The sequence below is a fragment of the Patiria miniata genome, unplaced genomic scaffold, assembly GCF_015706575.1.
Source record: "Patiria miniata isolate m_02_andy unplaced genomic scaffold, ASM1570657v1 HiC_scaffold_19, whole genome shotgun sequence".
Classification (NCBI taxonomy): Eukaryota; Metazoa; Echinodermata; class Asteroidea; order Valvatida; family Asterinidae; genus Patiria; species Patiria miniata.
Window position 1 is genome coordinate 14296631 of NW_024037057.1, and position 144179 is coordinate 14440809.

At 40.1% G+C, this 144179-nt stretch overlaps 4 protein-coding genes across 4 annotated transcripts; 3 read left to right on the forward strand and 1 right to left on the reverse strand.

Moving 5' to 3' along the window:
• Positions 1–1396: 1396 nt before the first annotated feature.
• Positions 1397–58637, forward strand: LOC119725462. Its single transcript, XM_038196870.1, has 27 exons — positions 1397–1840; positions 21668–22069; positions 23040–23137; positions 24031–24135; positions 25194–25271; positions 27666–27710; positions 31009–31146; positions 35394–35630; positions 36517–37362; positions 39524–39583; positions 40453–40512; positions 41473–41547; positions 41906–41953; positions 43726–43803; positions 44417–44464; positions 45484–45546; positions 45782–45862; positions 46594–46683; positions 47268–47372; positions 48456–48642; positions 49314–49424; positions 50588–50748; positions 52726–52848; positions 53674–53782; positions 55363–55462; positions 57175–57282; positions 58145–58637. The coding sequence occupies exons 1-27, from the start codon at positions 1756–1758 to the stop codon at positions 58197–58199; spliced, it is 3696 nt and encodes a 1231-aa protein (XP_038052798.1). The 5' UTR covers positions 1397–1755; the 3' UTR covers positions 58200–58637.
• Positions 58638–96694: 38057 nt separating this feature from the next.
• Positions 96695–100162, reverse strand: LOC119725464. Its single transcript, XM_038196871.1, has one exon. It carries the CDS (start codon positions 100160–100162, stop codon positions 96695–96697), a length of 3468 nt encoding a protein of 1155 aa, XP_038052799.1.
• A 927-nt stretch (positions 100163–101089) lies between these two features.
• Positions 101090–108345, forward strand: LOC119725465 (trichohyalin-like). The gene is made up of 9 exons (XM_038196872.1): positions 101090–101095; positions 102330–102432; positions 102595–102846; positions 102995–103154; positions 103393–103570; positions 103948–104047; positions 104552–105802; positions 107936–108013; positions 108317–108345. The coding sequence occupies exons 1-9, from the start codon at positions 101090–101092 to the stop codon at positions 108343–108345; spliced, it is 2157 nt and encodes a 718-aa protein (XP_038052800.1).
• Positions 108346–110340: 1995 nt separating this feature from the next.
• Positions 110341–114336, forward strand: LOC119725466 (protein NLRC5-like). The gene has a single exon (XM_038196873.1). It carries the CDS (start codon positions 110341–110343, stop codon positions 114334–114336), a length of 3996 nt encoding a protein of 1331 aa, XP_038052801.1.
• The last annotated feature ends 29843 nt before the right edge of the window (positions 114337–144179 follow it).

Consider the following 144179-nt stretch of genomic DNA (forward strand, 5'->3'; position numbering starts at 1 on the left):
TCGCGTCCTACATCCCTGTCGAAGATTGACTATTGGCACACCCAAGTAAATAGACCCCAAGTCCGTCCGCCGAGCTCATTCATGTATGAAATTGACACTCAAATTTATTCTATATTGGAAAATTCTGAGAGCCATGGAAATAGGAAATTGAGATATAAGATATGAGATAAAGAGATATGGCAATGCACATTCTGGACATGGCTTGAGGCTTCCAAATTAAGAACATTTTGGATGCAATCGGGCCCGCATGTGGCGCTGTAACGATTACCCAGTTTTGAAGGGATCTTTGTTTTCAAGTAATATCCCTTTAAAGTGTCTTTAAAAAAAACCAGCTACGATATTTGGTGTTTATATTGGTTCTTTATTTTGCCGCTAAGGGCGCACGACCGTATGGATTCCAATTGGCCAGTGTACCCTCCTTATAAGTTTAAAGGGAATATAGGACATTTGGATTTTTTTAACTGGGTGGATTGAGGGAGGGGGGGGGGCAGTTTTGGGTTCGTAGATGCTGAAAAAAATCAAGAAAACAATCACGTTCTTGTAGTCTGGTTCCCTGACCCTGCACTTAGGATGATACGGAGCAAGTTAAAGACGTCGCAGAGAGTTGTAAGGTCAGGGAATCAGTCTAGCTGGCCTGTACCCGTTCACAGGTGTGTAATCGATTGCAAAGAAAATGTGGACTAACTAAATATGAACAATTGAGATCAGTGTTTGAAAAAAAGCCAGTTTTTTTTCCAATGCTGGTCTGCCTTCCAGCGTTGGAAATTGATACGAAAATGCCATTTACTTTTCTTGGCAAATTCAGCACAGGTGCCATGATTTTAAAGTTGCACTAGCAGTTTTGTAAGGTATTTTGTGATAGTTTTTTTTTGTTTTGATATTTGCAAATGTTGTATATTCCCTTTAAAACTTTCCTGTTCCTTTTTACTTGTACGAAAAAAATATATTTCTAACCTGAGATTGAACTTAAAGGTCTGTGCACTTATAGAATCCGTTCATTTGGTTTGCTAACAATTAATCCCTGTGTATTATATCCCACCTACCCCGACCCGACCCGGATTTTCCCCTGCAGCATAAACACTATTTCTCTCTCTCTCTCTCTCTCTCTCTCTCTATATATATATAATTATCTCCCCTACCTATCAAAAGACCATAAAAGGGCACTGCAGAACGTGATATCGTAAAAAAAAAAAAAAAAAAATCAGTAAATCAACCTTTAAAAGCCAATCATTTACATACGAATGGTTTTTCATATGCCGAGTGAAAGAGGGAAAATCCCTGCGCCTGTATTTTGTTACCTGTAGCCGATGGAGCGTAGCGGTACCTTTTGTGTGGCGCGTCGCTTTGGGTTTCTGAGCCATTCAATACTCCCTGTCGCAGACACTGGTACAAAGTAATAATAATCAAACAAGTTTTGTGCAGAATGGTACAGTCAGATGTTTTTAATGGAGCGCAAGAGGAAGTATGTAGCTGATAAAATCAAAATACATGTCGTAGTTGTGTAGCCATTCGCCATTTTGAGCTGAGTAACCACAGCGTGTTGTTGGAAAACGGGGAAAAAACGTCAGTATACCTAGCGTGGTTTACACATGGAAAACTCTTGTGGAATATAATAATAGTGCCTCCGATGAACTTGTCAACTTCGATATTTTAAGTTACTGGGGAGGTGGACGTTTACTAGGCTGTAAAAAGAGGTTTTGAGCATTGCATGTTTGCGGTACCCGAAATGTGAAGCGAAAGGCGATCGTTTTCATCATGGCGGATTCACGAGGAAGTATGTTCGTCAGCGGGTTACTTGCGACTGTTCTGATGGTATCTGTGTGCAGGGCTGATGGATATGGTAAGTCAATACATTTTGCCCATATTATCGTTTGAAGAAATATATACCATCCACTTGTTTTCATTCAGTAAGTGGAGTAAGTAAACTATACGTGAGATATTCTATTAATGTAGGTTTCAAAGTGGGACGTATTTTCCTGTCCCTGTTGCTTTGGAGCTGTGTAATGTGCCATTCAACTATCATTCAGAATGACTTTAAATGATTTTGTTTATTTGTTGAGTATGTTGTTTGGCTTTTCATGTCACTCTTAGGACGACTGCATTATAAGATAATACACAACAATTTGCTGTTCACGTCACCTTTAATAATGGTAAACCCTGATCAGTGCAAGGCACTGCTTTCCATGGAGGCCTTCAAGTTAATGAGAACCATGAGACCCATTATGTAGCACCTTTTAAGCATTTACAAGGTGCTGCGGCGCATATTGCAGCCACTGCCAGAAACACGGGGGCAAACCCCTTTTCTTACCGATAAGTGTAACTGGGTTCTTTGACGTGCATTACACAACACACGGGACCTACGGCTTTACATCCAATCCGAAGGACGAAGCAATAATGGTAAAGCGCCTTGCTCAGGAGCGCAAGCACCATGTTCCCACGGTCAGGATTCGAACCCATGTACCACGGCACACGAGTCGAACACCGTAACTATTGGACCACAGCAACCCACTTTCAATCATCGAAAAACAAAGCTACCATTTTTTATTATGAAATACCGTACTTGACTGTAAGTGAATAACAGTCTCAGGCATCCTGTGAAATCCTGACCCATGGTGTGCTGTCATTTTCAAGAAGAGGTATTTTTTTAACAGTTTCGAACCACAGTCGGCCGACCCTCGTTGAAAAAACTGACCTTTTGTTATCCAATTATAATTGTTCCTAATTGACTATATGCAGTTAGTCCACATTTTGTTTGCAATCGGTTGCACATCCCTGAACGAGTGCATACCAACTAGTCTGGCTCCCTGACCTGACAATTCCCCGACGTCTATAAATTGCTCCGTTTCGTCTAAAGTAGGGTCAGAAAACCAGACTACAAGAACAGCATTTTTCCCGACTTTTTCCAGCATCTATGAACACAAGACCTTGAACAGGTCAGTGTAACAATATTTGCAGTAAAACACTATAACCCCCAAATTCAATCATTTCTGAAACTTACAGCAAAAAAAATGTTGTACAGGGTGAGTAAAACAAAAAAAAATCCTTTGGAAACGTTCTTGTTTCCCACGAAAACGGGGAAAGTTACCACATTTTTTTCTTCGGCCAACATTGGGTCTGGGTATTGACCACCGTCTGTAAAGGTTTTACTGATATTAAGCCATGCATGCAAAGGGTGCAGGCCTTTCTTTGGGACTGCCCCAAAACACTACCTACACAATGTTTCCTAATATATTTGAGCGAATATGTAACGTCATTTAATAGCCACCACACTGTAAAATAAGTATACAAAACAACGTTTCAAAGTAGCCATGACAAGGCCACAGCTTACTATACTGTCCAAAAGGCATTGATGGCCAGAACGTTTTATGAAACATGGATAGAGTACAAGGGGACGTTAAGTTAGTAGTTAATCCGAAAATACTAAGTTAACACTCCATTGGAACGCTCTAATCCACCCGGGGAGGGCTAAGTTACGCCGCCCGGGTGGCGCAATTTGGACTCGCAAAAGGTGGAGGTTAGGCCAAAAAAAAAATATTCGGTCTCTGGTCAGACCAAAGTTCCGGAATTGACGCGGCCACGCGGCTTTTTTTTTTTTTCTTCAAGCTTGGATTGTACAGACAAGGTGGGTCCTTTTTTGCTTTTTTGGTGTCCTCATGTACATTGGTGTCCTCCATAATTTGCCTTGGTGCTTTCGATCATTTGCCTTGGTGCAATTTCCCATTTCTTGGTGCTCTTTGGTAAAAAAAATTGAGGAGGTGCGGAAATAGAGGGCGCTGTTGGAGCTACCGCGGAACATTTTGGAAAAAAAAAAGATCGACGCGCATGATTAAAATCGACGCGCGCGCTGACCAGAGACCGACTTATTTTTTTTTTGGCCTTAAGCGCAAGTTGCGCCAAAGATAACGATCTCCCCCTGCAGCGCTGAGCCGTGAAGTACCATTGGAACGCAACTGACCTAGTGCTACTTTCTGTATTAGCTTATTCGCATCGACCCACTGCGTAACACCATGGAAACACAGATTTGAAACTGGCATATTGCAAAAAAATCGGAAAATATAGGCCGAACAAACTACGTGTCCGAATGGGCTGCGCTGCAGTTAAACTCATGTACATGCATGCACAATACACTTCATGCCCAATTTCCGGACACCAACCCCTGCTTTATTTTCGATTCAAACAACATTTTACGATGAAAAAAAAAGTCAGTGTTTTCATTGGACAAAATGCCTGAATTACGGTTAGAGTAACGGAGTCATCAATAAAGAAGTTCACTTCTTACTTGAGAAAGTCGAGGGAAAAGTCCGAAAGACAAGGGCACCGTTCATGGTGCTTCAATCATGTCCATGATTCAACCATACAACTCCACTACTCCACTTGCATTCATACGTGGGGAATAATCAGTCATTATCGTCTTTCTCTTCCAACAAATGCCAGTGAAATGTTTCGCCTATGCTCTCTTCGCTATCCTCGAGATAATCATCACGATTTTTAAAGCATTGCATTTTGTACAACTAAATCTGAAATCTCCGAAAATCGCACAACATAATGATTTTTTCCACTGAATCGTTCACAAGGCTACCCCTTGCCGACCGGCCATGTGGTAGCGGACGGTACGGTGCGGTACGTAAGCTGTTACCATTGCATATTCGCACGCATGTGCGCCACAGTGATTTTTCCATTTCACCTGTCAATGTTTAATCTTATGTTCAGTCGGAGAAGGTACCGATCAGTGTTAATGCCCTGTGTGTCTACCGTTGAAACACTCCAATAACGACTGGTAAAAGAGATTAAAACTACGTTCGCGATGATTTTAACGTGCCATTTCCGTCGACTTTTCATCGGCTTTTTAAGCCACTTTTTCATCATGTGCTTCGCGAAGTGCCATCGTAACTTTTCTGTTTGAACGCAAGCTGTATTTGAATTAAGGACTCCTTATCTACAAAAGCCCAAGGGCAAATGAATTTGTACCAACTTGCGCCTCCGTCTGAACGTACACCAAGACACGGTCGGTCAATTTGGAGAACACCTTCTGGAGGTGAGGCAATCTAACGCTCGGACGGGCGCACAAACGCTAAGTGAAGCAAACAAGAATCTGAGCAGAACAGTGAAAATGTGAACCTTATCAATAAATTCAGTTTTAAGTTCAATACACTTTGTTCCATTTAATTGATGTCCTTTTATGTTATTCCTTTTATTTTCTTCATTGTCCAGAGGCCCATTGTTGCCATTGTATTGGTTGTGTTTTGAGTGGAGTTACAACGGAAGGCCTTATACTTTGCATGCATGCCTGAATATCAGTGAAACTTTTACAGACTGTGGTCAATACCCAGACCGAATATTGGCCGAAGAGAAACGTATAATAACATTTTCCGTTTTTGTGGGTATCCAAAGGGACATTGGTTTTTACTCACTCTGTATATTAACACGTGTAAAATATCAGTTGCTTCTTTCCAAAAAGCAACCTACCAAAATAACCTGTAATCAAAAAGCTTACTTGGATTAAAAATCATATTACACAACTCCCCGTTGGGTATGTTGTCGTTAAGAAGAAATTAAAAAAAGTCGGTGATTTCCAACTTTCAGTCAATTGACTGATAATTTGGAAATTTGCTATCAGCGAAGTTGTGCTGGGTTTTTCCACATTTTTTTTTCTCGAAAAGTGTCACATTCGCTGAGCTGAAACTTCAACAGGTTAAGTTTGAACATTCTTATTGATATAGGTTTTGAGTGGTGTTATTATTGAAAACGAATAAAACGGATGGAAAGCAAGTAACCCGTTAACAGGACAAAAAGTGGTCCTCAAGTCTATAGAATTACTTACATGTAATTACTGCGCATTTCAACAGAACGAAAAGGTTTGGACCTGAGATATCGTACGAGTTGGGATGTATAAGCAAAACAAAACAAACAAGATAACGTTGAAGGTGTCATTGTTTTTTCCTTCTAGCATATAGGGGGCTTGCTAGGGTTGCAGTTTGTCAGAATAAGACAATCAGAAATTCACCTTAAAGGAATTCCCTTAAACATTTTACCCACGCAGACGAAATTACAAGAGTTTTTGCTACGTTTGTATTTAAAGGCTTGTAATTACACTAGTAATTTGCTTTTAATGCATTTCCTCCGTATACAAAACAACAACACCACTCGAAAGAGGAAGGATGTTCAAAACTATAGCCTTTTTGAAGTTTCAGCACACTGGAAATGATTCTTTTCGAGGAAACAGGGAAAAACCATGCACGTGCTTCTGTTTTCGTCAATAACATGTTTTCTTTTCGAAACCCCCCCCCCCCCCCCAGAAATTGACTAATCATTGGAAATCACCTACACATCTTGATTTCTTCTTGATGAGATCAACCAGACGGATTAATTACATGGGGGGTTTAAATCCTTAATCAAATTAGGTTCTTTAATCCAATTATGTTTTTCGCTCATAATTCGGTACGTTCTTATTTGAATAAATGCTTCGCATCTTTTGCCGCCCTAAGGACGACTTGTGACGGAAACGTCGACATCAAGCAGACAAATAATGCTCAGGTAACACAACTGAGATTTAGAGTGATTCTCTTACCACAAGTGACATCTCGAAATAAAATAATCGCAACGATGCTCACGTCACCCACGACGCGACGACAATTCTTTGTCGAAGACGTGATCATGTGACGTCTTCAAATTGGCGGTGGGCGTGTTGATAATAACAATCAAACGATCTTCGACCATTTTATTTGCCGCACGCTGATTCGATACACGGTGAAATATGATGATCCGGATGCGCGAACGACGTCGTAGCTTCACCGTGTGAGGTAAAGTTTTGCAGCGTTTTCTACCTCGCGAGGCTGTGAGTCAAATAGCTCCCCTTCTGTCCAGTTGGACTCACCGTGAGCGGGCAACCTGAGGTAACGTGCGGAGCCAAAAAGAACTAGCCAATGAAAACACATACTCTGATCACGTGATTTCAAGACGACGGCCCCTACGAAAGTGTCAGCAACGCTGTAAGCAGGGGTGGCGGAACTGGAGGGGGGGGGGGGGAGGCGCTTGACTTCTCCCCCAGATTTTCCCATGCCAACAAAAGTGCCACTCTTGCGGGTATACATGTAAAAGATGAAAACAAAACTGCCCCTCAAACATGCACAGGAAAGCATATGATCGCGTTTTAGAGAAATTGCAAAACAACTGATGGCCAGGCAGGTAAAAAAAACTTGTCATTGCATTTTTGATATCGGGTGACCGAACATCGTACAAACAAGGATAATCTGGCAACAAGTCGACAAGTTCGTCATCTGAAATGTAGTCGGTGACAACGTTGCTGATGGCTTCGGCCGCCATAGTAAAATCACGTAAACAAAGTACTTGCTTTCATCGACTTGTTAATTTTGTTTTGGCTCAACACGTAGCTCAAGTTTGCCGCACACGGTGGGTTTTTGAAACAGGATAGATATTTGCATCACGGCCTAAAACGCATGCGGCAATAATTGACTGCACAACGGGGATATTTTGTGAGCTGTAAGTACATCCTGAGCTAACGGCCTCGAAAGGCTTATTTTTTTTTTTGCTCAGCAGATAGCTCTCATGTGCGACGTGCTTAAGAGTGCGAAGCTTAAGGTCGAAAATAAATTGAGGAAATAGTGCATAGTACACTCTAAAACAACCCTGGTCAGATTGACCCAGCATCCGGGTTCTATTAGGCGTGAAACTTTTCAGGGTCAAAATTGACTTGGTTTCCGGGTTATTTTGACCTAGAAACCTGTGACAAGTGTGTCATTCTGATCCAGATATGTGGTTTTTTTTAACGTGAAAAGTGTCAGACCAAATAGAACCCGGATGCTGAGTCAATGTGACCAGGGAAATTTAAGAGTATACTTTTACAAACTTAAGTCGCTGTCAGGGGTAGGGGCGCGTTTAACCTTCAGGTAACCTCCCAAAGGATATGTTTTGCACGGTGAAGTACCGGTATTGTGTCAGCATCGGATTGTGTAGTTAACAGTAGGATTTTTTCTAACTTCTATATGGGCAGTGACACTTTCGCCTTTTCAGATTTTCACCGCTTATTGATATATTCTGTAGAGATTCTCGATGTTTGTACATATTAAAATGTGATATTATTATATTAAAATTGGGAAATTAAGGCAATTAATAATTCCCTTTATTATAGTCTGTGGATTGTCAATTTCCTTTCCGTTGAGAATGCGCATAGGGTCATTTTGCTCTTTCTGCATTATTTTTTTTTCTCGTTTGCAGCAACAACATTTGTTGAAATCAGAAGTACGGTTCAAAACAATATCCGTTGAGTTTTAGCGCAGATATGCATTTTGAAAACAAAAAACACAGGCACGTAATAACATTTTGAAAATCACCTTCAATTATTTTTTTTTTGATCGATTGACACCTTTTCTGGCTGAATATTTTCACAAGGTACGTCTCTAGGACATGCCTTATATCTCCGTTCTCCGTGTTATTAGTAATGTTCATAGTACCTGCCTTCAGTTTGCAATTATGCCTCAGCCTTCGTTCAAATAATTTAAATAATTTTCAATAATTATGTACCATTTTGTGAAAATAATTTTCGAGAAACATGGGCCTTTAAACTCAATGGTCACATGCTAGATTTCGCCAGGGTGTGTAGAGTTTAACTTTCTGACGCTCCAAAATGTTGGTATCCAACATTTTTTTGTTCCGTGTGGAGACTGTGTATGTCATTCATAAGATATACTGATCAGCGATACAAGATCCCTATAAACTAGAATCGTGAAAGTCAAAGTGGCTGATGATATTCAACCCAATCAAGTGTCATACCCGGGTATCGACCAGAACTATCAACCAGGGCTGGCTGATTTAAATCACTGATTTAAATTACGATTTAAATCAAATGATTTTTTTTATATAAAAATCACTGATTTAAATCACTTTTTTGTAAAAATCTTATTTTTTGGCAAAATCAATCGATTGAGGGTTATTTTAATCATTTAAATCAACTGATTCAATTTAGTTACGAAGTGTAAGATGTTCTTAACACTTTCAAACACCCCTACTTCATCACCATCGACTCCATTTAGGTTTTGCAAAATTACACGAAATTGTTGTTTTGATTAAGTCAAGATCTGAGTTTGAAACTTTTTCTTCTAAGTTTTTAATTTTAAAGAGAGCACACTCACCGTGACGTTTGTTTTTATATTCCTTGATCTATAGGAATCAACAGTGCTGGTGAAGGCTTACATGAACCATCAAAAGGTGTATTTAAAGTCCCAACTGATCTTTTTCTTAACAATTCTCCCTACAAATTTAGATTGAGATTTATATAAACCTTTTAAAGGTGCAAGGCCTGATTTCTGTTCTCCACCTTGGACCATCAATCAAACACTATAAGTCACACAATCAGTGCCGCCGGTTTTGAAATGAGAAGCATTTTTATAAAAACAACTTAAGAACTTAGAAAGATTAACTTAAGAATGAAACAACAATAATCAAGAACTAGGTACAAATTGGAAGCCGAATCAGACCGAACAAAGCCGAGTTATTTGGGTTCAGAGCAGAATAAAACCGAAATGTAGCGATTTTGTCTAGAATAACATGAGAATAAGCCAAGAATCATCCAGAATGACCCAGATTTATGCCGATTTAGTGTATTCGTAAGTTATTCGTAAAATTATTCCTACCTTTATTGACACATTCGTAATGATTCGGCATGATTCTGGACTGTTATAACACCAAACCTAACTCTGCAAGACTTGTAACAATGCTGGAAGAATATCCAGAATTAGTTACAAATACAACAAGAATAAACCAGGAATTGAAATTGGTTACCGGAACACCCCAACAATTTTGAACATGTCCAATATTGTCGGGGCGCTTCCCGATCTTTTCACCGAACTAACAGAATCATTCTGGGGCAGCCAATGCCCCGATTTACTTAAGATTTGCTGTTCGCTGCGATCAGCTTAAAAATCAGGAAATCGAATAAATCAGGGGTCCTGTACTCGACACGCTCTGCTTTCTACGGATCCCCTCCCCTTCACTGTCCTTATGTGTAAAGTATTTGTATTTGTGTGTTTGTTAATGCTGTTCTCTGCCTGTGAATGAAGTGGAAATAAATGAAGAAGAATTGAAAAACAAAATAACCGAGCATTAAGAAATAGCCTATACTTAACGCTGGTTCCGCCAATAGCATATGTTTCATTTTCGTTGGACCCTCATCTGAAATCAGACATTCACCAACTAGAACGAGTTAAAAGACGGGCAGTTTTGATCTATAATAGCTAGCACCAATGACAGTTACATCTCTACTCCACAACCCACGATGGTACCATTGCACAATGTACGAAACTTTAAATAGAAGAATAACTATGCTCAACAAGATGCTGAACAGCTGTTGATGTATCGGTTACAGACCGATAGTCCGAAGGTTCGATAGTCCGAAGGTTCGATAGTCCGAAGGTTCAATAGTCCGAAGGTTCGATAGTCCGAAGGTTCGATATTCCGAAGGTTCGATAGTCCGTAGGTTCGATAGTCCGAAGGGCCCATTAGTCCGAAATTATAATGTTAAGTAATCCGAAGATACGATAGTCCGTATAGACAATAAGGTTCGATAATCCGAATGGACGATAAGGTTCGATAATCCGAATGGACGATAAGGTTCGATAGTCCGAATACCGAATATATGGTAGGGTTCGATAGTCCGAATCGACAATAAAGTTCGAAAGTCCGAATTGAGAATAAGGTAGGATAGTCCGAATGATCAATACGGTTCGTCAGTCTGACACTTCAGACTGTCGGACCTTCGTTGATTCGCTATCAGACTTTATTGTCGATTCACACTATGGGACTTTATTGTCGATTCGGAATATCGGACCTTATAGTCTTTTGGGACTATCGAACCATGTTGTCAATTCAGAATAATGAACCTTCGGACTACATGTATTCGGAACCACATTTTTGTTTGGGATCGACTATTGAACCTTCGGACTGATTGACCTTATTCTAAATTCAGACTACCGAACCTACGGACAAAATGAACCTTCGGACTATTGCATCAAATGTTCGGATTAACTAACCCCCTATGAAATTTTGTGCAATCGGACTATCGAACCTTTAAAGAACCTTCAGAGGACTATCGCATCTTCGGACTGTCGGGCAGCCCCCGATGTATCATGTACCTGCAAGGGCCTTCGTTACGGCGGAAACCCAATCATCCGGGGACAAATGTCATATGCAAACTGAATCAATAATATGCTGAATCAGAACCTTCAAGATGCAACAGTTTCTTCCCAAGGGACAATCTAGGATTGAAACTGTCTCCCATCAAGTATCATTGCATCTGGCAAAAAACATCACACTTGACATTTTGAGTTCAACTTTCGAAATTGTTAAGTCGTTCCAAATATATATGACTTGAAGCTTTGCAAATGGCGGATAAGATAAAGTTGCAAGAGTGTAGAACTCTAGAAGTTCTACACTCAACCAACCGGTGGTTTCAGAACCACACTTCTTCCAAAAAGAGATTACTTTCCACATTGTGTTTCCGCAATCTTTCTACTTAATGGTTCCAAATAGAGATTGTTTCTTTTTCAATTGAATGTCGGAACCACAACGTTCAACAACAGTTTCTTCCCAGGGCAATCAAGGATTGCAACAGTCTCCCACAAGTATCATTCAATCCGGGAAAAACATCTCACTCAACATTTAGGGTTCAACTTTTCAAATTGTTGAGTGGTTCAGAATTATAATGTTGTTCTATTGTTGATGTGGTGTTTCGCAATGGCGGCCATGCCAACTGCAATATGTACTCAGCTTCATATTCAGACGTGGGGTGTGCATATTCTATGTTCACACTTCACAGCCAGCTATTTTGTTTGTCCCGTTTGTGCCCGCAGTCATCCATGCATTGTGAGTCCTATTTCTGCGGTGGGGTGACGAAGAAAGTTCACATACACTTTCAATAGATTCCTCTCATACAGCACGATACGGGTCAGCGACAACACTGGAATTGTGTTTGGCAAACTTTTCACGGTGGAACTGCTCTCGGTTTTGTGTCTGCAGTGTTCACTGTGTAAACTGGAATACATGGAAAAAGGGACACATTCAAAGTACATTTCCTTCATGGTCTTAGCATGGGTGTTGATGACGTCAGTGAAATATTCCTACCTTTGACATTTTTTTAACTATAGTTCCTTTCAAAAAGGCTCATCGGGTTCAGGATCTGGTGTTTCTTTTTGAACTTACCGAAATTAAGTGCTGATTGAGGTCGGTATTTCCCCACAAAATTCCCTAGCCAAATGACTGCGGTATTTGAAACTTTATGTGCTTTATATCCTAGGTGCATTGAATTTTGTCAGGAGGGGTAAAATCGAACCAGCTATATTGCAATTGCTATTTGTTACCAGGAAACTACCTAAAGATGCAAACCAAATATTGCGACTAGGGAACTTTGTGGGAAAACACCGAGAAACACCGTTGGAATTGGTGGTTTTCACATATTCTTCCGGTTCCCTTCTAAACTCCTTTTAAACTTTCCGTGATCATCGAGTTTACATATTGGCATATCTCTTTTGGATTTACAATAATTCGTTCCCAACTGCCTTCATTTGCATAAACGATAAGCCCCCCCCCCAAAAGTCTCCAATTTCTGGTCTGCTCGTGCATCGCCGTAGCCATGCGTGTCGGCAAAACTAAAAAGTGTTTCTTTTTTTCAATGTAAGATGATGTCTAAAACCGCCAAACTCACTAGTTTGACTGGAATCCTGCTGCTGTACAATTTTAACGTGTTTTTAGATGGGGTAGCGATTAAGTACAACCTTTATGTGTCCTCTTTTGGCTCCCATTTATTTCGCACTAAATTTAGTCAGGCACCAATCGCAGTCATCTGCAAAATCAGCCGATATTTGAAGAAAAAAAAAAGAAAAAAAAACGCGTCGAAGCACGATTTTAAGGCAGGCTCCATACCTGAAACCGAAGCCTGTTTTTTTTTCCAAATTAATTTTATCTTCCCGCAGTAGCATGGAGGTTTGCAGATAGATTGGTATAATAATGGTTAGTAGATTTTCTACTATCGCCCCCATAATATTATTTACTGAAAAAATCGCAAAAATCAAAGCACGCATGTGCTGTTGGTAGACTGAATTGGTTTATTGGGAATTGACGATCGCACATTGGTTTGGAGGATGTACAACCGTACGTACCCACGTTAGTGCTACTCATGCGGCGAGTGCCAAATGAAAAAAAAATCAACCAATTGCTGACTTAAAATCAAGACTAGGGCTAGGCCTGAAATAGATGATCAGCGAGCAATTGACAAGCAAAACTTTCTTACACTGAAACTGTATTACAAATTACAGTATTGAATCGGCAAATAAAAAAGGAAAGGTTGTAGTTCCCATTATGTATGGGAACTACAAGGGACATGTAAACGGTCCCTGTGTGGATTAGGATTCCCTGCTGTAGTTTACTGCACCTAAGGCCAAAAAAAAAAACGTATCCGGTTTCTGGTATGCGCGCGCGTCGTTTTTTTCAATGAAAAATGATGTCTCAAAACAGCCACACCCACTGGTTTGACTGGAATCCTGCTGCTGCACAATTTTAACGTGTTTTTAGATTGGGTTATGGTCGAGAATAAGCTTTATGTGGCCTTTCTGGACTCCCATATATTTGCACTAAGTTTAGTCGGGCACCATTTGCAGTCATCAGCCGACATTTGAAGCAAAAATATCAGGTAAAAAAAAAAAAAAGCCGCGTCGCCGCACCACTTTTTGGGCAAGCTCCATACCAGAAACCGGAGACTTTTTTGGGCCTTATGATTCCCTACTGTAGTTAACTGCACCTGATATGATATGACAAGAACAAATGATGCCGTATTATAAGCAATAATACGTTTGTTGTTCGAGTTTCCATGACCAACTTTGGGTGTGAATCATTAACGGATCGTAGAATAAATTAATAACGACAACAGTTAAAAGAAAAATTACGGTTTTATCGTGCTTATTTCTCTTTCAAACGAAAAAAAGCATAGGAAAATAGTGGTGTCACGCTTTGTTAGGTGTAAAATAATGACGTGACGTCATTGTGATCTCGGGACGATGTTTTCGTCTTCATCCACTTCAGATGCAGAATGCTTAAAGCACTCATTTAGAGATAATACTGAGTTGAAACGTTCTGCACTGGCAAATACAGACTTAGCTTACCGTACGCGTTTTCATGATGTAAACGACGTGTACAATGCTCCCGAGTTTGCATTTTTTTTATCTCCTGAGATCCTCCGGAATTTGAAATTTTGAATATGCCATCCTAAACCTCAAAAGAAAAATCAACTTATGCAGGAGCAAGTGTCATCACTTACTTAGGTTTTAAGCAAGATTTTAAAACCTCATTATTATTTTTTCAATCTTTTTGTGATTTGCAGCGCCACGAAATTTGGCAAAGCGCCAATTTTGGCTCCATTACATTACAATGATTGCCGACCAAAATGTCATCCAATGATTGTGCATTAAAACTGGTTTCGAAACGATTTTTGTTGTGTACCTGTTTATTTACAATGCTCTGCCTAGAGCCGGGCGCACATCTTTCCGATTTTACCGGTTAACGGATCACCCCGCCGGTACGTTGTTTTTCCCCACCGTTTTGGTTGGACCGATCCTGTTCTTCAATCGGTCACATGATGACAAAATGGAAGCCGTCAATTTGGAATCAATGGAATTCCTCTGTGTTCTTGATTGGTGAATATAAATATTGAGTCTGATGAAATCGGAGTGCTACCCGCACAACTATCCGGTGACATCGGATTCTGTGAAATCGGCTGCAAAAAACATCAATCATGTTTGATTTCATCCGGTCGCCCCGTGTACTTTCGGATAAGTGAGAATTTTCCGCGCACACCACTGCACGGTGGTATGATGGTCTGGTGAACCGGTAAAGGGTGCAGACCAGTAAATCAGTCCGAAATTACCTACGCCGGCCAAATCACGATTTGCATGCCCTCAAATTCTTCGGTATTTTAGCATATTGTGGGCCACGAACTTGAGGGTTTGTACAAAATATGGGTGGAAGCCGTGCAGAGGACTGCGATCTCGTATTTCTGTGAAATGTGGATGTTGATTAGGCCCTAAAATGGCGGTATTTTGCACTGGAGCGTTTTCAAAATGGCGATGGGCTTCAGGACTGCTTTTAGGGGTAATCATCTTTGGTCGGAATTTTCTCCCAAAGTTATGACTTAACCACCCCCCAGAAAATTGAACAGAAAATGAAAAATGATGAAATAAGCTTTAATTTGATGTACGTCTTGAACACCTCAGAGAGTTGTGAGTATTTTTCCTGAATTTTTGAAGTGGGGGCATTTATCATTTGGGTCTATGGAAACTTATTTACTGGTCTGCAACCTAAAATCGGAAGGTATGTGCCGCCGGGAGTTTGCATGCAGCAGCCTCACTGAAATAGCCCCCATTGGTGCTATGACCAGTCCACCACCCAACGGAAGAATAGAGTTGTCCTTGAATGAACTGTCGCGGGGCCGGTCGTCCGTTAAATTTTGTACTGAACGCCCATTTAAAACTCTTTTGCCCAATTAGTCCCCTTGTAATCGAGGCCGTGGGGCATTATCGTGCAATAAAACATGTAATGACCTGGTATGTTTGGGTAAAGATTGACTATAAAATATCTTCGCATCATGCAAAGGTGGCTATTGCGATGCTGAAAATACGCTGGAATAAGGTCAGTCGTTGTCACATTTGTGTGAAGGAGCGTACGGTACTTCACACAAAATGTGGTCCGTATATGAACGAATCTTTCAGAAATAGGGGTGTTAAAATGAATAGAATGATGAGCTGTAGCATGGAATATTGGATTTCATGAAATCTTGCATTATGTCTTTGAGGTAAATTGCCCAACATTAAGACATAATTGGTCTGCAAAAATGGAGGCACCGGCAGGTTAATGGAGTTAGACGAAGCCACAGGAATATTAAGTGTATTTTCTTTTTTTCAAATGAAGGGTCAGCATTTCACTATAGTTCTTTTTTTATCCACTCCAAAAAATACTCAGCATTATTCATATTTTGTTAATGTTCACTCAAATCGTATGTATTTTTTTTTTAGACAAAAAGCCTTTTAAATCGCGAGTGTTTGAGATTTGTGAAGATTCATACTGCGTATTTATATATTTTTTTTCAATTTCCAATATTATATGAAACCTTCTCTTGTTTTTCTTTAAATGGAAAGACAGGGTTTTTTATTTTAAAAGGGTAGCGTATTAAGTATTATCATTTTGGATGGTAATGCATGTGATATTTGATAGATTCTTTGGTTGTTTTGCGTCTGATTATACATTTAAAGAATCTCGCTTCTTAATTAAAAGTTGCGTTCTTTTTTGACAATTCTACAGGATGAGTCCAAAATATAAATCTCATATTAAAAACAAATGTTGCACCAAACATACTAATGACTTGAAAACCAATTTCATAAGCTACTTTAAAATAAAAAAAAATACTGAAATTGCTCAATCCGTTCAAAGAATATTACCATTTATACGTAATGACCCTAAAACATGTTTCGTCAAAAAAGAAGTTTAGTGTGTACTCTGACTGTTTGGAGCAACAAAGAAAACGACACAGAATACTTGTTCCAACAGCTGTCAACAACTATAGCAGACAATATCATTATTAGCAACCATGGTTAGGCAAACAATATGATTTATAAAATCCCCTTTTTTAATAATAACAGGCCTTCAAAAGGACTTTGTTGAATATTGTTAACGTTTAAACCTAGGTTTTATCGCCGGTGATGTTTGAAGATAATTGTGACGACGATTCTTGAAATCGCATTTTTGGACAGAAGAGGTTTTATGGTCACTGTGTTTAAATGTTGATATTCTTTGAACAGATTGAGCAATTTCAGTATTTTTTTTTTCATCTAAAAGTAGCTGATGAAATTGGCTTTCCGGTCAATATTGTGCTCAGTGCTATACATGTTTGTTTAAATATGAAATATATTTTTGGGGATTTGGGTTCCGCTTTTTTGACTCACCCTGTACTATGATGGAGCTACAAATGAAATTGTCCCAACCCCTCTTGAAATGCTAAACTCTCTCTCAAAAGTACCCCTCTCGCATAAACAAGATTGTACACCTTCTCGAGATGGAAATTTACCCCTCGAAAGCACAAATACCCCTCTCGTAATTATATATTAAAACTGTTCCCCTTTCACGATGGAAACAAATGGCCACTTAAAACAATAGTGCTCCTCTTGCGAAAACTTAAGAGATAACTGACCATCGAAAGCACAGTTAGTGCCCCGTTTGCAACATTAACATTGTGCCTCCTCTCCGAATGCAAATCTGCCCCCTTAAAAAAATAGTGCTCTTCACGAAATAATAAGGTCACTGAACTGGCCATCAAAAGCAACAGTGTCCCTCTCGCGAAAACAAAATTGTCTCTCTGTAGCTGGGTAAAAGTAACACAGAGAGCAAGATGGACACGCATTCCTAATTTGATCCTCGTCAGGTTTATAGCGAAAATAACGAGATCATTTCTTTTCCTCCACTATACACATGCGAAAGGTGCCCTTTTTCTGAGCAAGTGTCCCTTTTTTGTGCCCCTTCCCGTTTGAATAGCGTTCCGCCGCCCCTGGGCGCACACTCGTGATCGTACCATTGATACGACATGTTTGTGTCGCTTTTGGACCAGTGAGCTTGTCGCTCGTACCATTGCTCTATTCAGGGGGAACTGCTGACGTCAAGTTTCTTTGAGCCGTCATTGGATGTATAGAATCATTTGGGAACCTTGGTAATGCCCCGGATATGACCTCACCGAACTCATACAATTGATGGCAAACAAAATGTGGTGGGTTTTTTTGCTGCCGACTCCGGGAACATTATACCTTATTTAAGGGGAAGCCATTTCGATCGTGTTCCCAGAGCCTGGTTTATGAGTGGTTAACCGTTGAATTGGATGGTGCCAGACTATTGTATGATTCAAGCGCGTTCCAAGCCTCACTTTCGTTTTTTTTTCTTTTAAAAATGTGGCTAAAATATGATTTGTTTAATCCTAGATGTTAAATTATTCATCATAGCAGATTGGCAGTATTTTTCATGAAATTTTATTTCATTGCTTCTTGTTCTTCTCGCAAGTTCCAAAAATGAAGAGTATATCTCGCTTTCAAATATGGCCGGTAAGTGCGCAGATGAAAATGAAGTTATTGGATACGAGCAAATGGGAGACTTTTGAGACGTTGGTGGCAGCAAACAACACCGGTCCTTTTTCCATTGTTTGGTCACATTAGCATGCGCACTTTAGCTTAAACATTACGTAAACAATGGAAAGGGACAGTGTGTTTGCTGCCACCAACGTCTCAAATGTCTTCCATTGGAGGTCCATCCGATTTTGATTGAAAATCCAAGACGATTTGAAATGAAAAAAATGACGTACATCCGACCGAATTGAAAAAGTTCCGTTGCGGATTTTCACCGGCGTGATTCGTTTTTCCATGTGGCGAATGCAGAGAATTCGGAGGCGAGGGGGCGGGGCATGGCTGAAACATGGCCCGCCCAAGGCCCCGATTAAGTGTTTCGTAGGCCCTAGGCACCAGTGTTCCGAAGAACGGAGAAGGAAGGGGAAAGGAAGAGGGAATAAGAACAAAGTAGATAATGTAAATAATAAACACCGCTGCTTAAAACTCCGCGAAGCTAAAATCAGGTTCTGAAACCCATTGCAAAAGATTGTACATTTTGTCATGTCGGCACAAGGTGCCGCGCGAAGTCGCTTCATATACGGGGGTTGACAGCTACAGCTGTGCAAAACACAAGCACGTGCTCGCTCGCACAGTTACGAATTCTTATTAGTGACGACCTAAAATAACGAGGGGATATTTTGATAGAGAGTCAAGCTACAATTTTGATATTTGCGCCAAAGAGCATCTGCAATCAAAAAATGTCGCCTTCAGGGCTTCGCGCTCGCATATAAACAAAAAATCCACTATAGGATTTAAAGACCCCCCCCCCCCCCCCCCCCCCCCCCCCCCCCCCCCCCCCCCCCCCCCCCCGCTGTCTGGGATCAGGGAACGGGCCTGAACAAGTAATGCGCAAAGGTACTGAGCATGTACATGCAGTTTTGCAACAATGAAATAAAAAAAAATATAGCTGGATTGAATTTTGAATTTTGTATTTTCGAGCAATTTAAAAATTAATTTCGAACGATTACAGTACAAACTCTCAATATAACAAATTAATCATTCTTGCAATTGTCCTCCGATAGAAAAGAAAGAAAACAAAACAAAAAGTTATGTGGCGATGGCCAAGTCTTCAGGAGTCGGACTTATGACCCTAACTCAATGAGCCCCTTACCGACTTCCATATAGAACTCTTCCGGGACTCGGTACCCGGCCCACCACACCTCCTTCCCTGTCCATCCATGTAACTCGAAAGTCAGGCACCATAAAGGGAGGAAACGAGGTGGCACCCTAAGCCTTGCTGCCGAGTCAGCAAAAGAACCCCGTACCTATACGCAGATGCCAACCTGGATTTCGCAGACAGTCCCAACTTGTGAGTCAGCTTACCGACCGACCGAGCTAACTGCTGTTGGTAAATGACGACGGGAAATGAAAACTCTTAAATGACAGAACCGCGGGCCTCGAAAACCAAAACATGACACCAAGCGGGTTCGAACCCCTAACCCTGGATCCGCTGTCAGACAGCTTAACAAGTAGGCTGTTTCAGTAAGTGCTTTTCTCTTTGCGTTTAAAACATAATCTTTATTTCCGCCGTTGGAGAGTTACTTTGTGTTTAACAGCTGCATGAAAGATGCATCAGCAACGCGCAGTACACACGAATGCTGTTACGTAACTCTTTTCTTCAATCATTCTTATGTACCGAGCAGTTGACTATTCAGAGTCACTACGAGCAATTAACCTTACCAAGCTCCTCCTTATTCTGTCCCATCAATTATTGTTTCGCGTCGAGCGTCTTTCGGCCGGCACTGACATGTCGCGCTGATTGAGAGAAATTCTAGCAAGTTTCCCCTACCTCATTATATTTAAGTCAAACTACTGACCCGTTTACAAATATTTACGAGGGAATTTTGTTTGTCTGATTCTAATTCAGATCCATTAGCTAAAATTCATCCTTGAGAAAATTCATCCTTCCTTGTACTTACGCTTAGTCTAGGGAATGATGCCATTATAATACAATGTCACATTAACGTCAGCCGGTGGCATGATTAGAATCGTGACCACGCGAATGCAATGACGGCCAGTGGCGTAAATCTATGCCGGCGAATGGCGGGTGGGATGGGGGATGACCAAAATCATAAAATTCGGGCGATTCTCAATGCAGTTTGCCATGGAGAGTCAGTTTTTCAAATTACGGTCGACAAAACAAGGCCCATTTGAATAAGTGTCATTAAACAACTTTAGCTAATTGGCTTTACATTTGGGTTTACGTTCTGCCGCCTTACTAAAAACACCATATTGATACAAAGAAAAGAAAAAGGCAAATTTATACTCGAATCATATTCTTACGAAACTACGTACTGACCGGGCAGTTTTTTTTTTATCTCGAGGGAGCACATTTTGTGACCTAATGTGGCAAAATGAGGAATGTCCCCCAAAACCATGTTATGAGTAATCTAGCCAGAAGTTTGATACACTAGGAAAATCATGTAATAAGAACCGGAAAATGTCCCTGTCTAAAAAACACAATAAAGTTCTTTGGATATAGATTAGGCCTATTGGGAGTGGGGGTACAAGGACGGATCCAGAACACACTTTTGTTGGGGGGGGGGGGGGGGGGCTGTACAAACCAAGCCAAGCCAAACTGGTATAGGTCCTAGCTCTAACAGCCTGATGGCACCAATTCTCGAGGGCGTCATTTGTTTCTCAAAGTGGGGGTGGTACATACATGTGTACATGTATCTTGATCAATACTAATTGTGCGAGTGCGAAGCCTAAACGGTGCGGGGTTCGAGGCCCGCTTAAATGCCCCTGTAAAAAATGGACTCTATCGACTGCCAAAGTTTTAGCACAAGATCATCATTTAAACATCTTTTCCGAGTTTGGAGTAATTAAATCAGCTGTTCTGAGCTATAGAATCAAATGTAGGCTACATGTTTTTATTCAGGGACGAAAATCGTTGGGTAAGGCCATCAGTCCCCCCGTTCCCACCGATTGACGACCATGGTTGGCACCGTGCTTCAGAACGACAGACTTTACACGTACATTTTATACGTAGGGCTTATGTATAATACATGCTGTACAGCGTCAGTTGGTGAAAACGAAAATTCTGAGAGAGACCCTAAAACTCTTTTTTTTTCTTTTCTTTTTTTACTTTTCTCTGGGCGTGTGGGTGTGTGTGGGTAGGCCTATGTGTTGTATGGCACACTGCAGTATTTTCGGAGGCCTTCCCCCAAGTGTTCGTGAGCCCCCACATTTTTCGTAGGTCTACAGTGCCTACTATGCCTATTGGGTAATCCGGGCTTGCCCTGCCCTTTCCACTCCACCCCCCCCCCACCCCCCCCCCCCCACCCCCAACAGCTCTGGGAAAATTAGAAAAATCATCAGTACGAAAATGACCCCACAATCCTCGATACGCTACTCATTTCAGACTAAAATCAACTTGACTCTGACTAGTCTGCTTTCGGATTTTCTCCTTTAGAGAGTGAATAATCTCACCTCTTTTTTCGTTTTTCTTTGGTTACTTCCAGTTATCAAGTTGTCCAATTTTACGGTACACCGAATCGACCCCGCGGAATACCAGATAGGCGAAGACACCGACGTTACCTTCAGCGCAAATTTGACCACTGTTGACGCAACCCCGATGGACGACACGACAGACAACATTAACATCCTGTTTGTCGTGCTGAGCCTGAATGGCGGACAGACCCTCGGCAACACGTCCGTCGACCTCGCGTGGGACCGTCTGCAGGCGGGCAGGAGCGAAAACATCAAGGGCACCGCACGGGTCCGCGTCGGCTGGTCCGCCTGCAATGCATCGTCGGAGCCGAAGCTGTGTGCCGGCGTTCAGTCAGTCAACTTGCGCCAGGAGGACATGGATTGCTTGCAGCTGGGCAAGGACATCGCGGACGGAGGAGCTGGACAAATCAACTGTATGTACACAAATAACAACAAGTTTGGTGTCATTTTTCCCCATTTCTGAAGAACATTAAACTAGATGATTTGTGCTATGTTAAAGTTCCCCCTCCCGAAAAATATGTTCCATTTCGAAATTCCTGATTTTCTAGCAAAAGAAATATCCTGCTTTGAATGAGACATCGCCCCCAAAATCGGCCCATGTTTAGTTATTGAATTATTGCTTTACGATTTCAAATTCCGTTCTCGCGGGGTTGGCTAATTCCCGCCCAACAATGAAGATGCACGGACCGGGATCCAGACTGCTCGCAAAATGGATCTGTTTATATCCCCCCCCCCCCCAAAAAAAAAAAATAACAAATAACAAATAACAAATAACAAAATAAACAGGACTCGTTTATACTCCGCTACATCGGGATTCCTGTTTATTACGTCACGATTTACTATGTTTTGTTTGCTGCCCCCAACGACGACCTTTACACAAACTGCACGTTCGGGTCGAAACAGGACATGAAAAACAGCTCTCAAAAATACCTTTTGTACTAATTTCATGACAAACACAACTGACAGTCGTTTGTATTTCATCACACCATAGGCTACATATACCTAAAAAAAATGACGGGAATGTCTTCGAGCATTCCACAACCTCTTCAATAACTTCTTTTTTTCCATATATCCAAATATCAATAGCAAGTGATAAAAACAATCTGCCGAGAGCTTGTGCAAACGGAAAACCTTTTTTGCGCAATTTTTGTTTTCACCAATAATGCGCAGTTAAGATTGTTGTAGAAACAAACACAATATAGTGGAGATATACACCGCCCGCGGGCGACACACTAGTAATTCGGGACCTAAGACTATAAAATTATGTTGGTCAGAAGGTCAGATTTTGTGCAAATATGACATAATTAAGATTTAGTCGCTGACCACAAACTGGTGTTTCATACTGGTTACAAATTCTTTGCATATTTAATATTGTTCACACAGGTGTTGTGGGCGTCGAACCTTACATCATCGCACTGCCTATTGTGATGTTTCTGCTCCTCGCGATCCTCATCGTGTTTTTATGCTGGAAATGTATGAAGGTACGGGTATTTTAACAAAATACAGGGTGGTTAAAAAAAAAAAGGACACCCACTTTTGACAGCAATTTTCACCTACTTAATGAACATATTTGAATTATTTGTTTTTACATAGTAGTAAAGTATAGGCCTTAAACCATGCATGGTAAAAAAAAGTTAGTAAAAGTCGCAAAAGTAGTGATATTATGCTAATTTGAATACAAGTCACCAAAATCAGTCTTGTTCACGGGTTACTCTATGTAAATTGGACGTAGTTCATACAAATTAAAAAAACCTTCACACCAAAATATATTTTGCCCTGGTAACTTTTATTGAAGCTGTCAATTAAACATGCCAGTACTAAGATCATCTACTCAATGAGCTGTCGGCTTAAGTTCATTGTTGCATAACATTACATAACGTAACAATCAAATGACATGCCCTTTCAAATGTTAAGTTGGGCTTCATTGTTAGCCCGTTTTTTTTCAAAGCAGGCAAATATACACTTGTGTGGGTTAATTGAGTTGGGTTGGGTTGGGCTGGGCTGTGTTGGATTGTATGGATCGGGTTGTGTTGTGTTGGGTTATGTTGGATTGTGTGGGTTGTGTTGGGTTGTGTTGGGTTGGGTTGGGTTGGATTGGATTGGAATGGTTGAGTTAGGTCGGGTCAAGTCGGTTTGCATTCAGTTGGGTTGTATTCGGTTGGGCTGTCGTTGGGCTATCGTTGACGGATTTCATGCAGCTGCGATGTATTATTCAATTGTGATGGTTGGGTTTATTTTTAATTGGGCTCGGGCTATATACTTTAGTGACTTCATGTATAGCTGCACCTTAGCCGTTGGGTCACTTTGCTGCTTAAGTTCGGTTACTTATATAAGAACATTAATTAATTCTGTGGTGTATTCCTTTTCTTTCTAGCGTCGTCGTAACAATGACTTGTCAGATGGCGACAAACAGCCATCTGATTATTTGGCTCGATCGCGGAAGAGTCTTGCTCACATCTATGAAGACATTTCCCGACGGGTGAGCCATCTTGTTCCAAATATCTTAACTGATCTCCTGATGAACATAGTGGTCTTTAATTCTAGCACAAGGAGTCTGCCTCTCAACACGCTTTGTTCTAGAATGCGGTCTGTATTTATTGCCTTGTCACAGGCTTATTTTGGGGGAGGGGGGCAGGACTCGAACCCGCGACCTTTTTCGAGAGAGAGAGCAGTGTCTTAACAAATCGACTGCTCAACTTCCCCTTGATTTGTTGGTGTACTCAACGTGATTTGTAATCCACAGAAAGTGTTCGTAATAACGATCGTTCGGTATAGCGATTTTGAGCCGCCAGTACCCTCTGTTGACCAATAGTGAACTGGCATTTCTCACATCTTGTAGCCGCACGAGGAGTCGTCAAGAAACTTTACCATTGGGTTTTAAAATTGTTTTTGTAAATCAAATTAGATGTTGCACTTCACCGACGCATAAACATTAAACACCGTATACTCACCGTGTTCCCTCCCGAGTGAAAGTTGGAAAAAAATACTCGTGTGGGACTCGAACCCACGACCTCCTGCTTTCTGGTGCAGATGTCTTACCACTCGACCACCGAGCTAACAGATCGGTTCCATCTTATGAATGGTTTGCAATAGTGGAGAATCCATTTAAAGGGTGTCAAATCTGTGTTTTTTTTTAATATTTATTTGTACGTGGCAACCCTCACATTAAATTTACAAATCGGGTCTCAATGCTTGCCTATAAACCCAAGTGATAAGAAATCCTGTGGCACAGAATGTTGCTTTTGTGTCTAATTGCCGCTTCGTTTGATTACTCTTTGCATGGAGGATTTTATAATAAATGGATGCATAAGAACACGAACTGCTTCAAATTAGGTTTTGCCCTTCACCGACGTATAAACACTATATACTCAGTGTGTTACCTCCCGAGTGAAAGTGTTACCTCCCGACTGATTCTTTCCCAAGTGGAAAACAATCACCCGGGTGGGACTCAAACCCGCGACCTCCTGCTTTCTAGTGCAGATGTGGATTACTGTTTATTTTTCCACATGGATTACTATGTATGTTTTTCCCAATCAGGTTGCAAACGTGCACATGCCATTCAGGAGACCAGGACACACCCATGACGCAGAGAATAACTACCAAACCACTGTTTCAGTAAGTTACAGTATACTTCTTACCTTCAAAAAGAACACGAATTAGCCTCGTTGAACGCTCAATTGCAGGTTAAGTCTTTGAGTTAAAAGAGAGGAACTCAGGCCTTGAGATTCTTTACAGGTAGAATAGAATCCAAAAAGTAACCGACCAAAATATTGTTCAAAAGCTTACTTGGTTTAAAGATAGTAATGGCACTAAACTCTCTACAGGGTCAGTCAAAAAAGCGAAACCTTAATGTCGGGACTTCTGTTTTAGTGAAGTGCTGCATGTAGCAAAATCTTCCAAAATCTAGGATATAAAAGCCAAATTCATAAGCTTTCTGTTTAGTACAAGAATCAATCAAATCACTTACGTTCTTTTGAAGTTACGGAATTTTAAACACAAACACCGTTTTAAAAAGTTCTGTCCACGGATCACAAAAACGTGTGCGTTCTATCAGCAAAACGAAACAATTCACACACATCCCTATGTGATTTGTTTTCGTTTAGCTGAAAAAACACTTACCTTCTGTTGATCCGTGGACAGAACTATAAAACGGTGGTCGTGTTTAAAATTCCATAACTTCAAAAGAACATAAGTTATTTGAATGATTCTTATACTAAAAGAAAGCTTCTGTATTGGGCTTTTACATCCTAGATGTTGAAAGTGCTACATGCAGAATTTCACTAAAACAATGGTCCCGACATATGGGTTTCGTTCTTTTTATAACCCTGTATAATATTATTCCTTGAGGCATGCTGTCAATTTAAAGAAAACAATCAACGGTCATTCCCAAAGATGTGTCAAGTGACACATTTGGTTTGGTTTGTTTTGTTTGTTTTTTGTTGTTGTTGTTGTTGTTGTTGTTGTTGTTTTTAGGGGGGGGGGTGCTTTTGTTGACAGTTGGGTTGTAATTCGGCGAATCCGTGAATGGGTGCAAGGGAGTTTGTTTCTGCATTCAACAAGGGACGTTAAACAGTAGAGGACAATGGGGTCCCCAATTCCCGAAGGTCCCCGATTTGTGGCGATCGTGTAAAAAAACACATGGGAGGTCTTCCTAAAAAGTTAAAATACAAACAACAGAGGGATAATAGTGGGTCCCCGATTGCAGGCAAATACACACTTGTTTGCGCGCGGTTGGGTGTGATACGTCACGTGGCAACAATCGGCTGAATGATGAGACTCACGTCCCGAATGCTGATTTCGAGGTTGTGTCGTGACTCAGCAACTTATGAAATGAAACCCAGATCCAGGAGATTGTGTTTTCTTGAGTAATACACAGCTTTCACAAAGCTAACGTTTCATCTGGTTAGTTGTTAAGCACCCGTCTTTGGATCGTCATCACTTTTGTTGCAAAAAGAAAATGCATCAATGAAAAAAGGTCCACTCTTCTTTCATAAGCATATTAGAGAAAATACTCACCCTGAGACAATTGTATCCTTATTCTCGACTACAAGACTAGTACAATGTTGATTATATTCTTATTTCTAAACATTTCACCCGATCTTTGTATGTGAAAGGTTCGTTGCAAATGTCGAGATAGAATGGACTGCATGTTTCGCTCCATTAAAAACATGAATAGTATTACTAACATGTGAATAAGTTCCCGAATGCAAACCAAGTTCGATATTGTATTTTTTTCCCTAAAAATACAGGGGCCAACTTTCGACTTTACGCAAATCATTGAGGCCAAGTAAAAAAAAAAAAAAAAAAAAGGCGGGGGGGGGGGATTCTCGTCCGGGTTTTTAACAGAATTGAGGAAGCGGCGTTTTTTGTTGAGGATGGCGGATTTTCCAAGATCGCTTCTTCTTTTTTCTCGACTCTTTTGCTGATACTTGCAGCAGCGGATCTAGAGGGGAGGTTTGGGGGTTGCAGCCCCCCCCCCCCCCCAAGCCGCTTACCAATGTTAAGAAGCTAGTAGAATGGGGCCAAAGTAATAAATGGAATGCTAAAGACGCTCTTACATTTATTCTTGAGTTGCCATAGAGTTCATGAGAAAGCATCGCAGATTTCAAAATTTGCAGGGGCCAAATTCCCCCGACCCCTTAAACTCAACCCTCATCCATATAATCCCCTCCCCCGTAAGCTAGATCCGCCTCTGCACCTTTGTGTCAAAATTAGCCGTCACCTTTTCGACCAGATTTTAAATGTGCGTACATGCCATGAAGCTACTGTTTTGCTGGACGTACATACAAGACAAAACGCATAGCAAATGTAAAAGGGGGAGGGCGGTGGGAGGAGGAGCAGCCGGGAAAAACGAAAGGGGCGGGGTTAGAAACATGTGTACCTTCTTCTTCTCTTTCTTCTTTTTCTTCCTCTCACTTTGCCTAACACTTGACGTTTAAAACAAGATAATACCTAAGCTGGATGCAGGACTGCGTGCTAAGTAATTTTTTTTAAATTTAATTGTTTCAGGCTACCGACGGCACAGCAAATGACGCATTTCGGATGGAAATTGAGGTAAGACCAATGTTGTTAAAGTGGATGAAGTGAGTGATATCTGTTGAAAATGTATTCATAAATACCTCAGACAGTTTAGCTATTCCTATTGGTCGAGAGCCCGTCACGTGGCCGGTATTAAACGGATGATAAAGACATGGATAGCTGGTCTTAAACACTTTTCCAGTGTCACAATAAAATGTGGACTCCTAAAAATCCAGTGCCTCTTACCGTTTCATTGGTTGAACGTTCACAATCCTCACGTAGGCATGCGCAACACTACAAGCGAGTCAGAATTTTATAGTTCTAAATTCAAAACGCAACGCCCAGGTGCGTTCTGCGTAACATCGCGCAGAACATGTTACGCGCGCGTCAATCTCCATAAAAGGGTTGTTTACATCTTACTCGCCAGCTGAACACTCCATTATTTTGCTAGAGGGATGTTTCAAAAAGCATGAAGTGAACTTGTTGAACAAAATCGGGATTTTTTGAACGAATTATTTGAATTTTTTTTACGGATAAGGTATTTATGAATGGGAATAAATATGTGCTCGGTCGGTATTTATCACTCGTTTAATACCGCTTAGAGTCTGGGTGCTGATAATTACCTCCGGCTCGGGTAATTATCAGCACCCAGACTCTAAGCGGTATTAAACGAGTGATAAAAACCTCCGGAGCACACATTTATTCCCTTAGTAATGGTGGGTGTGCAGAGTATCAGTTTTTAGTTACAAAATGCAATGATCTAAAATGATGATGTCACAAGAAACCACCGGTCTTTTTATCGTTTCCACTGTACACGTACTCGTCTATGCAGGGTAAGTTAGAAAAAAACAAAACGAAGCCCAAATGTTGGGACCATTGTTTGAGTGAGGTTCTGCACGTAGCACTTTCAAAATCTAGGATCGAAAGCCCCATTCATAAGCTTTCTTTTAGTACAAGAATCATTTAAATCACTCATGTACCTTTTAAATTACGGAATTTTAAACACAACCACCGTTTTAAGGTTCTGTCCATGGATCACAAAAAAAAATCAGTGTTCTTTCAGCAAAACAAACACAAATCACATATGAGTGTGTGTGAATTGTTTTAATTTTGCTGAAAGAACGCTCACTTTTTTGTGATCCGTGGAAGAAACTTTAAAACGGTAGTTGTGTTTAAAATTCCGTAACTTGAAAAGTACATAAGTGATTGCAATGATTTTTGTACTAAAAGAAAGCGTTAGAATTGGGCTTTCATGTTCTAGATTTTGAAAGTGCTACGTTCAGAACTTCTATAAAACAATAGTCCCGACATTTGGGTTTCGGTTTTTTTACTCACCCTGTAGAGTGTAGAGTGAGACTTGACCCAAAAGTAATATACCAACACTCCAACTCGTAGAAGCTGGAATCGATTTTGCAAATTATCATAATGTGCTATTACGTACTGACAGTTATGTGTGTGAATAGGATTTGATGTAGATTGGAATCTTGAGTGCAGAAAAAACATGCAAACGAAATTCACTCCAACTTTATTCACTACTTAGCAGACAACATTCTGCAAAATCAGTCAGATTTCACCAACCAAGATTGAAGTCTCAAATAAGATTTTAAAGGAGATTTTCTTCAACATTTTGCACCTGAGAGTGAAGCCAAGTGATTTCAATTTGAAGCCTGAGACTAGACTGGCACAGGTCCATCTGTTTGAAAAGATTGATGCTTCAGTTGTCCGGTGGCAGACAATGGCGAGATGTGTAGAAATAGAGACCGCCTACCAAATGTTTCTTTTAACCCTCCGACGCAGAAACTAGCCCTTTTGGGGACCCAATTTGGTTAATTACCTTAATAAAAAAAAAACAATTTCAAACCAATTCTGGTGATCTTCCATCTAATCCTAGCCAGAGGCACCCACTACGGATATATGCAGTCACCTAGTGTGTGACCCCGGGTGAGGCATATCTGAGCCTGACAACCTGGGCTGCCCATATACACGTGCACAAAACAAAGTCACTTGCGGGTAGCCAAGAGCACGACTTGACCACAGACTATGTATACAACATCTGTTTCCTGTCAATGACCTCCTTATTTATAGTCTACAGACATGTCGAGATTGTATACATGTGCTGATAATGCTGATGACGATTGAAGATTGCTGACAACGAAAACGACGACGACAACGAAGACGATGATGATGACAATTACATTTATAACGATGATGACAGTGATGACAACAATGAAAAAAATGAGGAAGACCGTGATCACAATCAAGGGCTGGTCCACAACACCATTTTTTGGGGGCCCAAAAAAACTTTGTTCCCAAAAAGTGTGTCCCAGAAAATTACAGCGTGGGGTTTGGGGCCTTGAAATATATATATTTTTTTTGGTTCTAGATGCTCTGTGGTGCGATCTGAGGCAATTTCTGACCACTTAAGCCAATGAGGAAAAGATGGTGTTGTACTCATTGCCTGCCTTTATTGCGAAGTCATTTAACAAAAAAAAAAACAAATTGTTTTTTTGTCTTTTTTGGGGGGCGGGGGGGGGGGGGAATGGCCCCCTTTGCCCCCCGGATCCGCCCTTGATTCCAATGACGGCTTACGATGGTGAAAGTGCTGACACTAGGAGATGACCCTAACGATTTTAAAGATGACGACGATGACGATGACCATTACAATTATACCAAAAACATGTATGGTGGAATTGTTATGATAACAATGATCTCGTTTTTAGTTAATAAATTGGTTTATGCTATTTTAATGTAAGCTGATCATTCAGTACTTTTTGGATTGTTGTTAACCACACTGAAAAATTGCTTGGGTTAATTTTACCAAAGAAAGGGTGAAAACTGGAACTACCCAAACTTGGGTTGTTCTCTGTAACCAATTGTTTGGGTTATAATTTATGTTAGCCAAAAGTTGTAGTCATACAAATTAAATTTTGTCTTGAATGACGACAAGTTTTGGTTGAAGTTAGCAAAAATTCTAACATAAACAATTGGTTATAGAACAACCCAAGTTTGGGTAGTTTCAGTTTTCACCCTTTCTTTGGTAAAATTAACCCAGGCAATTTTTCAGTGCAAGATGAATGTTTAATAACATATTCAAATAAACCACAATGTGGGTTTGAACTTGCGACCTCCGGATTGCCGTTCTGGTGCTCTACCAACTGAGCTATCCAGCACTATGGAAGCAACTTTAATAATAATGACCTTGATGGTTACGATGATGACAATTATTTCAACTATAACAAATATCATAGCAGTGATACCAGATAACGAAGACAGTGATGAACAAGAACGATGATCAGAAAATGGTGTTTTTACTTGCCCCTGTTGGATCTGATAGACCGACAGCCAAGGCGAAACGAAGAGCTCCATTCAGGACGACGCAGACGAGACAGCACCCAGCTCGCCTAGTCTCTCCCTTATGGACCCGTTCGCGAAGCGGCCGAGCCAACCAAACGCGTATACTGTGGTAGACCCCGTAAGCAATAATCCGCATTTGGGTACCGCTCGCTGCTTGTCAACGTGATACTCTTTACTTGCTTGCTTGCTTGCTTGCTTCATAAGTGAAGGTGAAATTGATTACGCAGTAGCCAACATTGTTCCTATGGCTTTTATGCAAACCTGCTCAGCTCCAATTTCCGCATTTCCGGATTTTGCATCACTGTACATTGCTGTATTTTCTAGTAGGCATATTTTGTTATTTCTCAGGCTATAAACGCTTCTGAAGCTAATTTAATAGTTCAGTCCAATGAAGGTGGAACATCAAATCATCGTCATTGGCCGAACAACAACTTACCCTTCTTTTCTTTGTTAAAGGTATACACATGATCATTTGCTTTGTGTGCATTGTTTCTGATCAAAGCAACAAAGTGCTTAAAATCTTGGGAAGGTTGCATAAAAACTAACTTATTGAAATGTCAGGATACCATACTTTTAGATAAAACAAAATCGAGTGTTTTCTTTCTTTAAAATGCCACCCGTGACGGTTTTAATTCCAAATTTCTACATTATGAATTGCAAAAAAGTAAAGTCGGTCACGAGCCAATGTGGCTCATCAGGCTGGCGTTGATTTCCGGTTTCAGTAGCATGAAACGACAGAATATTTCTTCTCCCCCCCATAAAAAAAAAGAGGAAGACGAAAAAAAACGAACTCAATTTTTGTTTATTTTTAAGTACGGCGACGTCGCAATAAAGGCAGGCACTGCATACACCAGCATGTTTTCCTAAATTTTGTTTGTTTTAAAATGGTCAGAAATTGCCTCAGATCACACAACAGAGCATCAGCTATATAATCCATTTTTTTCGGGGCCCTTAAGTGAGCCTGGAACCCCACGCCGTAATTATTTTAACCCACTCCTGGGGGACAAAATTTGTTTGGCCCCCCCCCCCCCCAAAACAAAATGTGTTCTGGATCTGCCCTTGGAGGGAATTCCATAATTAGGCCCATTGCTGAGGTTGACAATTGTCACTGTAGTTGGTTTAGTTTAAACAATGCTCTACGCTGAGTGCATTAATTGTCTCAAACTTTGCCTAATCCTCCCGAATCTCCGTTAATAGCTCAAAAGGTCAAAAAATACAGCCGGTATAATGCAAAAGCTTGTATTATCATGTCGCTTGCTGTTGCATTTAATGCTTGAAAACATCTCGTTAATGCTCTTAAGAAATTTGCTACAGCCGTATTCGCTCTTTTCGAAGAAAAAAGTGCAAGATGTGGATTCAAACTGAGCGAGGCTGAACGTTTAAACCAAATACTATTTGCGTTGGTCATTATAGTAGGTTGCTGAGGGTTGCAAACCAGTCATTAAATTCCCATGTTTATACGCCAATGATGAATACCCCCACATCAAGCAAAACCGGGCGAAAATACCTACAACTTTCACAGGTGTTCAAGACATTCATCAAATCAAATCTTCATTAACACTCTTTATGGCGGTTGTGAAGTGTAGTTTTTTATTGCAGCTCAAAAAGCAGCTTTACAATCAAAAGAAGACTTTTCTCAATTCTAATGACACCCGTTTTGCAATTTTGAACATATTCTTTGGGTAGAAATCACGATTTTCCTGCGCGATTTGTGCCTTGTGATTCAACGCGCCTTGCGTGTGCACGTATTACACATCGCGTGGTGATTGCCATCTTTATTTTCGGGTTGCGTGTTTTCGCCGCGCTGCCATCGTCATTTCACCCCACCCCCCCCCCCCCTAAAAAAAAAATTGTCCTCAAAAATGAAAACCCTGCCCTCTATCTATAACATGTTTATTGAGACTGTCGCCAACTAGTTTTGTAAGTCTAATAATTTTAAAATGATTTTGTTCCCTCATACCCTAGACTACACGATCGACCTCTTTATTATCTGTTCAATTTGTGTGGGGTTGACTGATGACTTTGGGTGATATTTCCTTCCGTTGATAATCAACCTTAACAGCAGACCCGGATGTTCACAGTTATAATTGAAATGATCCTCTCATTTTTAATTGCAAAATCAAGCGACTTGCCGGTCAAAATTCCATGCGCAGAGCCGAGTCCGAATCATACACTGAGTCCAAACTGGGCCATCCATCCGTGATTTTGGTCACATATTCGGCTGTCTGCTCCCCTGAGCCATCACGCAAGAACCATTGAAGTATTATAGACTAATTCGGCGACAGCCATTTTTGCGGTGGCACCAGGCTGGCGCGAGTCGCGCTCAGGTAGCACGTAAGCACTCTAGGCTCCTTTATATTAAAGGGAAAATACAACATTTGCAAACATCAAAAAATAAAACTACCAAATCATTTTGAAATACCTTGCTGGACTGTAAGTGAATGGCAGTGTAAAGCATCTTGTAAAATCATGGCACCTGGTTTACTGTCATTTTCAAAAAAAGTGGTATTTTTGTATCAATTTCCAACGCTGATCGGCCGATCAGCTTTGGAAACAACTGGCTTTTTTCCAAATACTGGCCCCAATTGACCATCGCACTTGTTTGCAATCGATTACAAACTTATGAACGGGTACGAACCAGCTAGACTGGTTCCCTGACCTTACAATTCCCCAATGTATGTAAACTGCTCTGTTTCTTCTTATATGGAGTCAGGGAACCAGACTACATGAAAATGATTGTTTTTCTTGGTTTTTATAGCATTTTCGAACCCAAAACCTCAAAAAAGTCAGTGTAACTATATTTGCTATATATTTCCAACCCCCAAATTCCATCCATTTCTGAAAATTACAGCAAAAGCAAATGATGTATATTCCCTTTAACCAAATTATTGTGTTACCAAAATGCGCGAGCGTTTCGTCTTTCAAGAACGCCTTTGGCATGTGCAGGGAGTGTGGCACCACCGCAACAAAAATGGCTTCTTATTTCAAAAATGGCTTCTAACATTCCCTGTGAAAAGAGCTAATGTCGTCGGGTGCAGTTCCTTGCCACTAATCAGCCACTGAAATGGTGATGTACTCTGATTGATTGGAATATAGAGGGAGAGTGTTAAATTAAGTTGTCATTTTTAAAAACAATGCATTCACTTTGAATAGACAATTACTGGGGTGCTTAGTGACATCGTGACTGCCTAATTATGGTATACGGGCTAAAATCAATGTACAGACACATACATAACTTTCCTTATTATTCGCCAAAATTGTGAAGGGGCGTGACTTTGGGAAGTTCCCTTCACCATTTTGGCGAATTGTCAACTGAAATGAGAATACAGTGTGAGTCGAAAAAGGCGGAACTCAAACCCCCAAAAATATATTTCATATTTACAAAAAATATGTAGCACCAAACAAAATTGACTGGAAAGTCAATTTCATAAGCTACTTTTCGGTTAAAAAATTACTCAAATTACTCCATTCTTTCAAAGAATATTACCATTTAAATGCAATGACGCTAAAACCTGTTTCGTCCACCAAAAAAAGCAGTTGATTGTGTATTCTGACTGTTTGGAACATATAACGAAAACAATGACCAAAAAAATACTTGTTTCAACAACAGTCAACAACTGCAGTACACAATATCTTTGTTAACAACCCTGGTTAGGCAAACAATATGACGTATAAAATCACCTTTATTTAAAAGACGGGCCTTCAAAAGGACTTCGTTGAATATGTTTAACTTTTAAACTGATGTTTTATCGCTAGTGATGTTTGAAGACAATTGTGACGACGATTTTTTAATATCTCATTTTTGGACGAATGATGTTTTAGGGTCATTGTGTTTAAATGGTGATATTCTTTAAACGGATTGAGCGATTTTGGTTTTTTTTCCATCTAAAAGTAGCTTATGAATTTGGCTTTCCAGTCTAAGTGTGGTGCTACAAATTTTTTAAAATATGAAATAAAAATGTTGTGGTTTGGGTTCCGCTTTTTTTTTTTTTTTTTACCTCTCCCTGTATATTGTGGCATCATGCCAGTTTTGTTGTCATCCGTTACCTGCTGCTTAGTCGAACTTATATTCAAAGAGTTACTAATTAATCTTGGCTCACGAAAATGAGTTAAACCGTCTTATGTGTTGTAATTGAGACCACCACAGGTCCGGTCAACATAAATAAACAATTCCTTCACAAGCCAGGTCACACACCCGGTCACAAGCAACAGTTAGTTGATGAAAAAAAAAAAGCTGCCACAGTTCATATTGTGACTTGTGATGCAACCTACTGTACGCGGACCTTAAGGACTTGTGGTGGACTCGACTACAACCCTGTGGCTATTTCATGTCTCTCTCATTCCGCTGTGTTGCATGTGCTGCAGTCTCTGATATGCAAGCTGAGTCCGCTGAGAGTCCAAGTCACCATCGAGGGAATCCCCACGGGGGAGACCAACGATGACGAAATTGAAGAGCTTGGTGACGACATTGAGGAGCTTGATGACGGCGGCTATGCCACGACGCTTAGAAGTCCAGAGAGTGGACATGCTACAGCCATAGATTCATGTGACACCCCAGCTGTCACACCCGTTATTGTCCCACTGAAGACAGGGGATGAAGAGGTACTGTGGCTTGATTGGTTTATTAGTTGTTTGGTAGAGACGATTCCATTACTGCATGCAACTCTTTTTGTCAGGTAGACCATCGTTTCGGGTCTGTACTGGGTAAAAGGCACTAGCTCCTCCGCTCCAATGAGTTGTTTGTCAGAGCAGTATTAAGACTGCATGATTTCATTATTTATCTCAAACATCATACGATTACCCTTGTCATATTTAAAATTAAACAACATTTTAATTGAGACACAAGCACAAAAAAAATATGTGGCTGAGTATGATCATTCTAAATTTTTAGTTATTTTGATCTTGAGATATTATTTATAACAAGCTCGTAGCCGAGCGGTTAGAGCGTTGAGCTATACGGAGTGGAAGGTTGGTGGTTCGAATCCAATTCGGACCAAAAGCAGGAAAGCTCTCTGACAACCCCACAGTATAAATGGGTAAATGAATCGTTCAGGGAAAGTAAGACAGCGAGAGGGGAGGACTGAACACAGCCACCCTTAAGCCGCGCCCAAGACACAGTGGACCTCTAACATCCCACTGCCCTACGGCCAGTAATGGCTAGCCTATGGGGTCTTTACCTTTACCTTTTATTTCATCGCATGAACCTCTGAACCCCCCCCCCCCCCCGGAAAAAAACCAAACACCTGTCCAGGACATTCCAGATAGGAGTAGAACACTCCAAACTATTTGTAATATGTTGTCGCATCTGCATGATGGATGCTTTTGATACGGATGTCTCTGGTAGCATGACCGTATCAGTAATTAGGGTCCACCTGTTACGTTTGGTCGCGGCTAAGACTGAAAGAAAATAAGCCGTTGATTTTGACAAGCTGCTAAGGTTACTGTTTTGAAATTGATTTTTTACACGCCACATTTTTTTTCATCCCAGGACATGTGGGGTCCAGACTCACTGCGGAACAGGGCTCCATCGGTGGACATACCTCTCCGCAATGCTCCAGATTTACCCTCGGACTCAGATCCCGAGTCCGAACCACCGGCTCCTGACCCGAATCCCCACCAGGAACAGACTCACAATCACCCCGCTGACCACACTCGTCCGCCTCCCTCGGACCCCGTGACGGACCCGATTGACCCCGATCCTGGCTACGACCCCGACTTGGATTCACCTTACTTGCAGGGCATACCCAAGCCCGCAACTCACAATCAGTCTGCTGTCCCCACTCGTCTGGCTCCCTCGAACCCCATGACGGACTCGATTGACCCCGATCCTGACTACAACCCCGACTTGGATTCACCTTACTTGCAGGGCATACCCAAGCCCGCAAGAAAGCCTCAACGCCGCCATGTTGCTCACCATAATCCTGAGAGCAACCGAAGTGACTCGTATTCTGATCCCAATCGTGACTCTGATGACGAAAAACCGGAGCTGCCACCCAGGCGCCGTCCTGATCCGGATCCTCAGATATCTGGAGACACAGTAACTCCACTGACGAATGGCACTTCCCATTCAAAGCCAAATCCTGACCCGAATCAGATAAGCAACTCATTTTCTGACGAGGAGCCCCTGCCTGAGCTCCCTCCCAAACCCAGTCCCAAGCTACCCTTGGTGCGTGACCCCAGTCCCGGCCCACGCCCTGATCCAGGTCTGACTCTCACCGACCCCATCGCGCTTCCTGACCTGGTCCCAACCCGCAAGAGTCGGGACGAACAAACCACTGAAGACATGCCTAGCTCGCCGAGCAGCCCTGTTTCAGCTGGTGACGAATCCAAAAAGGTAAGCTCCGTATCATTTCACTTCAAAGTCACTGACTTCACGTTTTGTGATAAATCAATGACCTATAATTACTCTGCATGAATCAACTGATACGCCTTGAGAGAATACATGGATATGCGCGTTTCTAGGTTATGTTGATCCTGTAAGACTCGCCAAATTGTTGATAATAATTTTCAGAGAAGGACGGCGTCTACAGGGTGAGTAAAAACAAACGAAACCCGAATGTCGGGACTATTGTTTTATTGAAGTTCTGAATGTAGCACTTTCAAAATCTAAGATATGAAAGCCGAATTCATAAGCTTTCTTTTAGGCCTAAAAAGAAAAGTGTTATGTTGGCGTAACCCGACCGACCCTAAAAATGCGGCCGACCCTGGATATTTTAATTTTTTTCGAAGGGAAGAAATATAATTAAAATCTATAGAAATGAATTTTAAATACGTTTTGAAACCATTTATGACCGTTTCTCCTCAATTGTATGACGATAGCGCGCGTGGAACTTTGGAGTGCACAATGTTTTGCACCCTCCTCTCCATGACACAACGAACATGCAGAAGATCGCGCAGGCCTACAGGCAGTGCGCGTGCGGAGATCGATGCACCATGCATGCATGATAGATGCACATGTACATACAGTACAGTACACGTGTAGCCTCGTCCTAGACTGTTGCACGGCGCGAACTGCTACATACACTATTGAAAATACTTCGCTATTTATTCCATGTTTAAAAAAATAGTTCATTATAATATAAATTATTTTAATTAATTTTCCACTATTTTACACGATAACAATTGATATATATTTATTCTAAAAATGGTAAGCTATTCTGTAACCCCGGCGGCCGACGCGACCCGGCCGTCCCTCGGCCCGTGGTTATGCGCGTACGCCGTCGCATCATGGCGCCTGGTACCGAAGCGTACAGTGTTTCCATCAAGGGCAAATTATGGGGATCTTCGGTCAGTTTCAACCGTTTAATGCGGACAAATTTGAGTCTAGAGCTGGGGGTAATCGCCCAGAGCTGTGCCGATGGTGTAAAAGCGGGTTACACCGTGCTAAAAATACAAACTTCAAAGGAAGAATCGGGTCCATATAAAGATGTCGATGCAGATGAAACGGCTAACATTTTGTCTGATTTTGGATTCCGCTTTTTGATATGTACCTTTGGAAAGGTTGATGATGAGCCTTGTTTCTTTTGTTATCGTGTACTACTACCGGCTTAATGTCATTTTCGTTGCTGGGATTAAAAAAAAAAAAAAAAAAAAAAAAAAAAAGACCTACCTACCCCATTTTTTCTGGCCTGTTACGCCAACATAACTTCTTTTTTTTTAGGCCTTAGAACAAAAATCATTCAAATCACTTGTGTTCTTTCCAAGTTACGGGCTTTTAAACAAAATCACCGTTTTAAAGTTTTCTCCACGGATCTCAAATAGGTAGTGTTTTTCTTCAAAAAAAACGAAAACAAACCACAATTTTTGTTTTCGTTTTGCTGAAAGAACGCACATCTTCTGTGTGATCCGTGGACAGAACTTTAAAACGATGGTTGTGTTTAACATTCCATAACTTGAGAAGTACATACGTGATTTTGATAATTCTTATACTAAAAGAAAGCTAATGAATTGGCTTTAATATCCTTGATTTTCAAAGTGCTACATGCAGAACTTCTTAAAAACAATAATCCCGACACTTAGGTTTTGTGTTTTTTTTTTACTCACCCTTTAAAAGTGTTATTGCGGGCAAAGTTTTCACGATTGTAATTGTGTTCATCCGTACAGAATAAAAGAGATCTTTCGTCGCACGGTTTTTAATTTTGGGCTAATGAAGTTGATGCAGTCACTTCGAAATATCTGGAACTCTTTAAACACGACAAGTTTTCGCTTTAGTCTTGCTTTCTACTTTAATTGATCTTGCCTTAACCTGATTCTGACTTTATTTTCTTCTGATTTTTTTGTGTCATACAAATTGTGCCTTTTTTGTGCCATTGTGCCAAATTGGGCCATTTTGTGTCATACAAATTGTGCCATTTAGTCGTAGGGCCAAAATCGGATGCTGCCCTTTATAGCTACGGACCACTCACGAATTGATCAGGTTGCCCGTCTTGTGATGAAAACGGGTAATATTGAGACTATTGGGAAGGCTATGTCCTGATTGCTGTCTTCCTTTTCAGCCGAAACTCACAGCCAAGCCAAGGAGACTCTCGGAGAAAGATATCGGAGACAGTGGAAAGGTATGTAGACATTACGATTAGATATTCTGATCAAAGTGTCAAATGTGCAAATCTTTTTAAAATGTGAGCGTCGTGATACCAAGCACTTACTATTAAACCATGCATTCAAGGTTTCGTTTTGGATTCCTAACATCGACTAATCAGAGGATGAGGTGGAATTTGTACATGCTTTTATAGCTGTTCATGTCTGTTATCGCTGTTGTGTGGACCTATAAGACTCGCCGCATTGTTGATACTAGTTTTAAAGTCAGCGATAGAGGGCCTCGATTTGTAGTAAGCGTTAACCCTAAAATGGCCGGCTATTTCGATCACCTCTCAGCTGCCCCCCCCATGATCTCGGCCATCGAGTGACAAAAAAAATTGGAAACTTAGTACATGCCTAGAACAACTGATCATAAACATACCTAAGCAATTTCATAACTACAGGTCAAAAGATTTAGGAATAATGGCTAATTAATTATTGATATGCATGAATGGTAATTCTGCTGTGAAGAATTTCACTTTTTAGGAATTGTTTGGGTTCGTTTTGATCTCATTGTGTTCATCCGCACAGAATCAAGGACATTTCGCGTCTCACGGTGTTCAATTTTGGGCTAGTGAAGTTAATGCAGGCACTTCAAAATGTCTTGAACTCTTTTAAAACGTGACAAGCCTTCGCTTTATTTTTGTTTTCTACTTTTAATGATCTTGCCTTGACCAGTTGACCTGAATATGTCAATTTTGACATACAGTGCAAAACCTGGGTTTAAAATCGGATGCTGACCTTTATAGTTACATCCCATTCACGAATGGGTCAGGTTATCCATGTCGTGTTGAAAATAAGTAACATTTAGATGTCCCGATTACTGTTTTTTGCTTTCTTTTTTTAGCCGAAGCTTCCAGCCAAGCCAAGGACACTCTCGGAAAAAGATATAGGAGACAGTGGAAAGGTAAGCATATGATGAAATAGTCAGCTCACAATGTCAACTTTGCAAGTCTTTCGACTTTTACTTTGTTGAACTTCTTCGTACCAAGCACGGACGAGCAAGCCATATATCCAAAGTCCCGTTTTGAATCTCCAAGATCGACGAATCGGATGTCGACGTCGAATTCGTGCATGCGCTATTATTTGGTTTTAATTCCAAATAATTTGGTTGAGTTTGGTTTACATTGATGGATCCATCCATCAATTCTCCCGTTAGAGTCAATACTGTTTTGTGTACATACAAAGACAGGCTAACCTTCTGTTGACTGAAAAGTCGCACAGTTTCTGGAGAATTAGAACCATTCAAAGGCTCCGGTCACTTAATCACTGTGGTTCAATTGAAAGATTCAAAAGATGGGTCCTGAGATGGCGTTTGAATGATGACGCATCAGTTGTGTCCCTTAATTCGTCTAGCAAGGAATTCCAGAGACGCGGTGCACAGCTGGAAAAGGCCCGGTCCCTGCAGCTTGCCAGGCGAGTTATGGTATCATAAAGTATGTGTGATGAAGAGGATCTGAGGCCTGGTCACAGGTTGCTAAGTTGTAAAACAGGTCTCCTATGTAGGATGATTATGTTGAATTGGAGTTTCTCTATTGGATTTGTGAATGACCTATTGAGGGCGCCATACAGTGTACTCAGAAGAAACTGTGAAGGACCTTTTTTTGCCAGTAAATACTAAATCACTTGAGCAGAAATGAAAATGGAGTATGAATGGCAAGTCCATGAAGGGCTTTGAATGTCAGGAGCAGGATTTTTGAATTGTATTCTCAATGTAACAGGAAGCCAATGAACAATAACTACTACGGTTAAATAGCAAAGCAAATTTGACTTTTTGCCGATACGTACCGAGAGCACACCGTGAGCTTTGGCGTACAGTCTTTCAAAAGTTTGTAATTGCCGTATATTTGTCACGTCTGTCTTGCAGCCAATACTTGCACAACGACCGCGGTTGCCCTCCAAGCCCAAGACTCGGGGCAGCAAGTCCGACCCTGGCTTTCCTGTAAGTTTTGCTGATTGGTGGATGAGAACCACCAATCCACCAATCAAAGAGACGGCATAAAATCCGTCAGAAAAAGTAAAAAATAAATGATGAAACAATTGTCCTTTTATTATGGATATAAAGCTTTTTAAACTCCCTTGTATAATTGTTTGTTGAATAAAAAACCATGATAAACATTGATTGCACATCACATTTTGGGCTGAACCACAGCAAAGACAGTTAAGAAGTCTCATTTGTTAACCGTGAACCATGTTGTTCTCTTCTCTTTTTTCGTTATAAATGGTACTCAAAAAGAAAGTAAACACATTTTAAATTGTACTTTGTTCTCAATACTTCACTTATTTTCTTGTGTCTTTAGAATGACGTTCAAAGCGTTGAAGACTGGAGCAGTAGAAGTACTTCAAGTGTAAGGCATAGTTTGTTGGTTTTGTTTTCATATTTCTCACTTTTGTAACTGATTTTGAAGATTCACTAAAAACTGTTTTGATAAAGGTGTACACAAACCGTGAAAGGGTCCATGACATGAATACGCTGGGGCTTGTTTTGTGAAAATATCCATTCCTCAAAAAATGTATGAAAGATATGAGACATCCCTTTTTCGTTAAGATTGTTGAAGCGTCCACTTTGATAACATTTACAATATTCCATGTTTTTTTTCTGACAACTGTAGGCATTGTTTCTGTGATGTAACTTTAGGATCAGGAACACATGCTTCAGATTATGGGTTTTCTATGCAAACTATGAACCAATATTTTTGATAACTGACAAACATTTGTGATGCGATCAAGCTAAATGAGTCGTTTGTCGGGAATTTTTTATTTGAAGATACATACAGGCCAAAATAGGGCAACTTCATCACATCACTTCGTGACATCTCTTGGTGTTCCGACTTCCATAGTTTTTGAACTAAAGACGGTATCAGCATGCAGTTTTCGCAGCAGCAATGCTGAGATTGTGCTCTTTTCAAATCTGTAAACAAATAAAAGTGACCAGGGTCGACAAACGACTCATGTAGCTTGATCGCATCACATTTGTGTATTTTGTTCTTGTTTTTTTCCCGCATGTACTGATACAACAATGCATCATCAAAACCAAAGAAATTGCAATATCAAAACCCACCAAAATACTAGAAACTATTGGAGCTGGACTAGCTGTAACACTTGAATTCTGCCTGAAAAGTAAATCAACTTATTGCTTATGAAAATGAACATTTGCATTAGCCTAAAAATCATAAAGGCACAAGAACAAAAAAACACGTGAAGATTGCCAAATGAAACTTGAACATGAAGTTCAATGAGACACAAAGGTGCATTTTGGAGGATGGCATTGCATAGTTGTATTACACTGTTCTTGACAATTGTGTTACTCAGCAATTCCAATCCTTCCCAACCGTTAACAAACGTCTGGAAGGCTTCATTAATCAGTGTACGTATATGCCAGGGCCATACGTTTTCTTCAAATCTTCTGGTACATACACTCTAGGACTTTGCATGAATGTGACAGCCGGTAGGGCATGTGGAATACCAAAATGGCTTACCACAAAAAAATAATGTCTTACATTTGTCTTGAGCAATTGAAGTGATGTTTCCCTGTAAGATGGCCTGTGTCTCATGCAGCTTGCACTTTTGTTGTTCCATTAAGAGTCTACATAGAGGAGCTGCTTAGGTCAATTTTTGCCCAAAATCGTGCACAGAAAAACAGGGAAATGGATGCTAAATACAGTTTTTATGAGTTTGTATTGTTTGCACCCCCTTTTTCAAAAAAATCAACCTCCGCCCCAAAAATGGGCGAAATCCAGGATGGGTCCCGATCTTAAAATGATTTCTAGCCCATTTTGATCCCACATGCCAAATTTCATGCTTTTACCACAAAGTGTACGATGTTTCGCTCAGCAGCTCCACTAATAGGCTGAAGCCTGCATGCGTGAATCATATATAATTGCCAATTCTTACAGATGAAGACGCTCGCTGAGATGAGGCCTCATACGCTCTCATTGCAAGGACCTGGTGGGGAGGTATCACATTTTGTGTGATTCTTTGAATCAAGTCCGTGATTTAATGTGGAGTGGAACATGCATTGATTGGGTCTAGGAAGCCCAGTGTGAAAAAAAACAAGGTCTATCTCTATCGATACAAAAAACTCATGAGTGTGGACTATATTCCGTTCGTTCAATTGCAGGTCTCAAATACGCCACCCAAGAACAGACCTCCGCCGCTCTCAGTTTACAAGCCACAAGAAGATAGGATATCACATTTTGTAAGTTCTGCATTCCCGCTCGCAAATGCCTCTTTTTTAAACTCCTATGGTCTGTTTACCTGCTTAGCCTGTTTGACAGACTAGTATTTTTGGTTTCAGATTTTTTTTCTTTTTCGAACGAGATCATTAAGTTATTTGTCATATTTTGTGACTGGTGTCATTTTCATAAAATGGAACTTTGAAGGAATTTTACACCCTTTCCATTCTAATTTTTCGTAAAATTTACTTTGTTACTTTTTGACATTGAACAGCTCATTTCATGCGTCTTGAAAAGACTGATTGCCGTAAATTTCCTCTCGGCACGTAATATCACTCTGAAAAGTTTATTTGTTTTGGCTAAGATGAGCTCACTGCTTGGTTGATTTATATGGAAAATTGCATTAAAAATTTGATGCACAAGTCTATGGGAGAGTCTCCCAAAATGACCCATTTCCGTAGTTATAATTTATACATTTATATTGCAATAATTCAATTAGAATATGATCAAATTCGCATCACAATTGTTATCCGTGTTCATCAGCAATGAGACCCTGCATCAGCAATCTAATGAAGCGTTGTAATTTAGGGTCAATTTCAAATACCTAATTACTTTTTCCATTGTATCCTGAAACAGCCGTCTGTAACGCCAAGGTTGCAAAAGAGTCCATCGCCTTCGCACAAGGTAAATATTAATATTTTTTCAAGTCCGATTGGACTGGAAATAGCCGTCGAAACGTTCACCCAGCCTGCTGCTGTAATCAGCTGGCTGCAAATGTAACTGTTTCAAGAGAAATGGTCTGTAATTTGCGAACACCTGATCAATTTCCCGTAAGCGATAATTTTTAAAAACAAATGGTGCGAACTTTTTTTCATACAAATTGAAAGAATAATGATTCGATCTTAAGAGGATCTTTCTATTCTACTGAAAATGTGGTTTAAAGGGAATGTACAACATTTGCAAAAACCCCAAAAAATAAAACTACCAAATTATTATGAAAAACCTCACTGGACTGTACGACAATGAAAGTCGAAATCATCCTGTAAGATCCTGGCACCTGGTGTGCTGTTCTTTTAAGAAAAGTGGTTTTTTGTATCAATTTCCCACGCTGATCTGCAGACCCTCGTTGGAAAAAAATGTCTTTCCCCCCAAATATGTAGTCACTTATTTACTACATTTAGTTAGTCCACATTTTGTTTACAATCGGTTACACATCCCTGAATGGGTTCATACCAGCTAGTCTGGTTCTCTGACCTTACAATTCCCCGACGTCTATAAATTGCTCCGTTTCATCTTAAGTGGGGTCAGGGAACCAGACTATACGAACATGATTGTTTTCCTTAGTTTTTCCAGCATCTACGAACACAAAACTTCAAACAAGTAAGTGTAATAATATCTGCTATAAGATACTTACCCCCAAATCATTTCTGAAAATTACAGCAAAAGCAAATGTTGCATGTTCCCTTTAAAAAGACATATCAAAAACAATCGTCAAAGTTGTGTGTATATAAGTTGTAGTACATACATAGAGTATACAGTATAAATATTTCATATGGTAAATGGAACGTTAGATGTGTGTACTGGTTTGTGTGTCCTAGCTTGTGCGAATGGCACTCATCTAATTTCCAATGTTCTTTTCTTACGCATACAATGTTAAGGAAACAAAACTTATCTTCTTTTGCATGTTTGCCCTTGTATGTTAGGCATCTGTTGATCCTAAGAAAATGGAAAAGGCCTTCAGAACGGTGCGAGACAGCACGGCTAAGGTACGTCATCTATTCATTGATCGATTGATAACATTTAAGATTTAAATGGTTAAACAAATGTGCAATTTAAAGCACCTTTTTACAATGTTGACATGGACATTTCAGGTTTCATTTTAAGACAGACACTGTGTTCTTCAAGGTCTACCATCATGTTGCTCTAAACAAGTCAGTTATTTTAAAACAAAGAGTAAGATAACACTTTAATTAACCATTTCATTTTGCTGTTGTGTAATAGCCACCCAATCCAGCTGAATTCGACATTGAACCCGATGCACTTCACCAGGTTGCCACCACGCGTATGAGTCTTTCTGATCCCGTAAGATATGTTTCTGTCTGAACGAGCAAGATCCTCCACATGGAGAAGTGGGGGAGAGGGGGGGGGGGTGTAAATCTAGTTGGACGGGGAGGAATGGGACATATCCTCCTCCCAGTTTTGGGGCTACGGGATGCGCGTTTTGAACAAAAACAAAGTGATTTAAATTTCCCTTTGTCCTTCCCTATTCATCGAGACTGATCTAGACCGTTATTCACTAATCTTTCGTTTGTACATGTATATAGACAGTAACATGCCTTTAATAAGGCGGCGTCCATGGGCGTCGCTTGGGGGGGGGGGGGGGGGTAGGCCCCAAGGTTTGCTTTTCCCTCCTGAAAAAGCAAACCGAAAAACAAAAACATTTGAGGGGGAAAAAGACGAGGTGCGATGTCAAAACATAATTTATTGCACATTTAACAACATGGGCGTCAACGGGGATGCCAATGGGGGTTAGGTGGGCAAATGTCCCCCCGCCTTCCCTCAAAAAATAATAAATTGAGAATATGCTACAGAAGGTACGAAGATTTTGGGGAAAAAAACGTTTTGTCCCCCCCCCCCCCTAGAAAAAAATCCTGGCAACGCCCATGGCGGGGTCAGATATGTTTTTGTAGGCATAATCGTACCTTTTGTGAATTCAAAAGTTACTAAATTAAAATAACAAGCAACACCCTTTCAGGTACATATCACGCATAAGTGTCACTTTAATTCGTAGTGATAAACCGTTTTGTCTGCAGGAATTCATGAAAGCCATCATGGAGGTATACTTGTCCCTGATGTATGAGACATCAAATGGGGAGGACGACTACGAGGTTGCAGTCCAAAGGGTGAGAATCTCCCTTTAATCAGAAGAAAACAAGATTGATTGCAACAACACAGTTTTTACAGCTGCCATTTTTGTTTTCATCCTCGTTCACGTCTGCACTTTTTTTTTCTTGACACCGCATCACAGAGAATGTCGGCGATTTTATTATTATTAATAATAATCATTTTTTGGTAATGAAACCAAGGATTCCACAAAGCGCCCTAGGCACTGTAGCTTGCGATCCTAAAGAAACCTGTAGAAAGGAGACAATGAGAAGAATTACAATTTTAGAGGTGGGAGCACAACCCCAGAAGAATATTCTGGGAGGGGGGAACCCACGGAATCAGGCAGGGACTGAAAATCGAATCCACATGTCGGCCCAGGCGGGATTCGAACCCGGGTCACAGCGGTGGAAGGCGAGGAAAGTGCCAACCTGACTCTCACGAAATTAATTTGTATAAATAGACGTAATTGATTTTGAATTGACAGTGCTAGTTTTTTTAGTTTGAAATGTCGACAGTCTATGTCCTGCTGAGAGTTTAAGTATTTTGCTCAAGGTGATATATCATTGAGAGAATATACTTGGATTTTAACAACATTTAATAGGAGCAAGAGCGGTTAGAGGTCGATGAAGGACCTGCCGTAGAGCCACGTGTGCTTATGCGCAGAAAGTCCATGAGTGCTCAGTTGACACTCAGGAAGAAACGAAAGGTAAGTCCATGGCTTTAATGAGTTGTTTTTAGCCTAAATTGGATGACATTACTTTGTATAATGATCCCTATTGCCCCATGTAATAGTGTTCAATGTTTTCGAGTCCCTGCAATTCCATCACAAGGCCACCGAGTCTCAATTCAACTCATCACAAGCTATTCAAAATGAGGTTTGACAAAGGCATTCCTTTGTTATTGTTCAGCTACTGTTACTTGTGACTGGACTTGTGATTTACTTGTAGATAGTCCGTGAACTCGACGACACCCCCGGTTGTCGTGGAGTCACTAACTTGTCTTTGTGCCTTGGCCCAGTGGTCTGGGGTATTGAATTCGGGGTAATTCTGCTGGTTGTGGCTCCGGGCACGAGTCCAGCCTGGGTTTATGGTGCGTGTGCCCTTCCTTGAGCAAGGCATTTTTTTTCACTTGTTACTTCTCCCCACCCAGCCGGTTATTATGATTGATTTAGCTGCCTTACGTCAAAATGGCAGCATCGAACTGCATACTCCCTAGGGAGCTTCGATGGTATTTAGTTTCATCAGCCCAATGATCATGGGTAATAGTAATGTAAAGCTATATAAGGAACCCGTTGATATTACATGTATTTCACTAAATGTACCGTTAAAGAGACATGTTATCGTTACTTCGTCGAACGGTGGGAGACATCGGTCCTTCGGGAGACATGTTCATGCCTCCGTAATGTCGCAGCCCCCCTTTAGAGGCAACATTATATCGTCGCAATTAGGTTTTATTTGTTGCTTGTGGTCTAATTAGTAAACAAATTAGTGGGGAAAAAGGACAAGGGAATATTGGGTTAGGGCACATTTAAGTTTGAAAAATTGTGTGCACAAGTCTAAGAGAATGTCTCCCAAATGTCCAATCCAAAGTATTATTATTACTATTATCACAAGTCCGGGCTCAAGTTAATCACAAGTCCATTCGCAAGTTCGGGATTAACAGTGACATATAAGGCACGCCTTTTTACAGTTCATTAGAGTAGCTTGCGTTTTGAGTTATAACGTTAGTGCAGGTCTATTCTCACAAAACTACTTTTATGTGGCTTAATTTGTATGTTCGTTATTTCCAGACCGTCCAGTCAGGAGACGTGTACGTCAACCAATGGAACAAGCAGTGGGAGTTCAATCGAGCCAATCTGAGTGTGGAGCGGGAGAAGCCGCTAGGGGAAGGTCAGTTTGGCAAGGTGTACAAGGCACTGGCCAAAGGGGTCAAAGGTCGAGAAGGAGACACACTGGTGGCTGTCAAGGAGCTCAAAGGTTAGATAATGTGATTTGTGAGATACAAAAAATGGAAACATTTGGAGGCTAAGAAAGCATTCAGAATCAAATTTTTTTGTTTAAAAACATAGAAAACTCAAGCAAGATTTTTGTATTCCTGTTGTAGCAAATTCCAGTGGCAAACAATATTGCTTGATCGATCGAATTTTCAACAATTTATTAATTCCAACCATCAACAAAATCGGTTTAAAAGGAATCCACCACCATTTCACACTCCCCCCTCAAAACAAAATGAATATTCAGTATTCATGGGCCCCTCTGGCCTTCGTAGTTTATTCAAGGCGAAACCGCGGTGCTCATAGAATAATTGCATACCTTATTGGCACAAAACTTTGAAACAAAAACGCTTGTAATTGCGGCATTCTTTTTTAAAGCTAATTTGAGACCGGAAACCAGAAACTTTATAGGCCTATTATTCGATCACATACAAATCCTAGTAAGCCAAATCGAGGTTTCGTATGAGCAATGAATGGTGGGACAGAATTTTGGTAACACAAACTCACGAGACGCTGAAAGTAAGTCGTTTATGGCCGACTAGGCGTGTATGACTGATTTTGTTGATCCCCCCAAAAATATATTGTTCAGGCGAGTTGGCACATGCGCAATCAAGACTTCAATTTGGCTTATTCTATACTTTGTTTCTACTACAGACGGAGCAGGCGCGGAAGAGAAAGATGAATTCCTGAAGGAGCTTGCTATCCATACCATCATGAAGACACACCCTCATGTAGTGGAGCTCCTGGGTTGCTGCATACGAGACGGTGGGTCATAATACTCTAATCCTTATACAGGGTGAGTAAAAAAAAACCACGAAACCCAAATGCCGGGACCATTGTTTTAGTGAAGTTCTGCATGTAGCACTTTCAAAATCTAGGATATGAAAACACAATTCATAAGCTTTCTTTTAGTACAAGAATCATTCAAATCACTGATGTACGTTTTTAAGTTACAGCGTTTTAAACACAACCACCGTTTTAAAGTTCTGTCCACGGATCACAAATAAGGTGTGCGTTTTTCAGCAAAACGAAAACAATTCACACACATCCTTTGTTTTCGTTTGCTGAAAGAACACTGAACTTTTTTTGTGGTCCGTGGGCAGAACCTTAAAACAGCGGTTGTGTTTGAAATTCCGTAACTTGAAAAGTACAAAAGTAATTTGAATGATTATTATACTTAAAGAAAGCTTATGAATTGGGCTTTTATGTCATAGATTTTGAAAGTGCTACATGCAAAACTTCATTTAAACAATGGTCCCGACATTTGGGTTCCGGTTTGTTTTTACTTACCCTGTACATTACAAGCGGGATGCCGTGCTTCGCGTGGCACCCGCTAGCTGGGAGCAGTGGTAAAAGTTGTATTGTTTGCAGGTTGCTAAAAAAGATGTCAGTGGAAAAAAAAAGAAATGAAGAAATGGATTTCTGATCGTTGCATTCGTATCTAACGCTACTGACAGTGCCCCCTCACATTGACGTAATACAGTCATGTTTCGAAATACCCTGTCAAACCCGGATTGCGGGTCAAATCTGACGGGGGCATTTTACAGTGTGTCCTGCTGACACCTATTTTCTGCAGCCTGGTTGGTAGGAACTGATTATAATTTGCATCTGTCAGATACCATCTCGCATAGACCTTTCTTGAACGATTTTAGTAAGATCATGTTCTTCTATGTTTCTCGGGATTACCCTCCTTGCAAGGGCTATGAGTCACGGAGAAACAGTTGGAAAGTATTTTGGAACCAACAGGTTGATCACAAAAAATCTTGATCTTTGCGCTCGAAACCCTCATTAATTAAAAAAAAAATAATACATTATTTTATTGAGATTCATCTCATTATTTTTATTTTTATACATACATTTCGCTTTGAATTAATCTTTACGATATCAACTTTCAAACCTCCTGATGTTCTCTTGTGTGGTGGTGACAGAGCCAATATGCATCATCACGGAGTATCTGTCTGGCGGGAACCTACTGGGTTTCCTACGAAGCAAACCACCCAGGGAGACCGGGAAAGACCTGATACGGCACTACCTCGCCAAGTTTGGGCTTCACATCTCTAGGGGCATGGCCTATGTCTCACAGATGGAGGTGAGTTGTCTTAAAGCTGAGTTGTCTTAAAGCCACCTGGAGGAACATTTGCAATTAACCGGTAAAGTACCCGGAGTCAACGTGCCAGATAGGCCACAGCCTTGGGTTCGGTCGGTATCAAAGGAGGGGAATAATGCTTATTGTGATTTTTGGCAAGGTATGCACCCCTGTTGTTGGAAAATATGTGATACCATTGAAGCGGTGGCAGCTTTTTGGGTGCTATCACATTAAAAAAAAAGTGGCCAAAACATGCTTGTAACCGCATATAATTAATCAGGTAACAAGCATATTGGCGGTCATTTTGAAAAAGAAGATTACAAGTGATAACACCAAAAAAGCTGCCACTGCTCACACTGCAAAGCTATCATACAATTTATTCCAACTCGAGATGTGCATACCTTGCCAAGACTTGCTATGAGCATAATTCAGAGTCGTAACGAGTCACTTATTTTTGTGACTCGAGTCGAGTCGAGTCATTTTAAAGAAGTGACTCGAGTCGAGTCGAGTCATTAGGTCAAAAGTTCGAGTCGAGTCGAGTCGAGTCAAATATTTAGCTCGAGTCAATTCGAGTCACGATTATTTGAACACTTTATACCAAAATTTATAAAAGGAGGCCATAAGTTTAGCCAGCGTTTGAATACAATAGCTTTATAAGAAATCGCCCAAAACCAATGATGAAACAGCGAATTAGAAAATGTGTTTAAAAATCTGGTTCCTGGATAGTATTTTGTGCGTTCTAGAACCATGAGGTGGGAGTCTGTGACACGTTGTATATTTGTACATGACTGCTATTCGCAAAGTAAAGTGAGCATAAACTTTTCACCGTAAGTCAGTGCAAATACTTTTCGCCAAGTTGCGCTTTTATTTTTGGGACTCGAGTCTTATTAGCCTTCGCTCGAGTCGAGTCGAGTCTTCTGATGAGGGACTCGAGTCGATTCGAGTCATTTGCTCGCAGTGACTCGAGTCGAGTCGAGTCATTTACCCTTAGGGACTCGAGTCGAGTCGAGTCACCAAAAATTGTGACTCGAGTCGGACTCGAGTCTAGTCATTGACTCGAGTCATTACCACTCTGTGAGCATTGCTCCTTTCGATCATTTGATATTGATGGCCCGATTTTCGGACCGAAGCTTATAGCCTAAGATACAGTTTTGAAAAGCCAGGGCAGAGTGTGGCGACTCGACTACAACAGTCGACCAGTTTAAACTAAATGCAGAAACCTTGCTGCAGGTGCAGATAGGAGCGGTATAAAACCCTGTGAGACTACTCCGCCTGAAATGGCATCGTGTGGAAGAAAACTATCATTGCTGGTGGTTTCAAAAATATATTCACGGGGGCAAAAATAGAGACCAAAAAGTGTGCATACTTTTTTGCTCTAGCGAAAATGTGTAGTGTGGTTGAAACTTCAGTCACGTACAACCAGATTTTGTCGCTTCAAATGAAAGAAATGCACACAACAAATGGACCGCACGTACATTTAAATCATGGTAGATTTCCATACAATACAGTTTTGTTGTGTGTCCAAAAGTCAAGAAAAAGCAACATTCTAACTATTTTTTAGCGGAACATTCTGAACATATATCGGCAACCACCTGAGGTTCCGAAAAGGGGGCTGTATCATGTGTACGAGGCCTCATACCTCAGACGCCTCATAATATCCGAAATTTTGGACTCATGAGACATACATTCCGCCTCATAGGTCCGACGCCTGATAAGTCCGACAATTGACAAACGCTGTTTCGGACTTATCAGGTGTCGGACCTATGAGGCGACGGACTTATGCGTCGTCGGACCTATGAGGCAGAATAATTAACTTGTATGCCTCATAAGTCCGACGCCTCATTGGGGCGTCGGACCCATGAGGCGTCGGACTTGTGAGTGGACCCCTCAAAAAGTCGGCAGCAAATGAAAACCGGATGACTGGTGAGTTTTTTTTTAACATGTCGACTTTTTATTACTTTTTTGTCACAACGACAACAGATCGTTCATCGTGACCTTGCCGCTCGCAACATTCTCATTAGCGAGGAGGAGGTGTGCAAAGTCTCGGACTTCGGTTTCGCTCGGGACATCTTCGGCATCGGCTGCTATCCTCGCGCCCCGGATGTAAGTTGCACTTCTTACCAAGAAGAAAACGCATTGAAATTCTTCATTCAAACAACAGGATATAAAATATACTCATACAAATGTAAAGTTACATTATCATGAGAATGGTGCGCTGTATTTGAATCAGCGAGTCGAGGAGAGGTTTTCTGAATTGGCCTTGACCAAATGAATGGATTCCCCACTGCTAATGAAGTATGGAAGAAAATTATGTGAAGGAAGGAAATATCTCTAAACATAACGACACTCTCCATACACAGCTCCCGAATTTTGCATGCTCCCAGAAAAATCTACTGTTTTCATTATGTGATGTAATAATGCCCATGCTATGCTTGATGCACATTGGCAGAAGAAGCTGAACTTTCCTATTAAACTCACAGATTGACACGTCTCAAACATAAATGCTTTACTTTTAATTGCATGAGGTCACTTTTAAGTTCAATTTTTTATAGTAGAGTTCATGTCTCTGCTTAAAAAAATAAGTATAACTACAAACAGACAGTAAGCCCCTCATGCTTAAAAAAGTACGGATATACAAACCTTAATTAAAGAAGGGTAGTTAAAACTTAGAAGATGCATTTGAGTCATTCAGATCATTGATCGATTGCAATTTTGAATTGATCTACTTCAAAAGAACTATTTATACAGCCCATCTATGCCCCGAATGATTGATGGTCGAAGACAAACATAAAATCGGAAACAAGATCGTAAGTCAGTGACCGAAAGTCACACGATTTTGGTTGTCACAAATCAATGGGCACAGACCTTTTAGACCTTCAACACAGTAGGAACGGTATAACCATCTCTATTGTTTCTCTCTTCATACAGAAAGCTCCGATCCGCTGGTACGCACCCGAGTCGATCCTAGACAACCTGTTTAGCACCAAGTCCGATGTCTGGTCTTTCGGCATCTTGCTCTTCGAGATTTCCACCCTAGGTACAGACAAAACATTTTGTCAACATAAATTTCATACAGACTGAGAAGATGAAAGTAGTGCCGTTGTCATATTCTGAGCTTATTGTGCTGTCTTAATTGGTTCATCACAGGTAATTAACAGACAATCGCAGACAATTCACATCCAATATCACAAGCAATTCACATAAAATCACAATCACCTCACATCCAATCACAAGCAATTCACGTAAGAACACAAGCAATTAGCTCAAAATCATAAGCAATTCACATCCAATCACAAGAAATATTCATCTCGCACAGGCAATTTACATCCAATCACAAGCAATTTGCATCCAATCACAAGCAATTCACATCCAATCACAAGCAATTCACATCCAATCACAGGAAACTCACATATCCAATCACAAGCAATTCACATCCAATCACAGGAAACTCACATATCCAATCACAAGCAATTCACATCACTCCCAAGCAATTCACATCCAATCACAGGAAACTCACATATCCAATCATAAGCAATTCACATCAAATCACAAGCAATTCACATCCAATGATAGACAATTCAATCCAATCACAAGCAATATTCATCCTGTCACAGGCAATATACATCCAATCACAAGCAATTTGCATCCAATCACAATCACTTCACATCAAATCACAAGCAATTCACATCCAATCACAGGAAACTCACATATCCAATCATAAGCAATTCACATCAAATCACAAGCAATTCACATCCAATCACAGACAATTCACATCCGATCACAAGCAATATTCATCCTGTCACAGGCAATATACATCCAATCACAAGCAATTTGCATCCAATCACAATCACTTCACATCAATCCCAAGCAATTCACATCCAATCACAGGAAACTCACATATCCAATCATAAGCAATTCACATCAAATCACAAGCAATTCACATCCAATGATAGACAATTCAATACAATCACAAGCAATATTCATCCAGTCACAGGCAATTTACATCCAATCACAAGCACTTCACATCAAATTACAAGCAATTCACATCTAATCACAGGAAACTCACATATCCAATCGCAAGCAATTCACATCAAATAACAAGCATTTCGCATCCAATCACAGACAATTCACATTCAATCACAAGCAATATTCATCCAATCACAAGCAATTCAAATCCAATCACAAGCACTTCACATCCAATCACAACCAATTCACATTCAATCACAGGATGTTGGTCATTTGGGAGACATTCCCATAAATTTGTGTACACAATTTGTCAATCTTCAATGTCACCCAACGCAAATGGTACCCTATCCTTATCCAGGAATCTCGGTGTATTTCTGTTTTAGACCACTAGCAATCAATCTAGCCTATTTTGGACACTAAACTTTTGCCTCCCTAATGTACGGTGTCTCCCTATGGTATAATTATTGATGACGAAATGGCTTCAAAAGGTACCATTAACAGGTATTTGGCTAACTTTGTATAACTCAGCTTGATGACGTTAACCAGCATAATCTCTATGTAGTTCTCACTGTAACTATAATAATTATTTTGTTCGGTCGATGTGACCATTTTGTGATAAGAATGGTCTTCTTTTTTGTGTGCTCCAATCAGGGAGGGTGGCGCCCTACACCAAGTGCAGTAACGAGGAGGTCAGGTTCAAGGTGTCTGCCGGAATACCTCCGAAGAGACCGCCCAATTGCGACGACGAGCTGTAAGTAGCGCCATCATCGAGATATTGGCGCTCTATTGTATTATGCCATCAGCCTGAGGGTTTGGTCAGTATCAAATCAGGGCATAAATGATTATAGTGAGCATGCGCAAGGTATACGGCCCCTAAAGTGGTAACAAGCATTTTGAAGGACATATTGAATAAAAGGGTGATAACACCCAAAACGCTGCCACCGCTGCAATGCTATCACATATTTTCCTACTCCGGAGGTGTATACCTTGCCAAAAATCGCTATGACGATTATTTCCCTCATTTGATACCGGTGGCCAAAATGTTTAACTTAAGCTGAAGGCCTAAAGTTATTTCATGAAACATCGGCTAAAGAGTGGTGCAATGAAATTTAACCTCCATGTTACAGACAGTATGAAAAGTTTCCCACAACTCGCCACAGCTTGATCATATTATATTGAGACGTGTCTCCTGCTTGTTCTTTTTACTACTGTATTCATGTAGCTTAATGTTTTAAATATGGATGATTGAGTTATACTTGGACCCTGGACCCTTAAAGCATAAAAAGTGACTTACTTCGCCGAATGATATTTCGGAAAGAATATTGCATTCTCATGCCATTTTTTCATCATGTGTTATCTCAATGAATGTCAGTCATTATATACACACATTTTGAAAAGACGTGAATCTGTGACTGAGACACATTTCCAATTCTTTTAGAAAATACTTTGAAAATGCGCTTGACTCAGTCTCCAATACTGTATCACAACCAAAGAAGGGGCGTCTATATAGATACTATATTCTTTGCGATGTTTTAAACTACATATTTTTTTCAAATAATTCCTTTTTATAAACCTCTGGCAGCAGCTTCCACACTTCACGTTGTGGTCTGTCGGTCGGTCGGTCTTTTTGTTCCCGAAAAAAATGACCAAAATAAGCCCCATAAGTTTCCAATATAATATAACTACCAAATTGTAATTGTCAAAAAAAGCAAACAAAATCAACATATAGATAACAAAAATTGTTTGTAACAATTCGGAAAGATATTTATGAAAAATTTGTAAATGGAAGCAAAATATGTGCAGTAATGCAATGGCCACGTGGTATATTGCACGGTATAATTGATGGGAAACTTAAGGGACTTGTTTTGGTCAAGTTTTGGGAACAGACTTGCACAGCGTGATTTTTGCGTAGGACGGCGGCCTGGTACGCACAATCTCCGGTCAACGTGACCGTCCGTTGCACGGTGAAATCGTTAATGTGCCAGCGTGGATGAAAGTAGCCCGGCGTTGCACTTTTGGGCGTCGCACTTTTAAGCTCTGGCAGGGATCATTTTGATGGATAACGTGCAAGACAGCCAGAGCTTATTGTTTCTGAAAATAATATCCACGATGGCCTGTTCTCCGCTAAAATACTGTTAAATATGGCGTGCTTTCTTGACATTTAATCCAAAACAAGAACAGATTTATCTCTGTTTCGGGCGAACAAAGTTAACAATTAACTCCTGTTATATGAAACCAGGCAATAGAGGTATTTAAAAATTGAGAAATCTCTATTAATAATACAGATATATCTATTCTTAATAGAGATGTCTTTATTTTGGATTAAAATGTCAAGAATGCACACCATAATTCTATACCCACCTCCCATGCACCCCCTCCAGCAGTTTGTCACACAGAAACACATGTCACGTCAACGACATTATATTATTAACATCGTTTGACCTTTGAACTTTGACCTTTTAGCTTCAGCATCATGACGAAGTGTTGGCAGAAGAATCCAGAAGATCGGCCTTCGTTCAGCGAGCTCGTAGATATCTTTGAAGACGTGCAGGACATGTATCCAGACCCAACGTAAGTCCTAATACTCCGCCCTCAACGTTGGTTAGGGCTAAGGATAGGGTTAGGGTTACAGATTGACGACCAGTAAATAACCTTCCATTGACCCCAATGGTAAAATCTGCCACTTCAGAAATTTGGGAAAAATACTCACATCTCTCCAAGGTTTTCGAGACACAAATCAAATTTTAGCTTATTTCATCATCTTTCATTTTCTTTTCAATTTACGGGGGGGGGGGGGGGGGGGGGTCGACGAATGACTTTTAGGAGAAATTTCGATCCGAAGATGATCACCCCTTAAAATAGTCCTGAAGCACATCGCCATTTTGAAAAAAGACGCCTACACCTCATTGCAAAATAGAACGCTTTTAGGGCCCCGATTTCATCCAAATTGAACGGAACTATGTACAAGCTCACAGTTCTGTGCACGGCTTCCAGCCTTATTTTTTACAAACCCTCTAGTTTATGGCCCACAGCATGCTCAAATACTGAAGATTTTGAGGGCATGCAAATCGTGATTTGGCCGGCGTAGGCAATTCCGGACTGATTTACTTGTCTTTAGCCTTAGCAACATGAGCTGTCGGAAGGGGTGTCGGAACATAGGTGTGTGACCGCATAATCAGTAACGACAATGTACGAACCTGGAGCCAGACTGCTTGCAAAGCGGATCCGTTTGTGCTCAAAACAAAAACTATTTTCTGAGGTTTGCTGATGTCTAAAAAGAGGGCGGTAGGGTTGTTAGGTAAAATGAAATATAAATTTTAACATGTGTGAAATGAATGGTTCCAGGCTAAGTTAATATAGAATGACATGGACAAGTCTTGCACCTGCCTTTTATAACAGTAAAGGTCTTCTCTGTAATATTTTGTAAACGCAGGAAAGTAGAGGACGACGAGCTGTTGAACGAAGAGGACGAGGAAGAAGCCTTCTAAAAATGACTGGTGTCGCGGGGAAATGAAGCCAGCAAGTCAATTGTTTGCAGTACGATCAGCAACACTGCCCCCCCCCCACCCAAAAAAGAGACCATTGAACAAGACCCAAGACGTTTCTGGTGAAGGTGTTTCGGAAAATGTCGCCAAATGGTTTGTTTATATAGCAACTGATTGTTTTTTTCATGTAAATAATAATTTATACTCAGCTGATGTGGCATTGAATGCAAAAAAAACACCATGTAATGAAAAATGTTATATTTTATTAAGATGAATATTTTATCCCTATATTTTATAAGAACGGATTGTATTTTTATGAGAAAAAAATTGTACACATTTACTTTAAGAGGTAAATGCACTGTCTAAGGGTTTTCATATTTCCTCAGCTATATGAAAACATTTGTATTGTACATGTACTTTAAGAGGTAAATTTGCTGTCTAAGTGTGATCATATTTCCTCAGCAAAGTGGCTGGGACTGTTGGGTCTGCTGCTTCGAACGTTCTGGTATTGCACTCGATCCGGGCACGTATCGTAAGAGGCCCCTTTTAATGGAGAAACCGTTGTGCAAGCCATTGTCCAAAGCAACTGTCGCTTGACAGAGTATCTGGACACTAGCTAGCACAGTGATTTCTCCATTTTAAGGGGCCTTCGTGATGGAACTGATAGCGACTATTGTCATCATGCTGTGTGGTTAGTTGGCAACTTTACTTCTTGCGAATGTCGTGTACCAGACGCGATGCAATGAAAAGAACCATGATTAGCCACATAGTATACATCCAAGTATGGCATATTTTTCCATTTGCACAACTTTCTCGCAACATCACAGTGCAGTCCCATCATGCAACAGTGGAAACAAATTGCAATATGACGTCATGTATTTCTCGAACGTAATGAACTCGTAATATCATTAAATACATTGAATCATTTGATATCGGGGCGCAATTTCACGGCGCTGCATAACAGTTAGCGGAAAAGTTGTGCTTAGTTAACCTTCAGCACTATTTCGCGGCGTGAATGTGCTGAAAGGTCGCACGTGCATGTAGATTTCTATTGATACGTCACGAAAATAAACACATTTTTCCTCTGAAGTAAGCGTGCTTTTGCTGTGCTCATGCTTACTGTCTCCAGGAAATAAACGGAGGCTCTGTTAGCAGAAAATCGTGTGCTTAGCAGCGTTGTGAAATTGGGCCCTGGTTCGTAAGTGACTGCGTCATACAAACACACGCACTACTGATTACCTTTTGATGAAACACGCCACGTTGTACTACTCGGATTTCAATTGAGATTTAGATTCATCTATTTTCACACCAATCGTGGCCCTGAAGCAATAATTAAATGTGTGGTACATGCACTTAAATAAGTACAATTAACATTGGCAGCAAAGTACGCATGTATGAAAAAAAAGGAAGTGGATATTAAAACATTTAAGACAAAAACGATATTAAACGCCTGAATACATACACTTAAGAAGTTAAAATAGTTATGATACATTTGGATAAGTGGCAGACAGCCTAATTATTCCAAATGTCGATACAAATAGGGAACTTGGCTTTTTTAAACCTGTTTGTTCTTGCAGGTAACAGTGAAATGTTATTGTGTGACCCTAGACATCTGCCGTGACTCTCTAATCGTGTTGGGGGAACGGGGGAGTTTGTGCGGGGATTGGCTTTTGAGCCCTTTAGCGAAGTTATAGCGATGCTGCAGCCTCCTATCAGATAGGGAATCCAAATTCCAATTGTTCCAATGAGATACTCCGTGTGCAGTGGGTGTGGTTTAAGCTGAAATGACGTGTCACTTACGAACCGCATGATAAAGAGATACAGTGCAACATACAAGGCATAGGCACAATTTGGTTAGCGTGCATGGCATTGTAATAAGGCCAAAAAAAAGGATCCGGTTTCTGGTATAAAGCTTGCCCAAAAAGTGGTGCAGCGACGCGGCTTTTTTTTTTGTTTACCTGATTTTTTTTGCTTCATATGTCGGCTGATGACTGCAAATGGTGCCCGACTAAACTTAGTGCAAATATATGGGAGTCCAGAGAGGCCACATAAAGCTTATTCTCGACCATAACCCAATCTAAAAACACGTTAAAATTGTGCAGAAGCAGGATTCCAGTCAAACCAGTGAGTTTGGCGGTTTTGAGATATCATCTTTCATTGAAAAAAAAAACTTTTTCATTTTGCCGACGTGCATGGCTACGCTGACGCGCGCGCTTACCAGAAACCGGAGACTTTTTTATTTTTGGGCCTAATCCAGGAGCCTCCTGACGAAACTCGAACCCATCTACTGAATATATTCCAGCACAAAATGTTGCCGCAAACTATGTTTCAGAGATGTTCAAAATAAGATGTCAGATTCTCTCCTCTAGAAAATGCGAGAAAAGTAATGTAAATATTAAAATAAAAAAAAATAATTAATTAATATCAGGAATACTGGCAGAGTGGCATTGTATATATTACCCAGAATTGCCTTAATGCAATTGTGTTGATTAACAGAAACAGCTACACATTGGTTACATAAGGTGTACATATATTTTTAGTCTTTACTAAGATGCAAAGAATATTTTGTTTGTGAAGCAACGTCTTCGACTAAGGAACTGATTTGTTCGCCATTGAATTCACCGTTCCTTTTTGTTAACAGAAGCATATTGCCACAGCTGATTGTGATAAATTGTAATTGGGCAGATTGGTGTGGGGTGATGGTCGAACTCACTCTTAAACTTTGTTTATATTTTATTTTTTTGAAATTTGCCAACTTTTGTGCCAATTCTGTCTGATTTCACTTTAAAGTTCTGGTTGTACATAATCGTTGCTAAGATATAAATTTGTTATTAAAAATAAATCGTTCTTCTTCAAGCTACAATAACTTTTAAAAAAATCTGAATGGTATTAAAGTATAGGTTTTCTTGGCCAATTTCCTACAATGTTCATTCACTTCTGAAAATAAGTCATTCATTTTCGTCCGAAGTTGAGAATCGCTCTGAACACGCGTTTTATTTTCGCTACCAGAGCATTCGATTCCATTTCAGTTCAATCAATTAAGTGATTGAGCAGCACCTTTCGTTTGTTTCTCTTTAAGACGACGATTTCAAACATTCACAATTCCATTTCACTTTGAGTTTAATGCCATCGGCACCAGATACAATTAGGGGTTTCTTTTTCGTTAATCGTCCATCAAATTAGCTACCTGAAATCAATTTTGAAAATATTTGCGTGCATAAATGAATGCGCAGGCAACGTAAATGGCCGTCTGTTTCTCAAGACTGAATGCACAGACAGTAAAATGAATGAACATTTTGAGGAAATTGGCTGGGAAAACCTATATAATTGAACTATATGGAGCAAAACAGAGGTACCACTTTGTTTTCAGTTTGAGGCATTTTTTGACATAGTTGTTTTAATCAAATTTTATCTTTTATAGAAACCTTACACAATTAATGCACAGGCATTGTAGCTTGAAAACTTGAAGGAGATTATTAGTTGTATTCTTACTATTATTATTACGTGTAATGGTGCCATTAAGGAGACACGTTATCGTAATTTCTTCGCACGATGGGAGACATCGGTCATTAGGGAGACATTTCCATGTCTCCCTAGTGTATGTCACAGCCCCCCTTTAGTCGCAACTACATTTGTTGCTCGTGGTCTAATTAGTAAACATACTGAAATTCGTGTGAAAAGGACAAGGGAATATTGGGTAAGGGCACATTTAAGTTGGACCAATTTTGTGCACAGGTCTACGGGGATGTCTCCCGAATGTCCAATCTAAGGTAATGTATTATTATGGTATTACTTAATGTACACTTCTGGTTCTTAATTGAAAAAAAATAAAAAGGATACTACATTCAAATACCGATGGTGTTCCCAGATATTGGTGGTGTCAACGTTTGTTCCACGGCAATTGTGGCAGGGCCCAGTTTTAGTTGTATGTCTTCATAATGTATAGTGTATTAATAGGAGTAGCTCCCCTTAGAAAACAAAGAAATCATTTTAGTTACTCAAGATTCCCCCCCCCCCCCTTTTCAGTAGTGTGACCCCCTGTTTGTTTACTTAAGCCCACATGTCCCCCCTATATAAGCTGCCACATGGTCAAGCCACTTAAGTTCACCCAGCAGATCAGCAGAGACAAGTCACATGCATATATTTTCCTCCTAACTGGAGTGCCTGTCCTGCTTAGTTTTGTCTGCTTGTTGGAGTCATTGATATCATGGGCTCTGTCTGAACGCACTCTAAGGCAATCCGCTATTGGCACTGTGTTGGTTTTTTTGGTTTCGTCTTCTTTAGGTGTTTTTTGGTTGGGTTTATTTACTTTTCATTTCCAATTACTTTTTTGTTTCCAATTTGATTTTTTTTCCCAAAGTTATTAATTTCTGGCTTTGTTTTTCCCAAAAGGTTTTTTTTTGGTCACATTTCAAGTTTTTTTTTTGTGAATGTAAAACTTGCAGTTAATTGTGGATTAAATTGTTTTTTTTTGTAAAGTTCCATCCCAATTCAGTCTGTCTCTTTCCTTTTTTAAATTTGTCCCAGTTTTCTATTAAATTTTTCGCGACTTATCAATTTGAACCAGGCCTTTACAGATATTTTCTTTAGTGAACCGTTTTTCTTCGTTACACATGCATACATGTATGGCCGGGTATTATTACAGGTATGTAATGGAGGTTCTGCCCAAGGCTTCTGCCAGTCTTTGGTTGACTGTTGCCCCCCCCCCCCCCCCCCCCCCGTTCGCTTAGACGCTGAGCTACAACAGGAGTACAATTGGTCGAAAAGTAATAAGTGGATTGCTAAAGTTTCTAAATTGATTATAAAATTGCCTGAGAATGTTATAAGAATGCATCTTTGATTTAAACACTTTCCGGGGCTCTGGGCATGCACCGAGAAGACCCCCGAGCAGGGCGTGCCTTTGGCTCGCCTTCACTCAACCCCCTTCATCCCCCCCCTCCTGAAAGCTTGATCCGCCCCGCAATTAGCTCATGCACGCAAGATTAAGTATTTGAAATTCATTCTTCACCTCTACTTGAGTTCCGATTCCCTTGCTCCGTTCAACCCCCCCCCCGCCCCGCTCCGCCCCAACCCAACCCTTCCCCGTCTCTTGCCGACTTCCCTGGTGGATTTCTGCAAATCAGGCATGTCTCCAAAAACTCACCTCCGAGAACGGTTCTGTATGGGTGCAGATCTAGATATACAGCCCAAAGTGGCCACGTTCACCAAATCACGATTTTTACGATCATATTCGTCTCATAGCAGAGAGTTGTGTGGTCCCTATAACTTCAGGGTTCGTATGAATCAAGGGTTCCAGCTCTGCATCGGTTTTTGCGCTTGTGTTTCTGTCCAATTTGGGATTAAAATGGACCCCAAAGTCGCTCTATTTTGTAACGTAGTGTAGAATTGGAATTTTTTTTTAACATGAGATTGGCTTCAAGAGTAGTTTTGCGTGTTATAATCTTCGTAGACAAAAGCAAAATCATCCAAAAGAACAGACACGGAAAGAGATTGAATTTACTTGATGTAAGATTTGATCACCTATGAGAGTGGTTCAGAGTATTTTCCCCGATTTTTTGAATGGGGGTATAGATCATTGGTGCCTACGGGAACTTATTTCCTGGTCATGTAACCACAGGTCGTTTCCGAATTTACTCGGCTACGGCTAGAAGTTACACACGAGTCTATGAGAAGCGGCTGCAGCCACTTCTCATAGACTCCTGTGTACATTTCAAGCCTTGGTCAAGTACTTCGGACACGGCCAATACTGCTCGGAGTGGATTGCGCTAATAGCGCCCGCTACCGGTCGCTTCGGTTTAGGACCTTTAGACTATTAGCCGTTAACGTTAGTTACAAAATAATCCACAGTACTATTTTGAACCAAGGCTTTGTTGTCACTACTAGTTGTCTTCTACTTCTGGCCCAAAAGGTTTTGACAATAATTGTTAAAATGAGATTAGACGATATCGTTACGTAAACTACCACAACCATCGTTAAAACTGTCAAAATGTGACATGGTCTATTTTTGTACTAAAATGTATGCCTAGTCATTCAAAACGAAGTATCAACGAACTTTCATATTTCTTAACCTAGACAGTTCATACGTTGATGACCTCATTGAGGAACGTGTATATGAAACACGGAAATAAAACCTGAGTTATCTAAAGGACTAAGCATAACACGAAGTACAAGTACATGAGGGACCAAGAGCGCTGCAAGGATAAACCAGAATAAATATACCATTGCAATTGATGTGAAAATGACTGTTATGGTTCATCAAGCACGTTTAGCGTAAAGAATGTCTGGTGGTTTTTTTGGCCTTATTATGCCCTGTTATCAACGCAATGTACAAAATACGCAAAACATGTTTGAAGAAAAACGGAGGAAATAAAAATCAACGCAATGTACAAAATACGCAATGCATGTTTGAACAAAAAGGAGGAAATAAAAAAAAAAAACATGCAAAAGACTGTACCATTCAGATCACATGACGTGTCTTCACACTGACGAGTTTTCAATGGATTCATATTATGCAATTCCATCTGTATGATCCATCAATATAGTTCTATATAGGCCTAGGCCTGCGCATTTATAATTAAACAGGTAAGCATCGTCTTAAGAATTAATAAAGAGTAAGTCTTAGATTTATGTTACATTTGTGATTTGTAAAGTGTCTGAATTGCTCGCATGCAAATATAATATGAACGAAATTTGCACAAATTTCACGCCCTATATGGTGCGATGTGAAATGAACGGAACTTCGCATCAACCACGCCATCTTTATGGGGTACATTATGGCGGCCTCACACGAAATGTTCAGTGCATGTTCCTTGTACCTTCCAGTATTAATTCCTGATTCGGACTGTAAAGAGTTTGAACGATTCGTTTAAAGCGGAAACTTTAATTCCGTCTTCATGTCATTGGTGGCTAGAAAGGAAAAATTCGGCCTTTAGGCAATATATTATCAAAAAAATACTGGTTAAGAAATGTTATTGATTTTTCGTCTTCCATCCTATTTAGCAAAGAATCGAAAAAAAAAATAATTATGCCTCTTTAGATTAAAACAAAATCATGTTTGCCTTATGATGTTACAGTTTTCAGAGTCTGGTCTTTTGGTCCCAACGTTGTTGAAATCCATTGCTTGTCAACGTGCGGAATGAGTGCATGCAAGCCCCAACCCGGAAATAATTGTGTAAAAATAATAAATGGTAAATTTTGAAATAACAAACTTCACATCTTTGCTGCAGGCCTACACGAGACAATCCTGGATCACCCATTTTTATAAATTGTCTGCATAATTTGGTTTTCGGTTATTTTAGACTGTTGGATCTGAAAACAAGAGAAACGTTACCTCATGACCCCCAGGGTATGCACTTAAAGCATCCAAAGGAATATATTCATGACATGTTTTCTGATTGTAAACTAAGCAATTTGGGGCAAAACTGGTGATCCTGACCTAGTGCATGGGGACTTTTCTGAACTCTAAAATATTGGGTACTTTTGTATGGATGCGAATAGGCTTTCGTCAGAAGGCACTAGAAAGCATCATTTCAAACCTTTCGGGGGCTCTGGGCATGCCCCGCACCCCCCCCCCCCCCCCGCCGGAAGGGCGTGCCTTCTGCTGGCCTTCATTCAAACCAGTTTCCTGAAAACAGGATCCGCCACTGCAGTTTGCTCGCAGACGCAAGATTCAATGTTTATGATATTTTTTTAATCTCTTCTTGAGTTGCGATTTCCTTGATCCGGCAAGCCCCCCCCCCACCTTGCCCCGCCCCCAACCCCGCCCATGTGACCTCTTGCCGGCTTCCCCAGGGGCTTCTGCAAACAAGGCAGGTCTCCAAAGACTCACCTCAAGGAACGGTTGTATATCCGAAATTGGCCACGTCCACTAAATCGTGATTTATATTATCATATTTGTCCCATAGTGTTTCGTGGCCCCTTCATTTAAGGGTTGGTATTGAATGAATTATATTTTGGGTCCACCCTTTGTGCCCCCTCATAAAATGCTGGTGCTCCCCCCCCCCCCATCTCCACCCCCAGGAAAAAAAATACTGACTATGCCACTTTTTAACAATAATTACACTATTTCACCATTTAAAAAAAAGAATTAAAGCGGTGTTATTCTGATATCCATTTCGGTGTCATGTTGATAATATTGCACTTGCAAGCATTCACCCCTGTATAAAAGTTTACTTTTGTATACCACATGCATGCTAGCAGTGCCAGCAGCATCTTTATCAATGCCCCGGCCCTGTGACAATCCAAAACCACAGGTATGACAGGGGTTATGAGGCTGTTCCATCTGCAGGTTTTATACGTAAATTTAACGGCTCTATAAGAACTTTTTTCCAACAAATACGGGAATAGTTTTCTGGTTGTACGTGTATGTTCTAGTTGTCGTCCATGTTTAAGCAGCGTCGTACATGTGTTCTCACAATGCCATTATTCTTCATGGGCGCTTATCTATTCATGTCATGTACAAATGTCCTAAACTGAAGTGTTAACGGTAGCCATCGACATCAGACTTTGTAAACAATGGCATTAACGCCGTAAACACTTCATCTCTGGACTTTTGGAACATGGCATGAATAGATAGGCGCCCATCTATGGATAAAGCCAGATATAAGTGGGTTTTCAGTGCACGTCGTCGGTTTTGCTTTTGGTTTCGGGAGAGTTTGAGGCCCCTTTACTTAGGGCAATCCGGCCGGCTCCGTGCATGGCCCTTATTCTGCTTCAGCAACATTATTTGTTTTATAATTTGCGAAGCCAATATTCTTAACATCACGTATGAGTTTTGATCTCATAAGCTCCAAAAATGATTCTCAAGTGAGAAACGAGGCCGCAGCTGGAGACGAATCCGTAATTTGGAAAGCCCGCTCAAAGGCAAAAAACACAGGGCCTGGTTTCCTGCCTCGTCATATGCAAACAAGTTGAAACTATACCAGGTCAGGTGTAGCATGTGCAACCTTCCCAGGGTTCATTACCGAAACGACAAGTTCAGCTGGCTGTTAATGTAAACAGGATAGGGCGTGTAACCGATTTACATACAATCGCTCGCAGTAGGCCATTAAATGCCAGTACATGGACATCTTCGAGTTGATTTCCTTTCTGTGAGTAAATCTTAACACCTTTCTTCACAGTAAATCCGGTATATACCAAGATGCCGCAAAAGACCATTCAGGATTTGGATGCCTACATTAAGGCAACGGCTGTCGTGTACGACCACTCCAACACCAAACTTATCAGCAGGGAGACTAAAGTCAGCAGGCGTAGGAAGGAAGCGTTTCTTTCTGTGCTTCCATACAGCGTGCCTTCTGCTGGCCTTCATTCAAACCTGTTTCCTTAAAACAGGATCCGCCCCTGCAGTTCGCTCGCAGACGCAAGATTCAATGTTGATGATAATATTGTTTGATCTCTTATTGAGTCGCGATTTCCTTGATCCGGCAAGCCCCCCCCCCTTGCCCCGCCTCCAAACCCGCCCATGTGACCTCTTGCCGGCTTCCCCGGGGGCTTCTGCAAACAAGGCTGGTCTCCAAAGACTCACCTCAAGGAACGGTTGTATATCCGAAATTAGCCACGTCCACTAAATCGTGATTTATATTATCATTTTTGTCTCATAGTGTTTCGTGGCCTCTTCATTTGAGGGTTGGTATTGTATGAAGGGTTGCAGCTCTGCACTGGTTTTTGCACTTGTGTTGCTGTCATATTTGGGATTAAACCAAAGTCACTCTATTTTGCAATGTAGTGGAGGGATCATATTTTTTAAATATGGGGTTATAGGATTATTTTTTGGTGTGATAATCTTTGGAGACAAAGAACAAATCATCCAAAAGAACAGACTGTAAGAAGGTGCATTCATTTGATGTATGTCTGGTTCATCGTTAATTTTATACTAAAGAGTATTTTCCCAAATTTCTTTTGAAGTGGGGTATTTATCATTTGAGTCTATGGGAACTTATTTCCTGGTCATGCAACCATAGGTCGTTTCCGAATTTACTTGGCTACGGCTAAAAGTTACACACGAGTCTATGGGAAGCGGCTGCAGCCACTTCTCATAGACTCCTGTGTAAAGCGAAGCCATGGCCAAGTATTTCGGACACTGCTATAATATTGCTCGGAGTGGACTGCGCTATTGGCCCATAACGGACTTCCGTACCCTTCGAATTAAAGAACCATCGTACTATCGGGAAATATTTCTTCACCAACAAGGGAGTAGCCAAGGGGAGGGGGGCTGGGTGGCACGCCCCCCCCCCCCCAACACAAGTTCCCAGTGGCCCCAGGTGATCCACCTAAACAATCGAAATGTGGCGGTTCCCAAAAATGTTTTTGCGTGAGCTATTCAAACGAAGAGGCATCTAGTTAATATTTGTGACTTCTCTTAACAGCACAGCTGTATGAAATGTGAAGAACTTAATATCAAATAAGCGCCATTTAGCGACAAAATAGGTCCAGCTCCCCCCCCCCTCCCCTCCACGCCCCCTCCCACCTCCCGCTTTTCGAAAAATTGTAGCCCTGGTGTATGGTCGCCGGGATATTTTGGGTCCACCCTTGGTGCCCCCTCATAAGATTCTGGTGTTCACCCCCCCCCCCATCTCCGACCCCAGGAAAAAATCCTGACTACGCCACTTTTTAACAATAATTACACTATTTCACCACTTTAAAAGAAGAATTAAAGTGGTGTTATTCTGATATCAATTACGATGTCATGTTGACAATATAGCACTTGCGAGCATTCACCCCTGTATAAAACTTTACTTCTGTATACCACATGCTAGCAGTGCCAGCAGCATCTTTATCAATGCCCCGGCCCTGTGACAATCCAAAACCACCGGGATGACAGGGGTTATGAGGCTGTTCCATCTTCAGGTTTTATACGTTAATTTAACGGCTCTATCAGAATTTTTTCCCAACAAATTAATACGGGAATAGCTTCTGGTTGTACGTGTATGTTTTAGTTGTCGTCCATGTTTAAGCAGCGTCGTACATGTGTTATCACAATGCCATTATTCTTCTTGGGCGCTTATCTATTCATGTCATGTTCCAAAAGACAAAAACTGAAGTGTTTACAGTAGCCAGCGGCATCAGACTTTGTAAACAATGGCGTTAACGCCGTAAACACTTCATCTTTGGACTTTTGTAACATGGCATGAATAGATAGGCGCCCATCTATGGATAAAGCCGGATATAAGTGGGTTTTCAGTGCACGGCTTCGGTTTTGCTTTTGGTTTCGGGAGAGTTTGAGGCCCCTTTACTTAGGGCAATCCGGCCGGCTCCGTGCATGGCCCTTATTCTGCTTCAGCAACATTATTTGTTTTATAATATGCGAAGCCAATATTCTTAACATCACGTATGAGTTTCGATCTCATAAGCTCCAAAAATGATTCTCAAGTGAGAGACGAGGCCGCAGCTGGAGACGAATCCGTAATTTGGAAAGCCCACCCAAAGGCAAAAAAAAACAGGGTCTGGTTTCCTGCCTCGTCATATGCAAACCAGTTGAAACTATACCAGGTCAGGTGTAGCATGTGCTACCTTCCCAGGGTTCATTACCGAAACGACAAGTTCAGCTGGCTGTTAATGTAAACAGGATAGGGCGTGTAACCGATTTACATACAATCGCTCGCAGTAGGCCATTAAATGCCAGTACATGGACATCTTCGAGTTGATTTCCTTTCTGTGAGTAAATCTTAACACCTTTCTTCACAGTAAATCCGGTATATACCAAGATGCCGCAAAAGACCATTCAGGATTTGGATGCCTACATCAAGGCAACAGCCGTCGTGTACGACCACTCCATCACCAAACTCGTCAGCAGGAAGACTAAAGTCAGCAGGCGTAGGAAGGAAGCGTTTCTTTCTGTGCTTCCATACCGGAAACCGTCGTCTCACTACCACTCTCATGAGAGAAAGACATCATCATCATCATCAGCCCACAAACCAAGAAGTAAACCTGCTAAAGAAAGGTAAGAGATTTCCTAAAATAAAGGCAGTGTGTACCTCAGATGGATCCGGCTTTCTTTTAGTAACGATTATTGTTTGCATTGAACATTCGCAGTGACTTTTAATATCTATTTGTTTTTTCTAAGTCTGGTTTTGCATCATTTGAATCAGATCGTTTTACAATTTCGGACTTTATTTCCTTTAAAAAAAAGGTCAAAAACACAAGTACCCCGATGAAAAACTACCCCTCGAACGCAAAAATATCCCTCTCGCAATAATACAATTGTGCACCTCTCGAGATGGACAATTGGATATCAAAAACAAGTGCTCCTCTCGCGATAACTTCTAGAGATGGAAAACTGCCCCTCGAAAGCACAATAGTGCCCCGCTCACAACATTAAATTGTGCCCCCCCTCTTAAGATGGAAAACTGGCCCCTAAAAATAATAGTGCTCTTCACGCGAATAGAATGGTAACTGAAATGGCCATCAATAGCAAAAGTGCCACTCTTAAGATAAAAAGGTCTGTATACATAACTAGGTATAAAAACAGAAAGAGCAAAATGGACAATGTGTTCATAATTTGTTCCTCGTCATATTCATTTATTTTCTAATTATTTCTGATTTTTTAAAATTTGTTTAATCATTTGTGATATTTTCTTTTTTGAATTAACTTTATAGATTTTTTTTAAAGCTATTTATAACTGTAAGAATGTCTCAAATCGGCCTTTGGCCGCGATGACGTTTGTTTTAATAAATCGAATCCAATCAAATCAAATCCAATCCAATTTAATCCAATCCAATCCAATCCAATCCAATCCAATCTAAACCAATCCAATCCAATCCAATCCAACCCAATTTAATCCCATCCAATCCAATCCAATCCAATCCAATCCAATCCAATCCAATCCAATCCAATCCAATCCAATCCAATCCAATCCAATCCAAACCAATCTAATCCAATCCAATCCAATCCAATCCAATCCAATCCAATCCAATCCAATCCAATCCAATCCATCAAATATAGGTTAACAGCAAAATGAACGGGACCATATTCTTTCCCTCCACTTTCACACCGACGGAAGGTGCCCCTTTTATGAGCAAGTGCTCATTTTTGGTGCCCCCCCCCCCAATTTGAAAAGCGTTCGCCGCCCTTGGTCCCATCAATTCACGAACTGACCGCTGATCCGCTTTCCAATATACGGTTACAATATATTTTACAATTTCTTTTTAAAACTAACTTTTCAAGTTTCTTTTCGTATTGTGGTATTACGACCAACTTTCATTGCCACCAGGTTGCATTCAACAGATCATCTTTTACAATCATAACAGAGCCTGAAATTGTACTTAGCCAAATAATTATGCTCGCAAAATCCAATGTTCCAAAACCCACCTTTTTCTTCTTGAATTCTACGTAGTCTCTTTTTCACATTCAGAGCGAAGTTCTGTTCATTGATGTTTTGAGATATAATACAAACCGTCGATCGTACCGCGATCTGACCTATCTCAGTTTTTGCCATTTCAAGAAAAACGCGTTTGAAGTTTGGCCTTTTTTGCATCCACCCTTTCACCCAGAACACTAAATTTCATTGACTGTTTTTTTTATATATAATAAAGTTGGATAGTTAAATTAAGTTTTAAAATTGTTTCTAAGGCAAAAACTCATCATTATCAGGTAAAAAATAGGCGCCAAATCCATAAGTCACTTCGTGAAAATTTCATTTTCATATTTCATGCGCGCGAAACAGCGACCTATCTAGATAGGTCACTTCGTGAAAAAAATGTTCATATTTTATGCGCGCGAGCGGCGACCTATCCAGATAGGTCACTTCGTAACACGAACAATTTCAATTTCTCTTAAGCTGATAGTGACTTATGTCATATGCGCATGCCCGCGCAGACCTCTATACGTTAAGTCATATGGAGATTCGTTGCAATCTGTTGTCTTTCATATTAATATTATTGTTACTAGAGATTAATGAAACACGATAATAATCATTTTGACATAGTCAGATTTCCTGATTTTGTGCATAAAATTCGGCAGAATTAACAAAAAATGCGAAAAGTATGCGTTTCTCTTAAGAAAAATGTAAAAAAAGTTAGATTTTATGTTTCAAAACAACAGTTTCAAATAAAATGAACGAAAATACACACAACAAAATCATTATCTTAGTCTTACATTTTACTATAAAAAGTAATTCAATGCGCCTGTTGTCAATTTGTCTTCTGCTTTCAGGCATTAAAAGTGTACACGGTCAACAAGTACCGAAAAAGCATACAGTTTTCTCTGTGAAATTAAACAATTCGGTACACAAGTGTACACTGCACTTAATTTTCGTGCAATGTTTGCGCATTTTGTGTAAAAAAAAACTAAAGATCATTATACTTAAGTGAATTACTTTTAAATGCTAAATTTATTTAATGTACTGGAATAGAAGGATGCAAATTGACAACCCTTCAATCGAATCTCAAAATAGAAGTATGGGAATTAACAGCCCAACGTTCAATCTAAGAATAGAAGGATGCAAATTGACAAAGCTTCGTTCAATCTCAGAATCAACGGATGTGAATTGACAACCCTCCCTTCAATGTAAGAATGGAAGGATGTGAATTGACAATCCTCCATTCAATGTAAGAATGGAAAAATGTGAATTGACAATCCTCCATCCAATGTAAGAATGGAAGGATGTAAATTGACAAGCCTCCATTCAATGTAAGAATGGAAGGATGTGAATTGACAATCCTCCATTCAATGTAAGAATGGAAAAATGTGAATTGACAATCCTCCATCCAATGTAAGAATGGAAGGATGTAAATTGACAAGCCTCCATTCAATGTAAGAATGGAAGGATGTGAATTGACAATCCTCCATTCAATGTAAGAAGGGAAGGATTTGAATTGACAACCCTCCATTCAATGTAAGAATGAAAGGATGTGAATTGACAACCCTCCATTCAATGTAAGAATGGAAGGATGTGAATTGACAACCCTCCATTCAATGTAAGAATGGAAGGATGTGAATTGACAACCCTCCATTCAATGTAAGAATGGAAGGATGTGAATTGACAAGCCTTCATTCAATGTAAGAATGGAAGGATGTTAATTGACAACCCTCCATTCAATGTCAGAATGGAAGGATGTGAATTGCGAATCCTCGATCCAATGTAAGAATGGGGGATGTAAATTGACAATCCTCAATTCAATGTAAGAAGGGAAGGATTTGAATTGACAACCCTCCATTCAATGTAAGAATGGAAGGATGTGAATTGACAACCCTCCATTCAATGTAAGAATGAAAGGATGTGAATTGACAACCCTCCATTCAATGTAAGAATGGAAGGATGTGAATTGACAACCCTCCATTCAATGTAAGAATGGAAGGATGTAAATTGACAACCCTCCATTCAATGTAAGAATGGAAGGATGTGAATTGACAAGCCTTCATTCAATGTAAGAATGGAAGGATGTTAATTGACAACCCTCCATTCAATGTCAGAATGGAAGAATGTGAATTGCGAATCCTCGATCCAATGTAAGAATGGGGGATGTAAATTGACAATCCTCAATTCAATGTAAGAAGGGAAGGATTTGAATTGACAACCCTCCATTCAATGTAAGAATGGAAGGATGTGAATTGACAAACCTCCATTCAATGTAAGATTGGAAGGATGTGAATTGGCAAACCTCCATTCAATGTAAAAATAGAAGGATGTGAATTGACAACCCTCCATTCAATGTAAGAATGGAAGGATGTAAATTGACAACCCTCCATTGAATGTAAGAATTGAAGGATTTGAATTGATAACCCTCCATTCAATGTAAGAATGGAAGGATGCGAATTGACAACCCTCCCTTCATTGTAAGAATGGAAGGATGTGAATTGACAACCCTCCATTCAATGTGAGAATGGAAGGATGTAAATTGACAATCCTCCATTCAATGTAAGAGGGGAAGGATTTGAATTGACAATCCTCCATTCAATGTAAGAATGGAAGGATGTTAATTGACAATCCTCCATTCAATGTAAGAAGGGAAGGATTTGAATTGATAACCCTCCATTCAATGTAAGAATGGAAGAATGGGAATTGACAATCCTCCATTCAATGTAAGAAGGGAAGGATTTGAATTGATAACCCTCCATTCAATGTAAGAATGGAAGGATGCAAATTGACAACCCTCCCCTCAATGTAAGAATGGAACGAGGTGAATTGACAACCATCCATTCAATGTAAGAATGGAAGGATGTGAATTGACAATCCTCCATTCAATGTAAGAAGGGAAGGAATTGAATTGATAACCCTCCATTCAATGTAAGAATGGAAGGATGTGAATTGACAACCCTCCATTCAATGTAAGAATGAAAGGATTTGAATTGACAACCCTCCCTTCAATGTAAGAATGGAAGGATGTGAATTGACAACCCTTCATTCAATGTAAGAATGGAAGGATGTGTATTGACAACCCTCCCTTCAATGTAAGAATAGAACGATGTGAATTGACAACCCTCCATTCAATGTAAGAATGGAAGGATGTGAATTGACAAGCCTCCATTCAATGTAAGAAGGGAAGGATGTGAATTGACAAGCCTCCATTCAATGTAAGAATGGAAGAATATGAATTGCGAACCCTCCATTCAATGTAAGAATGGAAGGATGAGAATTGACAACCCTCCATGCAATGTAAGAATGGAAGGATGTGAATTGACAACCCTCCATTCAATGTAAGAATGGAAGGATGTGAATTGACAACCCTCCATTCGATGTAAGAATGGAAGGATGCGAATTGACAACCCTCCCTTCAATGTAAGAATGGAACGATGTGAATTGACAATCCTCCATCCAATGTAAGAATGGAAGGCTGTGAATTGACAATCCTCCATCTATTGTAAGAATGGAAGGATGTGAATTGACAACCCTCCATTCAATGTAAGAATGGAAGGATGTGAATTGCGAATCCTCCCTCCAATGTAAGAATGGAAGGATGTGAATTGACAACCCTCCATTCAATGTAAGAATGGAAGGATGTGAATTGCGAATCCTCCATCCAATGTAAGAATGGAAGGATGTGAATTGACAAGCCTCCATTCAATGTAAGAATTGAAAAATCGGAATTGATAACCCTCCATTTAATGTAAGAATGGAAAGATGTGAATTGACAATCCCCCATTCAATGTAAGAACGGAAGGATTTGAATTGATAACCATCCATTCAATGTAAGAATGGAAGGATGTGAATTGACAATCCTCCATTCAATGTAAGAAGGGAAGGAATTGAATTGATAACCCTCCATTCAATGTAAGAATGGAAGGATGTGAATTGACAACCCTCCAATCAATTTAAGAATGGAAGGATGCGAACTGACAACCCTCCCTTCAATGTAAGAATGGAACGATGTAAATTGACAACACTCCATTCAATGTAAGAATGGAAGGATGTGAATTGACAACCCTTCATGCAATGTAAGAATGGAAGGATGTGAATTGACAAGCCTCCATTCAATTTAAGAATGGAAGGATGTGAATTGACAAGCCTCCATTCAATGTAAGAATGGAAGAATGTGAATTGCGAATCCTCCATTCAATGTAAGAATGGAAGGATGAGAATTGACAACCCTCCATGCAATGTAAGAATGGAAGGATGTGAATTGACAACCCTCCATTCAATGTAAGACTGGAAGGATGTGAATTGACAACCCTCCATTCGATGTAAGAATGGAAGGATGCGAATTGACAACCCTCCCTTCAATGTAAGAATGGAACGATGTGAATTGACAATCCTCCATTCAATGTAAGAATGGAAGGCTGTGAATTGACAATCCTCCATCTATTGTAAGAATGGAAGGATGTAAATTGACAACCCTCCATTCAATGTAAGATTGGAAGGATGTGAACTGACAACCTTCCATTTAGTGTAAGAATGGGATAATTTGAATTGCCAACCCTCCATCCAATGTAAGAATGGAATAATGTGAATTGACAACCCTCCATTAAATTTAAGAATGGAAGGATGTGAATTGACAACCCTCCATTCAATGTAAGAATGGAAGGATGTGAATTGACATCTCTTCATTTAGTGTAAGAATGGAAGGATGTGAATTGACAACCCTCCATTCAATGTAAGAATGGAAGGATGTGAATTGACAACCCTCCATTCAATGTAAGAATGGAAGGATGCGAATTGACAACCCTCCATTCAATGTTAGAATGGAACGATGTGAATTGACAACCCTCCATTCAATGTAAGAATGGAAGGCTGTGAATTGACAACCCTTCATTCGAAGTAAGAATGGACAGATGTGAATTGCGAATCCTCCATCCAATGTAAGAATGGAACAATGTGAATTGACAACCTTCCATTCAATGTAAGAATGAAAGGATGCAAATTGACAACCCTCCCTTCAATGTAAGAATAGAACGATGTGAATTGACAACCCTCCATTCAATGTAAGAATGGAAGGATGTGAATTGACAACCCTCCATTCGATGTAAGAATGGAAGGATGCGAATTGACAACCCTCCCTTCAATGTAAGAATGGAACGATGTGAATTGACAATCCTCCATCCAATGTAAGAATGGAAGGCTGTGAATTGACAATCCTCCATCTATTGTAAGAATGGAAGGATGTAAATTGACAACCCTCCATTCAATGTAAGATTGGAAGGATGTAAACTGACAACCTTCCATTTAGTGTAAGAATGTGATAATTTGAATTGCCAACCCTCCATCCAATGTAAGAATGGAATAATGTGAATTGACAACCCTCCATTAAATTTAAGAATGGAAGGATGTGAATTGACAAGCCTCCATTCAATGTAAGAATGGAAGGATGTGAATTGACAAACCTCTATTCAATGTAAGAATGGAAGGATGTGAATTGACAACCCTCTATTCAATGTAAGAATGGAAGAATGTGAATTGCGAATCCTCCATCCAATGTAAGAATGGGGGATGTAAATTGACAAACCTCCATTCAATGTAAGATTGGAAGGATGTGAATTGACAACCCTCCATTTAGTGTAAGAATGGGATGATTTGAATTAACAACCCTCCATTCAATGTAAGAATGGAAGGATGTGAATTGACATCTCTTCATTTAGTGTAAGAATGGAAGGATGTGAATTGACAACCCTCCATTCAATGTAAGAATGGAAGGATGTGAATTGACAACCCTCCATTCAATGTAAGAATGGAAGGATGCGAATTGACAACCCTCCATTCAATGTTAGAATGGAACGATGTGAATTGACAACCCTCCATTCAATGTAAGAATGGAAGGCTGTGAATTGACAACCCTTCATTCGAAGTAAGAATGGACAGATGTGAATTGCGAATCCTCCATCCAATGTAAGAATGGAACAATGTGAATTGACAACCTTCCATTCAATGTAAGAATGAAAGGATGTGAATTGACAACCCTCCATTCAATGTAAGAAGGGAAGGATTTGAATTGACAACCCACCATTCAATGTAAGAATGGAAGGATGTGAATTGACAAACCTCCATTCAATGTAAGATTGGAAGGATGTGAATTGACAAACCTCCATTCAATGTAAGAATGGAAGGATGTGAATTGACATCCCTCTATTCAATGTAAGAATGGAAGGATGTGAATTGACAACCCTCCATCTATTGTAAGAATGGAAGGATGTAAATTGACAACCCGCCATTCAATGTAAGATTGGAAGGATGTGAACTGACAACCCTCCATTTAATGTAAGAATGGGATAATTTGAATTGACAACCCTCCATTCAATGTAAGAATGGAAGGATGTGAATTGACAACCCTCCATTCAATGTAAGAATGGAAGGATGTGAATTGACAACCCTCCTTTCAATGTAAGATTGGAAGGATGTGAATTGACAACCCTCCATTCAATGTAAGAATGGAAGGATGTGAATTGACAACCCTCCATCCAATGTAAGAATGGAATAATGTGAATTGACAACCCTCCATTAAATTTAAGAATGGAAGGATGTGAATTGACAAGCCTCCATTCAATGTAAGAATGGAAGGATGTGAATTGACAACCCTCTATTCAATGTAAGAATGGAAGGATGTGAATTGACAACCCTCTATTCAATGTAAGAATGGAAGAATGTGAATTGCGAATCCTCCATCCAATGTAAGAATGGGGGATGTAAATTGACAACACTCCATTCAATGTAAGAATGAAAGGATGTGAATTGACAACCCTCCATTCAATGTAAGAATGGAAGGATGTGAATTGCGAATCCTCCATCCAATGTAAGAACGGAAGGATTTGAATTGATAACCATCCATTCAATGTAAGAATGGAAGGATGTGAATTGACAATCCTCCATTCAATGTAAGAAGGGAAGGAATTGAATTGATAACCCTCCATTCAATGTAAGAATGGAAGGATGTGAATTGACAACCCTCCTTTCAATGTAAGATTGGAAGGATGTGAATTGACAACCCTCCATTCAATGTAAGAATGGAAGGATGTGAATTGACAACCCTCCATCCAATGTAAGAATGGAATAATGTGAATTGACAACCCTCCATTAAATTTAAGAATGGAAGGATGTGAATTGACAAGCCTCCATTCAATGTAAGAATGGAAGGATGTGAATTGACAACCCTCTATTCAATGTAAGAATGGAAGGATGTGAATTGACAACCCTCTATTCAATGTAAGAATGGAAGAATGTGAATTGCGAATCCTCCATCCAATGTAAGAATGGGGGATGTAAATTGACAACCCTCCATGCAATGTAAGAATGAAAGGATGTGAATTGACAACCCTCCATTCAATGTAAGAATGGAAGGATGTGAATTGCGAATCCTCCATCCAATGTAAGAACGGAAGGATTTGAATTGATAACCATCCATTCAATGTAAGAATGGAAGGATGTGAATTGACAATCCTCCATTCAATGTAAGAAGGGAAGGAATTGAATTGATAACCCTCCATTCAATGTAAGAATGGAAGGATGTGAATTGACAACCCTCCAATCAATTTAAGAATGGAAGGATGCGAACTGACAACCCTCCCTTCAATGTAAGAATGGAACGATGTAAATTGACAACACTCCATTCAATGTAAGAATGGAAGGATGTGAATTGACAACTCTTCATTCAATGTAAGAATGGAAGGATGTGAATTGACAAGCCTCCATTCAATTTAAGAATGGAAGGATGTGAATTGACAAGCCTCCATTCAATGTAAGAATGGAAGAATGTGAATTGCGAATCCTCCATTCAATGTAAGAATGGAAGGATGAGAATTGACAACCCTCCATGCAATGTAAGAATGGAAGGATGTGAATTGACAACCCTCTATTCAATGTAAGAATGGAAGGATGTGAATTGACAACCCTCTATTCAATGTAAGAATGGAAGAATGTGAATTGCGAATCCTCCATCCAATGTAAGAATGGGGGATGTAAATTGACAAAACTCCATTCAATGTAAGAATGGAAGGATGTGAATTGACATCCCTTCATTTAGTGTAAGAATGGAAGGATGTGAATTGACAACCCTCCATTCAATGTAAGAATGGAAGGATGCGAATTGACAACCCTCCATTCAATGTTAGAATGGAACGATGTGAATTGACAACCCTCCATTCAATGTAAGAATGGAAGGATCTGAATTGACAACCCTCCATTCAATGTAAGATTGGAAGGATGTGAATTGACAACCCTCCATTCAATGTAAGAATGGAAGGATGCGAATTGACAACCCTCCATTCAATGTTAGAATGGAACGATGTGAATTGACAACCCTCCATTCAATGTAAGAATGGAAGGCTGTGAATTGACAACCCTTCATTCAATGTAAGAATGGAAGGATGTGAATTGCGAATCCTCCATCCAATGTAAGAATGGAACAATGTGAATTGACAACCCTCCATTCAATTTAAGAAGGGAAGGATGTGAATTGAAAACCCTCCATTCAATGTAAGAATGAAAGGATGCCAATTGACAACCCTCCATTCAATGTAAGAATGGAACGTTGTGAATTGACAACCCTCCATTCAATGTAAGAATGGAAGGATGTGAATTGACAACCCTCCATTCAATGTAAGATTGGAAGGATGTGAATTGACAACCCTCCATTTAGTGTAAGAATGGGAGGATTTGAATTGACAACCCTCCATTCAATGTAAGAATGGATGGATGCGAATTGACAATCCTCCATTCAATGTAAGAATGGAAGGATGTGAATTGACAACCCTCCATTCAATTTAAGAATTGAAGGATGTGAATTGATAATCCTCCATTCAATGTAAGAAGGGAAGGATTTGAATTGATAACCCTCCATTCAATGTAAGAATGGAAGGATGTTTAATTGACAATCCTCCATTCATTGTAAGAAGGGAAGGATTTGAATTGATAACCCTCCATTCAATGTAAGAATGGAAGGATGCAAATTGACAATCCTCCCTTCAATGTAAGAATGGAACGATGTCAATTCGTCGCTTTGCTCACGAAGTGACAAAAACCTAAAAATTTGACAAAAGTTCATTCTGAGATAATCGCATTTAAAGTTATTCATCTTTTCAAAAGACATTTTCGACCACTTTGCAGTAACAGAATTCGAAATTTTTTGCATTGTCCGATAGGATATGATTTGCTCTTTGTAAACTCATAGTTGTTTGTTAAAAATAGTTCGTAATTAAACTGTAATTCATTAATAAAACTTTTTTGCACTTCGTGAAAACATCAAAACTTTGGGTCCCATATTTTGCCAATTACTTTGTACACAGTTTTTGTCACTTCGTGGGATTTTTTCCGACGCAACAAACTTGTTACTTTTGCGCGTCACTACAGTTGAGCGCGCGCGCGTCTGTTCTTTTTCAACATCGTTCGCGCGCGCGTGTATGCTCCCATCCTTCTGCGTGTAGACCATTGCATAATTTCTGGCCCTGCTCACGAAATGACTTTTTGTCACTTCGTGAGAACATCTTACACATTTTTACACTTGGTGAAAATGAAAATCACCGATTTCAGGCTTTTTGTCAATTGTTTGTTTACAATAATTAAGAAAGTAAACAATATTTTGCCTTGAAACTTGGTCAAATTGTTCCTTGAGACAACTATAATAACATGGCTTGTTAAACTCAAAATCGAATAATTATCGATTTTCGAGGTTTTTGTCACTTCGTGAGCAAAGCGACGAATTGACAACCCTCCATTCAATGTAAGAATGGAAGGATGTAAATTGACAAGACTCCATTCAATGTAAGAATGGAAGGATGTGAATTGACAAGCCTCCATTCAATGTAAGAATTGAAGGATTTGAAATGATAACCATCCATTTAATGTAAGAATGGAAGGATGCGAATTGACAACCCTCTCTTCAATGTAAGATTGGAACGATGTGATTTGACAAACCTCCATTCAATGTAGGAATGGAAGGATGTGAATTGACAAGCCTCCATTCAATGTAAGAATTGAAGGATGTGAATTGATAACCCTCCATTCAATGTAAGAATGGAAGGATGTGAATTGACAACCCTCCATTCAATGTAAGAATGGAACGATGGGAATTGACAACCCTCCATTCAATGTAAGAATGGAAGGCTGGGAATTGACAATCCTCCATCCATTGTAAGAATGGAAGGCTGTGAATTGACAATCCTCCATTCAATGTAAGAAATGAAGGATTTGAATTGATAACCCTCCATTCAATGTAAGAATGGAAGGATGCGAATTGACAACCCTCCCTTCATTGTAAGAATGGAACGATGTGAATTGACAACCCTCCATTCAATGTAAGAATGGAAGGATGTAAATTGACAATCCTCCATTCAATGTAAGAAGGGAAGGATTTGAATTGACAACCCTCCATTCAATGTAAGAATGGAAGGATGTAAATTGACAATCCTCCATTCAATGTAAGAAGGGAAGGATTTGAATTGACAACCCTCCATTCAATGTAAGAATGGAAGGATGTGAATTGACAACCCTCCATTCAATGTAAGAATGGAAGGATGTAAATTGACAAGCCTCCATTCAATGTAAGAATGGAAGGATGTGAATTGACAAGCCTCCATTCAATGTAAGAATGGAAGGATGTTAATTGACAACCCTCCATTCAATGTCAGAATGGAAGAATGTGAATTGCGAATCCTCGATCCAATGTAAGAATGGGGGATGTAAATTGACAATCCTCCATTCAATGTAAGAAGGGAAGGATTTGAATTGACAACCCTCCATTCAATGTAAGAATGGAAGGATGTGAATTGACAAACCTCCATTCAATGTAAGATTGGAAGGATGTGAATTGACAACCCTCCATTCAATGTAAGGATGTGAATTGACAAGCCTCCATTCAATGTAAGAATGGAAGGATGTGAAATTGACAACCCTCCATTCAATGTCAGAATGGAAGGATGTGAATTGACAACCCTCTATTCAATGTAAGAATGGAAGAATGTGAATTGCGAATCCTCCATCCAATGTAAGAATGGGGGATGTAAATTGACAACCCTCCATTCAATGTAAGAATGAAAGGATGTGAATTGACAACCCTCCATTCAATGTAAGAATGGAAGGATGTGTATTGCGAATCCTCCATCCAATGTAAGAACGGAAGGATTTGAATTGATAACCATCCATTCAATGTAAGAATGGAAGGATGTGAATTGACAATCCTCCATTCAATGTAAGAAGGGAAGGAATTGAATTGATAACCCTCCATTCAATGTAAGAATGGAAGGATGTGAATTGACAACCCTCCAATCAATTTAAGAATGGAAGGATGCGAACTGACAACCCTCCCTTCAATGTAAGAATGGAACGATGTAAATTGACAACACTCCATTCAATGTAAGAATGGAAGGATGTGAATTGAAAACCCTTCATTCAATGTAAGAATGGAAGGATGTGAATTGACAAGCCTCCATTCAATTTAAGAATGGAAGGATGTGAATTGACAAGCCTCCATTCAATGTAAGAATGGAAGAATGTGAATTGCGAATCCTCCATTCAATGTAAGAATGGAAGGATGAGAATTGACAACCCTCCATGCAATGTAAGAATGGAAGGATGTGAATTGACAACCCTCTATTCAATGTAAGAATGGAAGGATGTGAATTGACAACCCTCTATTCAATGTAAGAATGGAAGAATGTGAATTGCGAATCCTCCATCTAATGTAAGAATGGGGGATGTAAATTGACAAACCTCCATTCAATGTAAGAATGGAAGGATGTGAATTGACATCCCTTCATTTAGTGTAAGAATGGAAGGATGTGAATTGACAACCCTCCATTCAATGTAAGAATGGAAGGATGCGAATTGACAACCCTCCATTCAATGTTAGAATGGAACGATGTGAATTGACAACCCTCCATTCAATGTAAGAATGGAAGGATCTGAATTGACAACCCTCCATTCAATGTAAGATTGGAAGGATGTGAATTGACAACCCTCCATTCAATGTAAGAATGGAAGGATGCGAATTGACAACCCTCCATTCAATTTAAGAATTGAAGGATGTGAATTGACAATCCTCCATTCAATGTAAGAAGGGAAGGATTTGAATTTATAACCCTCCATTCAATGTAAGAATGGAAGGATGTTTAATTGACAATCCTCCATTCAATGTAAGAAGGGAAGGATTTGAATTGATAACCCTCCATTCAATGTAAGAATGGAAGGATGCAAATTGACAATCCTCCCTTCAATGTGAGAATGGAACGATGTCAATATTGACAACCCGCCATTCAATGTAAGAATGGAAGGATGTAAATTGACAAGACTCCATTCAATGTAAGAATGGAAGGATGTGAATTGACAAGCCTCCATTCAATGTAAGAATTGAAGGATTTGAAATGATAACCATCCATTTAATGTAAGAATGGAAGGATGCGAATTGACAACCCTCTCTTCAATGTAAGAATGGAACGATGTGATTTGACAAACCTCCATTCAATGTAGGAATGGAAGGATGTGAATTGACAAGCCTCCATTCAATGTAAGAATTGAAGGATTTGAATTGATAACCCTCCATTCAATGTAAGAATGGAAGGATGTGAATTGACAAGCCTCCATTCTATGTAAGAATTGAAGGATGTGAATTGATAACTCTCCATTCAATGTAAGAATGGAAGGATGTGAATTGACAACCCTCCATTCAATGTAAGAATGGAACGATGGGAATTGACAACCCTCCATTCAATGTAAGAATGGAAGGCTTGGAATTGACAATCCTCCTTCCATTGTAAAAATGGAAGGATGTAAATTGACAACCCTCCATTCAATTTAAGATTGGAAGGATGTGAATTGACAACCCTCCATTCAATGTAAGAATGAAATGATGCAAATTGACAACCCTCCCTTCAATGTAAGAATGGAACGATGTGAATTGACAATCCTCCATCCAATGTAAGAATGGAAGGCTGTGAAGCGACAATCCTCCATTCAATGTAAGAAATGAAGGATTTGAATTGATAACCCTCCATTCAATGTAAGAATGGAAGGATGCGAATTGACAACCCTCCCTTCATTGTAAGAATGGAACGATGTGAATTGACAACCCTCCATTCAATGTAAGAATGGAAGGATGTAAATTGACAATCCTCCATTCAATGTAAGAAGGGAAGGATTTGAATTGACAACCCTCCATTCAATGTAAGAATGGAAGGATGTGAATTGACAACCCTCCATTCAATGTAAGAATGGAAGGATGTAAATTGACAAGCCTCCATTCAATGTAAGAATGGAAGGATGTGAATTGACAAGCCTCCATTCAATGTAAGAATGGAAGGATGTTAATTGACAACCCTCCATTCAATGTCAGAATGGAAGAATGTGAATTGCGAATCCTCGATCCAATGTAAGAATGGGGGATGTAAATTGACAATCCTCCATTCAATGTAAGAAGGGAAGGATTTGAATTGACAACCCTCCATTCAATGTAAGAATGGAAGGATGTGAATTGACAAACCTCCATTCAATGTAAGATTGGAAGGATGTGAATTGACAACCCTCCATTCAATGTAAGGATGTGAATTGACAAGCCTCCATTCAATGTAAGAATGGAAGGATGTTAATTGACAACCCTCCATTCAATGTCAGAATGGAAGAATGTGAATTGCGAATCCTCGATCCAATGTAAGAATGGAAGGATGTGAATTGACAAGCCTCCATTCAATGTAAGAATGGAAGGATGTTAATTGACAACCCTCCATTCAATGTCAGATTGGAAGAATGTGAATTGACAATCCTCCATTCAATGTAAGAAGGGAAGGATGTGAATTGACAACCCTCCATTCAATGTAAGAAGGGAAGGATGTGAATTGACAACCCTCCATTCAATGTAAGAATGGAAGGATGTGAATTGACAACCCTCCATTCAATGTAAGAATGGAAGGATGTGAATTGACAACCCTCTATTCAATGTAAGAAAGGAAGGATGTGAATTTGAGAACCCTCCCTTTATTCTAAGAATGGAAGGATGTGAATTGACAACCTTCCATTCAATGTAAGAATGGAAAGATGCGAATTGACAACCCTCCATTCAATGTAAGAATGGAAGGATGTAAATTGACAACCCTCCATTCAATGTAAGAATGGAAGGATGTGAATTGACAACCCTCCATTCAATGTAAGAATGGAAGGATGTGAATTGACAACCCTCCATTCAATGTAAGAATGGAAGGATGTTAATTGACAACCCTCCATTCAATGTCAGAATGGAAGAATGTGAAGCGACAATCCTCCATTCAATGTAAGAAATGAAGGATTTGAATTGATAACCCTCCATTCAATGTAAGAATGGAAGGATGCGAATTGACAACCCTCCCTTCATTGTAAGAATGGAACGATGTGAATTGACAACCCTCCATTCAATGTAAGAATGGAAGGATGTAAATTGACAATCCTCCATTCAATGTAAGAAGGGAAGGCTTGGAATTGACAATCCTCCTTCCATTGTAAAAATGGAAGGATGTAAATTGACAACCCTCCATTCAATTTAAGATTGGAAGGATGTGAATTGACAACCCTCCATTCAATGTAAGAATGAAATGATGCAAATTGACAACCCTCCCTTCAATGTAAGAATGGAACGATGTGAATTGACAATCCTCCATCCAATGTAAGAATGGAAGGCTGTGAAGCGACAATCCTCCATTCAATGTAAGAAATGAAGGATTTGAATTGATAACCCTCCATTCAATGTAAGAATGGAAGGATGCGAATTGACAACCCTCCCTTCATTGTAAGAATGGAACGATGTGAATTGACAACCCTCCATTCAATGTAAGAATGGAAGGATGTAAATTGACAATCCTCCATTCAATGTAAGAAGGGAAGGATTTGAATTGACAACCCTCCATTCAATGTAAGAATGGAAGGATGTGAATTGACAACCCTCCATTCAATGTAAGAATGGAAGGATGTAAATTGACAAGCCTCCATTCAATGTAAGAATGGAAGGATGTGAATTGACAAGCCTCCATTCAATGTAAGAATGGAAGGATGTTAATTGACAACCCTCCATTCAATGTCAGAATGGAAGAATGTGAATTGCGAATCCTCGATCCAATGTAAGAATGGGGGATGTAAATTGACAATCCTCCATTCAATGTAAGAAGGGAAGGATTTGAATTGACAACCCTCCATTCAATGTAAGAATGGAAGGATGTGAATTGACAAACCTCCATTCAATGTAAGATTGGAAGGATGTGAATTGACAACCCTCCATTCAATGTAAGGATGTGAATTGACAAGCCTCCATTCAATGTAAGAATGGAAGGATGTTAATTGACAACCCTCCATTCAATGTCAGAATGGAAGAATGTGAATTGCGAATCCTCGATCCAATGTAAGAATGGAAGGATGTGAATTGACAAGCCTCCATTCAATGTAAGAATGGAAGGATGTTAATTGACAACCCTCCATTCAATGTCAGATTGGAAGAATGTGAATTGACAATCCTCCATTCAATGTAAGAAGGGAAGGATGTGAATTGACAACCCTCCATTCAATGTAAGAAGGGAAGGATGTGAATTGACAACCCTCCATTCAATGTAAGAATGGAAGGATGTGAATTGACAACCCTCCATTCAATGTAAGAATGGAAGGATGTGAATTGACAACCCTCTATTCAATGTAAGAAAGGAAGGATGTGAATTTGAGAACCCTCCCTTTATTCTAAGAATGGAAGGATGTGAATTGACAACCTTCCATTCAATGTAAGAATGGAAAGATGCGAATTGACAACCCTCCATTCAATGTAAGAATGGAAGGATGTAAATTGACAACCCTCCATTCAATGTAAGAATGGAAGGATGTGAATTGACAACCCTCCATTCAATGTAAGAATGGAAGGATGTGAATTGACAACCCTCCATTCAATGTAAGAATGGAAGGATGTTAATTGACAACCCTCCATTCAATGTCAGAATGGAAGAATGTGAATTGACAACCCTCCATTCAATGTCAGAATGGAAGGATGTGAATTGACAACCCTCCATGCAATGTAAGAATGGAAGGATGTGAATTGACAATCCTCCATCCAATGTATGAATGGAAGGATGTAAATTGACAACCCTGCATTCAATGTAAGATTGGAATGATGTGAATTGACAACCCTCAATTTAGTGTAAGAATGGGGGATTTTGAATTGACAACCCTCCATTCGATGTAAGAATGGAAGGATGTGAATTGACAACCCTCCATTCAATGTAAGAATGGAGGGATGTGAATTGACAACCCTCCATTCAATGTAAGAATGAAAGGATGCAAATTGACAACCCTCCGTTCATTGTAAGAATGGAAGGATGTGAATTGACAACCCTCCATTCAATGTAAGAATGGACTGATGCGAATTGACAACCCTCCATTCAATGTAAGAATGGAAGGATGTAAATTGACATCACTCCATTCAATGTAAGAATGGAAGGATGCAAATTGACAACCCTCCATTCAATGTCAGAATGAAAGGATGCGAATTGACAACCCTCCGTTCATTGTAAGAATGGAAGGATGTGAATTGACAACCCTCCATTCAATGTAAGAATGAAAGGATGCGAATTGACAACCCTCTATTCAATGTAAGAATGGAAGGCTGTGAATTGACAACCCTTCATTCGATGTAAGAATGGAAGGATGTGAATTGACGACCCTCAATTCAATGTAAGAATGGACGGATGTGAATTGACAACCCTCCATTCAATGTAAGAATGGAAGGATGTGAATTGACAACCCTCCATTCAATGTAAGAATGGAAGGATGTTAATTGACAACCCTTTATTCAATGTAAGAAAGGAAGGATGTGAATTTGAGAACCCTCCCTTTATTCTTAGAATGGAAGGATGTGAATTGACAACCCTCCATTCAATGTAAGAATGGACGGATGCGAATTGACAAGCCTCCATTCAATGTAAGAATGGAAAGATGTAAATTGACAACCCTCCATTCAATGTAAGAATGGAAGGATGTGAATTGACAACCCTCCGTTCATTGTAAGATTGGAAGGATGTGAATTGACAACCCTCAATTTATTGTAAGAATGGGAGAATTTGAATTGACAACCCTCCATTCGATGTAAGAATGGACGGATGTGAATTGACAACCCTCCATTCAATGTAAGAATGAAAGGATGTGAATTGAAAACCCTCCTTTTAGTGTAATAATGGAAGGATGTGAATTAATAATCCTCCATTCAATGTAAGAATGGAAGGATGCGAATTGACAACCCTCCGTTTATTGTAAGAATGGAAGGATGTTAATTGACAACCCTTTATTCAATGTAGGAAAGGAAGGATGTGAATTTGAGAACCCTCCCTTTATTCTTAGAATGGAAGGATGTGAATTGACAACCCTCCATTCAATGTAAGAATGGACGGATGCGAATTGACAAGCCTCCATTCAATGTAAGAATGGAAAGATGTAAATTGACATCCCTCCATTCAATGTAAGAATGGAAGGATGTGAATTGACAACCCTCCATTCAATGTAAGAATGGAAGGATGCAAATTGACAACCCTCCATTCAACTTAAGAATGGAAGGATGTGAATTTACAACCCACCATTCAATGTAAGAATGGAAGGATGTGAATTGACAATCCTCCATCCAATGTAAGAATGGAAGGATGTAAATTGACAACCCTCCATTCAATGTAAGATTGGAAGGATGTGAATTGACAACCCTCAATTTATTGTAAGAATGGGAGAATTTGAATTGACAACCCTCCATTCGATGTAAGAATGGACGGATGTGAATTGACAACCCTCCATTCAATGTAAGAATGAAAGGATGTGAATTGAAAACCCTCCTTTTAGTGTAATAATGGAAGGATGTGAATTGACAATCCTCCATCCAATGTAAGAATGGAAGGATGTAAATTGACAACCCTCCATTCAATGTAAGATTGGAAGGATGTGAATTGACAACCCTCAATTTATTGTAAGAATGGGAGAATTTGAATTGACAACCCTCCATTCGATGTAAGAATGGACGGATGTGAATTGACAACCCTCCATTCAATGTAAGAATGGAAGGATGTGAATTGAAAACCCTCCTTTTAGTGTAAGAATGGAAAGATGTGAATTAATAACCCTCCATTCAATTTAAGAATGGAAGGATGTGAATTGACATTATCGATTCTTACATCGAATGGAGTGTTGTCAATTTACATCTTTCTATTCTTACACTTAATATTGGGGTTGTCATTTTGCGTTCTTTCTTTCTTAGATTGAATGGAGGGTTGTCCATTTACATTGTTCCATTCTTACATTGAATGGAGGGTTGTCAATTAGTATCCTTCCATTCTTACATTGAATGGAGGGTTGTCAATTAGTATCCTTCCATTCTTACATTGAATGGAGGGTTGTCAATTCACATCTTTCTATTCTTACATTGAATGGAGGGTTGTCAATTCACATCCTCCCATTCTTACATTGAATGAAGGATTGTCAATTCACATCCTTCCATTCTTACATTGAATGGGGGGTTGTCAATTAGTATCCTTCCATTCTTACATTGAATGGAGGGTTTTCAATTCACATCTTTCTATTCTTACATTGAATGGAGGGTTGTGAATTCACATCCTCCCATTCTTACATTGAATGAAGGATTGTCAATTCACATCCTTCCATTCTTACATTGAATAGAGGGTTGTCAATTCGCTTCCTTCCATTCTTACACTAAATGGAGGATTGTCAATTCACATCCTTCCATTCTCACATTAAATAGAGGTTTGTCAATTCGCTTCCTTCCATTCTTACACTAAATGGGGGGTTGTCAATTCGCATCCTTCCATTTTTACATTGCATAGAGGGTTGTCAATTCGCATCATTCCATTCTAAGATTGAATGGAGGGTTGTCAATTCACATCCTTCCATTCTTACTTTGAATGGAGGGTTGTCAATTCACATCCTTCCATTCTTACATTGAATGGAGGATTGTCAATTCACATCTTTCCATTCTTACATTGAATGGAGGGTTGTCAATTCACATCCTTCCATTCTTACATTGAAGGGAGGGTTGTCAATTCACATCCTTCCATTCTTACATTGAATGGAGGGTTGTCAATTCACATCCTTTTATTCTTACATTGAATGGAGGGTTGTCAATTCTCATCCTTCCATTCCTACATTGAATGAAGGATTGTCAATTCGCATCCTTTCATTCAATGTAAGAATGGAGGATTGTGAATTGGCATCCTTCTTAGATTGTGTGGAGGATATCAATTCCAATCCTCCTACAGTTATATTGAAATGGAGGATTTTCAACTCACATCCTTTCATTCTGCGATGAAACCGAGGTTGGCGTATTTTCATTCTTGGACTGAATGAAGTGTTGTCAATTCACATTCTTCCATTTTAAGATTGAATGGAGGGTTGTCAATTCACATCCTTCCATTCCGACATTGAATGGAGGGTTGTCGATTTGCATCCTTCCATTTTAAGATTAAATGTAGGGTTGTCAAATTGCATCCTTCCATTCTTACATTGAATGGAGGGTTGTCAATTCACATCCTTCCATTCTTACATTGAACGGAGGGTTGTCAATTCACATCCTTCCATTCTGACATTGAATGGAGGGTTGTCGATTTGCATCCTTCCATTTTAAGATTAAATGGAGGGTTGTCAAATTGCATCCATCCATTCTTACATTGAATGGAGGGTTGTCAATTCACGGCCTTCCATTCCAAGATTGGAAGGATTGTCGTCAATTCGCATGCATTCTTCCATAAAGAGGGGTTGTCAATTCACATCCTTCGATTGTACGATTGCAACGATGGTTGTCAATTCGCACGCATCCTTCTATTCTATGTTTGAATGGACGGTTGTCAATTCGCATCCTTCCATATTGAGATTCAATGGCGGGTTGTCAATTCACATATTTCGACTTCAAGAATAAATTACATCCATCGACTCCAATATTCAATGGAGGGTTGCAACTTTGCATCCCTTCATTACAATTATTCATGAATATAAAGATATACATTTTGTTATGACTTCTTTTCTTACGAGGTTGTCATTACTTCTAGTTGTGTTTTTTTTTCACACCAAAAATGACTTGATTATAGAATCAAAGTAGAACCTTACGTTTGTAAAGAGAAATTTGCTCTCATTTTGAAGAAAAAACATCTCGGATTTTACTTAAAAAAAGTTACAATTTATATTAAGTTCAATTTTGCGTATATTTTGCTTCAAAAACAAAGTGATATGACAATTATGACTAAGTCAAAATTGTTCTTAACGTGTTATAAGCTCTTACAAATTAAAACGTTGTCATAGTGAAGGAAATTAGAAAATGAATTCCATTATATACGGGGTGCATAGAAACTTGTTGAATACATTGTGTATACCTCCTAGTAATAATTCTTGAACGAATTCATTGAAAATGTGTTCTTTTATTACATTATTTTTTATTCTTATCTGTAAAAAATCGATAAACAAAATCCGTAAACAAAACAGGTATTTTGTTCAAACAAGACTCACAAGTTCAAGTTACACTGAAACAGAACGATAAACGTACATGTACACTCTTATAATCTTCAAATCGTTTATTATTTTTTTTATTCTTCAAAGTGTACTTTCTCATTATTTAAACCTATTATCTAGTTTTGCCCTTTTATTTAATAAATACTTTCCCGAAAGGACAGTCAGTGAATCAACATGAATATCAACTGAGATGTCATTAAAAAGCCATTAGTTCGGAATCGAACCCCAATCTATTTTTTTTTTTTTTTTTTTTTTTTTTTATTCTGACTATGACTACCAACTTCCGTCTACACTACAGTACGCCAATACTTAGCGTCAGGATTTTGTGCTATCAAGTATCATACACACGAGTCTCTGCAAAACATGTATTCAGACAAAGCCCAACACGAAAATATTGCAAAACCAGTATCAAAATGCAGAAGGAATATACTTACAGACGTTTACAGAATCAAAAACTCGGTTGAAACTTGCTAGTTTCGTTCAGCCATCAAACGACATGTTTAAGCCGCCATTGTTTCTGATAACGCTAAAGACTGGCCCCTAGTAACTCAATTTCTTAAGAAAGTGATAGGGACCACATTAGGTCCGGGTACCAGTACCAGACTCTATAAGTCACTTCGTGGAAAACTGACAGCGTTGTTTATGCGTTTCACGAAGTGACCTATCTCGATGCGTCAGTTCGTGAAATGATAATTTTTCATTTTGTAGAGATAGGTCATCATTTTTAATAAGCTGAATCAGCTTAATTAGCTAATTAGGCCACTTATGAATTTGAAATTTTCAGAAAATAAAGATTCATCATGCATAACCAGAATATGCTAAAAACCCAAATTCGTCAACAATTTAGATAGGTCAGATCGTGGTACGATTGACAAATTAACGATACATAATTTTGTCTGATTTTTTTTTTTGAAACTTGGCCGACAATTTATGGTTGAAATTCCCTTTTTGATTCCACATGAACATTCCACAGATTTATACAGCATGTACTGATACAAACTACGCTCTTCTATCAAATAAATTGCTTCTGGCTTGATACAACCATCAGAAATACATTACCGCCGTGCAGTTGGACTCTGACTAAGATTCACTAGCTCGGTTCACATTCGGGTTATTTTTCTCTCAAATGCTCAGGATTTCTTCTAGTCCTTTCTTTTTTCCTTTCTGACTTAAGGATTTTGGGGCAAAAAAAAAAATAAGAAAACAAAATCGCTTTCGTCCCGTGCGCAAGGGGCGAAGGAAATCCGAAGGGTCATTTCTGAACGAGTGCGGACTGTGTGTTTCGGGGTACCATCCACCAAATACCGGGCAATATCACGGTGGCGCGACTTAGACCGGCAATTTGGTGGACGGTGTCCCAAATCACACAGGTATTGTGCTTCACTTGTGTTGAAAGGAGCCCTGCTAATTTCCTTCGACCACGTTGCACGGTACGTAAGCAATATTTTGTAAGACTTTATTTTGTGCATCAAGAAAGAAAACACGATGAGGATGAATAGTATTTATGACGATTTGAAGAACTTTTCGAAAGAAAAAGGCTAGAAATCCTGGAATCCACAAAAAAATGACCTGAATTAAACCCCTGTTCATTTTCAATGCCTCATGACTTATTATGCGCATAATTATCATTAGTGAAAAGGCTCATTCTTGGATGGAACAAGTTTTATAATAGAAATGGTGGGGCGTGGCAAGCAAAGGAAATTTTCCTTTAACTTCCAAATTAAATTTAAAACAGGAATGTTGATACAACGTAAATATGAATTTGTGGGTATCTTCATTTCTAGAATAATTTCGGTTGAAATAAAATCATCCTGTTACACTCGACCTTTGTGATAAAAAACTACTTTCATTATATTCCGTTTTTGCTGAAACCAAATTCCGAACCTTATTGTTGCTGTTACTGCAATATTTCTGTTTACAGTGTCATCAGTAACCCGAAACAGAAGCTAAACATCTCTGTCCAGACTCCCGAAAATGCTAACGATGATGCTACACAGACGCTTAGCTTAAAACTGGATCCAGGGACATCCGTCCAATCTTTAAAAAATCTCATAGAAAAGCAAATTGGTGTTGAGGCGCGGCGTCAGCGTCTTTACACCAGGCGAAACTTTCAGGTTGGTATGTTTTAATGTACAATACAATTACATTTGAACGATACAAAGTTTGCGCAAAGTTGCATTTTGGAAATTGGAATGTAAATGACACACTATGGGGGAACTCGCACAAAATATACTCTATGTGGACTAACTGACCAAACTAAACTAAACTCAGGATCTTTGAAAGGAACGGTTGCGAGGAACCTGATTGAATATAGACATAGATACCGAATCTATCATGATGCTCAAGTATAAATCAAACTCTGGCTGAGTCGCCATGACACACCACATCATGGATCCTGAAACTCCTCTGGAGGTGCAATGCTACGGTAGGCGATCTGAGATGCAGGTTTAGGTGTCTCCTCGTCCTGCACCTCTGTTGAGATAGCCAATGGAGGTGAAATAAAGGAGGCTCGTAAGACCGCGAGTGTGTGGACAGCACGGCAAGCATGAATGTTTATTCTAGAACTTATCTGGGGTCAACTCCCCGGCGCGCATGCGCATACATGGATACATGAATATGCATATCACTACATCCCCCTTTTTGAAATATATAAACAAAACTAAGGTAGTTTAATACTCAAGTTGTATTATCGTTCAGTCCTTTCACAGTCGACTATCTCCTGGTAAGGTAGATATATGCTGGCATAAAGAATGCGGAGATGTATAATAACGTTCAAACGTGGTTTCCTTATTTCTAGAAGTCAAAACATATTTATTTTACATTGTATTGTGACTGTCCACTTAGACAACAAGAAAACTATAAACTTTTTTTTTTTTTTTTTTGTAAACAAAAAAAAATTGAAACACTTGTTATAAACACTAACTCTATGAAACCCTTGTTCGAGTCTGTTAACTTTCAACACTGGAGTAACTAAGAACTTGGTTTTAGATGTATCTGGCTGGCATTTTGGTGACACGACCAGATCTTGTAGTCTGTGGGGTTTGGAGAAAGGTACCGGTAGCCTTAGGTTTAGCTTTGGTTTGGCGAGATTTTTCCCCGTCAGTGGGTTTTCCATCCCGCTGTGCTTCTCTGTTTTGCTTGTTCTGGTCAGAACCTTGTCTCGGTGGGAATAGAACTCGCGGGGATTGTTCATCAAAATGAACGCGCTTAGCTTGCTTTGTTTGCCTGTGCGCCTCGCGCGGCTGAGGTTGCATTTCACGCAAATGTGATCGATTGCGCCTGAGAGTAGATCCATTTGGTGTTCTGACCTCATACGACCTAGGCTCTTTGCAAACTTTGGTTACTTCACCCGGAGTCCAAGACTTGTTCGGCTGGTCAAGAATACGGACTTTCTGTCCCACGTAGAGTGAAGGTAAGTCTGGACCAGCATGATTGTCATGATTGGCCTTCATTTCATCTCTGCGTGATGCCAGTCGGTCATTGACTTCCAGAGGTTTCTGGTAAGTCCCTGTAGGGTCCCTGCTGGGCAGTGTGGTGTGGGGCGGCCTTCCAAACAGTATTTCTGATGGAGAAGGTAAGTGAGCGTCGATTGGTGTTGCTCGGAGAAGAAGCATTGCCTTGTTGATGTCCTGTCCAGTTTCATGACACTTCTTCATCACGGACTTGACTGTCCTGACCGCTCGCTCTACCTTCCCATTCGATCGGGGGTACCTCGGTGATGAGGTAATGATGATAGATAGATAGATAGATAGATAGATATATGGTTTATTTTCATTTGACTTGATGTGGCAATCAAAGATTGAATTTGATCAAGTCAACAGATAAAAATGCTAATACAAATACATTAAATAAAATAAATTAAATTAAATTAAATTTAAAATAAACAAGTACTTTTACATTGAAAGGTCCACAAACTGTCTTAATCCAATAGTATCTCTGACATGCCAATCTTCATTATTTAAAAATTCCATTTTACAGATAAAAACAAATGTCATATGGTATCAGGTGTGATAAAAAATATACAGATATGTATGCAATAATTAAGAAATTTGACAAAGATAACGATAAAGATAACGAGAACAATGACAACAATTAACCACAATCACGACTATATAATGACAAGAATAACGATTAAGACAACGATAAGGACGACAAGAACCATAATCACACTAATGATGACAAAAGTAACAACGAATACAACAAGAACAGTATTGACTACAATGGAAACAATAACCACAATTTCCACAGTGACAACGAAGATATAACGAAGACAACAACAACAACGGTTACAGCTATAACGACAACCACAATCACCCCGATTTCCCTGCGATTCATCAGGATTTCCCTAAAAAGAATTGGGGTCTAGCAAGGAATAAAAACTGGTGAACTTCAAATCTAGCAATCATAAAATAAAAAAAAAAACACTGGAATTATTTAGAATTAATTAAGTCAATGAGGTAGGGTACTGCACTGTTCTTGAATCTATTTGTTCTATATTGCAACTGAGGAATACTGGAATTACGTAGAAATCTGCCATTTGTGGAGCGAGTGGGGATGATATTATTCAACTTGGAATTTGCTTTCAGATCTGTGGCAAATGTAAGACACAACTCAGTTCGTCTGCTACTCAAGGTGACCGACCATTCCTCACACTTATCTTGGTAAGCCTGCCCAACAAATTGTGGTCTGTTGTCTCCTTTGGTACACCGAAAAGGCTGAAGGTTGCTGCTGTTCGTTGAGCCACCGACGCACTGGATGTGTTGGACAGTTTGTGGATAACAGGGTATTTAGAGTGATAGTCCACAATGAGGAGATAGTTGTCTTTTTCCAACTCGAAGAGGTCTGTGCCCAGTTTCGTCCAAGGTGTGTTGGGTATCTCATGAGGTTGGAGTGGTTCATTTCTTTGACGAGTCTGGTGTTCATGGCATGCTTGACATGACTTGAAGAGTTGAGTGATGTTGTCATTGATGTTCGGCCGTCTTTGATGTTCGGCGTCTTTTCGATGCCAAGATGACCAACGTGGAGTTGGGTGAGTATGTCCTGTCGCATAACCTTAGGAATCAGAACTTGACGGCCCTTGAATATCACACCACAGGACAGTCCCAGCTCATCTCTGAATGGCCAGTATGGACGTAAGTCACGAGGCAACTCCTTGATTGAGTCAGGCCAACCGGTGTAGATGACCTTCTGTAGCTCTCTTAGAACAGGGTCTCGAGTTGTCTCATGCTGAAGAGCATCTTGCTTAGCCTTCCCAAAGTGAACCAAATCAAGTTGTTGAGTGGTTGTGTGCTGCCTCGCACTAAGGGAATCAAATGCAATGTCGAGGGGTATGTCATCATGATCAGACGGATTGGGGAGCCTGCTCAGGGCATCAGCAATTATCATGGTGCTGCCTGGTTTGTACTCCAAACTGAATTGATAGCCTTGAATCTTGATCAACAGCCTCTGTAGACGGGGTGGAGCACTGGTGAGGGGCTTGTTCCATATGGTCACTAGTGGTTTGTGGTCTGTGAGTACATGAAATCTGGAACCGAAAAGGTAAGTGTGGAACTTGGTCACACCAAACACCAGGGCAAGAGTTTCCCGTTCAATGTTGGAGTAGTTTGACTGGGATGACGACATACTTTTCGATGCATACGCAACAGGTTTGCCGTCTTGGATGAGGCACGCACCAAGGCCTTTCTGTGAAGCGTCAACCTCGAGGGTGGTTTCCATCTTGGGATCATAATACCGCAGACATGACTCGGCAGTGATGGAGTGCTGGAGTGCACGAAACGACGCCTGATGATCGTCCTGCCAGAGGAATGGAACATCCTTCCGGAGGAGGTCCCGCAAGGGAGCAGCCGTGTCTGCGCAGTTAGGAATGTGTGGAGACACAAAGTTGACGATACCGAGGAATCTCTGAAGGTCCTCTTTGTCTTGGGGAGTCGGCATGGCATGTATGTCTGCAACTCTGTCAGGATCAGGGCGAACTCCACTGTCCGAGTAGATGGAACCGAAGAATTGTATCTGGTTCGACTTGATACGACACTTGGCACTGTTGAAGACAAGCCCTTCTCGCTTGGCAGTCTCCATGAGGTTGAAGAGGTTGGCATCATGCTCACTCTCTGTACGCCCAAATACTGCAATGTCATCTGCAATACATACGCAGCCTGGTACCTGGCTGACAATGTCGTCCATACATTGTTGAAAAATGTCCTGGCTCACTGACAAACCAAACGGGAGTCGGCGGAAACAATATCGGCCAAATGGTGTCCGAAACGTTGTCAATTCCTGGGATGCATCATCTAAGTGGATCGACCAGTAACCCTCCTTCGCATCAAGTTTGGAAAAGAACTTCGCTTGCGAAAACGCAGGATTTAACTCCTCAAGCGTTGGAACCTTGTGAGGACATCGCTTCAAGTTGTCGTTAAGGCGTTTTGGATCTAGGCAAAGTCGGAGTGAACCGTCTTTCTTGACACTTGTCGTGAGGGAGCTACACCAATCAGTGTGGTGAGTGACTCTGCGGATGACACCATCGTGCTCCATCTTGTCTATTTCCACCTGGAGTTTTGGCTTGAGATGCACGCTGCATTCCCGAGGTGGATCGATACTGGGTTGAGCATCTTTCTTGAGATGAAGATGGGCACGTGTCTTGAAGTTGCCTAGGCTGTCAAATTGCGTAGGGTACGCCTGCTTCAGATCTTGTATTCCTTTTACAGGGGTGACAAATCCGACAGGTGGTATGGCTGGTGGGGCTGGTCGAGGTCGTGATGTTGGGAGTCCGCTGGGTGAAGAAGATACGGTGTGTATCGTCACCAGCTGGAGCTTCTGGCTCATGGGTAGGCCAGCCACAGCAGGACCTGGTACATCTACGACGTAGAATTTTTCGCGAGACCACTCACTCTCCTTGTATCTGCACATAAGATGCAGATAGCCATAGCATGTGATGTTTGGCCCGTTATATGCGGTCAGTTTTGTGCCAGTGGGGGAGGCGAGCGATTTCCAACGGTGTCCGTATATCTGCTTCATGGTGCGAACTGGTAGGGTGTTAGCACTCGCACCGGTGTCCACTTTGACCTTCAAGTAGTGCTTGCCAAGTCGATCTGGGCAGACAACATCAAGTGTTGTGAAGACTTCGTTATGTCTGTACTGATGTAGCGGAGTGACACACATATCAGACACGGTGATAGAGTTGAATGTGTCCCCAGCTTGGCTTGAGACGTCATCGTCGTCGGTGAAGAAGTCATGTTGCCCCTGCTGGTCATTCTTGAGGTCGTTCACCTTGGAAGTACCCCGGCTCGGCGATCTATTGCGAGAGCTGCGCGGTTTTGAGTTGCTACGCGATTTTGAGTTGCTACGCGATTGTTGGCGGCGCCAGTTTGGCGATTTGCTGCGCTGTTGGCCTTGCCCAGTTCGCTTCGATTTTCTGCAAAGCTTGGCCCAGTGACCTTTGCTACCGCAGGCTTTGCACGTGTCATGGTACACAGGACAGCTGCGGGGCTTGTGCGAAAGACCACAATTTTTGCAAGAGCGGCGTCCGCGTGCAGAATAGACAGTGTCTACAGATGCTGGTTCGTTCGCGGCTTTGCGTGCTGCAGTATCTGTGAGCGTTTCTAAATGTTGCTTGCCCGCTGCAACGGCTTCGTGCCTGCGTCCCTCTTCAAGCATCGCTGCAATTGGGTAGCCACGTGCTTTCTCGAGAAGGCTATTGCGTAACGCGTCTAAGAGAGTCGAGGCTATGACCAGTTCTACTACGCGTTCGTCTAGTTCTGCTTGCGCAAAATCACAATTCATCGCTTTTTCTTTACACCTGTTAACAAAATCGTCTAAGGTTTCATCGACTTTTTGTTTGTATCTCATTAACTCAAGCCTATGGATGCGGAAATTTATACTGATTTGCAACTGCTTCTCAAATAATGCCCACAGCTTTTCTGGTTCTTCTTGATCCGCTTCGGACAAGCCAGATGCATTGAGGCGCTTAAGGCCCTCAGTGCCTACAGCTATTTTGATTTCCACCGCCTGTTTGTCGGCTTGATTTACTTCATGATCCTTCAGGTATAACGTTAATCTCTGTTTGAATAGCTTGAACTCCTCAGCAACATTCTTAACTGACCAATTCATTTCTGGATATTTAGCCATGGTTGAGTGCACAATGACAATGTAATATAATAATATGATAAACAACAATTGTGCGAAACCTTCTGTGCTAAAACTTGGGCTAAACACCACTGAGATGGCTAAACATGTAAGAACAATATTACATGGGGGCAACAATACACTGATTTGAATTGTCAATAACCAAACTCATACATGTAAACAATAGCAATGAACACTGGTCAATTACTTGAATTAGGCTTTAAAAGTCTCAGTTCTGATGAGATGAAGTGGCTGAACAGTTCTTGTACGTCTTGCCTGGTACACTGTCCGTGAAAGTCAGGGTAGTAGTCAGGTAGTAGGGCAGATGAAGTCGCCTGGCAAGATGCTGGAGGTCCCAGATTGGAGATGCACTGGTACTGTGAACAGGTCGGGCAGGTACAGTTACAAGAAAACGACGAGCTGAATTTCTCACGAATAGGATGCAGCGCAACTGGATGGGCGCTGATAGTGATCGTGTCGGTCTGCAAACTGGACGCACGGCAGAATTTGCAAAATTAGCCGATGATGAGGTCCAGGTTTCTGCTGCTTTTCATCCCGTCTTGTCCCTTGAAACAGTCGGGACCGTCGCCGCTGGATGCTGTAAAGCCGGTCGGTAGATGACCAGTCTCCGGTAGAGCTCGATGGAGCCGTGGGGAATACAGCGATTATGGCGAACTCCAGAGTGTAGTGATGGGGTATAGGCGCTCACACTGTACGGTGAAACGTGTTGAATGTGCAGTGGGTATAGCACACGCACGTGAAATGTCGCGGCATGACCTCAGAAAAATCTGGGTCGGTTGCACGTTTTCACACCAAAATAAGCGGGAATCGGGAGGTCCAGATGCCCGAAAGTTGCCTCACTTGATGGTCAGATCAACACAGATGTCTATCTGGTTCTTTTTCACCGCTGTCACCATGTTGAGATAGCCAATGGAGGTGAAATAAAGGAGGCTCGTACGACGGCGAGTGTGTGGACAGCACGGCAAGCATGAATGGTTTATTCTAGAACTTATCTGGGGTCAACTCCCCGGCGCGCATGCGCATACATGGATACATGAATATGCATATCACTACACGCTCTACCTAAACTGCCGCATATAGCCCATAGTCTCGTTATGTCTAACCAGCTTGAGGATCTGATCATTTCCAAGTGCTTCCATGCTTTGATGAAGACTGCGATAACTGTCCTCCCTCATTCCTCGGGGAAGTACAAGGGCCAAAATAAAATCACAATATAAGCTAAGGGACCAACAATAACTAAAGAGCTAAATTACTTAAAACCAGAAACATACGACCGAAGACCAATAACCAGCTTAAACATGATAATAAACCCAAACCTAAAACTAAAGACAAAACCTAAAGCAATATTTAAGAAACCCGTAAAACCAACACAGTGTGTAATAATGGACCTTAAAAGTACGCTTTGACTGAAAATCTGTAAATAAGAAAATACAAAATACATAATAAGAAAACGATTTAATGAATATTCATTAACAGATACGCAAGCTCAAGTACAAAAGAAGTGGGAGACACTAATCCCCTAGTTTCCGGATTAGCACATCATAAAACCATGCATGCTTACTGTGGGAACAAAGAAACTCTTGTGTATTAACGCATATGGTCGAGAATTCAACACAATTTGATACATGTAATGCTTACAATATGTAAAAAGGAAAATATTAAAAAATCCCAAATCCAAGTCAAAGGTCAACCTTACTCAATAAAACTTCGTCAAAGATTAAAGTGACTGATTCAACTTTACTCTAATTATATAACCTAAAATATTTCCAAATGGAAAACATAAATTAAATTATAAAAAAAATAATTGCACATGATAAACAGAGGACACATTTATGACATAAGAAAACTCACCAAATGACTCCGAGCAGACAAAACTCAAGCAGAGCACACTCCAGTTAGGGGAAACATGGGAACTTTTATTTTAACAGGGGGACACACTACTAAGAAGGGGGGAATCTAAACTAAAACAAAAATGATTTTCTTTTTGCTAATGGGGGCTACTCCTTTTCCAACACTATAATACATAAACGTTTACAAGATAAACTTGACCTTGCAACACTAACACTTTATTTTTTCAATAATATATTTCGAAGGTAAATTTAGTAAACGTTTAAACAAGTCATTTACTTTAACAATTATCTACTATCAGCTCTGTGACTTACTCACCCTTGAGGAGAATGGTGTCGACAAGGATGAAATCATCTCTCTCCGTCTATCTGAAGACGATGAGAATTGCGACGAAGTACCAAAAGGTAAATGACCAAGTCCTGGATTAGAACATGTTTAAATGAATAAACTACATCCTATTGAGATTTTGGTATCTTTAGTAAGCCGTTTATAAAGAACGATAACCTTTGTTGTTGCAGCTGTTGAAAATGTTTTACTGAAGGCTTAGTTGGAAATTCTTTTGGCAGAGAAAGCCGCCATTGATGATGAGTACCTACAGGACTTGTCCTCGAAAATTAAATCATCATGGAAGGAACTGGCCAAACACCTAGGATATGAAGAAGCGGACATCCAAACCACCAACGAAGGCAGCACTGAAGAGAGCCGTCACATGCTACTCACTTGGTGGGAAAAGACGACAGATCGCGACGAAGCAGCTCAGAAGCTGAGACGAGCATTGGAGGCCATCGGGTTGACTGATTTGGCCCAAAATGTACCAGGTGAGCTAGAAGTGAACATTAGACTTTATATCAGACGCTGTATTGTCAGAACGAAAAACTGCATTGCTAATTAAAAGAAAAGTGCGAAATTAGTTAAAAATCATTTGTAACAATAATTATGATGCACTCCGATTCTTACTTGCATCAGTAACGGGCTATTCGAGAGACGAAGCAGCTGGACCCGAGCCAGAAAGTCGTCAAGAGGCAGGAGTAGACGAGGAGAGCAAACAAAATAGAGTGGCATCAACCGAGGAAGAGAAACTGAAAAGGGAACAAGTTGACGATCAAGACAAACCTCGGCCTATCTGGTAAAACATGATGAAATGTTGTTATACGTACTGCTCCCGTGTTTGAAGAATTTACTCAGCATCAAATGTTGTTATGAAGACAGCTAAAAGTCCTTGGAAAACAGTCTTTTCTCGCCTAAACAGTGGTGTAGATATAATGTGTACAATAATGGTTGATGATCTTTACATTCATTCATATAATTCAATGTGATTGAAATTATTCAAAGAGCCTTAACATGCAAATCCTCCCTTCTGACAGTTTCAGATATGTGCAAGTCTTCATTCAGTGCCACGTGTCACACAAAGCAAAAACACTTTGTTTTCGAATGAATGCAGAGACATCTGTCTTTACCTTGAAACATATGATTAACGAGAAAATCAGTGTCCAGCCTCAACAACAACGACTGTACATCCGAAGGAACTTTCGTAACTTTGAGGTAAAGATGGCTCCATATTTTACAAAGTAAACATGTCGTAAAGTATACCAATCAACCTTTGATCAAATTAAAGGCAATGCATCGTGGGTTTTAGTCACAATCTCTTCGGTTTGAAAATAACTTGAGGGTATATTAAATAGTGCTGCTTCTGATGTCAGTACATAGAGTAGTTTGAGTAGAAACTCAATCAGTAGAAACAATCAACAATTAGTTTTTTGTTTTAACCCCAATGAATTAGTTTCGCAATAAAAAAAGTCAAGTTTATCATTAATCATTTTTTACCCGTGTTTTGTAATCCCAACCACCAAAGTGTCGTTTTAAAAACATTGGTTCCAAAGACTGTGCGTTATATTAGACTCGGAAACATTGTTTTCCAGCTCTGTAACTTGCTGACACTTCACGACTGTGGAATTCATCAGGACGAGAACATCTCACTCCGTCTGTCTACTGATGGCCTACTGGGCGGTGGACCAACAGGTAAATGCTCATGGGAAATGTTTCCACACGGGAAAAAACCTACGGGCCTTATTACAATTTAGCTGGGTATGCCACATCCGCCTCTCTAACTAGATTCATTACACGGAAAAACAAACGGCACAGGCAACTTTTCCAAATGCCTCCTGGAAAGTGCAGTTATGAAAGTATGATCGACGCTCTATCCTCTATTTTTGTCAACATGGTGAGTAGCAGTGGTGCAAGTACTTGTAGTTAAAGAGCGAGATATATTAATATGCTGTACCGCCTCCTCCGCTGTAATTTCTCACCATTTCCCAGCATTTGCTACCCACTTCATAAGAGATAAAACCAAACATAGAAAATAAATCAGATATTTAAACCGTCAGCAGAAATCACATTAATATTTTTTTTACTTCAACTAAAGTGAAAAGTTCATTGCCTTTCATTAGGAAATGGCAGCTATCAATCACATACTCATATATACGTCTTTAGGTTTAAGTAAAAAGGCTTCTTTTTGTTTGGCAGACAAACACCTTGCTGATGATCAATTCTTCCGGGACTTGGCTTCGAAAACTGAATCATGCTGGGAAGAATTGGCCAAATCCCTGAGATATGAAGATGCAGCAATCAAGCAATTCCAAACCACCTCCCAAGAAAACACAGAAAGGAGCCTACAGATGCTGCGTTCTTGGTGGGGAAAGCAAACAAATCGCGAGGAAGGATTTCAGAGTTTGAGAGACGCATTAAATTCAATTGGGCGTGCTGAACTGGCCTCGATGATCCCATCAGAAAAGCAACAGAGGATGAAACAGGAGGAACTTGGTCATCTAGACAAACCTCAACCATCGGTACAAACGGAAGAAACTCGAGAACACAATACACAGAAAGGGACTACATCGTCTGAGGGACAGAGACTAGAACAGGAGGAAGTTGCCGATCAAGGAAAACGTAAGACAAATGTACAACTGGGAGGGGCTATGAAACATCGCAGGCAGAAAGAGACTACATCATCTCAGGGACAGGGACAAAGACAGGAGGAAGTTGCTGAACAAGGACAACCTCAGATACATGTACAAGGAGAAATTGCTCAAGAACAGGGTAAACAGAAGCGGACAAAACCAGCTAATGAGGAACAGAGACCGAGTCAGGAGCTTTCGCCAAAAAAACAGAAACTAGGGGAATTCGAGAAGAACGTTCAACAGAGGACGACGTCAGAACAGCAGAAAGGTACTACATCATTCCATGGACAAAGACCAGGACTGGAGGAAGTTGTTCATCGAGACAAAGCTCAATCATTTGGAGAAGTGGGAGGGGCTAAAGACCAGAGCAGTCAAGAAGGGACTACATTAACTGAGGACCAGACACCGAGACAGGGTGCAGTTAGTCATCGAGACAAACCTCAATCAGAGCTACAAGTGAGAGAGGCCAAAGAACGGAGCAGGCAGAAAGAGACTACGACATCTGAGGGGCAGAGACCGAGACGGGAGGAAGTTGGTCATCGAGACAAACTGCAACCAGAGGTACAAGTGGAAGGGGCCACAGAACGGAGCATGCAGGAAGAGACTACGACATCTGAGGGGCAGAGACCAAGACAGGACGTTGGTCATCAAGACACACTGCAACCAGAGGTACAAGTGGGAGGGTCTGAAGAACAGAGCAAGCAGAAAGGGACTACATCATCTAAGGGACAGAGACCGAGAAAGAAGGACGTTGGTCATTCAGCCAAATCTAAACCTGAGGCTCACGTGGGGTTGACTGAGACAGAAAGCAAGTCAGGTAAATAATTGCAAAGAATCTAATATGCCGTACACTGTCTTGCCTTCTATTTTCATTTTTCTCTCTCTGTATTATAAGGTTTCAACTTATGTCAAAGATGAACTGTTAATGTTTTTTTTTAATTTTCTCTTTTTCTCAAAACAAAAAATGTTATAACTCCTTTATTTATAGGTTCTGCGGCTGTTAACCTCTAATTCTGGATATATTTAGCGCGTGACCATATCTTGTCAGCGTGTAGACTTGTTCTAAAAGCCTTCATTATCGAGACTGTAAAAGTGGCGGGAAACAAATTTATCTTCTACGGGCTAGCATTATTCGAAAGCCTGCCTGCACAAATCAGGCGATTGAACTCATATGTCGTGATTGGAAATAACTAAATATTTTGTAGTTCAGATTCCACGGCCAAACCCATGGCATCAGTGATCGCAATGTTGCAATTTGTCCAGGAAGTTTGACATTTTTCTTTTTGTCCCCAAAATGAATTTTCGTTTATGAATTGTAAATTATCAAGTCCTACTGATCGATAACAATAAATTACACCTTTTCACCATTTTTTGTTTGGATCTGGATATTTATTAAAAAGGAAAGGTGAAGTCCGACAGCCACAACGTTACTAACTAACGCATGCACATTATGATAATTTACTATTATGACTTAACATTTGTGAAGTAATTTATTCTAAATAGATATGAGTGGGATTTTTTCAATGATTCATTCAAAAATAAAAATAAAAAGTTAACATAGTTTAATTGCTATAAAATAGAAATTCGGAAATAAAACATGATGTAGACGCAAATTTAATGCCACAAACTGGCATCATTGTCAAACAGTTGGAACGTATAACAACCGCTTTACTTTTACGGATGTCCACATAATGTAAACGCAGTCCTTCACAATGTAAGTAAACTGCACTCGCTTTAGTAATGGTGCGACTATATTTTATTCATTGATAGATACTCTACCTGACGACAAATCTATTTGGGATCAATCTAAGAAGATTGGAACACAATGGGAAGAATTGGCCTTAAACCTGAAATTTTCTAAAGAACATATTAAAATAATTAAGGCTGATCATCCCTACGATACTGTAAGGCAGTGCTTTGAGATGTTAAGCACATGGTGGAGGAAGCAGAACAATTACAACGAAGCATGGCAGACGTTGGATACGGCTATGGTTGATTCGGGCAGAAGCGACTTGGATCGGGGCACATCAGGTAGGCCTATGCACATGCAGTAACTTTAGAAAGATTGGCAAATCGTACACTTACATTAATTACGCTTTAAATGGTTTATGCAATGTAATTTCAGAATGCTGTCCTTCATAATGCACTTTTGTGTACCATTTTACGTTATTTTTAATTTTTGTTTTGCCATTTCGAAAAGTATCATGGTGCAGTAACCTCAATGTTAGAGCTATTTCAGCAGAAGAAGTTTATAATCTTAGATATTTCGTAGTCATCAATTTTCTTTTCTATGATAATTCGTTGTTGTGTTAGTACATGGCAGTAAACTAATGAGCAACACCTCACAAATGTTTTCAATGAGGACAGTTTGGGTGTACAATATTTGAACAGTGGGATGCACCTATTAATTATTTATTTGCAGGATCTTACGATTTGGACAAGAAAATTGAGTGTGGATTCGTTTCGACCAGATTTTTTAAATTCTTTTCTTTCACCTTTTTTGGGGTAGGGGGAGGGCACCGAGAAAATGGGGGGGGGGGAGGGAGGCGGCGGCAAAGGAATTGAAAAAAATGACCAGTATAAAAACAATTCAAATCTGACGCATTTATTCCTTTTTAGTCATACAAAACAGAGTAAACACGTATAATAGAAAGTAAAAAGTGAATACTTTCAGATTATTGCAAGTGCGTCTTAGAAAAACCATCTGCTTCCATATATTCATAGAGATGCGAGTAAATACTCAAAAAAAATGGTACAGCGAAAGCAAATGGTAGTTTTATTCATACGAGCAGAGGACAGACGGTATGGTTTTTTTATCCGTCATTTTGTCTTATAACATAATGGAACAACAAAGAAAAAAGTGGCCCGAATGAGAAAGTTAAATAATCATAGTGGAGCCAATCTGCATTTTGACGTAAATCAAAGATTAATTTCTTCGTTTGATTTTTAGAGCGACGTCGTGACTCACAGAGCCAGGGAGACGACAGTGCACAAGGGATACAAACAAGCATGCCTACAGCTCCAGCAGGTAAATCCACACACAAATCACTTATTGAAAACTTTCCTTGGCAATTTGCACCTTTCACCTTTAATAATAAGAATGCGCCTATCAGTTAGCGTAATACATTTTCATGAGAAGAATTAATTTTTCTTTTATGAACAGAGAAGTCACAAGAACTTTTGTATCCCTCTAAAAAAAGAATAGTATACAAAAAAAACCTAACGTAAAGAGGTTGTACGAGTTGTGAAAACAACTAATTTCCCTTTCATAGTTAAAGCTATTTTACGATTAGCTTTGAGAGGATTTCGTATTGTTGATTCCCCAAAATAGGTATCATCACAGTTGTTTCCTTGTTGTGAATTAGCACAAATTATAAAAACCGGACTCATTTGATTTGATAAGAATCCGAATACAGCCTGGGTTATCGAATTCTTTTCGGCGAATGAAAAAAAGCAACAACGAATTTCGAACCCAACTGTCGCTTTGATTGACTGACATGATTTGTTTCAAATTGTGTTGTATTACTTTTCCTATGAGAAACGAGTGGGTCAAGTGCAAGGCAACAACAGCCAGGTAGCAGTACGACACAGGAGACTCGTGATGATCCAGCTCAGCTTGCTGCGGATAAGTGCGAAGAGGATTTGAAATATAAATATACAACGACGGGTAGCTATGTGCAGATGCTTCCATGGGTTGATGACAACAAAAGACATATCATGGACATCTACACAAAGCTACAATTAGAAAAGGGTGGTAATGACTTGAAGGGAGAGGTCAATTCGTATTTGGATATCTTCAAACTCATATCAAGAGAGGGACATCCAGTTATACGGGCAATTTTAAGAGGAACTGCTGGTGTAGGGAAAACCACTCTTATTGACAAAATTGCTTATGATTGGGCTTGTGGCACTGTTGACGTACTAAAAAGGTATAAGCTTGTTTTTGTGTTGAAAATGCGATCCCTGCAACAAAAGTCGGATGTGATTGAAGCGGTGTTTGATCAGTTACCAAACGAAAATATCATAAATAGGGAAGAGTTGAAATCCTTCATTACAGCCAACCCTGAGGACGTGCTGTTTCTGTTGGATGGTTTTGATGAATTCAAGTCCATCAAACATAATGAGGAGTTCGGTTCGATCTTTAAAATGCTGAATCGAAAGGGAGATTACGAAAAATGCACTGTGTTTGTGACAACCCGCCCCTCACACTATGACAAACTGGTAAAAAACACTTTGATTGAAAATCCGTTTGCTCTTGTGAATGTGTTGGGGTTTAGCAAGGGCGATATTCAGGAATATGTACACAAATTTTACTCGGAAGAACAATCCAAAGCTGATGGGCTTCTTGAGAGGATTTGGTCCTCGACTGTTTTATCGGATTTGGCAACAAGTCCCATGTTGTTGTTGCTGATGTGTCTGTTATGGAGTGAGAGTGCTACACTCCCTGACACCATGTTCCGTCTTTATAATGAGGCACTGCGTTACATATTTAAACGTAAGACACAAATGTCAACAGAAGAGATATCGAGACTTATTATTGCAATTGGGAAGGTTGGTTTGGATGGTCTACTTTCGTCTGATCAAAAGCTATCATTTCAAGAGGAGGATTTTGAGCCGGGTGTGCTTGATATGGCCATACGAGCTGGCATCCTCACCAGCCAGCGAGTCTGTAAGGGGATCGACACTTGCAAAAGTGTTTATTTCATCCATAAGACGTTTCAAGAATATTGCGCTGCGGTATACTATCAAAGCGTAACATCGAATAAAGAAACGAATCAGTTTAAAACGTTCTTTCGTGAAGTGTCTGATACAGCAGGGTTTGAATATCTTCTGCGTTTTTGTTGCGGTGACAACGATGGGTCAAGTACATATTTCATTTTGAACATTTTATGGCATAAAGTCGGACGTGCAGGAGATCTGGATGATAACAACTTACAAATAGCTCTGAATTGCTACTTTGAAAGCCAGAGCCAGACATTGCCACCATGGCCGTTAATTAATTCTGTTATTGATCCAGAACTCATTGCTAACGAAGATTTAAGCCGCGATCATTCGACATCGTTGATGTACTTCCTAAAAAACGTTACTGACGAGAAAAAGGGTGGAGGGAACGCTTGCCTCGAAAAGATACATTCATTAAAGATGCCAGAATCAACCTTTCGAAGGTTAGGTTTAGATTTTGTGAATCATGTGAATAGAATGGCAAGTCTGCATAGCATTATTGTTACTGGCCGTTTAATGCTTACACAGGAATCTCGGATCGACTTGGCAAGTTTAATATCCTCTATACGCCTGAAAGAAATGACACAGCTTAAAAAAGTGCGTTTAAGGCGATGCGTCCCGACAAGGAGTGACATGGAGCACATTATCGGGGAACTGAGTAAACTGCCCAACCTTGTTGATTTGGATCTGTCTAACAATGATACCCTTGCTGGGTCTGATCGGGCATGGTCTCTTTTAAGGGAAATTAAAACCCTCAACAAACTAGACCTGGGTTACTGCAGATTGAGAAGTGATGACGTGGAGCGCATTGCCGTTGGGCTGAGTTATCTACCCAACCTTGTTGAATTGGATCTGTCTAACAATGATACCCTTGCTGGGTGTGATCGGGCATGGTCTCACTTAAGGGAAATTAAAACCCTCAACAAACTAGACCTGGGTTACTGCAGATTGGGAAGTTATGACGTGGAGCACATTACCGTTGGGCTGAGTTATCTGCTCAACCTTGTTAAACTGGATCTGTCTCACAATGAAACCCTTGCTGGGTCAGGTCGGGCATGGTCTCACTTGAGGGAAATCAAAACCCTCAACAAACTGAACCTGAGATACTGCGGATTGAAAAGTGATGACTTGGAGCCCATTGCTATTGGGCTGAGTAATCTTCCTAAACTTGTTGATTTTGATCTGTCTCACAATGAGACACTTGCTGGATCATGTCGGGCATGGTCTCACTTGAGGGAAATCAAAACTCTCAACAAACTGAACCTGAGATACTGCGAACTGGGAAGTGATGACTTGGAGCCCATTGCCGTTGGGCTGAGTAATCTGTTCAACCTTGTTGAATTGGATCTGTCTGACAATGAGACCCTTGCTGGATCAGGTCGGTCATGGTCTCACTTGAGTCAAATCAAAACCCTCAACAAACTGAACCTGAGATACTGCGAATTGGGAAGTGATGACTTGGAGCCCATTGCTGTTGTGCTGAGTTATCTGCCCAACCTTGTTCAATTGGATCTGTCTGACTGTGAGACACTTGCTGGATCATGTCGGGCATGGATTAACTTAAAGGAAATTAAAACCCTTAACAAACTAAACCTGAGTAGCTGCGAATTGAAAAGTGATGACTTTGAGCACATTGCCGATGGGCTGAGTGATATGCCCAACTTTATTGAATTGGATCTGTCTTGCAATGAGACCCTTTTTGGGTCATGGTCTCACTTGAGAAAACTCAAAACCCTCAACAAACTGGATTTGAGTAACTGTGCATTGGGAAGTGATGACTTAAAGCCCATTGCCGATGGGCTGAGTTATCTTCCCAAACTTGTTGAATTAGATCTGTCTGACAATAAGGCCCTTGCTGGGTCTAATCAGTCATGGTCTCACTTAAGAGGCATTAAAACCCTCAGCAAACTGAACCTGAGAGGCTGCAAATTAAACTGTTTTGACTTGGAGTTCATTGCGGTTTGGCTGCGTATACTTCCCAACCTTGATGAATTGGACCTGTCTAGCAATCAGACCCTTGCTTGGTCAGGTCAGGCATGGTCTCACTTGAGGGAAATCAAAACCCTCAACAAACTAGACCTGAAAAGATGCGGATTGACAAGTGGTGACTTGGAGCCCATTGCCGTTTGGCTGAGTAATCTGCCCAACCTTGTTGAATTGGATCTGTCTCACAATGAGACCCTTGCTCTGTCAGGTTTGTCATGGCATCACTTGATGAAAATCCAAACCCTAAACAAACTGGACTTGAGAAGCTGCGGACTGAAAAGTGATGACTTGGAGCACATTGCCAATGGGCTGAGGTTTCTGCCCAATCTTGTTGAATTGGATCTGCATGGCAATGAGACCCTTGCTGTGTCTGGTCGGGCATGGTCTCACTTGGGGAAAATCGAAACCCTAAACAAACTGGACTTGAGATGCTGCAGACTGCAAAGTGATGACTTGGAGTACGTTGCCGTTGGGCTGAGTAATCTGCCCAACCTTGTTGAATTGGATCTGTCTCACAATGAGGCCCTTGCTGTGTCAGGTCGGTCATGGTCTCACTTAAGGGGAATCAAAACCCTCAACAAACTTAGCCTGGGTTACTGCGGATTGCAAAGTGGTGACTTGGAGCCCTTTGCCATTGGGCTGAGTGATCTACCCAAACTTGTTGAATTGGATCTGTCTGGCAATAGCACCCTTGCTGGGTCTGATCGGTCATGGTATCACTTGAGGGAAATCAAAACCCTAAACAAACTGGACTTGAGATGCTGCAGACTGCAAAGTGATGACTTGGAGTACATTGCCGTTGGGCTGAGTAATCTGTCCAACCTTGTTGAATTGGATATGTCTTGCAATGAGACCCTTGCTGGGTCTGGTTGGGCATGGTCTCACTTGAGGGAAATTAAAACCCTCAAAAAACTGAACCTGGGTTACTGCGGATTGCAAAGTGGTGACTTGGAGCCCTTTGCCATTGGGCTGAGTGATCTACCCAAACTTGTTGAATTGGATCTGTCTGGCAATCAGACCCTTGATTGGTCAGGTCGGGCATGGTCTCACTGGAGGGAAATCAAAACCCTAAACAAACTGAACTTGAGAAGCTGCGGACTGAAAAATGATGACTTGGAGCACGTTGCCGTTGGGCTGAGTAATCTGCCCAACCTTGTTGAATTGGATATGTCTTGCAATGAGACCCTTGCTGGGTCTGGTTGGGCATGGTCTCACTTGAGGGAAAGTAAAACCCTCAACAAACTGAACCTCGGTTACTGCGGATTGCAAAGTGGTGACTTGGAGCCCTTTGCCAATGGGCTGAGTGATCTACCCAAACTTGTTGAATTGGATCTGTCTGGCAATAACACCCTTGCTGGGTCTGATCGGTCATGGTATCACTTGAGGGAAATCAAAACCCTAAACAAACTGGACTTGAGAAGCTGCGGACTGAAAAGTGATGACTTGGAGCACATTGCGGTTGGGCTGAGTAATCTGCCAAACCTCGTTGAATTGGATCTGTCTTGCAATGAGACCCTTGCTGGGTCTGGTTGGGCATGGTCTCACTTGAGGAAAATCAAAACCCTAAACAAACTGAACCTGGGTTACTGCGGATTGCAAAGTGGTGACATTGAGCCCTTTGCCAATGGGCTGAGTGATCTACCCAAACTTGTTGAATTGGATCTGTCTGGCAATAGCACCCTTGCTGGGTCTGATCGGTCATGGTATCACTTGAGGAAAATCAAAACCCTAAACAAACTCGACTTGAGAAACTGCGGACTTAAAAGTGATGACTTGGAGCACATTGCCGGTGGGCTGAGTAATCTGCCCAACCTTGAATTGGATCTGTCATGCAATGAGACCCTTGCTGGGTCTGGTTGGGCATGGTCTCACTTGAGGGAAATTAAAACCATCAACAAACTGAACCTGGGTTTCTGCAAATTGGGAAGTGATGACTTGAAGCCCATTGCCGTTGGGCTGAGTGATCTACCCAAACTTGTTGAATTGGATCTGTCTGGCAATAGTACCCTTGCTGGGTCTGGTTGGGCATGGTCTCACTTGAGGGAAAATAAAACCCTCAAAAAACTGAACCTTGGTTACTGCGGATTGCAAAGTGGTGACTTGGAGCCCTTTGCCATTGGGCTGAGTGATCTACCCAAACTTGTTGAATTGGATCTGTCTGGCAATCGGACCCTTGATTGGTCAGGTCGGGCATGGTCTCACTTGAGGGAAATCAAAACCCTAAACAAACTGAACTTGAGAAGCTGCGGACTGAAAAGTGATGACTTGGAGCACATTGCCGTTGGGCTGAGTAATCTGCCCAAACTTGTTGAATTGGATCTGTCTGGCAATAGTACCCTTGCTGGGTCTGATTGGGCATGGTCTCACTTAAGGGACATTAAAACTCTCAACAAACTGAACCTGGGTTGCTGCAAATTGGAAAGTGATGACTTGAAGCACATTGCCGTTGGGCTGAGTGATCTACCCAGACTTGTTGAATTGGATCTGTCTTGCAATGAGACCCTTGCTGGATCTGGTCGGTCATGGTTTCACTTGGGGGAAATTGAATCCCTCAACAAGCTATACCTGAGAAGCTGCAAATTGGAAAGTGTTGACTTGGAGCACGTTGCCTTGCTGGGTCTGATCGGTCATGGTATCACTTGAGGGAAATCAAAACCCTAAACAAACTGGACTTGAGAAGCTGCAGACTGAAAAGTGATGACTTGGAGCACATTGCCGTTGGGCTGAGTAATCTGCCCAACCTTGTTGAATTGGATCTGTCTTGCAGTGAGACCCGTGCTGGGTCTGGTCGGGCATGGTCTCACTTGAGGAAAATTAAAACCCTCAACAAACTGAACCTGGGTTACTGCGGATTGCAAAGTGGTGACTTGGAGCCCTTTGCCATTGGGCTGAGTGATCTACCCAGACTTGTTGAATTGGGTCTGTCTTGCAATGAGACCCTTGCTGGGTCTGGTCGGTTATGGTCTCACTTGGGGGAAATTGAATTCCTCAACAAGCTGTACCTGAGAAGCTGCAAATTGGAAAGTGTTGACTTGGAGCACGTTGCCATGGGGCTGAGTAATCTGCCCAATCTTGTTGAATTGGATCTGTCTATCAATGAGACCCTTGCTGGCTTTGGTCATTCATGGTCTGTCCTGGCAAAAATGAAACATCTTCGAAAGCTTTCTTTTGGATTCTACTTTTTTACCGCTGACAATAAGACACAAATCACCGAAGTAGTGGGTCAAATGACCAACTTGGAAGTGGAATATTAGTTTCAGCCATAATGCGCTCAGTAGATGCAGCAGTTGAAACTGTCAGGAGTGTCTGCCGCGCGCATTGTGCGTTCACATTTACTTAGCGATGACCAGTGGGGGGCGTGGGGGGCGACAGCCCCCCATAAAACAGTGTCGCCCCCAGTCGCCCCCCCCCCCCCCCCCCCTGAGTTTTTTTTTCTAAAAAAATTATCATTGATCTACATGACGTCCCCCCCCCCCAATGAAATGTTCCCCCCCCCCTGAAAAATTCCTGGCTACACCATTGGCGATGACGTTATCTAGTGACTTGGCGTCCGCAATGAACGTTATAGAAATGACTTCCTCATCCAGACATTTTACCTTGTTTGTGTACACAGCAGTTTACACAACAGGTTGCTAGGTTCATATCGTACGCAACCGTTTGATTTATACCCAGCCAAAAAACAGTGTCTTACAATATCTCTTTCACAGTTCTATTTACAGTAGAAAATACAAAAAATAACTACAAACACATATTGCATACAAAGCACGAGAATGTCAGATTAAACACAAATCAATCCAAGACACTATCAGCATAATTATGAATGGTTTTTACTTGATACATGAAATCATTCTACTCCCACAAAAAAAATAGAGCTTTGTCGTCCGGAAAAATTGGCCTTCGAAATTGAGGACGTTTTCCCAGTCAATTTAGCAATTTGATCATGCCGTTATCTCAAATAGCTGCTGGACAATTTTGTGACCGAAATCGGATCAAGCAACCACTGAATTTGTAAGATTCACTATTTTTGTTCAGTATAGAAAGTAAAGTGCTTTAGTGTTCCTCCACTAACTTTCCCTCCAATTTTGGCCCGTATATTCAAAGGACTTGTTTTTAATAAGAAGACATAGACCGCTTTTTTGCGGAGCAAATTCCATCATAAACATTTTTTTAAAGTCTCACCAGGAGCACCCTTGCATCTAGGATGGTTAAAAAATAGGTGATTTATACATAGTTTTTAAATAGGGCCTATGAGAAGAACAGGGATGACAAGCATTTTCCAGAAATCAAATATCGTGAAAGTCTTAAGAAACCCAGAATTCAAATCCTCGCCTCACACTCAAATATAATAGCTTTTAAAACCTGAGCTTAGGGCTAAAAGGCTTGATCTTCAATGCAATATTTGACGGCGGACAGCCATGGAGTATTTTGGGGGCAGGGAGGGAGGGGCGGGGAACGAGGTCTGCGTTTGTTTAAAACGTATGACAGGCACATATCGGCCAAGGTAATTTAAAATAGACTGAAACAACATGATGTCACTCTTTGTTTACACTCTGGAAAAATACTGGTCATTTTTGACGAACAAATAGTCAAATTTGCGCCCAGCTGACTCCCTCTGTAGTCAACTTTTGAAAGATGAGCAACCCACAAGCAAAACCACACCCGACGTGAGCTTGGATGAATACACAGAGTCGATCTAAGTTTTCGCCCATAATTGGATGACCCTCTTCAATAATGCATTACAGAAGTGTAAACAATTACTTTTCTGTTGTTAATTTTCTTTCGTATATGGTCTACCTGTATTTTGTGGTATGAGAAAAATATCACTTTGTATCTCGAAGCAGTTGCAGTGTCTCTGTATATAATATGAATCAATATGTATATATCAATGACTATAAAGGTTATAGCTTTTGTATTCAACTGTGTATGTAATATAATGTATATTTGTATTTCTGATAAATTGAACATCAAGTTCCATCACAAAGAAGATTTTAAAGTGAGAGTATTGAAACTGTAATTAGTCGTGATTAATAACGTATGTTCATGGAACATGATAACTACGGTTTTTTTTTTTAAGTAAAGTAATGTTTGAAGCAAATGATAGTTTGGTTATAACAGGGAACGAAAACTGTTCCATTGGAAGGAAGTTTCCGAGAATACCATGCACTTTCGATTCCAGTATTCATTCTCGGACTCAGTTTACGAGTAACGCGATACTTAGACTTGGCGAGGGAGGGATATCTCCAGAACTCCTTGTTTGGTTTAGTCACTCACAAGTCCACACAAGTCAAATCACATGTCAAATTTACAAGTCAAATCGCATGTCAGATCACAACATGATGAACGATGTCAAACGAATGCCTTCAGTCACGGCTCATTAGCTTGTGACTTGACTTGAGACTGGATGACTTGTGATTGGCTTGTGATGACTTTGTGACTGACTCAATTACAGCTCTATGAATTAATGAGTGAATTCCCGTTGAGATGCGTGGCCAAGACACTCGAGGGCGGTAATCAAAAGAAAACGAATATTCAAGAGCTCGTATAACATTTCATACTGACTAAAGTTTCTTGCAAATGAGTTTCCCAAGCCTTGGCCTCGTCTCGGCTGCGGCTCAGTCTCAAGTCTCGTGGTTAAGGGCACTGATTCGTGGTCTGTGGGTAAAGCTGCAGGTTGTGGATTCGAGTCCTGGCTGGGTCTTGGTGCGTGTGCCCTTGGGCAAGGCACTTTGTCACTCATTGTTTCTCTTCACCCAGGAGTAAATGGGTACCTGTGAGGGCAGAGATGGTTATTGTGATTGAATTAGCTTCCTTGCGCATAACAGGCTGCATCGAGCTGTATACTCCCCAGGGAGCTGAGATGGTATTTGGAATGTTTCATGTGCCCAATGAGCAGGGGTAATAATGATGTAGCGCCTTGAGCACCAGTCCTGGTGGATACGTGCGCTTTATAAATATCCACTATTATTATTATGTCAACATAGGACCCAATTGTGTGGCCTTCAATTAACGGAAATCAAAACACTCTCATCTTTGGCTTAATATCATTTTTTTTTTCATTTTCATTTGTTTTTATTCCAACTTGGAACACACCCCTTAACCCCGGGGAGGGTCACTTCAACATGTTGAACCTGAATATTTAAATGTACATTGGCAGGAGAAAGCAAAGAATCAAGAGCAATAATAATATGAATTCTAACATCATATAATTTGATATCCCTGTAGCTATTTAGCAAATATCTCCAAAGTCAGGGATTTAAAAAAAAACATCAGGCAAAGCGGAAGAGGGAGGCGAAGCCAAAATTCATACAAACCACATTAGTAATTATTAATAAAGATGTGGTGAATGGATCAGTATAATTTGTACATTTAGCTGTTGATCCATTTTCAGTTTTAAAGTATAATTTAGTTTCCGGATATTTTAGGCTGTTGAATGTGAAAACGAGAAAAAATTACTGCGTGACATCCTGGGTATGGCACTCAAAGTATCCAAAGGAATGGATTCATGACTTGATTTCTGAATGTAAACTAAGCTCTCTTTCGAACAATAATAACAACACAATGACGTCATTTGTTAGTTTAAATTCTCTTCAAACTGTGATGTGTAACTATAGTTACATATATGTGTGATCCTGGCTAAGCTTCAAACTTGTAGAACTTTTCATGTAACAAAATAAACAAAAGGTTTAATTCCAGCTGATAATGTTAAATTTGCCTATGCCAATCCGTTCTCTGTTGATTGTGCCTGTTCTTAGTTTATTTGATCTTACTGTGCCATTTAAAATCCAAATGTTCTGCATAGGCACTATGATATCTAGCTGGCAAAATTCTAAGTTGAAACTGTAATTCCACATGAAACGGAGACTCACCGAATATGGATATTTTTATTTAAGGACACGTTATGTTTGACTTTATTAATTGACTTCAAAAATATTTGGCTCGCGGACGGAAGATTCGGTGTGTCTTCTTATCATGTTAGCCTGCTCTCCCCTCAGACCGCCGATATAAGTGGCGAACATCCGGGTCCGTGAATGGAGGAACGGTGCCCCCCTAATCCTGACATTTTCCAAGGCGTTGCAAATTCGAGAAGGGGGGGGGCACCATTCGACACCAAGCGGCGATGTTCACACAGTATATAGAATAATCTGCTAGATGAGTGGTGCTGTTTTACTAGATCATTCTTTTTCCAAACGCGCATTGGGTCGACAGATATTGCGCATTGTGATTGGCCAACGAATTGCAAACTCTTGGAGGCGCACTATTAGGAATCGCCCGTATTCAAAAAAGAAAGAAAAAAGAATGATCTAGTAAAACAGCACCACTCATCTAGCAGATAATTCTTTATACGGCTGCAATGAATTGTTAATATTCAATACTTTTATTGGGGGGCGGTCCCCAATGGCCCAATCCTCTGGTCAAAATGTAGCGGGGGATACATGCCCAGCGAATGCAAATAAAATTGCCTACGCCTGGATGGATTGTACCGTTGTAGAGTTTTGTGGCCCCTTCAATAGTCTTGGTTCCAGGACGTTCTTAGCGGGGTAATTTACTATAGACGATACAGCCTTTGCACCGCGCAGCGGCATGCACGCCGAATATTGTCCCGGTAGAGGGCGTTCTGTTCAAATCTACAAACCTGACTCGTTCAAAGAACCCATGCAGTCATGTAAACACATTCAAATGTGGACCCCCTATTGTCCCTCTTTTGTTTGTCCACTAACTTTTTAGGAAGACTCCCATATGTTTTGTACACGATCGTCAATCGTGGAGGTTCAGTCAATCGTGGACCCTATTGTCATCTTTTGCTCAACGTCCACGATTTGAATGTATATAGGAACACGCCACAGACATAATTATAAACGTCTGTGAACGAACCATGTGTCTAAGGGCGCCCGCCTCGGTGAATCGATGTACAGTCCAATAACCGGTGCACGATGAAACACCGCAACGCTAAGGACGTCTTGTAACCAAGACTACCCCTTCACTTGAGGAATGGCAGAAATGAAGTTTTCCCGTTCTACGGGTGCACACCGGTAAATCGATCCGCCAAGCTCATGAATAAAAGTTATGCCCTCAAAATATTCTACATTAGAGAGTTCTGAGCGCCGTAAAATTGGGGAATTGAAGAGATATGGTAATGAACATCTGGCCCGGACTTGGGGCTTCCAATTCTGAGCATTTTGGAGGCTATTGGGCTCGAAAGTGACGCTATTTTGCCATGTTGTGGAGGGATCGTTTTTCAAGATGGCTACTTTTCCGCTTTGGGGAAAATAGGGGTCGTCTTCTTTGGGTGAAAATATCTCGAAAAGTCAATGGCCAACCCACCAAAAATTGAAAAGGAAACGAAAGATGACATGTTGATTATCATTTTTTCTGTGCAGCTTGAATACCTGTGAGAGTTTTGAGTATTTCTAAAATAATTTTGAAGTATGGGCATTTAGCACTAGTGTCTATGGGAGTTTATTTGCAGGTATGCACCCTATAAAAAATAATAAAGATGGCCGTTTCGCGCATGCGCTGTGCCGCGGCAGTGGTCTTTTCAGTGGGCGGAACCTACGGGGAGGGGGGACAAGTGTTTTAACGGTATCAACAAGGGTTTTTTCCGTAACGGATTCTCCCAAATCGTAAGGGAGCAGTAGGCTATCACCCGATTACAACAATTGCTAGTTGAAAAGGGGGGGGGGGAGCGTATTTGAGCTTAAAAGCTTAGCAGGGGCAAAAAAACCACTATTTTCGGGCTTAATATCGACCTCGGATAATATTTTTTTTTTTTTTTTTTTTAAATATTGACTTTGGAGATATTCTGCTTGTCCTGAGTGTGGTTTTGTGTTAAAATTTAAAAGTTGCCTGCTATTAAAGGTACACACCGGTAAATCGATCCGCCAAGCTCATGAATAAAAGTAAAACCCTCAAAATATTCTATATTAGAGAGTTCTGAGCCCCGTAAAATTGGGGAATTGAAGAGATATGGTAATGAACATCTGGCCCAGCCTTGGGGCTTCCAATTCTGAGCATTTTGGAGGCTATTGGGCTCGAAAGTGGCGCTATTTTGCCATGTTGTGGAGAAATTGATTTTCAAGATGGCTACTTTTCTGCTTTGGGGAAAATAGGGGTCGTCTTCTATGGGTGAAAATATCTCGAAAAGTCAATGGTCAACCCACCAAAAATTGAAAAGAAAACGAAAGATGACATGTTGATTATTATTTTTCTGTGCAGCTTGAATACCTGTGAGAGTTTTGAGTATTTCTAAAATAATTTTGAAGTATGGGCATTTAGCACTAGTGTCTATGGGAGTTTATTTGCAGGTATGCACCCCTACACCGATTCTATGTGTCACAAGAGGGCGCAATTTTGTTTCTTCATATTTAATATTCATTAGGTCTTCACGGTCCGCTTCACTTATGTTGATACGGCCTATAGTGCCAGTATGTTACTTGTGATTGATTTTTGGGGAGTGATATCCCGAATAAGGCCGTAGCGGGAAAGTTTGACAGAATTCGTGGGTTTTTAAGTTACATATTATTTAGAGGGCTGTTTGTGGTAGTTTCTTGTGGACGTTTATGCTGGGGAAGTTTGCTGGACAGTCAGAGACTTCGCTCGTACCCCCCTGCCCTGCAAACAGGACGCTGGGATACTCTGATGAATTCACGCTCTGATTGGTTGGATTCTGCGTGACCTGTGACCAGCGTGTCATCACTGTCATGACTCTGCAAGGTTTGAAACGGCAGCTAAAACTGATTCATTACTCTTTTATTCCAGTTTAGAAATATTTTGTTTTTTTCTTTGAAATACGTAATAATGTGGGGAATTTTGTAAAACCTATCTGTGTTGTAAATTTACAATTCCCGTCACTTGCTCAGGCTCCGTTTCGAATCACGAACGGTCGGATTGCATTATGCGACGCTCAAAATTGTGTCCACATGGTCCGCAATGAAACAGAAATCACATCCGGTATGGAACGTGTGCATTTCGATGGAAAGTTTTCGGATAGCATTTGCGAACATTGTCTATTAACTGCGGTCTTGAACAGCTGCAGCCAGATGCTTTATACATAGGTCATATGCCATTTCCTTCACAAGATTCTGTGAAGCTCATCAGAGTATCCCAGCGTCCTGTTTGCAGGGCGGGGGAGGGGGGGGTACGAGCGATGTCAGAGACAACAAGAGTTCAGATCGGTGGTGAGATAGCAGACATTTGTAGAGCGTTACCTCGAGATAATTTTATTCTGGGAAAATGTATTCCCTTGAAGTAGTGGCGATAGCCTACATATTTTACCAGCGATAGCTGCAGAGAAAAGTTTTGATATACCGATCAGTCAGAAATTTCCAGTCAGAAATTTCCAGCCAGATATGTCCATCCCTGGGAGTCAGGCTTTAAGACAGCTCTCGTCTTAAAAACTGTAAATTTAATCTAAATAAGTATTTGTCATTTTGCTTTGTAGCAAGTTAAATTTTGAGGGCGCTCTTCGTGTGAGCTGCCACTTTTAACTTACTGTGATGTCTGTTATTTTAAATCTGTAAATATCTCGTTGTAAGTGAGCCATCCGCTGATTCTCTGTTATCTCCTGGCCTACAATCTATCTACTACACATTTGAGCTTCATTTTGTGACTGTATCTGTGTGATTTTATCTACTTTTTGAGCCAAGTTTGAAGATCATCTGTGATGTTGTGACTGGTAATGTACGATCAATATGGCTGCCACCACCAAGAGAGTGTTATACTTGTGTATTTCAATGATCATGCTCGTTAATCAATTACACCATGTATCACTCCATCCAGTTACTCATCTGTGTGAAAATCCAATCTCTGAAGTTGACTTTGTACTGCGTATTGTACAGTGTAAGCTGCATATCGCAGTAAAAAACAATGACAGCAATTCTTCACGAATTAGAATTCTGCTGGTAAAAGTTACAAAGCATGGGCAAACATGTCTGTTTTTACCTAAAGACCAGCCAGCCTCTGATATCACCATTTTCATGGATGTTCAAGTTAATCCGGGCCCTGGCAGTTGGGCTGACCCTGGCTCTTGGAAACACTGTAGCACCGTGACCAACAAAGAAAATGCAAACGGCGATGACAACATTAAGTACTCCCGAGCCCAACTTTTTAAGATTGGCAAATCAGCTCGCTACGGAGTCCTTCCTCATCTTTTTGAGACATTGAAGAAGAATGGTTTACTACGCTACCGTGGGCCTGGAATGAGAGGGAGTTGGAAACGCCGAGTGGACGACAACCGTCGTGTACAGCAACACGCACGTCAAAATACATCATGGAACCACACCAGCAAATCATCCCATTACCAACAGGCCAATATACCAGTCCGAGTGACTCAACGTATGTCTCAACATGCCAGACTACGACCACGACTACTGAATCAGCAATCGGCCCTCAAACAAGTGCCCATCAAACAGTGTCTACAATCCACATGCTCCCAAAACCATGCAGCTACCCTTCCACGTTTTTTTTCTGACGAATACATGTTCTATATTGAACAAACTTGACGAGATGGAATTGAAGCTTAACAACGAGCAAATAGATGTGGCTGTAATAACTGAAACATGGATCACTCCAAATACTGCTCTTGAGCAATTCTCCCTGGAAGGTTACAATGTCTTCAACAAGTGCAGACTTGATAGAAATGGTGGTGGGGTATCTGTGTACGTAAAGAATCACATCAAAGCTTCACCGATTCATGATCTCAATGTTCCACCTGAAATCGAGGGAGAATGGATAATGTTGAACCACCCGAATTTCCCGAGAGCTGTTCCTTCCATTGCAGTGTTTGCAGTGTACAATCCACCAGATTCCCCATATGAAGATCTTCTACAGTAACACATCATTAGTTCAGTGGACTATCTTCTGACACATCAACCAAGTACTGGAGTAGTATTGCTTGGAGACTTCAACAAATTTGACATTAGACCCATTTGTAATGGTAACAATCTCACTCAAGTAGTTAACAAGCCGACTAGACAAGATGCAATTCTTGATCTTATTGTTACTAATTTTGCTGATCAATACAAATGTCCTAGTGTGTCTGCACCTGTGGGCAGAAGTGATCACAATTGTATTATATGGGTTCCGAAAAGTCTGTCAGTCACAAATGAAGCGATGACCAAAATTATCAGACCTCTTAAATATTCTTGAATTAGATCTTTTGGTAGATGGATACAGGCCCAAAGCTGGGATGAAGTTATAACTGCCAGTGACTGTCAAACCAAATGTGATGCTTTTTATAGTATGATGGATCAGGCTGTTGCAAATCACTTTCCTGTCAGGGTAATTAAGTCTCATATTACTGACAAACCCTGGATTACTAATCAAATTAAGTATCTAATTAATCAGAGACAGAAAGCATTTGTTGATGGCAACAGACACCAATTCCGACGTATTCGTAACAGAGTCTTTAGAGCGATAAAAGCAGCTAAATATTCCTTTTATGCTGGTAGGATTCGCAGACTACAAAAGCTGGACCCAGGGAGGTGGCACAAAGAGGTGCGTAACCTGACTAACATAAAGAAAAGTGACCTCACTTTACATGTGCCAGACATTGATCCGTCAGATCATGAATCCGTTGCTAACGTCATAAATAATCACCTGGAGAGTTTCTCACAAGTACACGAGCCCCTCAATCTTGACAATTTGCCAGCTTACTTACCATCACGTGAGCCGCCTCCTCAGGTCCATCCCTGGGAAGTTTACAATGAATTAAAGAGAATGTCCGTTAGTAAATCTGGAGGACCCGATAATTTGCCAGCCAAATTGCTCATAGAATTTGCGTATGAGCCTAGTACACCAGTTACTGAAATAATCAATGCATCGTTTTTTCAATGCAGCGTTCCGGTTCAGTGGAAACAAGCCGACATTGTTCCCATACCTAAGCAACTCCCGCCTACTTTACATAAACTTAGGCCCATCTCTTTGACTCCATTACTGGCAAAAATTGCTGAAGGTTTTATTTGTAAATGGATCATGAACTCTATCCAACCCAATGTCGATAAAAGGCAATATGGCAATCAGAAAGGAATCTCCACTACCCATTGCCTGGTTGATGTTTATCATAACCTAGTCTCTGGTGCTTGTGTTCCAAATAATGTTAGTACCCTGGTGCTCACAGATTTGACTAAAGCCTTTGATTTGGTAAACCATGAAATTGCTGTTGACAAACTGTTGGAGTTGGGTGTATCGCCTGCTATTGTGCAATGGATTGTTAGTTTCCTAACTGGTCGTCAACAAAGGGTTAGGTATAAACAAACATTTTCTGATTGGCATACTCTTTCTGGGGGTGTGCCCCAAGGTACTAAACTCGGACCTGTTGTATTCCTTGCCTATATTAATAACGCCGTTGACTGTACTCAGAATAAATGCTGGAAATATGTAGATGATCTCACTCTCAGCGAAAATAGACACATTACTGGTGTAAGCAGGATTCAGGAAGATTTAAACAATCTCAATGATTGGGCATTGGCAAACAAAATCCAATTGAACCCTTCTAAATGTAACACCATGCAGGTGTACTGTGGGAAAAAAAGATCCTCCCTTCGTTCAATACTCCATTTCTAATGTTCATCTTCAACAGGTTCCCAGTGTGAAGTTGTTAGGTGTTACATTGCAAAACAACTTAAAATGGGATGCCCATGTCATGGAGATTGTTAAAAAAGCCAACATGAAACTTTTCATGCTTAGGAAACTCAAAATGACAGGGTTAACTGACAAAGAGCTTGTGACCGTGTATAAAGGTTATATTAGGCCCGTTATAGAATATGCTGCCCCATTGTGGCACTCGGGCATCACCACAACTCTTTCTAATCTATTGGAATCAGTACAAAGAAGAGTGTGCCACATTATATTGGGTCAAAAATATACTGGATATGAACAAGCTTTGACCAGTTTTGGTTTGGAACCCTTGGACATGCGCAGAACCTCCCTTTGTAACAAATTTGCAATGAAATCCTTTAACTCAAGCAAATTCAATGAGTGGTTTGTCAAATCTAAAAGCACCCATACTATGAATCTCCGGTTCAAACGAACACTTCATGTTCCATCTTGTAAAACAACCCGTTTTTATAATAGCCCAGTCCCATATCTCAACAGACTTGTTAATAGCGCACTCAGTTCAGTCCCACCAGCCCAATGAAATTACCGGTTCTTTTTAGCATAGTACATGTATTGTTTTTCTGGGCAATTTTTGATATGTATACTATATTTTTTGTACTTACAATTTTCCTTTGTTTTTACAGTTTACTCTTTGTGATTTTAACCTCATCTAATTTTTATTGAAATTTGTATGTAAACTGACTTGTAATTCAGCCTGTGGGCTGCTATAAGCAGTGTTTTAATAAACCACAAATAATAATAAATAATAAAAGTTAATTGTGTTTTGCTGTCGAAACAGTATTCATTTCTAATTATGAACATGTCACTATCTACAAATTCATGGTTTTGATCTTAATGTACATTTGCGTATAAATATCGAGGTTTTACATATGATGACATAGCGACTCAGAGAATGTCAACACCCTGTTGCATAATTCATTAAGGTCCATTGTGTAAAGCATAAATAATTCATAGTTGGCCTGCACACACGCAGTATTTGTACTCGGCAAAAGCCACAGTTGTATTAAGTCAGTCAATCGTTTTTTTTTTATTTAGTGTCCAATGCAATGTTTGGCATTGCTTTTCTATTTTTGAAATGTATAGTTTTTCAGGGCTCAATTTAGTGGATTTTCAGTTTGATTTGGCCAAGTCCTGAGGGCGGGACGGTGTACATGTCCGAACCTAACTGTGGCCTTGCCGACTACCCTCAGAGGGACCCCAGTCGAGAGGCCTACTGTACAGAGGACAAGTCCGAGACAGCTCGTCCCGGCACACCTCCTCCGGTGTGGCAGGTAATTCTGTCCCCCCTGGTAAATGTGTCCCCCCGGACAGATCTACCGGGTCGTGACCCGGTAAATCTGTCCGGGGGGACACTTTTACCTAGGTAAACCTGTCCCCCTCTAGGTAAATCTGTCCCCCTGCACATAGTTAAATGTGTCCCACCTGGTAAATGTGTCCCCGTGCAACGTCACAAGTCTAGCACCCAGACTGTATATTAGTGAAGTTATTAACTGTTTTTGCGCGGCGCCTTGCTAAATTCGGGAATGGTGCTTACGTCAAAGCACAACTCCCGTTTTGATGACGACTTCGGGAGCGAACGATTTGCATGGTGGGCGTGCGCGCGATACCGCACCTACGGGCCGCGCCAGGGCCGCAGCCGGGGACGGGGACAACATTGCACCAGCAGCGCAGCAGGCCTGCGGCGCGGTGACCCGTGTCGCGTATAATTTTGCCAATTCTCCTCGCCTCATTGAAGTCCGCCATGACAGTCACACGCGTATCGGCGGCTGATGCGCGTGCGCGCTAGCGATAGGTTGAGTATTACTACGCGTGCCTTCTTGCAGAAACATAGATCGGTTGATTAACATCTAAACGTTAATTTCATTTTGATAATTATTGATGAAGGGTGGAAAAATCTAAAAATGTATACCTGTGCGCTGAATTTATTATAATAACATCAATATAACAACTTATGCGTGCAAAACCAGGGGGGACAGAATTAACTGGAGGGGACAGAATTACCTGGAGGGGGACACAATTAACGGGACAGGGGGGACACTTTTACCTAGGTAATTCTGTCCCCCCGGACACTTTTACCGGGGCACAGAATTACCGTCCACACCGGCAAGATAGAACCCGTATCTGTAAAGTCAATTTTTATGGTACTCTAGCTCCAAATCAGTTGATTCGCGATATTTAATTTCTCAGTGACAGTCGTTAGACTTGTGATTGTGTATCGGGTATACAAAACCGTTGGGGGTTCATGACACACTTGTATAGTATTGTAAATAAATAAATGTCTTGTAAATATCAAAACCGTTTCCGAAGAGGTTTTTTGTTGTCAGTGACGTGTCCCGGAAACCAAAACTATTTCTGAAGTCGAACCTGGTTTGTGACACTATGGAATCAGGAATAAAACTCGACCCCACGGGTCGATCTGTTTGTTGAGGGATCATTTTTTTGTATTGGGGGATGGGCTTCAGGGCTGGTTTTAGGTGTGGTCATCTTGGGAGACCAAAACATAATCTAAAAGAACAGAAAGTAAAGAGTGTAAATGGATCTAATGTATGTCTTGATCACTTATGAGATATTTGAGTATTTTGTCCGAATTTGTAAAGTTGGGGAATATATCATTGGTGTCTATGGGAATGTATTCAATGATCTGAACCCATACAAATGACGGCATGACGCTTACAGCGCCCGCTACTAGTCGCTTCGGTTTAGGTCATTTGACTTAAATAGTGGCTGTACATGCGTGAGTTTACAGGTACAAAATCCACAGTATGTACTGTTTTCAACCAAAGCTATGACACCACTATAAGTTACAAGGGAACAATCCGAAGTACTGTTTAGAACCAATTAAGTTACGACAATACTACCAGTTGTCTTCAACGTCTAGTCTGGCCTCTGAGTAGCTGATTTCAGACATCTAAAACTGGTTTCCGATGTTCCCGAAATAGAGCACATGCTTATTAAGCTAGAGTTTACCATGACAGTCACTTGCTTTATGAATTCACGAAGCCACAGCCGGTGGCGAGGTCGTGGTTTCAGAAATACATGTACAGAAATACACTTTCGAAGAAGTAATGAAAATCAAAGTGAAAATGTGTAGAGCTTTCACAATACTCACAGTTGTGATGTATAGTTGTTGCTTCGAGTATGGGTGAACTTGTCAGGGTTCACTGCGCTCTTTTAAGAAATAGTACTTGCAAAAAAAAATAGAAATAGTAAGCAAAAAAAATAAACTTCCAAAAGTCATGTATGGTGTTTTGTTTGGTCTTTTAACCACAGCCTGAGAGTGATGATATTTATGTATAAGCATTAAGTGCTTCAAAAGCGTACCTGTACACGAGTGCCATTCTCGACTGTTTTAAAAAGCAATATTTTTTTCACAGCTTTTCGTTAAGACGAAATAAGAGTAAAGTTGCAAACAATGAGCAGACTTTAACAAGTTTATCGGGAAGTACAAAGATATACATTTTGATCTGATGACGTGTTCTCACCTGACAGCTTTCGTTTTGGTTGGAAATCAGCGCCATATTTGTGACAGTTGGTACTTGCATTGGTCTTTGGATGCGCACAAAGAACATACAAGGATTGGAATCTATTGCCGATACAGAGGTTTGAGATAAAGGTGAGTGATTGAGTCCATATAAACTGTATGAAAAACGCATTCTTGTAGATTTTTGTTGAAAATGATCATTTGTATCGTCAGCCCTAACCGTTGGAACTTTTTTCGATGGAAAGTTCGGTGCAGTCACTGCGAATAAGGCTTCGTCATGCACACTTCAGCAAGGTGTACTGTGTAATGGATGGCTACACTTGTTGATAACACGTCACATGTGCATGGTTTGTGTGTTTGCTTGAGTGTGATGGCATATCCCATATAGACTGGGGTTGATGGAAGCGAAAAAAAATATCAAATAAATACAAAAATAAAATCATTTGTAATTTAACACGCTACATTTTATACCTAGCAATGGTATAAAGAATAACGAAAACCCTACTTGGAATTGCTTCAAACAATTTACTGGAATCGAAATGCTTGTATCTTTCCTAATACCTAAAATGTATTGTTCGACGTCAAAGCGTTAATACTGCGTCTATCAAGCGTATGTTCTGCACTGTTTTCAGATACAGTATTAGATTTGGTGAGTTTGTTTGATATTGATTTATCAGAGGGAAAGCTAAACTCACTGTAGTCTGGTTCCCATTCACATGGGCGTCGCGAGGGGGGGGGGCAAGGTGGGGGGCACTTGCCCCCCCCCCCCCCCCTGGAAAAGCAAAAACAATGTATGCAAATTATATTTATGACTTGCATAGGTCTGAATCCCGCCTCGTGAATTCAATATAACAACTTGTTGCGCGCAACCAGCCTGAAAAAATGGGAATGGGCCGCGCCACAAACGTGCAATTTCCGAAGTGATGAGCTTAATTTTTTTTGCTGAATTCAAAGTGTCTCTGACAAATTGCAATAAAGAGAGAAAAATTACTGTTCAGTATTTAAAACCTATGCAGTTGTAATGCTTGAAGGTTGCCTTAATGGAGACACTGACGATTTTGCGTACTGTTTTGTGGTAAGACGAGAGCGAGTTTTTTTTGATACTGTGTGTTCAATCACCGTCCATGCACAAAGCTAAGCAGCGATTCAAAAAATAATAAACAACCATGATGCGTGCGCAAAGGTGATCCAATCGATGGCTTCAAATGGGAGCTAGCTACCGGTCACCATATTTTTAGGGGTTGGGGAACAGTCTAAACTCACCGTCTCACTTTTCGGCATTATTTTGTCTTTTCTCATTTTTCTTTCAAGAACATTGTTACTGCAGTCATAATTTGCAATGAGCATAGCAATAAAATACATAAATATACAAATAATCAATAACAAAGCTGCAGCAGTAGACAAAGAAAATATGACGATTTTTAGAAATAATGTTGAACAAATATGTGTTTATTTTTAGAGTGTATTATTCCATAATATATTATTGGTGATCTCTGGAAACAAATATTTAAACTAAACTGCTTCTTTTGCATCAGATGTTAAGAGAATAACGATTCAAATCAGACATTGCAAAAGTAAATTGGTTGTAACATATTGAAACATGTATTTAGAATAAAACAAAACAAAATTGATCGTTCCGCTCTTCATTCAGATTTAATTTTAAGTAAATTTTGCCCATAGCCCAAAATGAAAGCAATAAGTTGAGAAAACCAACAGAGAACACAGTGTTGTAAGTGCATAGTGTTACAGTTTCACTGAGAGTTATTGTATATATTCAGAAATTATCAATTGTACCTCAACGACTTTTTACCCATACCTGATTTTGGTTTGTTTTATATTAGCATGAACAAAGAGGTTGCCTTTCAAATGGGTTGTCATCATTTTGTTTTTGTTTTGTACTTTTGAGAATGGTTGCTACTAAATTAATTTTGTTTAGACTTTAAAGAAAGTTCAAACTGATAATAAGTTGTGTGTGTTACAATCTAGATGAGAAAACATAAAGAGCGTTTAGACATTTTTAACCGTATACCACTCGGCCTCAAACACAAATCGTAATTCTGTACATGTACATGTATAGTTGAACTTTCCATGTACAGATGGAAATCAACATTGTATAGGCATTTACACAGTCAGCATCTAGTAAGCTGTTGTTACGTCCGTGAACTTCTTATGGATCACTGCACACTTTTAAGAAATGGCACCTGCTATACAGTGCGATAAACACAAACGTGTGGGTTTTTTTTGCTGATAAGAATAGCTGACTTTTCAGGCTCAACCGTTGTTTGTCCATGGAAAGTGCCGCGCAGTCACTGCTAAGGCTACATCATACACACATTGCCAATTAAGGTGCCAATAGTATGGATGGCTAAACCTGTTGAAAACACGTCTGGTTTGTGTGGTTTATATGTTTGATTGTGTATGACTGCTATATCCCGTATAGACAGGGGTTGATGGTGAAAACGAATGAATTAAAATTAAAAGAAAACCCTTTTCAACACGCTAATTTTTTTTCCCAGCGATTATATGACAGACTATAATGAATAATCATAATGAACCAAAATGGGGATTTCCCCAGATTATGTATGGAAAGCGAACCAGATTTCCAGTGCTCTGTATTATTGAATATCGGTCTGTTGAGAATGGATTCTAGTTTAGATTTCGGTTGTTCAGTATCGAGGGTCGGACTGTCGGTATTTCAAAAACTATTCTTGGTCGTGCAACTTTAAAACCACGAGTAAGCATAATTATGCTCTGTACTCTACTCAGATAGACTTGGTAAGTGTGTTTGGTGCTTCATTTATCAGAGTGAAAGCCTAACTGAACATCGTACCTTTGAATACCTAAAGAAACAAATAGTGTTGATCATTTTTATAGCATTATCTAGTTTCTTTCATTTTTTTTTCATAAAACATTATTAGCCCCCCCCCCCCCCCCAAAAAAAAAAGGAAGAAAGAAATGGTCTCTGGTCAGAAGGGCAGGTTTTTTGGTGCAGTCATCTTTGGAGACCAAAAAGTAATCCAAAAGAACAGAAAGTAAAGAGTGTAAATGGATCTAATGTATATCTTGATCACCTTTAAGATATTTGAGTATTTTCTCCGAATTTGTGAAGCGAGGGTATTTATCACTAGTGCCTATGGGAATGTATTCAATGATCTGAACCCATACACTGCTGAGAGTGGATGACGGCTTCGGTTGAGGTCATTTGACTTAAAAAGTGGCTGTACATGCGTGAGTTTACAGATACAAAATCCACAGTACTGTTTCAACCAAGGCTTTGGCACCACTATAAGCTACAAGTGAAAAATCCGAAGTACTGTTTTGAACCAATTAAGTTACGACAATACTACCAGTTGTCTTCAACGTCTGAGCTAGTCTCTGAGTAGCTGATTTCAGACATCTAAAACTGATTTCCGATGTTCCCGAAATGGAGCACACTAATTAAGCTGGAGTTTACCATGACAGTCATAAGCCTTTAATTTCCCGAAGCCACAGCAGGTGGCGAGGTCGTGGTTTCAGAAAATCCCCAAAAGGTCTAGATTGTGTTGTGAATAGGCTTCAATACTATATTCATCATACAGACAATATTTGGGAAAAATTTATAAAATATTTCTGACATTTGTATCTTGTAAAGTTGAGGCACTTCGGAGAAGCCTTATGTTTCATCGTCTCCTAGGGGTTGGCTCCAAAATAAAAAGCCCTAGGCAAGATCTCTGACCAAAATAATGTGGCGTGGGGTACAGTTCCCGACAACACTGCATATAAATAGCTAACCTCTGTCGGATTGAGAAAAAAATCAGTATTGCCCAGGTCATTGGTTTCTAAATGAACTATGATAATTGAAGGAGGTGGTCCCTTCATATCGTGTAATAATTTTGGGAGATCACCGATACAGGCGCCGCTCTTGCCATGCCACAGTACTGGTATATTAACCTCTAGGGGTCTCGCCGCCCAGCGTATTATTGAATCCCAAATGATCCATACCGGGCCTGTGAAGACAAATATACAATGAAAACCAGATTAAGGCAAAGAGTGGGCCGCCATAAATTGCTTTAACCCTAACAGTCCTGAATCCTCCAATTTCAATATAATTTTGCACAACCCCTAGGGAGCTAGGGCTAAATATGGGGGATAGTGACCACAGGCATGGGGCGAATGTAGGTCAATACTGCTTCTGACCGCCAACGTCCCATTTGTTGAATGTCAGTTGATGGAACGCCGAATTCATATGCAGTAGTTGCCGCCCCAATTCGAAAGGAATGGGGGCGATGATGCAAGTCTCCTTTCCCACAGAAAGTCAATGCCTTTTTGAGGACCGCATTCAATTGGTAGGCGGTCAATGGGGACCCGTCAAAATGACAAAATAGAGGGCCATGGCCTGAGGGGCGAACTGATATATATCCCTGCAAGGCCATTACTGGACACAGTACTGAGTTATGTGTGGTGACTAGTTTAACCCTTTGTGGAGCTCCAGTGCTTCAAGTATGGGTGAACTTGTCAGGGTTCACTGCGCTCTTTTAAGAAATAGTACTTGCTGCTGTAAACAAAGAAATAAACTTCCCAAAGACCTGTATGGTGTTTTGTTTGGTCTTCTAACCATAGCCTGAGAGTGATGATATTTATTTATAAGCATTAAGTGCTTCAAAAGCGCACCTGTACACGAGTGCCATTCTCGACTGTTTTAAAAAGCAACATTACTTTTTTTAGTCTGGTTCCCAGACCAAAAGATTCTGACTATTCCTGATGAATCTTAGGTCCGGTAGCCTCCGGTAATACATTGTATTACAATTCACGTCACGTGACTAAAACGGGAGGAATTCCTCCTTTTTCCGAAAATTTCCGAAGTAGGCCGAATTCGTTTTGTCGACAATCGGATAGCGCCTGAGAATTTCCGAGTATAATATTGGTTTAATTAACAGCTAATTGCTTATCTTATTTTTTTTTTTGACTGAGTTGATAATTAATATTCATTTCTTTCATTTAGAAAACTTGAAATTCAACGACGATTTTGCGCATCAAATATACTCGGATCGTATGGGCGAACTTTTTGCTGCGTCATGTACAATTTTGAATTGGACGACCGTTACCGAGATTTTCCAAAATTCGGCCTTCATTCGGCTCCGCCTGCTAACATTGCTATTTGGGTGCCTAATTTTGAAGATTCCAGATCAACATTTGTCAGTGTTATCTTACAGCAACATCAAACTGTATTATCATAACTGAATGATATTACGAAGCAAGTGATTTATTCAAAATTTGATCAGAACCTTACAAGCTAAAAGTGATAAAGCCAAATCGAAACGAAGCCGAGCTTTGAAAAAAAAGGACATCAATGTCGTCATATTTATTTTAAGCCACGGAGGCTGCCTGACCTACAATTTAGACGTGAGCATCGGGAATAATTGTCAGGTCTGGGAACCAGACTATATTTTTTTCACAGCTTTTCGTCAAGACGAAATGAAAGTAAAGCTGCAAACAGTGAGCAGACTTTAACAAGTTTATCGGGAAGTACAAAGATATACATTTTGATCTGATGACGTGTTCTCACCCGACAGCTTTCGTTTTGGTTGGAATCAGCGCCATATTCGTGACAGTTGGTGCTTGCATTGGTCTTTGGATGCGCACAAAGAACATACAAGGATTGGAATCTATTGCCGATACAGAGGTTTGAGATAAAGGTGAGTGATTGAGTCCATAATTACTGTATGAAAAACGCATTCTTGTAGATTTTTGTTGATAACGATCATTTGTATCGTCAGCCCTAACCGTTGGAACTTTTTCTATGGAATGTTCGGTGCAGTCACTGCGAATAAGGCTTCGTCATGCACAGACTAGCAAGGTGTACGGTGTAATGGATGGCTACACTTGTTGATAACACGTCACATGTGTATGGTTTGTGTGTTTGCTGAGTGTGATGGCATATCCCATATAGACTGGGGTTGATGGAAGCGAAAAGTTATTGAATAACTAAAAAAAAATCGTGTGTAATTTAACACACTAAAACTTAAACCTAGCAATGGTATAAGGAATAACGAATATTCATGTAAACCCTATTTGTAATTGCATCAAACAATTTACTGGAATCGAAACTTGTATCTTTTTTAATACCTAAAATGTATTGTTCGTCGTCATAGCATTAATACTGCGTCTAAAAAGCGTATTTTCTGCACTGAACTCAGATAAATGATTAGATTTGGTGAGTTTGTTTGATACTTGGTTCCTATTCGCTCTTTAAAATATGGGGACAGATAGCTATAGCTGTAAACCTGACTACATCAGGAGGCATTCCTCCTGACGTATGCAAATTATATGCATGACGTGCATAGGTCTGAATCCCGCCTCGTGAATTCAATATCACAACTTGTTGCGCGCAACCATCCTGGCAAAATGGGAATGGGCCGCGCCACAAACGTACAATTTCCGAGGTGATGAGCTTCAGTCTTTTTGCTGAATTCAAAGTGTCTCTGACAAATTGCAATAAAGAGAGAAAAAATACTGTTCAGTATTTAAAACCTATGCAGTTGTAATGCTTGAAAGTTGCCTTAATGGAGACACTGACGATTTTGCGTACTTCTTTGTGGTAAGACGAGAGCGATTTTTTTTTTTGATATTGTGTGTTCAATCACCGTCCATGCACAAAGCTAAGCAGCGATTCAAAAAATAATAAACAACCATGATGCGTGCGCAAAGGTGATCCAATCAATGGCTTCAAATGGGAGCTAGCTACCGGTCACCATATTTTTAGGAGGGGGGGGGGGGACAGTCTAAATTCACCGTCTCACTTTTCGGCATTATTTTGTCTTTTCTCATTTTTCTTTCAAGAACATTGTTACTGCAGTCATAATTTGCAATGCGCACAGCAATAAAATACATAAATACACAAATAATCAATAACAAAGCTGCAGCGTTAGACAAAGAAAATATAACGATTTCTAGAAAAAATGTTGAACAATAATTTACTTGCTTATTCTTAGAGTGTATTATTCCATAATTTATTGTTGGTGATCTCTGGAAACAAATATTTAAACTAAACTGCTTCTTTTGCATCAGATGTTAAGAGAATATAACGATTCAAATCAGACATTGCAAAAGTAAATTGGTTGCAACATTTTGAAACATATAATTAGAATAACACAAAACAAAATTGATCGTTTTGCTCTTCATTCAGATTTTATTAATTTTAAGTAAAATTTTGCCAATAGCCCAAAATGAAAGCAATAAGTGGAGAAAACCAACAGAGAACACAGTGTAGTAAGTGCATAGTTTTTTTTATTTCCACTGAGAGTTATTGTATGTATTGAGAAATTATCAATTGTACCTAAACAACTTTTTACCCATACCTGATTTTGGCTTGTTTTATATTAGAATGAACAAAGAAGTTGCCTTTCAAATGGGTTGTCATCATTTTGTTTTTGTTTTGTACTTTTGAGAATGGTTGCTACTAAATTAATTTTGTTTAGACTTTAAAAAAAGTTCAAACTGATAATAAGTTGTGTAAGTTACAATCTAGATGAGAAAACATAAAGAGCGTTTAGACATTTTTAACCGTATACCACTCGGCCTCAAACACATATCGTAATTCTGTACATGTACATGTATAGTTGAACTTTCCATGTACAGATGGAAATCAACATTGTACAGGCATTTACACAGTCAGCATCTAGTGAGCTGTTGTTACGTCCGTGAACTTGTTATGGATCACTGCACACTTTTAAGAAATGGCACCTGCTATACTGTTTGATAAACACAAACGTGTGGGGTTTTTTTTGCTGATAAAAATAGCTGACTTTTCAGGCTCAACTGTTGGATTTGTTTGTCCATGGAAAGTGCCGCGCAGTCACTGCTAAGGCTACATCATACACACACTGCCAATTGAGGTGCCAATAGTATGGATGGCTAAACCTGTTGAAAACACGTCTGGTTGTGTGTGGTTTATATGTTTGATTGTGTATGACTGCTATATCCCGTATAGACAGGGGTTGATGGTGAAAACGAATGAATTAAAATAAAAAGAAAACCCTTTTCAACACGCTATTTTTCTCCAGCGATTATATGACAGACTATAATGAATAATCATATGAACCAAAATGGGGATTTCCCCAGATTATGTATGGAAAGCGAACCAGATTTGCAGTGCTCTGTATTTTTAAATATCGGTCTGTTGAGAATGGATTCTAGTTTAGATTTCGGTTGTTCAGTATCGAGGGTCGGACTGTCGGTATTTCAAAAACTATTCTTGGTCGTGCAACTTTAAAACCACGAGTAAGCATAATTATGCTCTGTACTCTACTCAGATAGACTTGGTAAGTGTGTTTGGTGCTTCATTTATCAGAGTGAAAGCCTAATTGAACATCGTACCTTTGAATACCTAAAGAAACAAATAGTGTTGATCATTTTTATAGCATTATCTTGTTTCTTTTTTTTCTTTTTTCATAAAATATTATTAGCCCCCCCCCCCCCAAAAAAAGTTTCTGGTCAGAAGGGCAGGTTTTAGGTGCAGTCATCTTTGGAGACCGAAAGTAATCCAAAAGAACAGAAAGTAAAGAGTGTAAATGGATCTAATGTATATCTTGATCACCTTTAAGATATTTGATTATTTTCTCCGAATTTGTGAAGCGAGGGTATTTATCACTGGTGGCTATGGGAATTCATTCAATGATCTGAACCCATACACTGCTGAGACTGGATGACGGCTTTGGTTAAGTTCATTTGACTTAAAAAGTGGCTTTACATGCGTGAGTTTACAGGTACAAAATCCACAGTACTGTTTTCAACCAAGGCTTTGACACCACTATAAGTTACAAGTGAAAAATTCGAAGTACTGTTTTGAACCAATTAAATTTACGACAATACTACCAGTTGTCTTCAACGTCCAGTCTAGTCTCTGAGTAGCTGATTTCAGACATCTCAAACTGATTTCCGATGTTCCCGAAATGGAGCACACTAATTAAGCTCGAGTTTACCATGACAGTCATGAGCCTTTAATTTCCCGAAGCCACAGCAGGTGGCGAGGTCGTGGTTTCAGAAAATCCCCAAAAGGTCTAGATTGTGTTGTGAATAGGCTTCAATACTATATTCATCATACAGACAATATTTGGGGAAAGTTTATAAAATATTTCTCTCATTTGCATCGTGTAAAGTTGAGCCACTTCGGAGAAGCCTTATGTTTCATCGCGGGAATAGAAGTCAATGATGCCCATTCTTTGAGTTTCTTAAGTCAGCACGTGATGGTTGGAGAACTCTGGGGAAAAAGGAATTCATACTGCTGTTTGCATCAGATATCTTACGAGAATTCACAACAGACACACAAAAAAAATTTGTTATAAAATTGCAAAGTACAAATTGCTATTGAGTTTTCTATATAACAGAAAAGGAGAAAAATATGCAGAGATTTTGTTTGCATTTTCAACGTTGACCTAGTAGCTTCATTCAGACACATATCAAAATACATGTATTTTAACTTTCAAAGAAGTAATGGAAATCAAAGTGAAAATGTGTAGAGCTTTCACAATACGCACAGTCGTGATGTAAAGTTGTTGCTTCGAGTATGGGTGAACTTGTCAGGGTTCACTGCGCTCTTTTAAGAAATAGTACTTGCTGCTGTAAGCAAAAAAAAAATTCCCAAAGTCCTGTATGGTGTTTTGTTTGGTCTTCTAAGCATAGCCTGAGAGTGATGATATTTATTTATAAGCATTATTCAAAAGCGTACCTGTACACGAGTGCCATTCTCGACTGTTTTAAAAAGCAATATTTTTTCACAGCTTCTCGCCAAAACGAAATAAAGTAAAGTTAATGCAAACAGTGAACAGACTTTAATAAGTTTATCGGGAAGTACAAAGATATACATTTTGATCTGATGACGTGTTCTTACCAGACACCTTTCATTTTGGTTGGAAATCAGCGCAATATTTGTAACAGTTGGTCTTTGCATTGGTCTTTGGATACACACAAAGAACATACAAGGATTTGAATCTATTGCCGATACAAAGGTTTGAGATAAAGGTGAGTGATTGAGTCCATAATTACTGTATGAAAAACACAATCTTGTCGATTTTTGTTGATAATGATCATTTGTATCGTCAGCCCTAACCGTTGGAACTTTTTTTCTATGGAAAGTTCGGTGCAGTCACTGCGAATAAGGCTTCGTCATGCACACACTAGCAAGGAGTACTGTGTAATGGATGGCTACACTTGTTGATAACACGTCACATGTGCATGGTTTGTGTGTTTGCTTGAGTGTGATGGCATATCCCATATAGACTGGGGTTGATGGAAGCGAAAAATTATCGAATAAATAAAAAAAAAATCGTTGGTAATTTAACACGCTAAAACTTAAAACTAGCAATGGTATAAAGAATAACGAATATTCATGTAAACCCTGCTTGGAATTGCATCAAACAATTTACTGGAATCGAAACTTGTATCTTTCTCAATACCTAAAAAATGTATTGATCGTCGTCTTAGCATAAATACTGCGTCTAAGCGTATTTTCTGCACTGTACTCAGATATATTATAAGATTTGGTGAGTTTGTTTGATTCTTGATTTATCAGAGGGAAAACGAAACTCCCTGTAGTCTGGTTCCCATTCGCAATTTTTAAATATGGGGACAGGTAGCTAGCAGTAAACCTGACTAAATCAGGAGGCATTCCTCCTGATGTATGCAAATTATATGCATGACGTGCGTAGGTCTGAATCCCGCCTCGTGAATTCAAGATCACAACGGTAATGGTTGCGCGCAACCAACCTTGCAAAACGGGAATGAGCCGCGCCACAAACGTGCAATTTCTGAGGTGAAATGAGCTTCGATTTTTGCTGAATTCAAAGTGTCTCTGGCAAATTGCAATAAAGAGAGGGAAATTTCTGTTCAGTATTTAAAACCTTTGCAGTTGACATGCTTGAAAGTTGCCTTCATGGAGACACTGACGATTTTGCGTACTTTTTTGTGTAAGACAAGAGCGAGTTTTTTTTATATTGTGTGTTCAATCACCGTCCATGCACAAAGCTAAGGAGCGATTCAAAAAAAGAATAACAACCATGATGCACGCGCAGAGGTACTCCAATCAATGGCTTCAAATGGGAGCTAGCTACCGGTCACCATATTTTTAGGGGGGGGGAGGGAGGGCGGGAAACAGTCTAAACTCACCGTCTCACTTCTCGGCATTATTTTGTCTTTTCTCATTTTCTGTCACTGCAGTCATAATTTGCAATGCGCACTGAACCATAAAATACATAAATAAACAAATAATCAATAACAAAGTTGCAGCGGTAGACAACGAAAATATAACGACTTTTGAAAAAAAAGTTGAACAATTATTCGTTTATTCTTAGAGTGTATTATTCCATAATTTATTATTGGTGATCTCTGGAGAATTTTTCATAACTAAACTGCTTCTTTTGCATCAGATGTTAAGAGAATGTAACAATTCAAATCAGACATTGCAAAAGTAAATTGGTTGTAACATTTTGAAACATATATTTAGAATAAAACTAAACAAAATTGATCGTTCCGCTCTACATTCAGATTTTATTAATTTTAAGTAAATTTTGCCAATAGCCCAAAATGAAAGCAATAAGTTGAGAAAACCAACAGAGAACACAGTGTTGTAAGTGCATAGTGTTTCATTTTCACTGAGAGTTATTGTGTATATTCAGAAATTATCAATTGTACCTAAACGACTTTTTACCCATACCTGATTTTGGTTTGTTTTATATTAGAATGAACAAAGAAGTTGCCTTTCAAATAGGTTGTCATTTTTTTTTTCTGTACTTTTGAGAATGGTTGTTACTAAATTAATTTTGTTTAAACTTAAAAAAAGTACAAACTGATAATAAGTTGTGTATGTTACAATATAGATGAGAAAACATCAAGAGCGTTTAGACATTTTTAACATATGCCACTCGGCCTCAAACACAAATCGTAATTATATATACTGTACATTTACATGTATAGTTGAACTTTCCATGTACAGATGGAAATCAACATTGCATAGGCATTCACACAGTCAGCTTCTAGTAAGTTGTTGTTACGTCCGTGAACTTGTTATGGATCACTGCACAGTTTTAAGAAATGGCACCTGCTATAGAAAGCTACAACTAGACTTCCCAAAGTCCAGCATGCTGTATTTTTGTCCTCTAAGCATTCACTCGGAGTGTTACCGTTCATTTATTGGCATTAATTGCTTGAAATGTGTACCTATACAAAAATCTGTAATTCACGACTGTTTAAACAATATTTTTTCAAAGCTTCCCCCAAAAAAGTAAACTTCCAAAAGGCTACGTCATACACACACTGCCAACTAAACATCGCACTTCTAAATACATAAAGAAACAAACAGTGTTTATCATTTTTATAGCATTATCTTGTTTCTCTCAATTTTTTTCATAAAACATTATTAGGCCCCCCCCCCTCAAAAAAAAAAATGGTCTCTGGTCAGAAGGGCAGGTTTTAGGTGCAGTCATCTTTGGAGACCTAAAAGTAATCCAAAAGAACAGACAGTAAATAGTGTAAATGGAGCTAATGTATATCTTGATCACCTTTAAGATATTTGAGTATTTTTTTTCCGAATTTGTGAAGCGAGGGTATTTATCATTGGTACCTATGGGAATGTATTCAGTGATCTGAACCCATACACTGCTGCGAGTGGATGACGGCATGACGCTTACAGCGCCCACTACTAATCGTTTCGGTTTAGGTCATTTGACTTAAATAGTGGCTGTACATGCGTGAGTTTACAGGTACAAAATTCACAGTACTGTTTTCAACCAAGGCTTTGGCACCACTATAAGTTACAAGTGAAAAATCCGAAATACTGTTTTGAACTAATTAAGTTACGACAATACTACCACTGATATTGAGTTTTCTTTATTACAGACAGAAAAGGAGCAAATATGCTGAGATTTTGTTTGCATTTTCAACGTTTACCTAGTAGCTTCATTCAGACACATATCAAAATACATGTATTTTAACTTTCGAATTAGTAATGAAAATCAAAGTGAAAATGTGTAGAGCTTTCACAATAAAATCGTGATGTATAGTTGTTGCTTCGAGTATGGGTGAACTTTCAGGGTTCACTGCGCACTTTTAAGAAATAGTACTTGCTGCTGTAAGCAAAAAATAAACTTCCCAAAGTCCTGTATGGTGTTTTGTTTGGTCTTCCAACTATAGCCTGAGAGTGATGATATTTATTTATAAGCATTAAGTACTTCAAAAGCGTACCTGTACACGAGTGCCATTTCTCGACTGTTTTAAAAAGCAATATTTTTTTTCACAGCTTTTCGTCAAGACGAAATAAAAGTAAAGCTGCAAATAGTGAGCAGACTTTAACAAGTTTATCGGGAAGTACAAAGATATACATTTTGATCTGATGACGTGTTCTCACCCGACAGCTTTCGTTTTGGTTGGAATCAACACCATGTTCGTGACAGTTGGTGCTTGCATTGGTCTTCGGATGCGCACAAAGCACTTACAAGGATTGGAATCTATTGCCGATACAGAGGTTTGAGATAAAGGTGAGTGATTGAGTCCATAATAACTGTATGAAAAACGCATTCTTGTAGCTTTTTGTTGACAATGATCATTTGTATCGTCAGCCCTAACCGTTGGAACTTTTTCTATGGAATGTTCGGTGCAGTCACTGCGAATAAGGCTTCGTCATGCACACACTAGCAAGGTGTACGGTGTAATGGATGGCTACACTTGTTGATAACACGTCACATGTGTATGGTTTGTTTGAGTGTGATGGCATATCCCATATTGAAAAAAAAATCATTTGTAATTTAACACGCTAAATGTTATACCTAGAAATGGTATAAAGAATAACGAAAACCCTACTTGGAAATGGAATTGCATCAAACAATTTACTGAAATCGAAAGGCTTGTATCTTTCCTAATACCGAAAATGTATTGTTCGACGTCAAAGCGTTAATACTGCGTCCATAAAGCTTATTTTCTGCACTGTTTTCAGATGAATTATTAGATTTGTGAGTTTGTTTGATATTGATTTATCAGAGGGAAAGCCAAACTCACTGTAGTCTGGTTCCCATTCAGACTTCAAATACGGGGACAGGTAGCTAGCTGTAAACCTGACTACATATGGAGGCATTCCTCCCGATGTATGTACATTATATGCATGAAGTGCATAGGTCTGAATCCCGCCTCGTGAATTCAATATCACAACTTGTTGCGCGCAACCAGCCTGGCAAAATGGGAATGGGCCGCGCCACAAACGTGCAATTTCCGAAGTGATGAGCTTCAGTTTTTTGCTGAATTCAAAGTGTCTCTGACAAATTGCAATAAAAAGAGAAAAAATACTGTTCAGTATTTAAAACCTATGCAGTTGTAATGCTTGAAGGTTGCCTTAATGGAGACACTGACGATTTTGCTTACTTTTTTGTGGTAAGACGAGAGCGAGTTTTTTTAGATACTATGTGTTCAATCACCGTCCATGCACAAAGCTAAGCAGCGATTCAAAAAATAATAAACAACCATGATGCGCACGCAGCGGTAATCCAATCAATGGCTTCAAATGGGAGCTAGCTACCGGTCACCATATTTTTAGGGGGGGGGGGAAACAGTCTAAACTCACCGTTCTACTTTTCGGCATTATTTTGTCTTTTCTCATTTTTCTTTCAAGAACATTGTCACTGCAGGCATAATTTGCAATGCGCACAACCATAAAATATACATAAATATACAAATAATCAATAACAAAGTTGCAGCGGTAGACAAAGAAAATATGACGATTTTAAAAAATAATGTTGAACAATTATTTGTATATTCTTAGAGTGTCTTATTCCATAATTTATTATCGGTGATCTCTGGAAAAAAAATATTTTAACTAAACTGCTTCTTTTGCATCAGATGTTAAGAGGAATATAACGATTCAAATCAGACATTGCAAAAGTAAAGTGGTTGTAACATTTTGAAACATGTATTGTCACCGCGTACACCAAAATAAGCTCTACACGAAGACGAGATGTTGCTGTCTACATGTATGTCCCCATTTTATTGCACACATCTCCAAGATCAGAGCTGGTGAAAACTGAAATTAAATTACATGTAAATGACATTTAGTAAATTATGAAATAAGTACATGAATCACTATTAATTACACCCAGAATAAACAATATTACACACACACAAGTATTAATTAATGACAAATCACAAATATTTAAAGTGTTTAAAAGTTGATAAGTTGACTCACAAGCCGTATGCAGGAACAAATGCCTATGGGGTGTACACGGTGGGAGTCGCAGGGGTATTCTGGGGTTGCAGCATCTCCTGGAATTACACAATTAATAACTACAATAGATATTCACAATAATTAGCGAAGCCCGATTTCCAAATACAGAAAATTATGTCAAGCTAAATATCAATATGCCCCTGTCGAAAT

Coding starts and splice junctions, on each gene's coding strand:
- LOC119725462 (XM_038196870.1), top strand. CDS start 1,756: ATGGCGGATTCACGAGGAAGTATGTTCGTCAGCGGGTTACTTGCGACT. Junction 40,513..41,472: donor ATATAGGAGACAGTGGAAAG/GTAAGCATATGA, acceptor TCTGTCTTGCAG/CCAATACTTGCACAACGACC. Junction 41,548..41,905: donor AGTCCGACCCTGGCTTTCCT/GTAAGTTTTGCT, acceptor TTGTGTCTTTAG/AATGACGTTCAAAGCGTTGA.
- LOC119725464 (XM_038196871.1), bottom strand. CDS start 100,162: ATGGCTAAATATCCAGAAATGAATTGGTCAGTTAAGAATGTTGCTGAG.
- LOC119725465 (XM_038196872.1), top strand. Junction 102,433..102,594: donor TTGCGACGAAGTACCAAAAG/GTAAATGACCAA, acceptor TTCTTTTGGCAG/AGAAAGCCGCCATTGATGAT. Junction 108,014..108,316: donor CATGCCTACAGCTCCAGCAG/GTAAATCCACAC, acceptor TCCCCAAAATAG/GTATCATCACAGTTGTTTCC.
- LOC119725466 (XM_038196873.1), top strand. CDS start 110,341: ATGGAGCACATTATCGGGGAACTGAGTAAACTGCCCAACCTTGTTGAT.